At 44.2% G+C, this 142,732-nt stretch overlaps 1 protein-coding gene across 1 annotated transcript; it reads right to left on the bottom strand.

Annotated features, from left to right (window-relative positions):
* Positions 1-39,345: 39,345 nt before the first annotated feature.
* LOC149313428 (tumor necrosis factor receptor superfamily member 21-like) lies at positions 39,346-91,380 on the bottom strand. Its single transcript, XM_089519093.1, has 6 exons — positions 90,954-91,380; positions 68,991-69,645; positions 66,126-66,632; positions 61,194-61,459; positions 43,266-43,485; positions 39,346-41,450 (listed from the first exon to the last, which is right to left on the bottom strand). Exons 1-6 carry the CDS (start codon positions 91,032-91,034, stop codon positions 41,221-41,223), a joined length of 1,959 nt encoding a protein of 652 aa, XP_089375219.1. The 5' UTR covers positions 91,035-91,380; the 3' UTR covers positions 39,346-41,220.
* Positions 91,381-142,732: the final 51,352 nt, after the last annotated feature.

The following is a 142,732-nucleotide window of genomic DNA, read 5'->3' as shown; positions in this document are numbered from 1 at the left end:
TGACTTATCTTTGCTGGTCCTGGCATCTCAGAGTGAGGCAGGAGGAGGAGGAGGAGGAGAGGGGCAGCCAAAAAACCAAATTCAAACCAATTTAACCAATTCAACCAATTTAACCAATTTAACCAATTCAACCAATTCAACCAATTTAACCAATTTAACCAATTCAACCAATTTAACCAATTCAACCAATTTAACCAATTCAACCAAATTAACAAAGTTAACCATTTTAACACAGTTAACCATTTTAACAACATTTTTTTTTAAATTTGGTGTTTTTTTTAAGGGTCCTGAGCACCTTTGCCCTTCTTGGATGACGGTTCTCCCTCTCTTGTGAAGAACTGGTCCAAGGATGTCTGCTTTTGCCGGGCCTTAAGCAGGTTCCTAAAATGGCTAAGGCAGACATTATCAAAATGGGCAATGGCATGGCTGGTGAGCACCTTCTCAGGATGATGCTTCTCAACATAAGAAGACACATTGTGGAATTGCCGCAAAATGTCTTTAATTTCTGCCGTTGGCAAAAATGCCCCCGCAGCCTCCTCCTCCTGGCCCCTGTCAAAATGGAGCACGTCCTCATCCACGGCGGAGTGTTGCATGGCCGCCAAGGCCTTCAGGTCCTCTGTTGTCAGGTCCTCGCTGTGCTCCTCGATGAGTTCCTCCACGTCCTCGTTGTCCACGTCAAGTCCCAGGGACCTTGCGATGGAGACAATCTCAGTCACCTCTTCTTCTTCACCTGGCTCAGCACCCTCGGTCTGTGACCCTTCCAAGGAAGAAGCATCAGGCCACAGCTTCCTCCACGCAGCAATCAGGTTGCGCCTGGTGATCTCCTGCCAGGCCAAGTCCACCATCTTCAAGCACACGACGATATCAAAATGCTGCTTCCAGAACTCTCGCAGGGTCAGCTGTGTGCTCTCCGTTACATCAAAACACCGCTTGAACAGGTGCTTGGTGTAGATCTTCTTGAAGTTGGCAATCACCTGCTGGTCCATGGGTTGCAAGAGGGAGGTCGTGTTGGGCGGCACAAACTGGACCTTGATGAAGGAGAACTCATCAAGGATGTCCTTTTCCAGGCCATGCGGGTGCGCAGGAGCATTGTCCAAGAGGAGGAGGCACTTCAAGGGCAAATCCTCTTCCTCCAGGTACCGCTTCACAGTCGGGGCGAAGACACTGTTGATCCATTCCACGAAAAGGAGGCGTGTGACCCATGCGCGGCCATTGGAACGCCACATCACTAGCAACCTGTCCTTTTGAATGTTGTGTGCCTTGAAGGCCCTTGGATTTTCAGAGTGGTACACCAACAGGGGCTTGATCTTACAGTCCCCGCTGGCATTCGCACACAACGCAAGTGTGAAGCGGTCCTTCATAGGCTTGTGGCCTGGCAATCTCCTCTCCTCCTGGGTGATGTAGGTGCGGCGAGGCATCTTCTTCCAGAAGAGGCCCGTCTCGTCGCAATTGAACACTTGCTGCGGGACGTAGCCTTCCTCCTCCACCATGGCCTTGAACTCGATGACAAATGCTTCAGCGGCCTGGTGGTCTGCGCTGGACGCCTCGCCGTGACGGACGACAGAGTGGATCCCGGTCCTCCTTTTGAACCTTTCAAACCAGCCACGTGATGCTTTGAATTCCGGGGTGGCTGGCTCCTCCTGGGAAGAAGTTCCTTCGCCTGCCTCCTTGCTGGCCAGGTCTTCAAAAATGGTGGTGGCCTTCTCACAGATGACCGAGGTGGTCACAGTGTCCCCGACTCGCTCCTTTTCTTTAATCCAGAGGAGCAGCAGGCGCTCCATCTCCTCGTGCTTTGGTGTTCTCTGCTTGGCAATCGTAGTCACGCCTTTCGCAGGAGCCACAACGGCTCTGATGGCCTCCTTCTGCTTGAGGACAGTGCCAATTGTCGAAGGGTTTCGTCCATACTCCTTGGCAATGTCCACCAAGCGCACGCCCCTCTCATGCTTGGCGATGATTTCCTTCTTGTCCTCCAAGGACAAGGGAGCCCTCTTCTTTTTGTCACCGCCGCTTTTATCTGTGGCTTTCTTGGGAGCCATAGCTCAATCCTAAAAAGGACAAAAGGCACAGGCACTGAGCAAAAGCCACAATTGGAAACCACCCCCACCCCCATGGTCACACTCTCTGGCCCAAACTTGCAAAACTCACACCCCACACTCTCAAATCATCACAGCCATGACCAAAGCACCCAAGAACCCAAACTCAAAGGCCAGAAACCCCAAATCTAAAAATGCAACCCCATGGTCACACTCTCTGGCCCACATCAAATCAAGGCCAAACATGCAAAACTCACATCCCACACTTTGAAATCATCACAGCCATGACCAAACCACCCCAGAACCCAAACTCAAAGGCCAGGAACCCCAAATCTAAAAATGCAACCCCATGGTCACACTCTCTGGCCCACATCAAATCAAGGCCAAACATGCAAAACTCACATCCCACACTTTGAAATCATCACAGCCATGACCAAACCACCCCAGAACCCAAACTCAAAGGCCAGGAACCCCAAATCTGAAAATGCAACCCCAAAGTCACACTCTCTGGCCCACATCAAATCATGGCCAAACTTGCAAAAATCGATGCCCACACTTTGAAATCATCACAGCCATGACCAAAGCACCCAAGAACACTAACCCAAGGGCCAGGAACCCCAAATCTGAAAATGCAACCCCAAAGTCACACTCTCTGGCCCACATCAAATCATGGCCAAACTTGCAAAAATCGATGCCCACACTTTGAAATCATCACAGCCATGACCAAACCACCCCAGAACAGTAACCCAAGGGCCAGGAACCCCAAATCTGAAAATGCAACCCCAAAGTCACACTCTCTGGCCCACATCAAATCATGGCCAAACTTGCAAAAATCGATGCCCACACTTTGAAATCATCACAGCCATGACCAAAGCACCCAAGAACACTAACCCAAGGGCCAGGAACCCCAAATCTGAAAATGCAACCCCTAGGTCACACTCTCTGGCCCACATCAAATCATGGCCAAACTTGCAAAAATCGATGCCCACACTTTGAAATCATCACAGCCATGACCAAAGCACCCAAGAACACTAACCCAAGGGCCAGGAACCCCAAATCTGAAAATGCAACCCCAAAGTCACACTCTCTGGCCCACATCAAATCATGGCCAAACTTGCAAAAATCGATGCCCACACTTTGAAATCATCACAGCCATGACCAAAGCACCCAAGAACACTAACCCAAGGGCCAGGAACCCCAAATCTGAAAATGCAACCCCAAAGTCACACTCTCTGGCCCACATCAAATCATGGCCAAACTTGCAAAACTCACACACCACACTTTGAAAACATCACAGCCATGAGCAAACCAAACCACCACCCCACAGAAAAAGCATGGTCACACTGTCTCACCCCACAAGAAGAAGGTAAAAATCCATCCACCTACCTGTAGAGAAATTCCTGATGGCAGGTCTTGATCCGAAGTGTACAGTACAGACCAACAGCAGAAATCCAGAACAAGTCCAAAGGCAGAAAGCCAGAAAAAGTCCAAACCTCTACTGGAATAAAGAGTTAGAGTGCAGAAACAACTCTTCCTCTCCAGTCCACAAGGCCAGACAAAGGAGCAGATCAATGGAAGCCGGCTTTTGTTTCTGAAGCCAGGCCACCCCCCCAATTTCGTTAGCCAATCCAGATGATCAGCTTGATTTCTCAAGCCAATCACTGCTGCTAACGAAATTCAAAATTCGCGCCAAAGCTAACCCCTAACCCAGCCCCCTTAGCTTTCCGTTAGCCCTGGAAAGCCTATAGCTGCACTTTGCAACATTTGAATTTCGCGCCGAAATGAATTTCGTAACCCGAAAAATATTTCGTAACCCGAAACAGTTTTTTCCAATCCAAGTTTTTCGTAACCCGGAAATTTCGTAACCCGATCATTTCGTATCCCGAGGCACCAGTGTACTAAGGAAGATCAAAGAAGAAAGTGCAAAGGCAGGCTTAATGTTGAACATAAAGAAAACAAAAATAATGACCACCGAGGACCTTCACAAGTTCAACCTAGATAACGAAGAAACAGAAACAGTAAAAGAATTCCCATGCCTGGCATCAAACATTGATAGAAATGGGGACTACAGTCAGGAAATCAGAAGAAGATTTAGAAAGAACTAGAAAAGGTTCTAAAATGCAAAGATATACAACTCAGCACAAACATTAGAATCATACAAGCCATCACATTCCCTATTACCATGTATGGATGTGAGAGCTGAACAGTTAAGAAAGATGATAGGAGGAAAATCAATTCATTTGAAATGTGGTGCTGGAAAAAAGTGCTGAGGATCCCATGGACAGCCAAAAGGACAAATGGGTCCTAGAACAGATCAAGCTGGAAACCTCCCTGGAAGCCAAGACGACCAAGCTGAGGCTGTTGTACTTCGGACACATACATCATAAGAAGGAAAGACTCATTGGAAAAAACAATAATACTGGGAAAGGTGGAGGGAAGTAGGACGAGAGGAAGGCCACATGCTAGATGGATGGCCTCTATTAAGGAGGTCCCAGAGCAGTGGAGGACAGACGGTCTTGGAGATGTCTCATCCATAGGGCCGCAATGAGTCAAGATCGATTTGAGGGCAGTTAACAACAACCGGGGGTTGCTCCATCTCTCGCCATAGGCTTTGTGTTCTTACTGTCCCCAGCTACTCGTTGGCACTTCCTAAAGCAAGCTCTCATTTCCCACCAGTTCTGCATCACTCACTGATTCCTCTGTTGGATCCCCATCTGATAATTATCTACCGGGTCAAAGTCACCTTGTTGCAGCAAGAGAAGGAGGAGGGGACTCATAGAATCATAGAGTTGGAAGAGACCACAAGGACCATCCAGTCCAACCCCTGCCATGCAGGTAATCTAGATCAAAGCATCCCCGACATAAAATCATAGAGTTGGAAGAGACCACAAGGGCCACCCAGTCCAACCCCCTGCCATGCAGGAAATCTAAATCAAAGCATCCTCGGCAGATGGCCATCCAGCCTCTGCTTAAAGACCTCTAAGGAGACTCCACTACACTCCGAGGGAGTTTGTTCCACTGTCGAACAGCCCTTACTGTCAGGAAGTTCTTCCTAATGTTGAGGTGGAATCTCTTTTCCTGTAGCTTGCATCCATTGCTCCGGGTCCTAGTCTCTGGAGCAGCAGAAAACAAGCAAGCTCCCTCCTCAGTATGACATTCCTTCAAGTACTTAAACAGAGCTAGCATGTCACCTCTTAACCTTCTCTTCTCCAGGCTAAACATCCCCAGCTCCCTAAGCCATTCCTCATAGGGCATGGTTTCCAGACCCTTCATCATTTTGGTCATTCTCCTTTGGACATGCTCCAGTTTCTCAACATCCTTTTTTAATTTTAGTCCCCTGAACTAGACACAGTATTCCAGGTGGGGTGGGAATAACCTTATCTTTGAACACTAAGCAGAGAGAAAGCCTGGTGGGCTGGATAGGGACCTCCTGGAGTCATATGAGGTTGGTGATTCCCCATGCCCTTGCTAGATATAGAGGTTGGCAGCCACTCCAATCAGCTTATAAAAAGATAAAGGGTCCTTAAGACACCACCCTCTGAATCACAAAAAGCATTCTCCACCTGCACCACCTGTGTGCGCACTGGGGATAGCGGTTTGATCTTAATTTTTAAAGTGATTTTATTTTCACTTCACTAGAAGTTCCTTAAATAAATCAAAAAGAGGAAGGTTGGGCTTTGCTTTCCAGTGTTCTCAGCCAATCTGACCAAATAAATGCAAAAGGCATAGGACAGTGCCTATTACATTCTCCTGGCAGCAATTTTGTGATAGTCCCCATGAATGTTTCTCAAATTTTAAAAAATGTTCTTAGGATGAAAAACTTTGGGGACTCCTCTTGTGACAGACACAAAGCATTCTGGAATATTTCTATGCCTCTCTTATTATTGTGCTGGTATTCAATGCCTATAAAATGACCATTTGAGAACAGCACAACTTGTCTATCTAGACAGCATTTCAGGCACGGTGTTTACAATAACCTTTAAGAAACAAAAGCCTTTCCAATTAATGGGAAAGTTTGTGAAACTGGAACAATACAGCAACTTAGTAAAAATAGCAAGAATTACTAAGGACTAGCGTGCCAGCTTTGTACTGATAAGGTTGTAGGCATTTAAAGAGGCTCTGGTGTCTTTTTTATGCAATATGAAAAGAGAGCAGGAGCAATGGGCACTCTAGTTTCATTGGCACTGCAACTCTAATAATTCATTGTGCATTTCACAGATGGATCACTTTTTTCGATCATACTTCACAACACTGAAGTAGTTGCATATGACAATAAGTACCATATGATTCAAAAAGAATGGTGTTCTTATTTGATTTTGCACCATTCTTTTTGAATCACCCTGTACAGTACATACATTTATATAAAACACTTTTCTCTTGAGAAAACTAATTGTACACATATATTGAAATGTCAAAACATTTAAAGTTGAAATTTTACATCTAATTTAAACTTGCAACCTACAACAAATCTTACCTCAAACCAACATTCAAATTCATACTCAAAAGCAACTCCAAACTCAATTTTCCAGTTTTTAGCTGGGAAAGTGGAGACAACAGTTGCCCTTGTTCAAATGAAAACCCGTATTTCCTATTGCTATGCATTTAAAAAAGTAAACTATAACAAACACTATAAAATAACATCACCTTGGGACAATTTAATCTTGAACACATAGGATGGCAAGGCACTGAACACTTAGATAACTTCAACAGGAAAGAAGAAACCCTTAAAGTTAATAAAGATTGGCTACCAGTCCTGAAAAACAACAAAATCAAGACCCAGCAAAATGCTAATGAAAACCAGCCAGGGTCAGGGGTTAGGACCAAGAGAGTTTTTTTAAAACAATACAATGGACCACTAATTAGACACAATCCCTTTTTGCATATCCTCCCACCCCAAGGCCTTGCCATTCAACAACAGAACATACACAGATTAACTTGTAAACCACTCATCCCAGCCTAGGGTCACACAATACACACACACTTCCATGCCAGCATTCTCTGAAGATGCTAGCCACAGATGCTGGTGAAATGTCAGGAATAAACTCTTCTATTCTAGAACAATGGCCACATAGCCTGAAAAACTCACAAAAAAACTATGAGTGCCAGCTGTGAAAGCCTTCAACTTTAGGTTGTGTGATGACCTCCTAGGAATGGGAAGGGCATCCATGAAAGAACTAGACAAGATTCTAAAGAGTAAAGATATGCAACTGAGAACTAACATTAGAATTGTCCAATCCACTGCATTCTCCACCACCATGTACAAATGTGAGAGTTGGACAATTTTGAAAATGGATAAAAAGAAAATCAACTCATCTGAGATGTGGTGCTGGAGAAGAGTGCTGAGAATAACATGGATAGCCAAAAAGACAAACCAACAGATCAAACCTGAACGCTTTCTAGAGGCCAAGATGATCAAGCTAAGGCTGACATACTTTGGCCATATCATGAGAAGGCATTACTCGTTGGAAAAGACAATAATGCTAGGAAAGGTAGAAGGCAGCAAAAAGAGAGGAAGACTGCATGTGAGGTGGCTAGACTCAATTAGGGAGGTCATGGGCCTGAATCTATAAGACCTAAGTGGAGCAGTGGAGGACAGGGAGACTTGGAGATGTCTCATTCACACGCTCATCATGTGTTGAGAATGACTTAAGGGCAGCTAACAACAACAACAACAACAACAATCTTTTGATAGTGATTCTGCTCATATGATATCAGTACCAATGTAGGCTTAGGCTATACAGTTCTTTGATAAAGTATTGGATCTAACAGTGACCAAAGCAGAATCTAGGGGCTTAGGTTGATTGGACATTAGCTGAAATGATATTGGACAGAAACTCTGACAAAAAGGCCCAAAACACACCGGCCAAAAAGGGCAGCTTCCAGCTGCTTTGAGGGCATGGCGTGCAGATGCTGCATCCCTCCAGATAGGCTGGAAGCTACTCCACGGCTGCCTAAGGTGGCCTGAAGCTGACTAGAAAAGGGGCAGTGAAAAGCTGATCCTTACCAGTGGCCCATTTAGGACAATGGCAGTGGTTGGCTTTGGTACTTCAGCATCCGGTTGCCACAGTCCTGGGACAATTGGGGGCTGACTGGAGCTGCAGCAGCCAGAGGCTGCTCCCAACTGCCGGTCTGTTTCACCCCATAGTTACCAAGTCCACTCAAACCCTTCAGAAGGAAAGGTTGCCATTTTCCAGAACAGTGCATGTAGTTCAGCCATCAGTTTTCCCCCCTTATCTTGAAGAAGAAAAGGTGAACAATGCTTTCACACAGTAACATTAGGGTGTTCTCCTAAACCTGAGATGGACAACTGTCAGCCGTTCAGGAGTCGCAATGTCCAAGGCTTTGGAGGTTTGCATCCACTGCAAACAAAATAAAACAAAATGTAAACAAATGTGTTTGGTTTTTTTTTGGGGGGGGGGGGGTTGCCCCAGAAATCCCATGCACGCTAGAAGGATTTCATGGCCATTCCCTCTAGGGTGCATGGGACACTTTGCCAAGATTTTGCCCCTCTCTGCACTGTTTTAGGACCAAGAGAGGTATTTTTTAACAATACAAATTGATCCAGAATTACTTCCTATTAGAAAAAAGGCCTTACACCTACTGCAAAGTGTTTACAGGTATTTGGAGACAAATGAAATCTATTTTAAAAAATTGAGGGGGGGAAACGGATCCTGGGCCTCCGAATGACATTACAGAGATTGTTTTTTTGTGTGTGTTTGCAACAGTTTGCTTATGGTCTCAGATTTTGGCCTTGAAATTTCATGAATGGGAAACTGATGATCTGGCAATCTGAGATGGATGGCATCTGCCCACAACCACAGGTAGGTAACTGGAACTCCACTGAAACTCTCTTGTCCTCACACTTACAAAAACAGCTCCCTCCTCTGAAATAACTTGCATAACTGGAGTACAATTCAGAAGCATGGATGAATGGTGGACAGGAAGGTCTTTGGTCAGTGATGGTTTGGTGGTTGGCAAAGTATTTCAGTCCTAGAAAGTTTAATGGCAGGATGCTTCTTGCTCATTTCAGCTTGTTAACCTCTTAAAAGGCCCTTTCCTGTTATTGTCAGAAAAGTTGCTGAAAAGACATCAAGGCAGCCAGGCTTGGCAAGCACTGCAGGAAGTTGCTGCAGAGGTCAGGCAGGTGTAGCTGCTTGTCATTTACATAACTCAGCAGCCCAGGCCTTGTTTCCTTGGCAAAATATCAGTGCTTCTACACCTAGCAACCATATTTCCAGAGAACAAAATACCGTGCACTGTCTGACACGTAAGAGGTCTGACTTAAAAACAAAAAACACAGGGAGCTTATTTCTTCGGTTGGGAGAGAGTTTCACATTTTAAACCCTCTCTTTGATGAAGTAATTAAACAGATAAGAAAGAAAAAGTGTCAATAACCAATCCCCTGCTATTTAAAAGTTTACTTTAAAAAAACTATAGCAGTCACAGACATCATTGCTGAGAATGTTAACATAAAAGAAAATAAAAGCAGGGGGAGCCATTACTATCTCAGTACTAAAGGCAGTGGACTGGAGCCCAATCATCATAGTTTAGGGGCAGCTCGCAAAGAGGAGACTACAGGGTTGAAGAAATGCTGCTGGGTACAGGAACTGTCCTACCAAACCAGGATCATAGTATATAGACTAGATCTATCTAAAATTTACTTATGACTATTACCACTTTGTTGCAGCGGAGAGCTGCCCTGACTGGTCAAAAGCTTCAAGATTTGGCAGGAGTTGTACCTGTACTAATCGGGATTTTTAAAAATATCCATATGACCTACCTTCTGTCCCAGCCTATTTCTTGTGAATTTCCAGGACTGGTCATGAGTTTTTAAATCCAGTGAAGGGTTGGTTTTCCCCTCGGTCCCAACCTAGAAGTTTCCAGTACAGGCAGTATTGTCTCCATTCCTCTGGTACTTCTGGGCAGTCCCACTGATGATGGACTGAATGGGGGTGTGACCTTTTCCGCAGAGATTTCCCCTCACCTTCCTTCCCTCATTGCACCACATACACCAGACTGAACATTTCTTCCCTATCCTTTCTTTTACAGTTATAATGCTAAAGTGACTGTTGGCCTAGCCAGTTGGGGTTTCTGGGAGTTGAAGTCCAAGACACCTGGAGGACCAAGGTTTGGGAATCACAGCTACAGCATTCCTACAAGACACCCATGCAACTTCGGTTTAAAAAGAGCATTCACTACCTCCAAGACTATCTTTTTCCCTGTTGAACAGCACTTCCTAATGTTTAGCAAGAATATTCCCCCCCCCCCTTTTTTTTTTTTGTAGTTTGATTCAACTGGGTAAGTCATGTTCTAATCTCTGAAGCAGCAGAAAACAAGCAGGCTCCATCTTGAATGAATGAATGAATGAATGAGATTTATTTATATACCGCCATTCCTTCGATCACGGCGGTTTACAAGATAATAATAAAATACAATACAGCATAAAACTTCTTCTACATGACAGCCCTTCAAATATTTAAAAATGACTATCAGGTCAGATCCTGATTGGATTTTTTCTTCACGTCGCAAAACTGAATGCTTCTCCATACAAAAAAAGAAAGAAAAAAAGATAAACAAAACAACATTCCCTGGCATAAAATAAAAGACTAAAAGAAAATACAATTGAAGCAATATAAAAAACAAACATTACAATTAACCATTAAATAATCTCTCATATTGAATAATAATAATAATAATAATAATAATAATAATAATAATGTTTATTTATATACCGCTTTTCCAAATTAAATCAAAGCAGTGTACAACAAGAAGCACAATACAAAGTTAAAATAAAACATAACAGGCCTCTCTCCCCCTCAAGATGGTGGTCGGAAATACAGTGGATCCTTGTTATACGCTGGGGTTTGGTTCCAAGATCTCCCGTGTATAACAAAATCCATGTATGCTCAAGTCTCATTACATATAATGACATAGCAAAATGGTGTCCCTTATAAAAAAATGGAAAATCAAGGTAAATTTATACTTTTTTGGAACATTTTCAAACGGTGTATGCTTAAATCCGTGTATAAAAAATCCGTGTATAAGAAGGGCCGACTGTAAATGGAATAATTTTAAATGCTTATAAACATATGCATGGTACAATATGCAACACATAATAATAATAATAACAATAATAACAATAATAACAATAATAATAATAGGATGTATTTATATGCCGCCCAATCACTGGGAATCCGGGCGGCTTACAATACATTGGATAATAGACGGTTCCCTGCCCTTAGGCTTACAATCTAAAAAGACAGGACACAAAAGGAGAAGGGAATGTTGAGGGAGGGAGGGGATCAGGTCCAGTATTCTTCTCTCCCTCTGAGGCCTGGACCAAGGCAGATGGACTGGAAGGAAGGTTCTTTTTCTTAATCAAGGCCGGGCCCGATGGCGTTGGCCTGTCCTTTCACTCCCTCTAAGGCCAGAAGATGACAGTTGGAAGGAGAGAGGGGAGGGCAATATAATATAAATACAATACAATATAAACATTTGTAAGGTACAACATTCCCCAATAAAAGGCCCTTCTGCCACACCCAGTTAAAGACCAAAAGCTTGTTTAATTAAAAAAGGTATTTGCCTGCTGGTGAAGAGGGATCACAGAGGGGGCCAATCTAATCTCCTGAGGGAGGGAATTCCACAGTGTAGGAGCAGTCACTGGGATGGCTGTCTCCCATGTCTTCACCATTTGGATACCAAAACGGTGGTGTGAAACCGCCCCCATTGAGGACGTTGGGACTTTAGATGCACATATTGGGAGCTATGGTCTTTCAAACAGTCTAGATCTAAGCTATATAGAGCTTCATAGGTCATGGCCAGTACTTTGAATTGTGCCCAGAGATTAACTGGTAGACAGTAAAGCTGTTTCAGCAGGGAAGTAAGGGGCTCTACAGACCAGCACTTTGTGCTGGCCTGTAGGCACGCACGGTGAGGGTGGAGCATCCGCATGCTCTGAGCCCTCTCCACACCACCCGGTAACTCTCTTGGCACACGCCCATACACATGGCACATGCCATGATGACATCCCTCATGCGCAGCGCCTGAACGGTGCTATGCACAAGGTGCTATGCATCATGGCGTGCAAGCACACCTATGGCACCCCTTCAGGGACACAAAAAGAACCCACCCAGAAGCAGGTTCCTTTAGGTCCCTCCGGAGGACATGGCGTGTGGTTGCAGCGGCTTCTTTATGGGGCAAAACCAGGAGTCGTTTAGCCGCCCATCTGCACAGCCCCTAAGTACCCTAGCCTCAGCCTTGTCAATTTGGACCTACTGAATTTTCAAATCACTTTCCAAAAGCAGCCCTGGTAGAGTGTGTAACAGTAGTCCAAACAGGATTTAATCAAGACATGTGTTACCAAAGCCAGATGAACATTTACAGGAATGGATGCAGCTGGCACACTAGTAAAACTGTACAAATACATTCCTAACAAATATTGAAACTTCGGTGTCCAAGCTCGGGGTTGAATCTCATGCATCGTACCTGAGATTTCAGAAGGGGTGTAACACCAACCAGCACAGAGTGGATCTCTAGTCCCTGATCTTCCATTCACCTAACCAGGAACACCTCTCTCTGGCAAGGACTGACTTTCAGTTTGTTCTCACTCATTCAGTCCATTACTGAGAGCAGAGAGTGATTTAATGCCCTGAAACAGCTTCCTAGGAATTAGAAGAAAAGCTGAGATAGAGTTGGGTGTCATCAGCATACTGGTGACGTTACCCCCCCCCCCCCCCGCCAAACTCTGAATAACTTCTTCCAGTGTATAAATTTTCCTCCCCATACACTCAGGTCTTCCGGCAGACATTTACTCCAGTCAGGCAGGAATAGGTTGGCAACTGTCAGCTAGAGAACTTTTTCTTCAGCCACCCCTAGACTGTGGCATGACTTGCCAGAAGACATTGACAGCTGAATACACTGTCTGAATTTAAAGCAGCATTAAAGACCAGTCTCTTCCAGCAGGATTATCCTGATGATTTTTAAATTATGCATTTTAAATACTGAATTTTAGAAGCTGATTGTTTTAATATGTGTACCTTTTATTTGTCCTTTTAAACTGATACGTGTTTTAACAAGTGTTCTAATTGATATTGTTGTCCCCCACCTCAATGGAGAGAGGCTGGTAAGAAACAGCAGCAGCAACAACAACAACAACAACAATTAAATAGCATGGGTGACAAAACCAAGATCACAGGCCAACAGTCAGGGGTCCAAACAAGAATCCCCCAACACCGCCTTCTGAGTTTGTCTCTCCAAAAAGAATGTAAAAGTGTCCCCAAATCCCACTTCACAGAGGCAACCTAGAAGGGCACTATAGTTGATGGTAATTGATGGTACTGAGAGCCACTGAGAGGTTCAACAGAACTAACAGGGACACACACTCCCATTCAGTTCCATGCATACATCATCTACTAAAGTAACCAACATTGTCTCTGTCCCATAGCCATTCGCAAAACCAGACTGAAATGGAAAGTTAGAGTGTCGATTAAAATAATACTGTTCAACATATTTTTTGCTATTACTGTTTACATTTGCCAGGGAGACGCCAAGTATTGATTAGATTTTATATCATATTTGTTTACTAATATCCAGGAAAGATGTCTCTTTTTCTATTTGCCCTTTTTAATAGTTAACTATTTTTAACTGCACATTAAATGTTGGGACATTTTTGTCCTTTGTATTCTGTGCCTTTTGTTTTAAATGCTAAACGTTTTATGCTTTTTGATAAGCTTATTTTGTCATGGCCTTTGGCTAGTACAATAAACGTTAACTTGAACTTGAACTTGGTATACATAATACAAAAGGAACTACATACAAATCACACAAAATATACACAATACTGCATTTTATTAAATTTATTCTGTTATTATAATGTAACTAATTTTCTAGGCCTACTAATGTCTTAATAGCACAATCTTAAGCAAGTCTATCCAGAAGTATATTAGATATTATTCCTAAAACTATGGGTACAGGATTGCAGTCAAAGTTTGCTTTATAAACATTTGCTAGTATAAGGTTTCTGATTAAGTCAGTGGTAGTATATCTGTGTCTGGGCTGTCCTTTCAGTCTAGATGAATGGGTTAAAGAAAAAGGAAATTAAGTAGTTTCAGCCAAATTCCTTTGTGTTTTAACAATGAGAGGAAGCTCTGCCTTGTTCAAGGAATTTCCCACGCCTCTAACACAGACATCAGAAAACAGCTCTGTTAAACTCATATGAGACATGTTTACAGAAAATCTAAACAATAATATTCTTGGTAACATTATCTGGATATATTAGACAGATTTGAAGGAGTTTTATTTCATTTCATTTTATTTTTTTTCTTAATGAAAAGTAACTAAGGCAGAACTTCCTTGAAACAGTTTCTTGGTGGTAGTAGTGGGAAGTATACAGTGAGCCCTTGGTATCCACTGAGGTTTCATTCCAGGACCCCTTGTGGATACCAAAATCCATGGAAGTTGAAGCCCCATTATATACAACGGCATAGTAACTGGTGTCCGTTATATAAAATTGCAAAATCAAAGTTTGCCTTTTGGCATTTTGTATATGTATGTGTGTGTGTGTGTAATATTTTCAAGCCATGGATGGTTTAAAGGATGCAGAATTTATCAATATGGAGGATCAATGATAGTTTACTAAACAACAGTATAAGTTATTGTAGTGCTTTTGAGGTCTAACCAATGTTGCAAGAGAGATGAAGCTACTCCAAGGCCTTATTTCTTTCTCATAATATCTATTTTTGAGCAACACGTCATGTGATGTCACCTTTCCATGTTTTCTTTCTCTTCCACTCATAGTCATCTGAGGTGGGCAGGGCTTGGAAAGTTACTTTGTAAATGAAATGTTTTATTTAACTCATTATGGATTCTCCCTACCTAATTTATTACCATTAATGTTGCAGTAAATTTTCTGACTCCTGTTGTTCGCTGCATTATTTGTGAATATCTTGTTTTTATTACTTTAAAAAAACATACTTGATAAAAGAATGGCATAAAATGTGGAAGAGGGATTCAACTCAAAATATTTCTTTAAAAGTTGGGGGAAGGCCTTTAACAGAATGCTGATGGTGTATTACTTTTGAAATTTAACTTAGCATTACTCTTTTTGTTAAAATATCAACAAGTTAACCTGCTACTTCCAAGCTCTGGAGGTGATGGTGAAAAAACATAATTTTGATGGCACTTTTTATTCTATTAAATGAGGTGTTTCTGGGATGAAAGAGAGGGAGAAGTTTATCGCACCATACCATTAAACTGGATTATTCCCAGCATAAACACTTCAGGTGTCCTTGTGAGAATAAGTAATTGTTGATGCCATGTATTGCACCCTTACAGTATTTGTGCTCTAACAGCGTGATTTCCACATTTTTATATGCACTAATGACGTGCATTTGGGCTGGAAGCCAGTCAAAAACGGAAGTTCTCTACCAGCCAGCACCACAGGAAGAACACTATCATCCCCACGTCACTGTAGGCAAATCTGTGCTTAAGTCTGTCCAGCAGTTCACCTACCTGGGAAGCATCATCTCCTCAGACACCAAGATTGATAAAGAGATCGATCACAGATTAGCAAAGGCATATAGTGCATTTGGAAGGCTTCATAAAAGAGTCTGGAGTAACAAACACTTGAGGCGAAGCACAAAAATCAGTGTGTATAGAGCCATTGTACTGTCTATTCTCCTTTATGGGTCTGAAACATGGGTCACCTATCGCCAACACCTACGACTCCTTGAACGCTTTCATCAGCGCTGTTTACGCACAATTCTAAATATACACTGGACTGACTATGGGACGAATGTTGCTGTCCTTGAGCAAGCAGGGATCACTAGCATTGAGGCCATGCTATTGAGGACGCAGCTGCACTGGGCAGGACACGTTTCTAGGATGAAGGACCATCGCCTCCCAAAAATAGTATTCTATGGTGAACTCACCACAGGTCAGCGTAAGAGGGGCACCCCAAAGAAGAGATATAAGGACTCCCTGAAACAACATCTCAGGCTCGGCCAAATTGATCACCAACAAGGGCCCACCCTGGTCTCGCATCGGGAGGCATGGAGACTCACTATCCACGATGCTGCAGCCTTTTTCGAAAGCTCATGCCGAACGAGTCTCAAAGAGAAATGACAACGTAGAAAGAACCATAACCTGGAAACATCACCCAAGGTGACTTTCTGCTGTGCTTTCTGCAACTGGACTTGTTTATCTCAGATTGGCCTTTTTAGTCATCAACGCGCCTGTAGAAAGTGTGGAATGAGACCTTCCTGAATCTTCATTCTCAAAGAAAAGCCAGAGAGGGAGAGAGAGAGAGAGAGAGAGATGTGCACTGAACATTGCTTCAAGATTAGTTTGCTTCCTTTAAAAAAAAAAAGTAGTGTAATAATGCAATTAGGCACAACATCATTTATGGTGCACTCATAACTGTCGAGATCTCGCATCATGAGAGGTGACACGGTGAAAGAAATGGCCATCTCTCATCATTTTTGGTATCTTTCTCCTGTGGACAACAAAGAGGCTTCCATGTTTTTGCCACTGCATAGGAAATTTCCCCCTGCAAGTGTGCTGCCGTGCTATAAATATGCTATAGCATTATTATGATTTGGCACTGCTGCCATTTTGTGACAGAACTGGAGCTTGCAACTTCAAATTGATGCCCCTATTTTTCTCCAAATCAGTGCCCAGGTGAAAGCTTTTTTGAAAAAACAACAGCTGCAGAGTCAAGCTACACAGCTTCATTTTCTCTCTTTTCACTGCCATCTGCATTCCCACAGATTTCTTCCTACTGAAGCTCATCATGATGAGTTAAATGACACTATTGGTCTGATTTCTGCATGGATTTGCAGCCAGCTACTGCTAAAATGATAATGGGTCAGACCATATCTATGGAGATTTTAGGAGATTACACATCAGCAGAAAAGACGGGAGCATAGCAGTATGCTCCCAGCAATATCACATGATAATGTGAAGATTATCACACAGTTTTGCACAACATCACCATTATCTCACAGTTATCCCATGAATAAAGAGGAATTCTAGCACCGCGTTTTATTCATGGAAGATCCCCGTGAATAAAAAGCAGTGCTAGAATTCCTCCTTTTTCACAGTATACAACCATTATCCCACGATTATCCCATGAATAAAGAGGAATTCTAGTGCCACTTTTTATTCACAAAAAATCCCTGTGAATAAAAAGCAATGCTAGAATTCCTCTTTATTCATGGGATATAATTGCAGGATAATGGTGTCATGTGATAATCTTCATGTTATCATGCCATATTGATGGAAGCATACTGCTGTGCTCCCATCTTTTTTGCCGGTGTGATAATCTAGTGCATCAGTGTGCTGTAACATTTCAGGATGACCGCAGCAACCCTTTTTGAGATCATGCAGGGCATGACTATCATGAGAAATGCAATATTTGTTGAGGATCACTATTACTCTCTAGTCACTTTGCATAGTTCCAGAAAGACTGCAATAAATTCTACAGTTGCTGAAATGGTCTTAGAAGTCTGCTTTGCAATCAAGCATGTCCTCCTTTTATCCACTGTTCAGTTTCGTGATTATATATGTCCCCCTGTCATCTGCTTTGCTCCTTTGTTTTGTTTTTTACATAGCTTTACACAAATGGTGTGTTACCTTCCATGGATTTAGTAACAGCTGTTATTGCGGTGTAATGTGATGACATGGGAGAGTTATTGGGGGAAGGCAGGAAGAGCACCTCAGGGTGGCAACAAATGTGTTGTGTGCTGAGTGTTTGGGGCTGTTGGAGATTGCAATGTGTGGTCCATTTTTGCTTATGTGTTGCTACTTAACAGTGTATTAGGTTTGGAAGGCCTTTTTGGTTAAAGATAATAATAATAATAATAATAATAATAATAACAATAATAGATAATCAATAGATGAAGCTCAATAGATAATGAAGGGGGTTAAAGAAAGTCATAGAAGAGATAGGAAATAGAAATATGTTTGCAGATAGGAAGTGGTTGGTAGTTGGAAATGAATGTGAGGGAAGGTGGGTGAGAGGGTGTATGAAAGTATAGAAAGGAATATGAAGTTGTATGAAGGGATGAGTAAGTGAGGAGGGGATGAGTGAGGAAAGGTAGGGAAGAGAAAGGAATTGAAGGAAGAGAGGAGGAGAGTGAAGTTGTGAAAGAAGGAACAAGGAATAAGGAGGGAAGGGTATAGGAGAATAAAGTAGGAAGGGGAGAGAGGAAATAGAAGGGAAAGAAAGAGGAAAGAAGGAAGAATAAGGAAGGGAAAGAAAAGAGGGAATAGAGAAAGGGGAGGAGGAGGATTAGAGATAGTAAGAAAAAATGGATACAAACAAACCTTTGTAAATTGTATGTGTTTTTATAATTTTAGGGTCATTTAGAATAAATGAAGGTATGCAATTTTTAATATGCTGTATTTATTTCTTAATTGTTAAGTGTTTGGTATTAGGGATGTTTTTGTATTTCATATGTATGCATTTTTTGTTATAGATGTTATGGTTAATTGATATGTTCTTTTATATGTTTAATATTTTTTTCAATTAAAAAAACCCATTGCATTATCAGGAACCAAGGAATTCAGCTTGTGCTTGATGGGATTTCAGTCCACCTGAAATTTCACTTTTGAAATTTGATGTATTTCTGTGTTTGACCCTGAGCCTGGAAACCTAGGCTTCAGCAGTAACCAACACAGTTAAAACTAGTGTGCCAGCTGCACCCTTTCCTGGACACATCTGATCTAGCTTTGGACTTTAGGTCCAAAATGCTGTAGCCAGACTGTTGATGGAACTGGTTACAGGGAACTTTTAAGTCCCCCATTACAATAGTTTCGTTCACTAGTCCAGGTAATATGGACGACTGTATTCTACTATGCAGATCTGCCCAAGCTCTAAGAGCTCCTTGGGAGCCTCTCTTCTCCATCCAACCACCCTCACAGAGACATATCTTATCAACATGAGATAGGACCTTCTCAGTGGCTGTGGCCAGCATTGGCACTCACTCCCATGGGTCGATAAGGGGATCACTCCTCTACTCTCATTCCACTGATAAAGGCCTTCTTGTCTTGACAGGCTTTTGGGTTTGAGTTCGATCTTTAATGGAGGATGCCACACATTTCTCTCACTTGTTATGTTTTAAATGCTTTAAAATTATTTCCAAGCTCTGTGCTGCCTGAATAGGACAAAAACAGACTTTTCTCAGCCCTGTTTTTAAACTCTTTCCAAACAGTGCTTTTAACAGCACATGGGAGTTGTAATCCAGCCCAGTAACGTATTTCAAGCTGTGCTTTGGGTAGTTCTGTATTAAACACCGTTCTAATCACTGCTTTTAACAACAAATGGGAGCTGTTGCCCAATGAGAGCTATTGCCCAAACAAAGAAATTTTTTTTAAGCAAAAAGATCCCCCCCCCAAAAAAAAAAAATTCTGTTCAGACCTGGAAATCCTCATTGGCAACATATTCATTTCATTTCATTTGTTTACAGTCGAGTTGTGGAATACTCCCTTGTCTCCAAATTAATCATCATAGTAAGGAAAGCATAATGCAGCATCAACCATTTAGCGCAGGGTAAGGGAAGTGGGGAAAACCACAATCCACCAATCCTTCATTACCACATCTGTGATTCCTGAGGTAGCAAATACTAAGAGAATTCAGTATTCCCTATGTTGACTTCTCCCTCGTACTGAGCCCTGGTGCCAGGCACAGCTGATAAATAGTGGGAAGGAGAAAAAGGAGTGAAGAGTCTATAGCTGCCACTCCAAAGCAGGCTGCAGACAGTAAAAGGAACACACATTTCAAGGCAGTTCTCTCCACTTGAGATTCCTCTCCTCACCCTGAGAATTGAAATAAAAAACCCAGGCTCTGCAGCCTGGGACCTCTCTCTAGTAAAAGAGGCCTGATTTTTCCCAGAGAGTGACTTCTGCTATTTTAAAGGAAGAAACAATGCTTGAAAATCACAGTTCTTCATAATCAATGCAACAGAAGTTCGTGTGTCATTGCAAAATATCTTGTGAAATTTAGTCTTTAGCAAAGTGGCTCAGTTTAAAAGGCCATAGTTAAACCATTAATTAAACAACAACAACAACAACACCAACAACAAAGGAAACGCATACTGCGGTTTTAAAACAAATTTGGAACATCAGCTATAGTTTGGCATGGTTTGACCCATGGGATCTAACTTAAGAGGGATCTTATTTGTAAAATATATTATTATAGTATATGCTAGATATACAGTAGTCAGTTGGCAGTCATCTGTACAACTGGAAACAACAACATGCCCAATCCTTTTTAATAGCCATCAGGTAAAATCAGATGTAAAGCAGAAATGCTAACACTCCAGTTGTGTTACATGCCTACCACCTACTGGTTGAAGCTGTTGATTACTTGTAGTAAATAATGTTGATGCCTATTATTTTGCAAGGTTTATACAGATTTGTTATGATCCAAACTAGGCCATACCATATGGGCTATAAGTACCATTTTTATCGTGCCCATCATAAATGGATAAGTGGCACCATGTTTTTTTTTTCAATAATTAACTAGGACAATTGGTCAAGCTTTACCAGATTGAACCCACTGATCAACAGAGCCACCTGTCCAGTGTAGCAGTCACCTTGAGGCCCCGAGTACCAGATCCAGGGAGGGATCTTGAGGATAAAAGGGCAAGGTGAGTGACAGGAGAACAAGGATTGGAATTGTGGGGCGAACCTGGATAGGGGTTCCATCGCATATATGAATCACCAGGAATTGGGTTTTTAAAACATGTGGGTTTTATCCCTGAATTGGGGGCATAGTAGAATTGGGGGTAAGGGTGGAGGGGGGGCTGGTGGGTGACTGGTCACCTGGGTTAGGTGGCCACTTAGGGAAAACAAAGGCTATTTTATTAAGCAAATATGCAAATATGTGCATGTATTGCAAGAATCAACCCCCCCTCTGCCCACCCTCAGCTGCTGTAGTTGTGTGACCAAATAATAATAATAATAATAATAATAATAATAAACAATTTATTTGTATCCCGCTTTTCCTAGAGATCAAAGTGGCTAACAACAATCAAATTATGACCGAAGCCATAGTACAGTATAAATAGTTAAAAAATACAATTACAAACACACTAAAAAACAAAACAAAAAAACCCCTGAGTACTCCTACCGGCTCCTCCTCCTCCCTTTCAGAAGGGGAGCGGCAAAAACAGAGTCTTGGCGCTCTCTGGGCGCAGTCCCTGGTGTTGTGGGGGGTGGCTCTGGCGTCCCCTACTGCACAAGTGTGCCACTGCGCAACTGCACAGTGGCAGTGCTGTAGATGGTCCGGCAGGGAGTCCTCCAAACTGCAGAGTTGCGCAGGACACAACAGCCAAGGCAGCAGAGGTACAGCCCAGCAAACAGCACAGCCCAGGGGCCCTTCTTGGGGGGCATGGACGAGGAGGGAGCCGGCAAGCTGGTTAATATGCGCCGCTCTCACTGGACACACACACCCTCGCCCTTCCCCCAGGTGTTCCTGGGATAGAAGCTGATATAGTAAACATGTGCTCACAGTGGTAACACCCCATTCCACCGACATTGATACGTAATAGGGCTATTTGGCTTTCTAAACTGATTTCAGTTTGGATTAAAACAGGTGTGTGGGGTAGTAAAGAGGTCAAACAGGAGCAGTGATACTATACAGTGGAACTAGGTTACAGGCCTGATGCAGATTCAGCCCACTATATAGGCACTCTAAAAGGTTAGCCTAAAAATGTAGTCAGTTCATTCTGGGATTTCAGTTGCTGATGCATTTTGCACCCAGACCATAAAGAAGGTGATGTGACAAAAACTCAAGGATGCAACTAAAGCTGTAGTAGGTGTAGCTTGGGCACGTTTGCCAACTCTATCTCCCAGAAGGTCTCTTTGTCCAGCCACTCCAAGACAGCAAGGATTGTTTGGGATCTACAGCAGGGGTCCACTGGCCTATTTTGCTCACCTGTTTCTGTGAGCTCAGATAGGCCGAAAGACAGCAATATAGGAAATCTTCTAACCCAGGGATTTAAATCTTGCTCTTCTAGATCTGAAACTAGTATTTTAATTATGCTCTAAATCCCAAAACAACAAATTCTGTTGCTGTTTATCTGCTAAATAGTCCCAGAAACTACCGTATATTCTGGCGTATAAGACGACTGGGGGTATAAGACGACCCCCAACTTTACAACTTAAAATAGAGTGTTTGGGATACACTCACCGTATAAGACTACCCCTCTCTTCCACGCTAAGTCAGAAAGGAGCTGAAGGCACACAACAACAACAGCAGCAGCAGTGACAGAGGAGAAAGAGGGGGGAGGAGAAAAAAGGAGAAGGAGAAAGAAGAAAAGGAGGGCAAGAGGAGGGAGACTCCACTACACTCTGAGGAAGGAGTGTGTTCCACATTTGAAATAACAGCACACACAACATTATTTCACCCGCCTCAACGACTCCTCCCGCCCTTCCTCTTGGTGCATCTACACTTTAGAATTAATGCAGTTTGACACCACGTTAAGAGCTGCTGCTCCATCCTATTGGAATCCTAGGATTTGTAGTTTTATAAGGTCTTTTGCCTTCTCTGCCCAAAGAATGCGGGGGGGGGGGGGCGCTGATCCAAACTACAAATCCCAGGGATTCTGTATGGATGGAGCCGTGGCACTTCAAGTGGCTCCTATTGGAATCAAAGCCCAGGAAGCTTTGTGCCAAATAGAAACGTGTTAGGCTGCAACTGCACTGCAGAAATAATCCAGTTTGACACCCTTTTAACTGCCCTGGCTCAGTGCTATGGAATCCTGGGAATTCTAGTTTTCTGAGACATTTAACCTTCTCTCTCAGCAAACTTTGGTGTGACAACAAACTACAATTCCCATGATTTCATAGCACTGGGCCATGGCAGTTAAAACAGTACGAAACTGGATTGTCTCTGGAGTGAAGATGCAGCCTGAGTTGGATCCAAGACACACTGCAGAAATAATCCAGTTTGAGACTGCTTTAACTGCCCTGGCTCAGTGCTAGGGAACCCTGGGAAGTGTAGTTTTGTGAGACATTGAGCCTACTCTATCAGAAAGAGCTCTGGTGCCACAACAAACTACAATTCCCAGGATTCCCTAGCAATGAGCCAGAAGAGTTAAAGTGGTCACAAAGTGGATTATTTCTGCAGTGTGTTTTGGACCTTCGTTATTAAAAATGCTCCAGGTCCAATCCATACTGCAGAAATAATCCAGTTTGAGACCGCTTTAGCTGCCCTGGCTCAGTGCTAGGGAACCCTGGGAATTGTAGTTTTGTGAGAAAGAGCTCTGGTGCCACAATGAACTACAATTCCCATGCATCTGAGGAAGTATGCTTAAGTCTAGGAAAGCTGCCAACTTTTCTTTCAGTGAGTCTCAAAGGTGCTACAAGATCTATCTATCATCATCACCATTATTGTTATCATTATTAAATCCAAATGCACCTGCAGAAGTGGACTTAAATTGGCAACACTGATATACTGTAGACTCGTTCTCTGGGGCTGGGATCTGGAAGTGTGGAGGCAATTATTATTATTATTATTATTATTATTCCCTTGAAATTCCCTTGAAAAACCAGTGAATCCTGGGAATTGTAGTTTGTGAGGGTGGGGGGGGGGGCGACCACTGTCTTCAATCTGATTGGCTGTTAGTGTGACTCCATCCAAACAGGATTGGTTGCTCTGTAGCCAGCCTCGCTCTCAGAGTCAGGGTCCCCGGGAAAAGGAGGACAGGAGAGGGAGGGGAGGGAGGGAGCAAGGAAGGAAGGAAGAGAAGAAAAGGAAGAAAAAGGGAAGGAAGGAAGGAAGGAAGGAGGGAGGGAGAGAAGGAAGGAGGGGAAAAGAAAAGGAAGGAAGGAAGGAAGGAAGGAAGGCAAAGGAGGGAAGAAACGGAGGACGACGCTCCTTTGCCTTTGGGAGAAGGCTTTCCTGCCGAGGGCTCTTATGACTCTCTTTAGGACCCAGGGACTTTCCGGCGTACAAGACGGCCCCCAACTTTGGGGAAGATTTTCCTGGGCTAAAAAGTCATCTTGTACGCCGGAAAATACGGTAAGTACCATTGTGTATTAGCTATTATAATCTGAATGCTAAATACTCTATGTTAGCCATCAGTACTGAAAGACTATGCATGCCAACTATCAGATGCTATCAAAACACTACCAAACATCAGATATCAAATATATACTGTATTTATTATGTATCTGTTTAAAGTATTTGGACACTGACTCTTAACCATAGTTTTCAGGACAGTTCAGAACAAAAAACTGAAGTTCACTGAAAGCCTTGATGATCAGCACAAATTTCAGCTAGTATCTGAATATATGGGGCAAGAGGGAGTTCCACAGGGGAAGCACAATATTTGAAAAGCCAACATAACGTCAGCAACTGTCCAATAATGAAATTGAACTATCATGGGATGTGTAATATGAACTGGTGCATTACCAGGGATGATCTGCATTTGTCAGCCTTCAGGGAATGCTGACAATTTGCATGTAAATATGCCTCTAGATACCCATCTGCATCCATATCATCAGTGTTGCCTGGATATATCTTTTGATGTGATTTACATCCCTGCATAGTAATTGCATGTAACAGGATACCAATGAAGACCATCAAATATTCAGTGCACACTTGGTAAATATGTTAATATTTATACCAATATTTGGAATATATCTGACATGAACGTAGGTTTTGAAGAAAAACTTTGAAAGTTCTATCCCAGCTCCAGAAGAATTGCTACTAGGATTTGTTTATATATGGTATTTTATCCCTTCCTTCTCCAAGGAGCTTAAAATCAGCTTTCTAACATGATAACCTGCCATACTGTTCATTTTAGCCATCAGGATGCAGAGGCCTAATGTAGGTCTTTGGCTCTTACTCCTTGTGCTCTGTGCTCATTTTCACAATGTTTAAGTTGGTTCAGCAAATGTCACATTTCTGATTTACAGGCCACACTTCTGTATGTACTGTAATTGACAAACATTATATTGTCAACAAAGACATTAGCCATCCGTATTCTAAATCCTGATCACTGTGTCAATATGCACTCATTAATTTTGGATCTCCTGGTTAGGTTCTATCCAACAGAAGCAAACAAACTCCTTTTTGTGGGGCAACAGCTATGGAAAAATCTTGCTGTTGGGTGAAAGAAACCATATGACTTGGCATCTGTGGACTTCTTCAAACAAGAATTTTCACTTTCCAGGCACTGCCTTGTTTACTGTGAACACAGCAGTCATTTCCTAATCGGACAGTCATACTTTTCCTCTCAAGGCTGCTTTTTAATACCAGTCTGCTAGTTGTTATAAGGCTCCACATGTACAGTGGAAAGATTTCAGTTGTTCCAACAAATATTTGCATTACTGGTAGACTCCATAACTAAAAAACTGGAAAAAATAACTGAGTAGCCTAGGAAAGAGAAGCCCAACCTTCTTTCCAAACATGGTCCATCTGGACCAAAAGGGGGCACTCATGACTGCACTAGTCATTATAGGTCTCCACACATGCTAGCCCTGAACCTGAATATCCTCAAGGACCTGGCAGCATTGGAGACATTTGCCCATTGTGAATGTCTACAGAGAACTTTGCAACTGTGTTTGGCTGAATACAGTTAAAGAGCTCTTGGGGAGGAACATTGTAAATATAATCAAAACTTACAAAGTCCTATGCAGACTTTCACACTTCCTGAAATAAAACACAGGAATAATAAATGTAAAACCTAACTTGATACTAAATATTCCCTTGGCGTCCTACATAGTTGGTCACTTGGAAGAAAAGAAACTGTAATGGATATTTCTGTGAATAGCTTGTCTAAAGAAGTACAGAAAAGGAGAGAGAATTACAGCAAAGCATAATTATTGTACACAATTATCCAGCTTGCATTTTCTATTCTGATTATTCTTATTCTTATTCTTATTATTATTATTATTAACTTTTATTTATAAAGCGCTGTAAATTTACGCAGCGCTGTACATACAATCTTTTTAATTGGACGGTTCCCTGCCCTCAGGCTTACAATCTAAAAAGACACGACACAAAAAGAGAAGGGAGTGGTGGTGGGGAAGGGACCTCTCTAGTAGCATAATACATATAAAGTACATGGCAATACAGGAAATGATTCAATAAAACAGGCAACAAAAGAACATCAAATAGCAAGTGACAGTTATGCAATGCCTGGGAACGCTTCCCTGAACAGGATGGTCTTCAACTCCATTTTGAAGCTGGTTAAAGAAGTGATGGCTCTTGCTTGTGGGGGAAGAAGGTTCCAGGAGTGAGGGGCAGTGAGTGAAAAGGGGCGAATCTGAAATGGGGCAAAGGAAATCCTGGGCTGGGACAGCAGACCTTGACTACCAGAGCGGAGGGCCCTAGTGGGAAGGTGAGGGGAAATAAGGTCTGATAAGTAAGGAGGGGCCAGTCCATGGAGGGCTTTAAGCGTCAACAGTAGGAGCTTATACTGAATGCGGAAAGGGAGGGGGAGCCAGTGAAGGGATGCCAACACAGGAGAGATATGGTCAGAGCGGTGAGTGGAAGTGATAATGCATGCAGCTGAATGCTGGTCAGAAATTAAAGGACGGAGGTGAGAAAGAGGAAGCCCAGCCAGGAGGACGTTACAGTAATCAAGTCGTGAGACCACTAGGGCATGGACCAGGATCTTGGCAGGATTTGGGAGGTTAATAAATCAGGATAGAGGTATAATTTTAATTTTGCTAGTTGTGTATGTCACAACTATTACCATTACATTCAGTGATATACAGGAATTACAATTTATTAATAAATTAGTACAAAAACAATACTAAGGATTCTGAATTGTGTGGTTTAAGAGGAGCTCAATGGTGGTGGTAGGGGTTTTGCCACTGAGGGTAGGTCAGGTCCACATTAAGGGCACGAACTGTGTGTCCTCTGTTGTTGCCCTCTAGTTGGGGAAGGGAACCAAGAGAGATGCTGGGAGTTGTTGTGAGGCACTTGACAAAACCTTTGACTCACAAGAGCCACTTTTGCTCTCTGGTGCTGCTGCCATACTGTAGAATTAAAGCAGTCTGGCACTGCTTTAACTTCCATGACTCAGTGCTATGGAAGTCTGGGATTTGTAGTTTGCTGTGGCACCCAGGCTCTGTGGGTTTGTGGGTTAGTCTGGGTTTGCATGTATCCCAATGTACTCTGTTATTTTTGCAGTGGCTTACAGCTAAACGCAATAAAAAATATCTCACATCATGAATTATCAAAGCGAGCGTCTATGTCTATCCTAAGATCTGTTTGAAATTTGAGAAGTTACACTGGGTGACAAACTAGGACAAGACGCTTAGGTAAAGAAAAACTTTTGGGCCCATCTTGATGCTCTGTAGTAGCCTCAACAGAGGGTCTTCCCTGTCCCTGGATCCCAGCGCCATTTGCACTCAAGCCCTCCTTTGACCCCTTTCATATCTTCATATCCCTCCGCAAATGAAGGCCAGTTCATCTGGTTGTAGAGACTTGAATAACGTTCCCTTCCACTCTTTTCCCTCTATCTTGGGCTTCTCAGGCACCCTCATAACAATTTGTGCTCTGTTTTCACTAGTCTGGGCACCATCCTCCATTGGGGAGAAGTGTAGTGGTTTATGCATAGGACTAGGACTCTGAAGACCAGGGATCAATTCTCTGCTTGGCCATGGAGATCCATTTGGTGACCTTGGGGGAGTCACATACTCTCAGCCCCAGAAAACCTGTGATAGGGTCTCCTTAGGGTTGCCATAAGTCAGAATCTATTTGAAGGCAAAGAACAACAACAAGATTGAAGACAGTAGGAAAAGAGGAAAATGGCATTCCAGATGGATAAACTCAATCAAGGAAGCCACAGTCCTGAATCCACAAGACTTGAGCAGGGTGGTTGAGGATACAGTGATTTGGAGGTCTCTCATTCATAGGGTCATCAAAAGTCAAATTCAGCTTAATGGCACTTAACATCATCTTCTGTTTAACCAGGTGGTGGACCTTAGACATTCTTTTGCAGTCTTCCTGCCCAATGACAAAATGTAGTTATCTAGAGAAACTGTTTAAAATCCAGTGCAAGATTAACAGTCAAATCTGGGAATTGAACAGGTCAGATCAAACTCAGCTGCCATCCATAGAAAAGAACTGGGATTACAAACCTCTTAGTTCTTATGTGTTGATCTCCTTATTCAGCCACTGAAAAGGTCCTCTTTTTTGCTGTTCTAATCTGCGCAAGAGATTCTGGTTCTGAAAGGTTGTTCTGCTTACAGCTCCTGGATGGTTCTTGTTGAAACATTGCTAGATCATTGAGGCAAGTATGAGGTTTTGCCCAGCATATTTTAAGTTAAAATCACTAAAGCAAGAACCTCACTTAGCTCAAACCAGAGGTCACTCTTTCCGAGAAAGTAGAACCTGGGGTTTCAGGCAAAGAATCTCATCAGCCTAATGTCTTTCCTAAAGCATTGGCTGCAAGGCCAACAACCTCCTTGGAAATCTTTAAACAGAGGCTGGATGGCCACCCAGTCGGATATGCTTTGATTGAGAGTTCCTGCATGGCAGAAGGGGGTTGGACTGGAGGACCCTCGTGGTCTCTTCCAACTCTACGATTCTATGAACCTCCCCGATGTATCCTTCTCTCAGATCTCTGCCAAAGATTTTTCTTCCTTTGCCAGCTAGAATTAGTCGTCTCCAACCTCTCTTCCAGAAGGTTCTAACTAGAGTAAACCCAGAAAAAAAATTTGTTAGGCTAATTCTATTTTTGGAGAGTCTTTTATCGGTTGGCAGTTCCCCTATCGATGTCTTTTTCTCTAATGTGTCTGTGCACAAGTGTGTGAGGGCAAGATATTTGCCCACCTCTCTTCCTCTCTCACCATAAACCTTTCTTTCCCCCCTTCTCCCAATTGTTTAGCCACAGCTCCTACTATCTCCTGTATAAATCCACCTTTCTGCATCTCACCCAGTAACTGCTTGTCTTAGAACTCTCCAAGTCCTTGCAAGTTTGCTTTTTTTGGGTTAATACTTCCCCATTTGAAGGAAATTTATTTTTTAGATGCGTGTGTGTACTGAATTTCTGATACTAACACTACTTTGGAAGGCCACCAATCAAAATGATCAGTTAAAGTTTCTCCATTTAGAAAATGGGGGGATTGTAACAAAATATTGCAGATAATGCATGTCTAGCTGAGAGAAATTGATTCCCCATACTGCAATAGACACTTTTGCCCTTTGATATTCCTGGCAGTGTTTAATATGAAGTGTCTGAGAACACTCTGACCTGCTAAGTAGTTCCAGAGAAGCAAGTGTAAGGGCACAGCTTTAGGCACCACTGAGAGGGTGGTGGTGGTGGTGGTCTAAAAATATGTGTCAGAGAACTACTGCTGCTGCGTTATATTGGCACAGATGTGTAACAGGTGCCCATGGGACATAAGTAATAAAACCTCCTCAAATGTCATGCTTTGGGCTTACCCACTATGGGCTGTGGGTGCAGAGTTGCTAGAAGTACAGAATTCCCCAAAGAAAACTAGGAATCTGTAAAAGAGACTTAGGGGCTGTACAGACCGGCTATTAAGGCTGACCTGGGGTCGGAGTCAGGGTGTGGCATGACTCTGCCCCCAGGGTGGCATGATGCTATGTGCTGCACCACAGAACTGGCAGTGTCACGGCACTCCTCTGGCACTGTGTCTACGTGACACAGTGCCAAAGGAATGTGGAAAAGCCATGGTGCAGAAAGGAGCCACTATTAGTGCATTGCTGGAAAGATTCGGGCTGCGGCATGCGGTTGCCATGGCCCTGATTTGGCTCTAAAAGAGGCGGTCTGTATGGCCCCTTATTTTGGTAAACTGGGCTACTGTTTGCAGCAGATACTGTGTGGATCATTCTCTGAGTGAACATGTTGGAAGGCAGCATGTGTCTGGGAAACAGGTGTGCATAGAATCATAGGGTTGGAAGAGACCAAAAGGGCCACCCAGTCTAACCCACTGTCATGCAGTTACACTACCAGGAATATCAAAGGGCAAAAGTGTCTATTGCAGTATGGGCTTTAACTGTATGGGAAATCTCAGTCAAAGCATCTCCGACAAATGGCCATCCAGCCTCTGTTTAAAGACCTCTAAGGAAGGAGACTCCACTACAGTCCGAGGAAGGAGTGTGTTCCACTGTCGAACAGCCCTTACTGTCAGGAAGTTCCTCCAAATGTTGAGGTGGAATCTCTTTTTGTGGAATTTGCATCCATTGCTCTGGGTCCTAGTCTCTGGAGAAGCAGAAAACAAGCTTGCTCCCTCCTCAGTGTGACAGCCCTTCAAGTATTTAAACAGGGCTATCATATCACCTCTTAACCTTCTTTTCTCCAGGCTAAACATCCCCAGCTCCCTAAGTCGTTCCTCGTAGGGCATGGTTTCCAGACCCTTCACCATTTTGGTCACCCTCCTTTGGACACGCTCCAGTTTCTCAACATCCCTTTTAAATTGTGGTGCCCAGAACTGGACACAATATTCCTGGTGGGGCCTGACCAGAGCAGAATAGAGCGGAACTATTACTATACCTCTATTGATGCAGCCTAAAAGCACACTGGCCTTGTTAGCTGCCGCATTGCACTGACGACTCATGTTCAATTTGTGGTCTGCTTGGACTCCTAGATCCCTTTCACATGTAGTCTTGTTCAGCCAGGTGTCCCCCATCCTATATCTGTGCATTTCATTTTTCCACCCTAAGTGCAGCACGTTACATTTCTCTGTGTTGAAATTTATTTTGTTAGCTTTGGCCCAGCTTTCTAATCTATTAAGGTCATTCTGAAGTTTGATCCTGTCCTCTGGAATATTAGCTACTCCTCCTAATTTGGTGTCATCTGCAAATTTGATAAGTATGCCCCCAATTCTGTCATCCAAGTCATTGATAAAGATGTTGAATAACACTGGGCCCAGGACAGAGCCCTGTGGGTCCCCACTGGTCACTTCTCTCCAGGATGAAAAGGTGCCATTGTTGAGCATGTGGGTTCAAGCTCTTGTTTAACACATAAAATATGTTGAGTAGCTATGAACACATCTTTACATCTCTACCTCAGTTGGAATGATGAAGGGAGGTAACTATCTATGATGGTCCCAAGTATCCTAGGGGGCAGGCTAGGCAGCACATATGCTAAAAGCTAAATATAGGTATCTGACTATGGGCAAATTGAGCACCATTGCAAAAAAGATGTTTCTTCCAGACTACACAGTTCAGAAGCTGGGACCCATACTATACTTAGAATACTTAATTGGAACCTCATTTACGCAATTTCACTGGGTTTCTTATTCATTGCCTGTAAGAACCTATGTTAATAGCACTTGTACTTGAAGTGTTAACTTTATCCAAGATTGTTTATATTCACATGACTGTTAGGATCCATAAAATTGTATCAAACTCTCATCCATTTCAAAATGAATAAGCCTTACTCCCCCTTCCTTTCCTTTGTAAATGTGTATGTGATGAGGAACCCTCTTCAGGGCCAGTGGGGTACATGATATCAAGACAGGCCTTCTTTGCCTCATATTTAGTCCTATGTGTGGAAAATGTGTAGAGTGGATCAAGTGAACATGCCTTGGGTGGAAAAACACCAGTGATACTTTGTGAGGGGTGCAGCACACCATTGCAGCCACAATGGGAAGGAAACCAATTTGTCACACTATTCCCAGACCAGTTACCATTCTACCAGTTTTTATTCTCTGCTGTTTTGCCCCCCCCCCCCCAGCACTATACAATTCAGGGATAGTGGAACAGACACCAACAAGCACCATATGCTGCTGTTGGGACACACCAGCCCCCTTCCATTTTTAGGGCAGTTTTGTGTGTTGTTGTTGCTTTTTGCTTGAAGTCCAGTTTATGCCCTAAAACCAGCAGTAGTCTCACCTTTTGGCAGTTGGACTCACTAGCTGTCCACAGTGAAATCTAGAAAATCTCAGCAGAGAATGTATTGTCTAAGTTGTCCGGTTTGCTACCTTCAGATGTTGTTTCAAGCATGGCACTGAAAAATATCATGTTCAGTAGGCAGAATATCCAGTTTCTATATATGGATGTTTCTTTTTCTCCCAAGGCCTTGGTTTTGGTATGATTTTAAGGATTAAATATTCTTACCAAATGTAGTAGTCCCACATTTCAAGCAACTACAATGTGTGGCTGAGGTTGTGAAATGTCCCAACTTTTGCATCGAGAAAGATTCTAATGTTTTGCCTTACATTGTGGTAGCATGGTTAAAATTCAGAATTTGACTTGCTCGGGAGCTAAAATTATAGTGCTGAAATGAGAGCAAAAGTTGTTATTCCAGGTCATGTCAAATGTTCGGTTTTGGAATGCAAACAATTTGCAAATGGCTCCTAATCTGAGATTTTAACCCAAATAAAAGGAAGTACTGCAAGAGACAGTTTGGGGACAATGAAAAAAAACCATGAAGATAATAGATTCATTGATGGCTAACCTATGTGGGATACAGATGTATGCTAGGATAGTGGTGTAAATGTTTAATTCATTGTAACCAGTGAAATGTGATTTGTAGTTTTCGTTGTACAAAATACTATAAAAACTTGGTTCATTTTAGAATCGAGGTCCCAGTAATTTGAAAGAATTTCCTGCTGGGAACAACAGCTGCAGCTAAAAATAAACAATTTTTCCTTTCCAATCGACTCCTTGGTCTCCCTGCTGATTTCTGGTTAAAATTCTGGTTTTAAGATGTTCAATAATCTATAACAGCATATGGCATAGACCTTTTCCATGAGACTGAGAAAGGACAGGAAGGAGCATTTTGTCTCAAAGACAGATTGTTTCAAATGGCTCACATGGGGTGGACTGCTGTAGCTATTCTTCTGTACTTATCCTCTTATCTCTGGCCCTCTCCCACCAAGCTAATCAAAAAGACATCCACACACACTTGTTTTCAGTCCTCCTTTTCCACTCTCCTTCCGTTCTTACTGCAGAGTAAGAGTGGCATCAAATGCTACTGCAGTATGCACAACTGCTGCATAAATGTGCTTGTAAAGTGGCAGAATTTGTGAACAGAGCATGTGAACAGAGGGACAAAGTTATTCTGGGCTGAATTATCTTAAGGGCATTCTGTCCTATCAGACGGTAAGAACTTTCCTACACACCCGGCCCAAATATATAACGAACCAGGTGGTAAAACAGTTACAGCATTAATGTCCCAAAGTGAACTGTGACAGATGGTTGGAGCATCTACAATTTTTAGTTTAAATATATCTTAATTGCCATGAAGAGAGGCACTCATTGATCTAGTTTTCAAAGTGATGATGCAACTGCTGTGTAGCAAGTAGAAGTCAGATTCCTGAATGTTTTATTGGTGAAGGAATAAAAAATGTGGCACTCACACTGCCTACTTCTGTGACTATAAAACAAGATATTAATTCCTGGTTAATGGGGTGGAAGTGGCAGGATCATTAGGTGGGAGTGGCATGTCCTCCTCCTGTTTGTTATACAGTAGAAAGGGGAAGCCAAGTGTACACAGACATGCATTCTAGACTTTGAGAAAGGTGAGTTCAGTAGACATAAGGAAATACTGAGAGTGCTCCTGTGGTCAGGAATACTAAAACAGCAGGGAGTTCATGGCGGATGGGAATTTCATAAAAGTGAGATATTGAAAGCACAATTTCAAACAGTTCTAATGAGAAGAAACGATGAGAGGTATGAGACCAGGATGGATGTCTAAAGAACTTTCAACTGAGCTAAAATTTAAAAGGAACATGTAAAGAAATGGAAAAGGTGGAAATCACCAAAGAGGAATTCAAACATGTAAACAGCATATGCAGGGCGAAAGTCAGAAAGGCTAAAAAGCAGAATCTCAGGCTGTACAGTAACTGTTGCTAGTAGCAATGGTTTCCAGCTCTTAAAACTTTTAGAAACAAGCTTTTGGTTTTGAAACAACATCCCTCCATGTGTTAAGAGAGCCCATATATGGGACCACAACAGTCTGGAGTGAAATTAATTTTTTGCTTTACCCAGTCATACGGTAAAGGAGACTGTCAGTAGATATGAACTAAATAATAATCTGTGCCATTGCTATTTGTTTGCTAAGATTTCCAGTCGAACTGGGTAGACCTTCATAGCGCTTGGAAATAACGAATTAAATTTGCTACATGCTTCCAAAGATACAGTGCACCTGCGTTATACGCAGGCACGTTTTAAGGGGATTCCAGCATACGCTGGAAGCCGCGACAGAAGTGAGGGAGGCGTGCACTGGAAGGAAACAATGGTGTGCGCTCCTGCACACTACCGCCACACCTCTGCAGGCACGAGCCCCATTCATTTGAATGGGGCTTGAGCATCTGCATTTCTTCCTTTACACGGAGGGGATCCGGAACGGATCTCCCACATAAGGGAAGGGTGGACTGTATGTAGTTTCTCAGAATGGGATCACTTGTTAAAATGGTTAGTTATGGGCCCAAACAGACAGGCCAAAATAAAGCTGCTTCTGATCACTTTGGAGGTATGTTATTTAAATGGCACACAGATCATAAGAGGCCAGAAGCTGTGCCAAAGCTGTGCTCCAGTCCTTAGGACTAGAGCGTGGCTTTGGCACAGTTTCCGGCCTCTTACGATCTGTGGGCCATTTAAATGGCATAGCACCAAAGTGACCCGAAGCAGCTTTATTTTGGCCTGTCTGTTCAGGCCCTAGGTTAATTTGCTTTCCCTTCCACCCAGCATGGTTAGCATTCATGCTTACACTGCTAACAAAACTGACAAATAATGGTTTCTAGTAGGATGATCACACCATTTGGTGCTAACTTGATTCTTTGGTGGGGGTGGCTTTGTCTGTTTGCTTCCTGGGAGGAAAAGGGCAAAAAGCTGGACAGAGATTCTGGAAGATTGGGCCAGAGTATAGGTGCTAAAAATGGGAAATGGCCATGATAACTATGTGTGTTGCAGCATATGTACTGCAACATTGGTCTGGAGCCTCTGCTTCCTGATTTCAAGTGAGCAGAAAGAGGCAATCATTCGACCACACAGGAAAAGTCCAACATATGCTCAGAGGCACTCAAAATTCTTCTGCTTCACCAGCTAATCTTTGCAGCCCCTTGATATAGCACTTTACTGTTCTCCCACTGGAATGAACACATTGTTCCCTATTAAACTTTATCAATCCAGATAACTAATCCATGGTGTTAGAAGGGTGTAAGGTATTGGTGGTGCAAGTGAATGAGAATGGAAAGAAGATAAATGCATATCAGTGACAAAACCTAGAACGATAAAGGAGTTACCAGTGACAAAGTGTAACTGCAAAGAGATCTTGCAGCACCTTTGAGACTAACTAAAAGAAATTGGTAGCATGAGATTTCGTAGACTTTCTCAGATGCATTTGGTGGCGTGGAAAGTCCAGGGATAGACCTATATAGAAGTCTGTGTATGGAATTGCCCATAGGGATGGAAATCTTGGTGGTTATGATGAGGTGACAAGTCCACTTTTAAGAACGGTCAGATTTCCATATTCTGAACTTTAGGACAGTCTTTTTTCAACCAGGCAATTCCTAGGTATGTTGCACTACAATCCTACCATCTTCAGCCACATCTCCAAACTAGAGGACACGGTCTGTTGTCCAGTGTGGAAAGTGCCAGATTGGGGAAGACAGTTTAAAAAGTACAAAAAGAAGACTGATAGAATCAATAACAAAATGTGTGATTGGGGGAGCATAAACATGTCATTGGCTGTAAATCCCATGGTTTTAAGCAGAGGTAGACAACTGCAGCAGGGTATATGTGTGTGTCACTTTTTAGGTTGTTCAAGTGCTTCTAGGGCATAACATTTTGGAGTTTTGTGTGTTTTCTGAAGCTAAACATTGAAAAACATTGTTGTGTGCCTTCAAGTCAATTCCAACTTATGGCAACCCTAAGGTGTACCTATCACTGCATTTTCTGGGCAATATTTGTTCAGAGGAGGTTTGCCTTTGCCTTCCTCTGACTGAGACTGAATTAATTTACAGGCATTAGAATACCTAAAAATTACAATAATTTAATTTAATGCCAGTAAGTGGCAGCCTGATGTTTCAGGAGCAGCAAGGCTGAAGAATTATTCATGGCTCCCTTTCAGAATGAAGGAAAACTCCAAATGCCCAGAGGCAAAATAGGTAGGCGGATGTGGTAAATGCTTTATAGGGGTGTGCCTTCAGCTCTTGGGTTTCCTGTTACACCTTGCAAATACTAGGTAAGGAGAGCAAAAGCTCCACTTGCGCTCCCCTCCCCCCCATTCAAGCCAATTCAAATATTCCTCAGAGAGCAGCCTGCTTCATTGAGCAAAGAACAGTAAATCTCACATCCTTCTCCCTCCCCCTCTGCTGCAATGCTTGCAGAGAATGCTGCTGACAAATGCTGCAGACTCCACTTCAACAGTAGCAACAAGCGGAGAGAAAGCTGCATGCAAGAGGGATAAGGACAGGCAAGAGAGAAAGGCAGCAAGTTGGAGGATTACCTTGGCTCCAGTGCTTTTCCATCTGTATCTAAACTTGAAAAAGCAGATTTTCTATCACAACCATATTTTTCCCCTAATAGTAGGTGGAGAAACTACTGCAATAATACTCCATAGAGATTGATAACAGTGCTAATGTCATATACTCAAACTGGCCTCAGGAGATTACTGAAACAGTTTAGGGATGGCTGTAAGCAACATTTATTCACTTTAAATTTTGAGAAAACCAAAATTAGGGGTCTTGTCATTAGTTGTTATTGGTACAAGTGATATGTTTTAAGAATTTGGCAGTGGGGTTTCACCAGTCAGGCTGTTGGACAGAACGTATTAATTAGGCTAAATTGAAACTGAAAAAGCTATGTTTGGCATTAGCAGATTTGCCAGATCTAGGGGAGGGTGCATTGTTCCAACTGTGGAAATTTTTAAAATAAAACTTACCAAATTATATGGAGGTGCAATATGGGGGAAATGTTAAGTTACAATCACATAGGCTCTCCTCCTTTGACAGTCTTTGTCAGACTTAGAACTATCACACACATTCATAATGATTTTAGTGCGCAAAGTAATAAATTAGTGTTTGAAAAATTTATTTTTTTACCCCTTCTGAATTTTTCATATTAACATCCAATAGGCTGAAATCCAACTGATGGAGGAGTTTTACTAAATTTAATTTAGTTAGTAAGCTTGGGTTTTCAGAAAATTTATTCAGCAAGCTTACATTTTCAAAACAGTATGTAATGACTCTTGGTTTCTGTACTGCTAAGCTCTCTCATAAAGGCTGAGCAATTTGACTATGCAAACACATCTAAGATTATTACATAACCATGAGAGTATATATTTTGATATGACCCATGGATAGGTCGAGGGTACAACCTAGTGTCATGTAATAAAACATGTAAATGATGAAACAAATAAAAAAGATTCCAAAGAACTGACAAAATTATTACAGGCATAATTGTTTGTGCTCACCCTAAAGGCTGGATGGGTGACAGAGTAAAGGGACTCAGTGCTTCTTTTAGGTGTTTCGAGGAGAGACTAAGCTCTCACTTTTCACCAGGGGATGGTTCCTTTTTTTTTGATAAGGGTTAAAGTACAGTAGTTACATTGACCCATGAGTTAATTTTTTGGCTAAAATTTCTAGACTTTCATATGAGTATATACAGTGGTCCCTTCTTTTACATGGGGGATCCGTGCACACTGTACAGTAACAATACAAATGTAAAGTATATGTTATTATAATTATATCATATTATTCTAAATTATATATTATGCTGTATGCTGAATTATAAGCACAAATACTATACAATAATACTGTAAGAGATGCACTGCCCACAATCTATGACGCATCACAACAACTGGACACAGTGAAGCACTGCTCACAATCCAAAAGATCAAAGGTTGAATGCAGACTGAATAATCAAAAATGATGCAATCAGAGAGAGGGAGAGACTTTGCAAGCAGCACTCACGTAGTTCCAAGCAAACCCCCATAATCAGTTAGGCACCTTTTTCCCTCTCTCAGCTCACTTTGTAAGAAGCAGGTGTGCATGTGTGCAAGAGTTCCAAAGTGAGCCTATGTACAAGCTAGAAGTATTCACAAAAGAGTGGAGCCCTCATCAAATGAATGGAACTTGTCTACAATTTACAACTGTTGAAACAGTGGCATGGCAAAAAATAAGTCAACAAAAAGTAGGGGATGTCTTCAAAGCAAAGTATGACTGAATCGTATTGATGTGAGTTTAAGAAAAACACATCACTACAACCATAATCCAAGTTTATGCTCCAACTACAGAGCCAGAAGAAGAAACTTGGTAGAGTCCTGAAGGAAACTGATCACACGTCGAAAGGATCAACAAATGAAGCAGGAGAGCGACTGACTGAATTTTGCAGGGCCGACATTTTCTACATCTCAAACACATTTTTCAAGCATTTTAAAAAGCAACTGTATACACGGACATCACTTAATAGCCAATAAAGAACTCAAATAGACTACGTAATTGGAAGCTGAAAACTGAGAAGCTCCATTCTCTTCACAAACATGCCCAGGAGCATATTGGGGCACAGACCATGAACCAAAAATTAGAGTAAAGAAAATGAAGAACACTAAACCACCTATTGTGCCAAAGTACAACCTGATGAATATCCCTTTAAAATGTAACAAAACAATGGCTCACAGATGGGACACAACATACATTCCAATCCCCAAGAAAGGGGACACCAGGGATTGCAGTAATCACAGGACTATCGCATTAAATTCCCATACAAGTAAAGTGATGCTCAAAATAGTACAAAGAATTTTAGCATATGTGGAGTGACAGCAGTCAAGAAATCAAATTAGGACTTGGAAGGACAGCTATGAAGGAACTAGACAAGATCTTGAAGTGTAAAGATATATCACTGAATATTAAAGTTAGGAAAGTCCGTGCCATTGCATTTCCCATGACTACTTATCTGAAAACTGGACAGTGTGATAAGAAGAAAATCAACTAATTTGAAATGTTGTGCTGGAGAAGATTTCTACAAATACACTGGATTGTAAAAAAGACAAAGATCTGGGTTCTAGAGCAAATCAAACCACAATTCTCCCTAGAAGCCAAGATGACTGAACTGAGATTGTACTAAGACTTTGGTATGTCATGAGAAGATATGACTCACCAGAAAAGACAATAATGCTTGGAAAGATGGAAGGCAGTGGAAAAAAGAGGAAGACCACATTCCATATGGAGAGACTCAACCAAGGAAGCCACAGCCCTGAATGTGCAAGACCTGAGCAGAGCTGTTGAGAATAGCATGATCTGGAGATCTCCCATTCATAGGATCACCTTTAGACAAAATTGACTTGACAACAGTTAAGAACAACAAACTGTGATTATTAAAAAAAGGCCTTCAAAAGGACTTGCTTGAATATATTAGCCATTGCTGAATTAGATGGTCAATATAAAGGGGCTTACATTGATGTGATTTTTGTTTTGGTAATGATACATTTGTTGAAGACCTAATGCAAGTGATATTTTGGTGTCATACATTTAGTTAAGCAGGAAAAACATTTGCAGCTCATTTTAGGAAAACATCCAGGAGGAAGAGATCAGGACAATCTTATGACACTATCATCAGATAACGATAAATTTGTCATATTTTGAATGGCAAGGCTTACTACCCAAGGAATTAAGTTTACTAGTAAGTTAAAACCTAAAATGTCGCTTACAGACAAAATTACCCGTTAGCATACATACTTCATGCTGGGTTTTAGAATTGGCAATATCTGAAATCAAAGTTGTTAACTGCAGAATGCCTTCAAGGCATGGCACGGCACGGCACGGCGTGTGTCTGAAAGGATCCAAAACATCCAGCATGACATTTTAAGCACAAAACCTGTTGCACTGATTCAGTTTAAAGCTATTTGTACTCTGATTTCCAGCTTTCATATCTCTGCATTGTTTTAAGGTGTCATTTTTATGGGCGAGACCAGATCATGCAATGTATATTCTCTGGTTACTATCACTTTGTGCACATTAAATATTGAGCTAAAGCCATCTCTTTACCATTGGGAGAATTTGAAACCACAATTGCCTACTGATTCAATCTTGCAGCCTGAACTGTTATTTAAGAAATGATAAGAGGTTATGACAGAAATATTAACACATAGCAAACACCTATTATTTATTAATAAATTAGTACACCAGAAGGCAAGTTCTTCCAAAATCCTACCATCACTACCCTGCAATCAAGGAAGCAAATGCCACCTTGTGATATCATCTCCAAAATAAGCATTACTGTATACCAGTTGTTTCTGGAGCATAGTAGTTGCAAATATAATAGAGGCAAGTTTCTTGCAATGCAGCATTTTAATAAAAAGTGAAGTGTGTTTGGAGTGGGAAATGCTAAGACCAAGTGAGGCCTCTGAAACATATCTATTGGCCACATCTGTATAAAAAATGCACCCACCCACCCAACCACACACACACACACACAACAATGTTAAAGCACAGATCAGTAAATCTTATAGAAGGATAAATGTGGCACCACCAGGGTTCTTCACTTTCCAGAGTCCAGCTCCAGGTGCTACTCCAAACTGACCAAAATTACCCAACTTGTTGAGATCCTAAAATGGCAAGGCAATATACTCTCATTGTGTTGAGTGTACAGAATTACATTCAGCTGCAGGCCAAAATGTCTTATTGTCTTGAAGGCTGGAGAAGTTACAGTCAAAATGCCTCTGCTTTAGAGCAGCACAAGTCACTAACCATTATCTTCTTTGTCCAGAAGAAAATCATACAATAAATAGTTATGGTAGTAAATTGTCAATACATGTGAATCACTCAGCAGTAGTTTTTTTAAAAGTTCTCTTAAGATAAAAAAAACCCTGATCATATCAACAATGAACAGGACAGAAAATAAGATTTAAAAACACATTAAATGAGGAGTGGGGGTGGGGATTTCATGTAGGGTGGTTTTTTTTTCTTTTAAAAAAAAGCCACCCAAAATTGCTCTGACAAGTTTATGAATAAGCACAAATCTGGACAATTAAGAGAAGATTTGTGTTTTTAAATTATTCCAATAACAAATTCGAATGAGAAATTAAAAGGTTGTAATGAAGAGGGGAAAACAAGATCTTTTAATTCAGATAATAAACATGAAAGGGAGCAAAGGTCTGCAAACTCCCCTTCCCACCCAAGTAAAACCTAGAAGAAAATACTGGCCATGGGTTCTATAAAATATCCTGCCTGCCTGTTGCCTTTACTGAATGCCAAGCAAGTACAAGCTGCAGCCAGAGTGTGGGTGAAGAGAGCATTTGTTGACCATGGTCTAAAGCAGATCAGGTAGGTGGCTATAGACTGAATCCAGGAGTGTCTGGCTCGCTTCTTGGCTTTTGACCCCAGCAATTTCAAAAAGCCGATCCAGCTTATCTTCTGCCTGTTGAATCTGTTCAATAGCATGCAGCTCCTCTGGGTTCAGAATGTGAAGCATGTCATCAAAGATGGGCTGCAGATCACATGGGTCCAGGCGCACCTGGCGCAGCACCGTATCTTTCTTTTCTGTGAAAAGAGGGTATTTCTCTGTTAATCAGAAATTCTCCAAAGTCTGTTACTTTTTCTTAAATTTCTCAGAAGTTCAAACTGAAACCGCAACATAAAGTCAAATTACACTCACCAGCATAATCTGTATTCATGATGCCATGTCCACTCAAATAAACCATAAGCTCCCCATGTGAATCCTACCCATTATATTATGAATTTCCTCCCATCCTGGAACTATCACTGACATGAAATGCCAAGTGGAGAAACTCAAAGTAATGAGGGACATTTACATGGTAACTATGATCCAATGATAGACTTGCTAATCCTCTAAAAGGACTTCAACTATCACTGTAATATCAGATAAGCTCATCTGGGGCACATTATGTAAGTAGGAGTTTTGGTATGTTCGGTAACCCTGCTCATAGAAGCTGCTCTATGAGGACACTTACATGATGCTCCTCAGCACACACTGGTAAAGGACGTCTATGTGCAATTACTCCACAGATGAGTCCACTAGGTGTAATAGCTGAACAAATAATGAATGTTGGGAAAGGAAGAGTCCAATAAGATAATCTGAGTAGAAACTAAATCTTGAAGGGGACATCTAACAGCTTCATTATAGGCCTTCTGGAAGACCTTCCTATATGGACATGCTTCACTTATCTTCAGGGGAGATTTCTCATCAATTCCACCATTCTCACAGGTATGTTTGGTGGGGATACAACAGGAGGACTTCTTTATGGCTACTCCCAGACTGCTGAACTCCACTCTCCTTCTGCCAGCAGGCCAAGATCTCTTTATGCAGACAGGCTTCTGGCCACTGACTGGGGTCTTTCAGTGTTGGTTGCTGTACTTTTCCCCCTCACTGTTCTATTTTAAATTTTTTAAATGCTTTTTTATTCAATACTGTTCTAATATGTTAATTTATTTAATATGAGAGTTTATTTAATTGGTAACTGTTCTTCAGTATTATGATTTTAGCTGTACTATGTTTTAATGTACACTTTAAATTGTCTTGGATTCTCCATAGGAGAAAGGCAGAATAGAAACAAATCTACCTCTCATTCATTAAAGGCCCATTCATAAAACACTTTGTGACCAGCTACTTCTACATCTAGTTGTATTTCTCCCTAACTCAGAACTGAAGGTTTCTGTGGCTAGTTCTCTTTCATTACTGTACTATGTAAGCTACGAATAATGTTAGCTCAGTCAGAAAACAGTAGGCAGCCATGTGTTCAAAACATGCTATAACTTGGGGTAAAGTCTTTCTCACAGCAAGAACACATGTGCATAGATGCCAAAATGGCATCTTTATTCCTTCATTGCTTCCACCAAAATGGCTTAATAAAGAATGACTTGGTGTGGTGTAGCAGCTGGCATGTTAACCTTGGGAAACCCACATTTACATCTCCCTTTAGCAACAAAACCTATTTGGCTGACTTGGTTCAGTTACTATCTTTCTGTAACCTACCTTCTAGGTTCACCATAAGCAGTGGGTTGGGGCTGGGGAGATAATCATATATGCTGCCCTGAGCGTCATCAAATATGGTCAGACTGTACTAATTTAAAAATGTTTGGTCTGTATCACCCCTTTTGTAAAAAACAGCAGTATAAGCCTTCATCCCAGATACTGCAGCTCTCTCAACTTATGTGCAACATGAATAGAAATGCTTAAGAAATGCATGCTGCATTTTCAATGCCAAAATGGAACTGTATATTCCTATTGCATTCCTGCAGATCCTTTTTCACTGACCCTTTAATAGCATTAATTAATGGGACAATGAAAAAATAGTTTTTCACTGATGTGTATTTCATACTGTTGAAACCTGATACCTTTGGTAATAAAAGAGCCTGTTCGACTAAGAGCAGAAGAACCACTGGAAGTTGAATCACAGCGCAGAAGAGGTTCGGACTCATCCACAAAGAAACACTTGCTTTTCTCCAAGGGTGATGGCTCCACAGGGACAATGATTGAATCTGGTTTTGGGTCTGGACTGGGCATGGGACTCAGGGGACCAGAATTTACAGGAAGGGTCAACTTGTCAGCTTCAAGCTGAAAGACAAAGACACAAAAATGTACTAGGGTACTAGAGTTTTAGTAAACTTTTTAGCATTAAGCTACAACATACTGTAAACTCTTGAGAATACAACAGAAAATATGTGATCACAACATAAAGAGCTCAGTGTAGCAAAGATTAACACAATCAGATTAGAAATATGAAAATGGAAAACTTGAGAGGAAATAAGCATCCTAGGGTATGGAACTATCATACAAACTAAAAGCTGCAAACTTGACTATTTTTTCTGAACACTGGCATTCATTTATAGTCTTCATTAAAAAAAGTAAAATAAAATTCTTTTTCTCCACCAGTTAATTATGCACATCTTTGGAGTGACAATTTCTAGGTAATGAAAGAGTGAACCTCACAAATACCTGATTCTACAAATTAAGTGAAAATATACTGCATCTCTAGAACTTGGAATAAATCTTAAACAACAGAAAAACAACAACAAAAATATTTATAAACCTGACTTTATACCTACTTGTTACGTGATTCTGTTATATTTGAAATTTATTATTATAAATAATAATAAAAGGATACAAAAAATATTGGAGCACAGGCAGTCAATAGGTGGTTATGCCCTGGAGTACCTGTAAGAATGTCTAGGCCAATCCACTTCAATGGAATTTGTAACCTCCTCTCCCTCCTTCCTGATAGTATTAAAATTTACTATGAAGTCTTGTCAATGGACAAATAGTTCAAAAATGTAGACTTCAGTGGTGAAAACTTAGAAAACCTGTATTCAGTAACTAGAGGTATGCTCCAGGGACATTCATTGTCGAAACCCACTAGCGTCAACAATGCATACTTAAAAGCAGAAATATTTCATATAATTGGCAAGCACAATTTCTATTCCCCTCTTTACACAAAATATGCCCTCTTTCACTTGTTGCCAACAGACTCCTTGTCTCAGCCACTGGCACCAACCTTCCCAAGGAAATGACCCTGAAGCTGTTCAAGATAGATTTACTCCTTCTCTCTTTTGTACTCTAATGCCAAAGGCATGCAACAACAATATGTTTCCAACCCCACTGCTTGTCCCCAATAAAAATCAGAATACATACCAGCATATAACAAGCAAAGCAATATATGGCAAATAAATATATATGGCAGGCAAGCATATATTTAATGTGACTCCTGGCAGTCAGTCAAAGAAACTCTTCCCTACAACTGACAGTGGAGTCAACAAAAGGAGGAAGACACTGCTAAATGTCTCAACATATAAAATTAGATGAATAATAATTTTTAAAATAACATTTTATTTTTAAGTTCTGAACTAAATTACTACTTTTAAAACACTCCTTTTTAAAAAAACATAATATTAAATTTATCTCTTGATTCTTGTATTGTTATGTATTATTTATAGGTATTATGCTATTATTTCTTAGAATGTACACCATGGGCAGGTTTACCTTTATGTATTTTATTGTTTGTATGTACAGTGCTGTGTAAATCTACAATGCCATATAAATAAAACATAATAATAATAATAATAATAATAATAATAATAATAATAATAAGAGCAATATACAAAATAACACAACCCTCCCCCCCCCAGTGTAAAGTAAATCTCTGAGACTGAGTTAATGAAACATGGACATTCACTTATGTTTTTGCTAGTCTGTCAATTAATGAAAAGTAATGACCAGTTCTTGCTTCAGTTTCTAAGCTTTCATTTTCTGTTTCTCAACAGAATAAAGTTACATGGAATATACACAAGGATTCTGGCTGAGTGAGACTGTCCTCATGTGGGCAGACTAGGCCAAAGGAGGCAGCAAACTTAGTTAAGGTAAAGACAATATAGGACTGAAGGATGTTCTGCTTTGCCCAAAGGCCAGGGCAGGGAGAAAGGGGGGTACACAGACCTCATAGATAGGTTAACTATGGGGGTGGAGAAAAGATGAGGAAAGGATTGGTGTAGAGCTGTTCAGAAAGGCACACAGAAAATAAAACTAAAGCTGACTCAGGGCAAACTGGAAGATGAAGGCGCTTGGTGATTACCAGCAATTGAAAACACTAATAGGAAAATCCCAGCAAAGTCAATGAAAGCAATTACATCACCACGGTTTCCTTGCTGCAAGACAGTACAGCCTTATCCTGGCTCTCTGAAACAAAACTTTGGTTACTATGGCATCTATACTTGTAGACGTCTCTTGAGTCTTTAGACAGTAGACCAGGGGTAGGCAACCTTTTTGAGCCGGGGGCCGGGTTGCTGTCCCTCAGACAACTGGGGGGGCTGAAGCCAAAAAATAAATAATTAAATATTTTTTTTAAAAAAAATTTAATTAAATAAATAAAATATCAAAAACAATTCCTACATACACTGCACACATCATATTTTGAAGTAAAAACAAAACCAGTCGTTATGCAACCTCTCTCTTTTTTTTCTTTTCTCTTTTCTGCAGCCTTGCAGTTCTGCAAAAGCAAACCCCCTCCCGCCTCTTCTGCACACAAGACTTTATTAGGAAGGAAAGGGTTTGAAAAATTAACTACTATTTCTTTCCTCTTTTTTTTTGCCTTGGGCATGTCACACTCTCTCAGCCTCAGAGGATGGCAATGGCATCCCCACCCCCTCTGAAGAAAACTGCCCAGAAAAACCCCACAGAAGCCATAACAACTTGGAAGGCACACACAGCAACAAACCCAAACTTTGCCGGGGGGGGGGGGGGCAAGTCACACTCTCTCAGCCTCAAGGGAAGGCAATGGCAAACCACCACCACCTCTGAAAAAACTTTGCAAAGGATCGTTTCATAATAAGTCAGGAAAACGACTTGAAGGCACACAACAACAACCACACCTCCCAGCCCTTGTATCTTGAAGGCATGAGGGCACAGATGGCAGAAATTGAGTTCCCTTTCTGGCCAAACACCCCCCCCCCCATACACACACACACAATTCCAAAACACACACTAAACACATTTGGGCATTTCACATGGCTTTACTTAACATGGCAATCTCTTGCATATTTAATCAGAGGCTTATTGCAGAACCAAACTCTTTGGGTTTCATACTGAACATGGTTTAACATGACTATGCATATATTGAACATGTCCAGGTGGTTTCCCAAGAAGTGGATTTGCTGTTTCAGGTTTCTTGCACCAACTATACTTCTCATAAGTGTGTACTTGGTCAAGGGACTGTGGTTTTTCTTCACTGCGCATGGGTTTGTAAAAATTACAGCAATTTACACTGGCCATGCCTCAGAGGCTTGCTGATATCAATATCACCATTAAAGAACAAAAAACACACAGAAAAGGCACTTTGGAAAGTCACACTCTCTCGGCTTCTGAAACAGTGCCTGTATGCCTCTGAAGCTGACTCATATCATCATCATCATCATCACCACCACCACCACCACCACACTATCATTGTCAAAACAAGGGAGACTTGTTAGCATTAAAAGCACCCAAAACACACTTTGGAAGGTGACACTCTCTCGGCTTCTGAAACAGTACCTGCATGCCTCTCAAATTGACTCATATCATCATCATCATCATCATCCCCACCACCACACTATCATTGTCAAAACAAAGGAGACTTGTTAGCATTAAAAGCATCAAAAATAAAAAATAAAAAAACCTTGTAGCCAGAGGCCTCTGGCCACTCATCACCTCCTCCTCCTCTTCCTCCTCCTGTTCCCCCCTCCTCCATGCCCCGTGCCGGCCTGTGGGCAGGGCAGAGGAGGCGGGGGAGGCCAGGGAGGGTGGCGTTCGCCGGCGACCCCAGAGCCTCTCCCTGCCCTGTGGGAAGGCTGAGGCCTCCCCACAGGGCGGGGAGGGGGAGGAGGCCGGCAGCGATCATTGCCGGTGGCCCCCAGGGGGCGGCAATCGGCGGCAAGGCCGGGCTGGGACCAGTCCCATGGTCTCCGTGGGCCGGATCCGGCCTGCGGGCCGTACGTTGCCGACCCCTGCAGTAGACAGTCTTGGGAGTTTAAAAACGCTTTCAACAGGATGGTTCTTATTATCTTTCATAGTTTTGCTTTTACTCAAGGTTTCAAGCCAAGTTGCAAAATATCTTAAAAGGTTTTATTGACAGGCATTTAGGACACATAACCACTTTACGAGCAGAGTACAGGTTTCCAATTTAGAAATCCAAAAGCCTCCCAAAGCTGAAATGTTTTGCTGCCAGCTGCCCTCTTCCATCTTTGATGCCATAGCTATGGTACTCCTGCTCATTCATTTCTCAGATCATCAGTCTTTCTCCAGCTTCATGATGCATACACAACATAAGTAATGAACAAACAAGATGCAAGGCAGGAGAGAGACAAACAAACAAGAGTGCCACGGCAGCTGCATCAAAGGCAGAAGTGGATGGCTGGCGGCAAAAAAATGCAAAGCTATGAAATGGCAGGAAGAAGGATAGTGCTTGGCATGAATCCACACCTCCTGCCATTTCAATCTATTCCATATTCAACCAGATTGCTAATCAAAATATTATGGGGGACCTTATCAAATAATTTGCTGAAATCCAGATAAATAGCATCCATAGCATTCCCCCCACTTGGTTTTTAAATTTGGTTTTAAAAGAAACATTTAAAAAAATATAGTACTGCCTCCTACTAATCACTGCATTATCAGAAAGACTCCTGTATAATTCATCCTAATATTTTTCCTGGTACTGAGGACAGACTGACTGGCCCATAGTTTCCTGGATTTTCTTTTTCTTTTTTCCTTTTTAAAAAGAAAAGAACAATGTTGTCTCCAGTCCTCTGGCACCTCAGCTGTTTGCACAGATTTCTCAAAAATGATGACAAGCGGTTCTCTGAGTATGTCAGCAACCTCCTTCCATATTCTATGATGCAATTCATCTGGCCCTGCAGTTTGAAGGTTAACTAGGGCCTGAAACAGATGAGTCAAAAGGAGGCTACTGGGGAACAAGGCAGGAGGAAAGCTATTGTCTGAAGTGAGTAGATAGCCATTTGGATGATGGAGGAACTTACTGGAATATAGTATGACACTAGCTGGGAACCTGAAAGGAGATGTGACAAACTGTCCAACAGAACTCTATGAGGTTAGGTGTTATGTGTGTTTTGTGCCAGGAAACCACTGTCTCTATTCAACCCACTGTTGTTGGACTAGAGTTTATGGATACATACATTCCAATTCTGTTGTTTCGCCTTCCAATCTTCCTTTGTAGTTTTTTCCTTCAGGGATACTTGTTTGGAGGACCTCAGATGTTTCCTCTTTTCTGAGTTGCTCCCTTCATCAACTTTGTACATAGATATGCATGTCAGATGTGTGTATGTACATGTTAGAAAATGAGTGCACAGCTCTTTGCAGCAGATAGATCTCTTAGGATCTTCCTTACCACTGTGAAACATTCCATGTCTGTATTAGGTTTTTAAAAAACTTAGATCCTAGTTTAACTAATGAGATGCTCATTTTTTCAAATTATACAACTATGAAAAAGAATTTAACAGAGTCCCAGAAAACAAATGCCTTGTGGGCTTTTTTAATACTTAATTCCATAATTGATGTTGCTAGCCAGCTTGTCAGTTTTATTTAAAAAATGAGAAGCAGCAAAAAAAAAAAAAAAAAAAAAAAAAGGGGGGGGGGAAGAGCTGTAATAATATGAAAATGGTAATATACGAGCCTTTCAAAGATGAATCCCTTACAGAAGCTGTAAAATCCAAAAAAATTGTTCACAGATGATTAAGTAATTCTTCCAATGCAATTTCAACAAAGGTATTACCTACCACACAAAACCCTTGTTGTTAAAGAATGTGCTCATAGAAAGAAACAGACACATGGGACTAAAAAGAAAACAGGGCTGTGAATTATTTGCCGTGACTAAGGCCTGTTACAGACAGCCAAAATAAAGCTGCTTCGAGTCACAGTGGAGGTATGGTGTTTCAATGATGCATGCGTCCTAAGAGTCCAGAAGTCGCACCAAAGCCACGCTCCAGCACTAAGGACTGGAGCATGGCTTTGGTGTGGCTTCTGGACTCTTAGGACTCATGCATCATTGAAACATCATGCCTCCACTGTGACTCGAAGCAGCTTTATTTTGGCTGTCTGTAACAGGCCTAAGATTGGAAAGCCTGGCTAGGTCCACTAAGGGAGTCCTTGTGTTGGTAAGCTGCCAAGTGCTCTTACGTCAACAGCTATTCTGCTGCAGCTAAGGCTGTATGCTGACTCACTCTATGCTTTGCTTAAGGGAAAAGGGAGAGGAGAGGTAGAACAAAGGCACAAATTACTCTCCCCCTCACCATACACTGGGTGCCTAGCTGGTTAATTCAATTCACAATTTGTACAAAGCAGCATTCATGTAAGACTGAAAACTCAAGTGAACTCAAATGTGCACATACAGCCCCCCCAATCCAAAAAGAACAAAAATGCAATCGCTGATTGATTGCTGACATTTGGTAGCCATATGTTTTTCTCCTGCACCATTCTCTATTTGTACAAATAATGGAAATTAGTCTGATACAACACAGCAAGTAAAAGGATGGGCTTAAAACTGTGAGAAACGAATCACTTAAAATTCCCTTTGCAGGTGAAGAATCAGAGAAGTCTGTGCTTGAATCTCTGGTTTCATTGCAGCTTTGTCCACTGACTATCTGTGGCTCTTCGGAGTTTCAGGCAGAGGTCTTTCCCAGCCAGGTCCTTAGAACTGAAGATGTCAGGAACAAAATCTATATTACTGTAAATCACTGCTTTCCAAGTCTCCCAGAAGGTTTTTGGCAGTTTCAGACTAACATCTTTCTTTGGAGCATACAGACAGAGACAAAGTAATTACTTTGGGAGGAGATGGGTGATATACTACCTTCCCAGAACTGGAAGAACATATGAGTCCTAACTAAGTGAAATAAGGGGCAAGGCTCCTCCCTTTGCCTTGCGGTTATTACAGAAGCAACACTGCCGAACCTCTCTCTTCTACACAACCGTTAAAAGAGATATTTTACCTGACAACCAAAGGGTCAGGGCAAGAGTCCCACAGACCATAAAACATAAAGGGCTTCAAATTTCAATATACATCTCCCTGACATGAAGGTGACCAGTGTTAAATATGGACTAAAAACCTCAATGGTAGGTGGAGCACTTAGCCATGTACTGAAAGGAAACTTCCTTAATGGACTACTTAACCAACTAAAGCTCCAATTCTGAATATCCGAAGAGCTGATCAAATTCATACCACTAAAGAAATCACCTGTTCAATGTAGAGTAAAGGAACACACTTGCATTTCCAACCCAATGTTCTACATAAGGCAGCTCGCTGTTGCTTAATAGTATTGGTGATCAAGTCATTTTCAACATCTGCCTGAATCATAGAATTGGAAGAGACCTCAAGGGCCATCCAGTCCAAACCCCTGCCATTTAGGAAAACACAATCAAAGCACCCCCGGAAAGTGGTAATCCAGCCTCTGTTTAAAAAACCTCCAAAGGAGGACAGTTCAACACACACTGAGGCACATATTCCACTGTCAAACTCTTCTTACTGACAGGAAGTTTTTTCTAATATTGAGATGGAATCATTTTTCCTGTAGTTTGAACCCATTGCTCCAGGTCCTATTTTCTGGAGTGGCAGAAAACAAACTTCCTCCATCTTCAATATGACATCCTTTCAAATGTTTAAACAGGGCTATCATATCACCCCATAACTTTCTCTTCTCCAGGCTAAACATACCCAGCTCCCTAAGTCTTTCCTCACAGGGCACAGTTTCCAAACCCTTGACCATTTTGGTGGCCCTCCTCTGGACACGCTCAAGCTTCTCAACATCATTTTTCAATTGTGGTAACCAGAATTGGACACAGTATTCCAGATGAGGCCTGATCAAAGCAAAACTGAATGGCACTATTACTTCCCTCAGTCTAGGCACTATACTTCTACTGATACAGCCTAGGATCATATTGACTTTTTAGCTGATGTATCACACTGTTGACTCATGTTCAATTTGTGGTCTACTAGGACTCCTAGATCCCTTTTACACGTTGTCTTGTTAAACCAGGTGGAGCCCTGGTGGCGCAGTGGGTAAATGCCTGTACTGCAGCCATTCACTCGAAACCACAAGGTTGCGAGTTCAAGACCAGCAAAAGGGCCCAAGCTCGACTCAGGCTTGCATCCTTCCGAGGTCGCTAAAATGAGTACCCAGACTGTTGGGGGCAAATTAGCTTACTTGCTAATTAGCTTACTTGCTGTTCACCGCTATGATCTTTGGAATAGCGGTATATAAATAAAACAAATTATTATTAAATTATTATCTTATATCTATGCATTTCATTTTTTCTTTCTTACCTTTCACCCTTTTGAAATTCATTTTGTTAGGTTTTGGCCCAGCTTTCTAATCTATTAAGGTCATTTTGAATTTTGTTCCTGTCCTCTGGGATATTAGCTACTTCTCCTAATTTGGTGTCATCTGCAAATTTGATAAGCATGCCTTCTATTCCTTCATCCAAGCCATTGATAAAGATGTTGAATAGCACTGGGCCCAGGACAGAACCCTGTGGGACCCCACTGGTCACTTCTCTCCAGGATGAAAAGGAGCCATTGTTGAGCACCCTTTGATCTGTTGGTCAACAAATCCATCTAAGAGTAGCATTCTTTAGCCCACAGTTTACTAGCTTGTTTGCAAGAATATGGGGGGGGGGGGGATCTTATCAAAGGCTTTACTGGAACTGAGATATGCTACATCCACAGCATTCCATTCATCTACTAAGATGGTAATTTTATCTAAAAAAGAGATCAGACTAGTCTGGCATGACGTGTTTTTGAGAAACCCAAGTTGCCTTTTAGTGATTAAATGCTTAATGACCATCTGTTTAACAATCTGCTCTAGCATCTTTCTTGGTATTGATGTCTAGCTGGGTGGTAACTGTTTCATGATTTTTTTCCACTTTTTCAACATGGGGACAAGCTAAACAAAGCCTAAAATCTCCACTGATTTATAGGCATTGTACATTTCTTCTATTATGCTTGTAAGGCCTTCCATGTTGTAGCACAGACACTGTTAATATTAAGGTATCTTCAGGACAGGCCACCTGTGCCTGCCAGAGGTTCAACCTTCATACTGTTAACAAGAATAGTTTTGGGATAGTATGCATGGCTAGCCCTTGGACAGCAAGTACCTTCCTGATTAAGCTTTCTGAGTATATAGACCAATATGAAGGTATGAGTATTATTTTGACCATCTTTCTATCAGACATCAGTGTATTCTGTATCAATTTAGAGGGAGAAGAGAGAACACATGTCTTCCCACATTTCCATTAAGGTGCCTACAGAGAAGGGAAGTCTTATGAAGAACCCTCTGACCAGAATGTTTTACAATAATGCAAACAGACGAAGTGCTGGTTGACCAATTCTGTGCACCAAAATCCAAAATACCTAAGGGATTACGGTGCCATTTTGATTTAGCACCATGATCTGCTCAGTTCATCTACAGACTGATTAGAAATGCCTGCCAGATGTTCATCTTGATTTATAAGAGGCCCACTTCCACCTGATAAAGTAGATCCTTTGCCTGCATGTCAGCAGTCTTTGGTCCCTTATGCTTTTGTAGGCATGTTGCTGCTTTTTATCAAGTTGGGAACAAACTAGCTCTTACTCAAACATTAATCAGGGATGGTGACCTTCAAATGCTTTTGAATATAATCTCCATGAGCTTTAGCCATATGGTCAGTCATCAGGGATGATGGACACTGCATTCAAAAACAAACAAATGGTATTGTTTGCCTAAGCCTGGGCTAGACTAATGACTCTCAGTTCAAGCCAACCTGCGCTCTTGAGTTTCTCTGATTATGATTGCATATCCTGAACCATCCTGTGATTCAGGTGGGCTTCTCAATGCATATCTTTGCTGTTATGATAAAGTCTCATGGATTCGAAATGACACTCCTTCCTCCAGTTTCATCTGCATTCAATCACCATTATGCATCTGATTTGAGCAGGGAATAAAAAGTGTGTCTGCAATGCAACCTGTCCTTTAGGGAAAGAAGAATTTTCACGCTGGGGGTATAACCTTGACCATGGAACCAAATCTTGGCAAAAGACCATCACATCAAGGAGTACTTTGGGATGATTAGCTGGCCCAGAATGCAAGGTCTGGGTTGAAAAAATGCAAATTTAACTGCTGTACAAGCAAATTTAAGACCAAAATGTATAACTTGCATCTCTTCTCATAGTTTCTGGAAACACGCTTTTGAGAGAGGTCTGGTAAAGATATCAGCTATCATAATTTTAGTGTTGCAATCCAATATTTTTGGATTAACATGCCTGCTCTGCCTCTGAATGGATTAAGTATTTAGGAGTGAGGTATCATTCCTAACAGAGACAGTATTAGTCAAGAGCCGCTGCCTCCCAATAAACGCCTGCAGTTTTGTGGATCAAGATCACAAATATGCTGGAAATTCAAAATTTCAAGACCAGGCCAGTTGAAGTTTTGCTGAATTGTGGCCCTTGTGGTCTCTTCCAACTCTACGATTCTATGAATAATTATTTTAAAGACTGCAAAGAAAGCAAATGGAGACATGAAGTGAAGGAAGTTGGATACAATAAAGCAAGCCAAACCAGGAATGTAATTTGAGTTTGAGTGTTTGACTAAGACACTGGGAAACCAAAATTCAAATCCCCACTCGGCCACAGAAACCCAATGAGTGACCTTAGGCAAGTCACACTCTCTCAGACTCAGAGGAAGGCAACTTCAAACCCCTTCTGAACAAATCTTGCCAAGAAAACCCTGCAATAGGTTCACCTTCCAAGCAATCGATGCCCACCAAATTCCTCAATTGTACAAGATGAGAGGGGTGTAATGTATTAAATCATAAATCTCACTAGAAACTCCTATTCTGTACCAAGACTTTTTAAAAACATTTATATTGGGGGTCCATTTTCTCATTCAGTGTCAAGGTCCAATGTATGGGCAGCCTGGATTCCAAGGCAGGTTGCTGGGGCTGGGACCACGAATGGTGAACTTAAGAGAGTCTAATGGATCAAGGGCAGATCAGGAAACAGACACAGGAAGGCCCCAGGAGTCCAATGGGCCAGAGGCAGAGTCATAGATGACCAGGTCTAAACACAGCAAGGCAGAAGTCCCAGAGTCCAATGAGCCAGAGGCAGGAAGCAGAGACAGACCAAGGTCTAAACACAACAAGGCTAGCAAGACAAAGCAAAATGCAACCAGAGCAGCTACAGGCAGCACAGAAGACTCTGTTGTTGTGGCAAGGATTAAGTGGCCAATGCAGCCTGCATGGGTAGAGCAAGCTGTGCCTGTTGGCTCAGCCCTGATCCTTCCAGGACTGTGGTAGGTCAGGCCTGGTCCTCCACAGATTTTGGCAGCATGACTCCAGCAGCCATAAGTCCCATCCTGAAATGGCTTACACAGGTAGACCCTTAGATCCAGAGAGTTTGTGAACTGAACTTCTATACATATATTTCTGACATTTGAACTCTGATTAAAATCATTTAAAAAACAAAACAAAGTGAATACAGCCTTGCAAACACATTCTACATTTCACTGTGAGCTGTGCAAGAACCTCTTAATAGATTCTGTGGAGTACAGACAGTTGTGTCATTACTTCATCTTAGATCATCAAGTAAAGTAAGTCTTTGGCGGGTTACACACCGCCATTAAAGTACGCGCGGAGCGTGTAGTAGGGTTAGGGAGGTGAGGTGCTTCCGCACCTCCCTAACCCTAATACGTGCTCTGCGCGTAAAAAATGACGGCGGCAAATGATGGAGTCAAGAGAGGAGAGTGAACACAGTAAGCAGTGGCAAGTAAGAAGCATAGAAGACAGTGCAAGGTGAGAGGAGGGAGAGCAGCAGTCAGAGTGAGCAGTGTGAGTGGCAGAGTGCAAGAAACAAAGGAGGGGTGCACTGCAAGGGGGTGATGAAACACAGGGAGAAAGGGGAGTGAGAGGTATGAGGTCCGAAAGTCACATGATAAGTTCCTTGATCAAACAGAGATTTGGGTGTCCCTGTTTCAAGTCCATTACTTTAAACATTAGTGTGCTCTGGTTCTCTCAGATCAGCTGTAACCATAAAAAGGGTACAAAGTGGCAGCATGCGCTTTTGTAGACCTCAGTCTACTTCCTCACATGCATCTGATGATGTAGACTGAAGTCTACAAGAGCTCATGCTGCCAATTTCTTTCTTTCAGTTAGTCTCAAGGGTGCTACAAAATCTCTCTACCTACTGATTCTACAGACTAGCACTGCTATTTCTTTGAATTCTACCAAAAAGTTACAAAGGTCAAGATATAGCCAAAGAAAGAAAAGTGCAAGAATTAAATGTGCTGAAACTGCTTTTAGAGAATGCAAATTAGAATAATTTAAGGAACAATTTACCCAGATTAGAGGAAGTGTAATATGACAACCCTTCACCAAACCCATATCACCCCAAGTCAGAGGCCATGCAAATGGTTCTCAAGCAAGACTGGGTATCTCAGGGGCAGAAGGCTTTAGTTTTTTTTTTTTAATGTTTTAGCCCCCATGCAGAAAAACTGAAAACTTTTGTAAAAAGGGGATGCAGGGACAACTACATAAGTATTACAGAATACACCTCAACATTATTATGGTGTTGGAGAGAAGCTGATGTATTCAGTTTAGAAGTAATCCTTTTAAATAAAGGAAAAATAGATGGGATCAATTCAATTCTGCCTTACTAAGGCTCTTTACAGACCGCCGAAATACGGCGATCTGCCGGCGCTGCTCTTTGCTGCGCGAGGGAGCCGCTGCGTGCAAACTGCGCGACTCCCTCGCACAGCGGTGCAGCTATGACACCGCAAAGCGCCGCTGGCACACTCACGGCGTCATAGCCTCCGCGACACGTGCGGAAGCACAGCGTCCGCTACGTAAAAATGGCGGCGGCCGTCTGGAATGGCCGCCGTCATTTTTTACACGCAGAGCACGTATTAGGGTTAGGGAGGTGCGGAAGCACCACACCTCCCTAACCCTACTACACGCTCCGTGCGTACTTTAATGGCGGTGTGTAACCCGCCAAAGACTTACTTTACTTGATGATCTAAGATGAAGTAATGACACAACTGTCTGTACTCCACAGAATCTATTAAGATTCAGTGTGGAGAACTGAAAGGACTTAAACATAGCTTATGCTAGGGATTAGTGACCTAATTCTGCTATTTTCTAGTACAATACTGACAGTCCTCTGGTAGTAATGGATGACTGCAGGCTTTTTTTTAAAGGCAGATTTCCAGTTGACACAGATGCCTGAGAAAAAGCATGCACACATGAGGCTTAAAGACCATGCCTCTGCATTCTGCTGTGTGGGGAATTTGTGTTAGAATGATGGTCTCCTGCATATGCCGGCAATTTTCTTGGTCTTTGCATTTTCCTGTTCGGTATTCTGGCCACCCTTCATGTCAGTTTCTTTAGGAAACAATGAACCAATTGCTCAAATATGTGATGCAATGATATGGTCTCCAGAATTTTATAATGTAACACGCACAAAGGAAAAAATCTTTTACTTCCCATTCATTTCTGGGGGGAACAGCACCACAAAGCACCACACACCTCTATTTATTTTTTAAACAATATTGTTAACAAGAATATGATCACATGTCAAGTTTACTAAGGATGCTGGATCTTCCAACAACATGAGAAGGACATCATGTCCTGGACAAAGTAATAAGCAGAAATGAACAAAAGGTCCTGATAAATGTTTCAATTTATGATGACCATCTTTAAAATCACCTCCATGCTTAAAGGAGTATTCTGAAGGTGCCCCCCTTTCTGTGCTTCATTTTAAAATGGTTTAACAGTTGTAGCAGTCCAACCATTTTAATTTCCTACAATACTACTGACAAAGTGAACCTATAGGAAATCAAAATGGCAGCTACTTAACACCAAACATTAGAGGGGGGGAAATTAAAGTGCGGAGAAGCTAGGAAGGCAATGGCAGTGGGTCTAGCTCATGTTCCAGCAGCTGCCAGTCAGATCACTAACTTCAGAACAACTGTTAATAGAGATATAGCCATAATGATTTATTAATAAATAGAATATTGTATGAATAAAATAACATGATTTGGTGTCCCGTTAAGATAAAACCAAAAGTTGTACAGTACTACAACATTAACATGAAATAAGTAGTGCCGATCCATGCAGTTCTTACTTCACATCTCTTTAAAAATTAAAAATCCTTGCAAATCCCTTATTCTGTCTCACAGCACAATACAGATGGTTTTCCAGAAATGACAGTCAGTCACAAACACACACCCAACACAGCTTTACTAGCTTTATTAGAGTTGGTGTACCAACTTTCTAGAAATTTTTGAGCCAAAAAACCAAAATGCCACTTTAAGGAAAATGGAAAAAAAAATGCAATATTCATTTATTTGTAAATGTCTAAACTTTTTGTTACAAATGAAACAATGTAACAATGAACTAAGGAATTCTAAAAAGTCTATCATTTTGCCAGTGTGTGAGAGAGAAAGGATTAAAAAGGAGCCATCATCACAACAGTAAAACAAAGGTTATTCTTTATTCTGAGCTCAATCTTTTTCACCACGTCAGACCGAGAAAACTATTCATTTGCTTCATGAAACTGTCTGATCAGATCCTCCCTCCGCAGCTATCTCTATGTTTCTCCCTCTGATCATTCATTTATATCACCTTCGTAGATGTCAACAAACTGGAGGGTTGCCTGGATCCTCATCCCTTTGCACAACAGATTCTTTCTTGATTTACTACTTTTCACATGCTACAGAATACAGAGGGAACTGTGGCACTTGAGAAGAAGAGTCAGGAGCTTTGTCACACAAAGGCCTTAACATCACGTTACAGAAGGAATAGAATTGAATTCCTAGATGGCAATTCTGGTGGCTACAGACACCACCCTGGTTTTGGAATCTTAAAACTAGGCTGTTGCCTGTTGCCACCAAAATTGCAATCTTGGAATTCAATTGTACCCCTCTTGCAGCTCTTCAAAGGAATACCTGTTACAGACTGCTCTCTTGAGCTTTTAGGAATGCTGTCGAACCCTTATTTTAGCAGGCTTACTGGTTAATCTACTTGAATAAAAATAAGGCTTGGGCATTTTAAACTTCTGTTGATTGTTCTTTTTCACAGCTGTGTGAAGAAAGTGTGTGAAATCTCTGTGAAATCTTATGTTAACTGGATTTTTGTAAGCTTCATTAAGGAGTCGAGGTCTGGAACTAAAAGGCATGTTAAAATGTTAGATAAAATAACCAAGCCAAAAAGAGTTCGCTAAGCAGTGAGATTCTTTATTTTATTTTTTCTGAAAAAAATGCAAACAGCCAGTCAGACAGTCAGCTGAATTAAACAGTTTGGTTTCCTTCAGTTATGGCATTCATGCAGTAAGAGTTATCAGAAGCCCAACTGCACAAGAAAAAAGTCACACAAATCTGCTGACTGAGCATCTACTGCAAGCAAAACACTGGAGAACATTATGTAACAGTTAATTTCCAAAAGTGTCAGCAAACCAGGCAATGATATAGACTTGGACTGGACCAGGTTAGACAAATGGTGGCTCACAGAATGAGGTAGAATACCCACTGTTCTTTAAAGATGCCAAGCCATGGGGACTGAAATGAATGTTAAGCATGATTCTGTAGCACCTCCAGGACTATTCACTGAGGCTGGTCTATGACTGTAATAAAGATCCATTCAATTCATGCCTTCATTCACTGAGGCACTATGGCGACAGATTCAGTTGAAATTATCAGAATTCCACTGGACTAGTCCAGACCACCACCACCCCCCCCACCCCCGACTACGTAAGGCATATACTGCATATGCTCGAGCCCCAATGAAAATGATGGGGCTCGTGCACATGGCACAGCTCTTCCATTGTGCAGTTTTCAGCTTAAGCTGAAAGCCGTGTATGATGCAGCCGCACTATACCAGACAGTTATACTACTCTATCAGATTATTATATTCTTGGGGGGTGGAGAGGAGGGGAAGTTCTGCTATAATATCAACACCAGAACTACTGTATCTCTGACAGGACCAAAAAATGCATGAATTGTGCTCTTACTGAATTTCTGTACCAAATACAAGGTCTGCAGCCAGGATAAATTACACAAATACATGAACATTCTCTTCCTGCATAATTTATTGTGTTCCTGGCCATCACAGGAAAGGACAAAGTATGGAAGCCCAGCCATGTGACCAAAATAAATTTTTACATAACACATAGTTCTGACCATGACTGCACTGTATTTTTAAACTGTTCCTGTTCATAATCAGGAACAGGAGTTTTTACTCCTTTGCCCTTGCTGTGTGGTCCTGATCTGGAATCCCCACACTTTTTCTGAAAAACAAGCAAACAAAGCCAGTACTCAGGCTAGAACTATGCAACAGTAGCAGCCGGCTGTTTGGGTTTCAGTTACTACAGAACCACGGTATACTGACAGCCATGGTCATGACACACTTCTAGGTATACTAATGTAGCTTGAAGCTTGTTAACAAATCTTTCGTGTAAAAATTTCTATGACATGGTATATTGAGTCAGCAATTGCGTGTCACACGTTTAAAAAAAGTCTACGAAGTGTCCTTAGCCTGCTACTTCTTAAAATTAGAATAAGTATAACATATAAGACTGCAAGACAATGCTATTCATTATTTAAAGCAAGGAACCAGAAACCGTGCTTCATGTGCAGATGGTTACGATAAAGTTACAGCAGCGAATCGTGCACTCACCAGAATGAGAGAAAGCAAATTTCAGGCCACATAAAACAGTAGAGCTATTCCAATAGAAGTAAACATTCAGGATAACAATATTAGCAGCTTAATGTGAAACACTAACATGTCTTCCCAGAGCATAACCACAAAAGCAAAGATGAACAGAAGGGAAAACTCTGCAGAGCATCACCAGAAAAAATGAAGTCACTGCCATTCAGACAAAACAATTTCCACAGCGGGGTCTCTCTAGGCAGAAGCAGTTTTCAATAAACAAAAACTATAAATGATTGAGAGTGCATTTTGAAAATAAAACACAAGCTTACTTCCTGTAACAGCAGCAAACAGAGGCAAAGCTAATTTAGTCAAATAAGCAGAAAAGCACTTCTGCTGAGTCTTTTGTTAGTCTGGAATAACAAACAAATAGCAACTCAGTTCTATCACAAATGTGTGCTATACTAAGTGTCTTCATAATACTGAGACAACTAGAAATGATTTTGAAGCCCTTTTTCCAGCTTAACCTCTGTTCACACTGGCCAATTATTCAGAGTACTGTAACCTTAATCTTCATTATGCATTCAGGTTTCACAGATGACTAATGGTATCATTTTAGCTTTTCCAATTTGGTACGTTATGAAAAAAGAATACAAAAGATGGGAAACCAGAGAGAAGAGATTCCTCTGTACGGATGTAGCCAGCACTGGAAAAAGCCTAAAAAGATAGTTTCTGTTTCCTTACTTTTTCCCATTTTCCTGTGTTTTTATTTATAGAACACTCTATAACAAATACCAGGATGTCTGGAAGGAGACCTGACTTTCATGGTAGACAAAGGACAAGATAGCAATAGTATCTGCATACACATACCATCTTACTTCACAAATGGTAGGTGTGACCTCACTTAGTCCTAGTTTCATGATCTTGCTGCAAACACAAAAAGGTGAGTGAAACAATACCAATATTTGTTGGGAAATGACTGCTCATGGTACAATAAGACAGACTATACTGTCATGGCTTCAAGTAAATGCGCCAAAGGGCTACTCTGTAACCAGAATGAGAGCAACAGAGACATTAAACATTATTCACTTATCAATTAATGTAGAATAAATTACCTGTGTTGTATCTTCCATCAGTCCTCTGATCTTCTCCACCACATCAGTGCGCCTGTGCTGGCGGAGGGCGCTGATCAGCTGGGCAAGGCTTGCTTCAGGGCCTCTGATGGTCCAGTGCTGTAGTGCAGCATAGGCCCTTTCGTGATCTGCAGAATATCCATTGGTGAAAGCAGCCACTTCCCGCTCACTTGCGTTGCACAGAAATTGGTAGATATCCTTCCACTGGCTTCCAATCTGAGCTGCCACCAGCTTCAGAATGTCAATACCTATTTGACAGAAGAACTATAGATGAAATACAAAAATAACAAATTGTGCCCCTGTGCCTTCCCAAAGGTCAAATGCTTGCAAAATATGCTTAGACCACGCAACAGTCACTTTAATTTTCCACAGGGTGTTTCAATGGCACCATTTGATATTTCTTTGAGTCAAAAATTTCACAAATGGCAAACATGAATTCCCCAACTTTTCTAACTCTTTACTAAGGATGCCCAAATCAATCCTCCAAATGTGTATACCATGTTTCACATGGATAATGTTACCTATACCTTTTTCATACTAGAAACACATTGTTGCCTCATGCAGTATGGTTGAAGTCTCTTATCTGGGCTAAGGAACCCTGGTTGATTTTCTCTAGCTTACAGACCTCAGCTAAACAGGAGGTCATCTTTTGGCAGAGTAGTCTAAATCATGCTTTCAAATCTCAAAATTGTCATAGCACAGTGGACCCTTTGTACCAGCGAGCTGGTGATCCACATATTTGACCACCTACAGATCACCACACCCCATATTATTCAACGGTGGTATATGCATGCATCCATGAACATGTTGCCACAAATAAATAATATGGGGACTGTCCATCTGCGGGGGGTGTTTTGCCATCCACGGTGGGGCCAGGAAAGAAACCCCCCATGGATGGGAATAATAACTGCACTATTATTTATGAAAGTTATGATTCTCTTCCTTGAAGACAAAAAATATATATTCTACCTGGAAGACAAGATTTTCGCATTTCAGTTTTAAGAAACAACTATATCAATTCTAACAATTCTTTTGCAGTGCTAATATACAAAGGCTTTTGTTCTGATGAAGTGGGATAATATAAAAAATGGTGCCTAATATCCAAACAGCCATCATCCATAGACACAGAGAGAGAGGACAGAGGTGGCCAGACTGGCATCAGTGCAGTAACACTTCCACCCAATGCTGCTAGTAACTTCCTTGTGCACCATGTAGGCAAATCAATAGCCATAGCTGTTCATGGCAGGGGAAAATGTCAGTGTAGTGCCATTCTGGATTCTTTAGTATGCACAAACTTTGTTTTATTCACAGTATGACTTAAAATATTGTATAAAATTACCGTCAGGCTATGTGTATAAGGCATATATGAAACATAAATTAGTTTTGTGCCATCCAGCCTCTGTTTAAAGACCTCCAAGGAGGGAGACTCCACTACACGCCGAGGAAGGAGTGTGTTCCATTATCGAACACCCCTTACTGTCAAGAAGTTCCTCCTAATGTTGAGGTGGAATCTCTTTTCCTGTAGCTTGCATCCATTGCTCCAGGTCCTAGTCTCCCTCCTCAATGTGACATCACTTCAAGTATTTAAACAGGGCTATTATATCACCTCTTAACCCTCTCTTCTCCAGGCTAAACATCCCCAACTCCCTAAGTCGTTCCTCATAGGGAATGGTTTCCAGACTCTTCACCATTTTAGTCACCCTCCTTTGGACATGCCCCAGTTTCTCAACATCTTTTTTGAATTGTGGTGCCCAGAACTGGACCCAGTATTCCAGGTGGGGCCTGACCAAAGCAGAATAGAGTGGCACTATTATTTCCCTTGATCTAGACACTATACTTTTACTGATGTAGCCTAAAATTGCATTGGTCTTTTTAGCTGCCACATAGCACTGTTGACTCATACTCAACGCGTGGTCTGTTTGGACTCCTAGATCCAAGTAAGGTAGTTGCTTGTCTGATATCCTGAGGGATAGGGTTAGCCTGAGGGCTAGTACAGAAATAAGGTCAGAAGGATAAAAGTAAATGAGGATGGTGTGAGGGTCTTAAGTGAGAGTAACTGGAGTTCTCTAGAAAGACAGAGAGAGAGAGAGAAATAACAAGTGTAACTAAGTGCAACAAAGTGAAACAACAACAAGTGAACATACCAACTGAACAAGCGAGACATTATTAAACTGTTTTTCAAATAAAGTTTTATTGTTAATCACTCACAAGCTTGTCCGGCTCTAAAATAAGTAACCACACTACTAGATAACATTTGAAAGTGAATTCTAAAAAAAGGGAAATAAATGGTTTTGTTGGTTCTCGTCACTTAATTTGGTGGCAGCAGTGGGATGACAAAACCAATGGGGCTGCCACAATAGGAAAATAGCTGGGTGAGTGGGACTCACCTTGACAAGTGTTTGTACCCAAGTGTGTACATGGTGGCTCGCCTAACCAGTACTGCCAACAAGCCTCTAAGATATTCCCCAGAATGTTTTACCAAAATCCAAAATCCCCAGAATTCCTCAATATTTACTGGCAATTCCCAGAAATTGGCAACACTGCTTCTAACCAACAGAAATGAACTAATCAACACATCTTATACAGCGGAAATGAGAAGCCAAACATAGACAGGCATGTAAGCTGATTTCAGTTGATTTAGGGAAATACTGGGTGAGATCCCATGGTCAGAAATGCTTAAAGGGAAGGGGATTCATGATGCCTCGTAGTTTCTTAAAAGTGAGATATTCAAGGCACAGTTGTAAACAATTCCAAGGAGGAAGAAAAGTGGGAGATGTCTTAAGAAGCCATGGTGAATGAAGAACTTACAAAGGAGATGAGATTTAAAAAACCTGGATAAAAAATGGAGGGAGGAGGAAAACAACAAAAACTAATACACATAAACAGCTAGTATGGATGTGTGTGTGTCAGAAACACTAACTTGCAAAATTAGTTCACGCTTGCTAGAGAGGTTAAAAATAATAACCCTTTGGCTGTGTTTGGAGGAAGAGGAAAAATTAAAAAATGGAATGGTCACTGGTACATTGCTAATGGATGAATTGTTTGCCTCAGTCTTCTAAAGGGAAAACAGTGCTCTAACTGGTAATACAGAACAAATGATGAAGGGGATTATAGCACATAACAGGTTAGTAAAGGAATACCTAGCCACTCTAAATAAAATATTGTCTCCAAGTCCAGATGAATCGCATCCAAGAGTATTAAAGCAACTTGTAGATATAATCTCAGAATCATCTTTGATAATTCTTGGTGGACCAAAGAGGTCACAGCAGAATGGAGGAGGTCTAACATCCCCATCTTCAAAACGAGTTTTAAAAAAGGATCCAAGCAACTATTGATCATTCAGCTTGACATCTATACCAGGAAAGATTCTAGAACAGATCATTAAACAGACTGTTTGTGCACACTCAGAAAGGAATGCTGTGAATACCAAGGACCAGCATAGGTTTCTCAAAAACAAGTAATGCCAAACCAGTCTTATCTTTTTTATATATTGTTACAAGCTTTGTAGATCAGGGGAGTGCTGTGGGTGTAGTATATCTTATAACACCTTTGACAAGGTCCCTCGCAGTATTCTTGTATGCATGTTGGTGAACTGTGGGCTAGACAGTGCTACTGTTAAGGTGAATTCATAACTGGCTGACCCATCAAACCCAGAGAATGCTCACCAATGATTACTCTTAACCCTAGAAAGAAGTGATTAGTAAGATGCCTTGAGGTTTTGTCCTAGGCCTAGTGTTTGTAAATCATTTAAATGATGAAACAGAAGGCTAACTTATCAAATTTGCAGATGACACCAAATGACTGGGGATATGACAAATACCTAAAAGAAAATGATCAGAATTCAAAATGACTTTGACACATTGAAAGCTGGCCAAAATGAATTTCAACAGGGATAAATGTAAGCTACTATATCAAGCCAGAAAACATGAAATACACAAATATAAGGATGATGACACTTGGCCTAACCAAATAGACCTGTTTTCTCACTGGAAGCTGCTGTCACATTCAAAAATATTTTTTTCCATTTTGAAAATAAAACTATGGTGCAGAACATATGTAACTGATATATATATATATATATATATATAGTTACACATATCTTGAGAGTTCCTTCCATCATACTAACAAGTTGATCTGCATAATCAAGGGACTAACATCATGTTATCTTAGAACAGGAATCTTTCAAAATAAACTGATGGCCAGCTATCACAGCTGAACCAATGGTTTTCAATCTGGTCTGCCCACATGCCCAGGCAGTGCAAGGTTGAATTTCAGGGGGTGCAACAAAGACTGGCTTATGTCCCTGGATGACAAGTCATGAGTCATCACTCATTTTTTGTTCAATAAATTAGAATCTAATTGCTGAGTTTAGATTTTCATTTTATTCACAGCTTTAAAAGCTTATTTTTTAAAGTTCAATTTGTTCACCCACAGTATTTGTGGTTCGATCAGTGTTTCAAAAATTAGAAATTGAACTTCTTCATTTTCAAATGTGATATTACAAGAGAATAAATCCCATGACTATTTAGAATAGTAGAAAGAATCCCATGACACCTTAGATGCAAACACTCATGCTAGAATAAAGTTGTCTTTAAAGTGCCACAGGACTCCTTTTTAAGTTATACAGTGGGCCCTCAATATCCACTGAGGTTTGGTTCCAGGATCCACCATGGATAGCAAAATCCATGGATGCTGAAGGGTCATTATATATAATGGTGTAGTAAAATGGTGTCCCTTATACAAAATAGCAAAATCAAGGTTTACTTTCTGGACTTTTTTCTGTGAATATTTTTGAACTGCAGTTGGTTGAATGCAGAATCTATGGATGTGGAGGGTCAGCTGTAAATGGGAACCAAATTCAGTTCTGAAGAGCATTCTTTGGAAAACATTTATGAGAATTTATCAGTTACTCACCATGTCCATTGTAATAGTAGATCCATTTCTCCTTGTTTGGGGTTGGGGTAGTAGATTTTTTCAATACAGACTTTTCCACAATTGCACTGGGATCTTGTCTTGGTCCTTTCTTTAGAGTTCGTGAACTCTTCCGAACACTGCATACAACTATCACCACCAGAACAAGCAGCAGTAGGAGAACTATCATCCACGGCAAATGTTCGTTGATATCAAAATGCCTATGGCTGGCCTGTCTCGGGGATCCTCTTTTAGGGGGCTTATATGGAATGTTGGATTTTACACTGCCACTCATTTCCAGTGCAGGCTGTCCTTTAAGGATGGAAGGAGTATGCTTGTGGTAATGGATTTGCTGGTGATTTAAAGGCTTAGGATACAGCAGGGCTGTCACATTGGTAGCTCCAGTTTCATTCTCTGAGGTTTCATTATAAATGTTTGTTGGCGCCATCACATCAGTGTGCATACTAGGGGGTGGAGTGGCAGCAAAGTTGGAAGCTGAAGAGTTCACACCTAATAAAACAAATATAATATTATACAGAAAGCAGAGAAACTGTGAGTTCTTAATATAATTCTGGCCAATATGGCCTTAAATCTGACTGGCTTTTAGAGCACTTGATTTTAAAAAGAGGCCATTCAAGTTGTGTTACAGAGCTATTGGGAATGCATATCAGCACAAAGAAGCATAACATTTACTGCTCTTAAAGGTGCATTTAGAGATATAACTACTTCTGCATTGGACAGAATTCAGGAGAAGGAACTGCAGTAGAAGCAGGGTGTTTACAGTGTCCATTGGAAGTTGAAATGTCACAATTCCATCCTCATTCATCATACATATTCCTTTATATATCTGCCTGTCTGATGAACCATTAATTATATATTTTTAAAATAAACTTACTCATATGAAACACATATTAAGGAGCAAACAAGCTCCAGAATTACTGGTGTTTAAATATGTCTAAAAGATAGTAAATATTAGTGGAAGCTTGACTCATCTCTCAAGAAAAAGATAAATAATAGTGACTAGTGTTTAGACGCCTGTCTGTTGATGTATCAAGCCCCTCAGTAAATGTCATCCAAGTATCATCACATTAACAAAGACACGTGTATTTCCCTCTCCCATTTACAGCTTTCATAAAACCAAAATCTATATGTACTCTTTACTTTTATACTCACCTACAAATACAGTACTTTTAAATGTTTGTTTCTTTCATATTTAAAAGTTTTTAATTGATATGATTGCTTTTATGTTTTATTTGTGAAAATATGTTGATCACCTTGAAATAATTTATGCCTAAGGTGTTATAAAATAACCCAACACCATTCATATTGATTAAGCATCTATGGAAAACAGTTTCTAAAGATAATCTTATCTGGTTGGAAATTTTTGACCTCTTGGAGACAGAAGACCCTGCCCTACAATCAGTGCGTGTGCACACATATGCACTCCCTTCTATGGAGGGATGGCTCTTCTACTCCATGGCTCTTCTACTCCACCACTGGAGGACTACAGAGTAAACATCACCCAGAAGGTAATGAAAACTGTGGCCCAAAACACACTACAGAAATAATCCAATTTGAGACAGCTTTAACTGCCCTGGCTCAGTGCTAGGGAATTTTGGGAACTGTAGTTTTGTGAGACATTTAGCCATCTCTGTCACAGAACTCTAGTGACACAATAAACTATAATTCCCAGGATTCCCTAACACTGACCCAGGTCGGTTGAAGAGATCTCAAACTGGATTACTTCTGCAGTGTGTTTTGGACCTGCACTATGGCAGAACACCTTGGTAAGACACTGGGCATCATTATTCAAGCAACTTTCTAAGCCATACTGATGATCTAAATGGTGAGGATATGGAATACAAATCTGTCAGTTAACCAATAAAATTACAACATGGTAGAATTCAAAGATATAGCCATGTTAGTCTGTAGAATCAGTATGTAGAGAATCTTGTAGCACCTTTGAGACTAACTGAAAGAAAGAAAGTTAGCAGTATGAGCTTTCGTAGACTTAAGTCTACTTCCTCAGATGCATTCCTCATCAAATGACTATGAAAGCTCCTGTTGACAACTTCTTTCTTTCAGTTATTCTCAAAGGTGCTACAAGATCTCTCTACAATAAAATTCCAAGTTTAAGTGGTCCTTGAAAAAAACAGTGTTCAGTGACTAAATGGACACTATGAATATATACTTATTCAGCAGCCCTTAGTATTTTAAAGCAAAAGGTCAGATATTATTAGTATTGGAAAGTATCCATATGGTGGGGAGAATAGTAGAACCATCACACAACTTAATGAGAGTCTGTATTCATCAGTCTACTACAAATAAGCAGAAACATTATCTCTGTTAAAGTAAAGCAGCTCTCCTCAACCTGGTGTCCTCTGGATCCCATGGGAGTTCTAGACTAAAACATCTGGAGAACAAATGAATTAGGGAAAGTCAGCCTGAAGTGCTGGGAGCACAGATGTTATTTGATTCTGACAGTAAACTCTTATGCAGATCTATATAAAGGTTCCACTGAATAAAATGAAATTTACATTCAGGTAAGAGTCCATAGGACTGCAAATATGACATCTTTACAGATTTGCACATGTGGATATCCATGGTAGCCTCATCTTAGGTAACTGCATGCTATGATATGCTAAACATACAAAGAAATAGCACAGACTGAAACAAACCCTGGCCACATAATTATATTACTGACAGGATGGATAGAGGGGGTCTACTGCAAATTAAAGTGGAATCTAACAAGCTTCTCTTCAGAAAGCAATCCAAATTACAGCCACTGCTTTCCAAATCACAGACTTGATACCAATGGCACCATTGCATGTGCCCCAGCACAGCTATCTGCCAATGCTCTATACCCACCTTTGGGAAGAAAAGTAGTAGAATAAATTTTCTGGTGCTGTTCACCAACTTCTGGACTTGACAGAAGTCCAGCTGCATTCTGGAAAGCTGACGGAAGTCCACAGATGTTATCTCTCTCTTTTGTTCCTGGCTTTATCACCACCATATTCTTTTGTGAGCAGTTTGTGAATGCTTTGCATCTCAACACACTTGAAGGCACAGCAGAGAAAGTGCCACGAGGGCATGGTTTGCACTTGATGTCTTCAGTTTCAGTTCCTTTCTTTTTTAAGCCCCATCCAACTTGGCACACTGAGTATGGGTTGCAGGTGGTACCATTTATAAACTGACCAGAGGGACAAATGCATTCACGGTCAGTCAAAGCAGTGCAACGTGTTCTTTCAATCAGCGGCAGCATACAAGCCTTTCTACACACATGACATCTCTCTATACCATTTTCATGCTTTGTGAAGGTCCCACTGGGACAAGGACTGCACTCTCTTAAGGTTGCCATTGTGCAGTGCTTAGATACATAGGTTCCTGCAGGACACTTGTCACAAGTCAGCTGTGTGTTAGTGGCATAGTCATGGTGGCTGTATGTGCCCGAAGAGAGGTTTATGGAATTCTGTTCAGATGTCAACTCCGACTGAGCATCAACGGTACCAAGGAACATAAATCCCTAGAAAATATATACAAATTTAAGTCAAATATAATCCATAAAGATTATCATGTCAGGTCATATTAGTTTTATTGTACTTGTTAGCCCATCAGTTAAAGAAAACAGTATTGAGAATACAGTTCAGGTCTCCCATCTTATAGACACCTCCTGCCTATTAACCAATCTATAAGGCCCAAGCAAGACTCCAAACACTTCCATTAGGCCTAAAAGACAGGGCGGGAACCTGTCTTTTAGGCCTAAAAGGCCTGACATTCTGAAAGGGCCTTGGTTGATGGAGGGTCTGGGTTTCAAACAAATCACTCTCTCCCACCCCCAGCCTTATTTCACTGCAATACTCACTCTTCTATCTTCTTTTCCATTCTTGATTGTTGTTTGTTCTGCTCTGACTTGTGCTTAAAAAGTCATTTCCCTCCTCCCTTTCATTGTCTCTCTTTCTGTCAATCCCCTCCTCCATCCTCCAGATAAGCCTGGCTAACAACAGAGCAAAGAGATACATTTCTTCCTCCACCTTTCTGTTTTACTGGCCTTCATGATGTGCTGCATCTGACAAAGGGAGAGATAGCCCTCTAACAAATTCTGAATTTCATAATGTGGCTCGCTAAAGTATATTTTAAAGGTAAAGGTAAAAGGATTCCCTGTTGGCAAGGTTATCAAGTCGTGTCCAACTGTAGGGGACAGTGCTCATCTCCATTACTAAGCTGAAGAGCCAGCATTGTCAGAGACTACTGTGTGGGTTGTGTGGCCAGCATGAATGCATAGTATGCTGTTTACCTTCCCACCGAAGTGGTACCTATTTATCTACTTGCATATGCATGCTTTCAAACTGCTAGGCTGGCAGAAGCTGGGACTAGTGACAGGAGCTCACCCCATCATGTGGCACCTGGGCCTCGAACTGCCAACCTGCTCATCTTGCAATCAACAGAGTCAGTGTCTTACCCATTTGAGCCACCAATTTTAACTCAAGTATTAATTGGAGAAACTAGTGAGTTAGAAAAAAATTGTGGGTTTATAACATGAGTTAAATGATTAGTTATTTCACAGTTCTGACTTATGTATTGTCATATGTATTCTGGGTGAAAACAAAACTGAAGGGCAGGATCTGCCACTATGTTCAGTTACAAAATCCATACTGCTTATACTGCTTCCTTTCTATTCCCTACTAAAAGGAAAATGGCCCCTCCTTCAAATATTCTCCTCATCTCACCAGCAGAACATCTTATTACACATAGTGTAACCGTGCCCTAAAAACCCTAAAGGCACCAGATCCCATGTGATCTTGGAGTTTAAACAGGGCCAGTTCTGGTTAGTACTTGGAAAGGAGATAGTCAACAAATGCCAGGCACTGCAGGCTATATTTTGCAAGAACGAACTAAGTATTCCCTGTCTAAGAAAACCCTGTGAAATGGGGTTGCCATAAGTGAACAGATGACCTGAAGCCACAGACAGACAGACAGACAGACAGACAGACAGACACACACACACACACACACACACAGAGTAGCCTCACTACTAGTGCTGCTAGGTTCAGAGCTGGGAAGGACCATCTTAAAACAGTCAGCCATCCATACCATTTTGTAGGAGACCAACAGCAATTTTCATGGTTTCTTTTTTTAATTAACACCCGGTTTCCTATTTCACTGTGGTGTCTCAATAGCAATGGATTAAACAATCAGAATAGGTATCCATTCAACTGTAATGAATAGACACAAATAAACTTCTCTCCTTTAATTGTCCACTTTATATGTCTGTCATAGGAATTTTGAAAAATTGTCTTCTGCAAAATTGTCATGTATACATAAGCTTTCTTTTAATTAAAATTGAGATGAATGGGACAAAAAACAAAGGTAACCAAACATGTGGCCTGAATGTGGATTGAACACATATTCTAGGACTGTATTCTAAACCAGAGGTTCTCAGACCTTCTGCTCTTTGGACCTGCAACTGAGGTCCATTAGTCCCAAAGTGGAGGGCAGGATGGAACCAGTCATAAAACACACCAGAAAAAGACAGATTTTGTCACTATCAGCTGTCAATTAATGGCATTATTTTAAACTCATATCAAATCAGTATTTGGAAATTAGACAAATTAGTCAAATTAGTCTTTGGAAACCATTTAATTCATTGGCACAGTGTTTTCCATGCAACAGAGAGTCCTACACTTCATCTTTCCTCAACTATAGGCATTGATTCTGGAGATATCATGACTTAACTTTCCCATCTCAGGCAGCATCTGATGATCTAGAAGCTATAAATGAAGGACTTTACTATTTTAAATAAGTGGATATAACCAACTTCACAGGAATCAGAAAAATCCTTAAGTCTGGTAAACCTTTCAAGCAAAGTTACACGTCAGTTGAAACTGGGCAAAATTATAGCTTCTGGGGCAAATATGCATGCCCATGGTGCACCCTGACCTCAAGAGGGTGGAAACAGCTCTGTAACTCTGTCCTTCGGACTAATAACCTAGTTTCAAACTGTATCAACTGCAAACCCTTTTAGTGTTTAGGGAAGCCAGCAAAGTACCAACTGAAGAAAATACTGAAGGCACACAGATACATTAAGACTGATGACTAAGACTAAGCTAATAAATGCATTTTAAACACCAAACAACACTAAAAGTCACACTGTTAGGACCCCTTTAGTGTGCACATGGCGTTCCATGTGTCTTAACTTTCACAGTCTTATATCATTGCTCTTTTATTAAAACCACTTGCCTCACAAAGTGTTCCTATATCCATTGCTTCTGCCTTTCTCTACCCACCCTGAAATTTTAACCAGCACCCATTTTCCTCACCTCTCTCTGCTGCTGAAAAATAGATTAATAGCAGCACTGAGGCTCGCCTGAAAATAGGCTAAGTCCTTGGCCCACATTTTGAGAAACACTGACCTAAAAAGGCCCTGAACAACACGACTAAATTAAGTAAGTCCTTTCATCTACCTCCCAAGGGCCCAAAACTATTGCTAAGCAACAGTTGGAAACAAAATGTTGCTCTAAGCCAACAGAAGAGTTTTCTACTGAACTAATGCACTAGAACAACTTATTAACTCCATGGGGTAAAATGGGCTGGAAACTGCATTGTAAGTCAAAATGTTATAATTCTAGGGTAAAGCACATAACAGAGCTTTCCTTTTATCTAGCACAAACTTTCCCCCATAAAACACAGTACAAATACAGAAATAATAAGTGCTTAATGTATGAGGAAAATATATCTGTCAATCTGTTGGGAGTCACTCTGATTTGCAACTGTTATAAGATATCTCCTATCCTTCTATGTCCAAAACTGATACAGGCCATCCACAAAATGATCTCTTATGTAGTGCCTAGTTTCAGATTATTAGTCAGTTGTTGTCTGAACACAACTTGATGAACCTATGCTTTCCCAGTGATTTCTGGCTATAATGCTGGAATGTGATCCATCCATCTTGCTCTTAACACAGGGTGCAGTTTCACCCCTATATTCTGGTTTATATTTGAATTAAGCAGAGATGTGGGATGGAAATTTTCCCACTTACATTAATCCATGGCTGTCTGAATTGTTGTAATTCAATCAATCATGGCAGATGGGCTAAGAATAGGATGTTAACTTCTAGTTACTCTTAAGACAAGCAATAAGGCAAACTATCCTGAAGCTATTTTGACAAGATTTGTTCAGAAGGGAGATATTGCCATTGCCTTCACCTTATTCTGAAAGAGTGTGCCCTGCTGTAGGTCACCCAGCAAGTATCTGTGGCTAAACAGGGATTTGATTCCTCGTCTCCCAGAATCCTAATCTATACATTAGACAAACAGAACTCTTTGGAACTCCTAATTAGCTATATTTTTTTGCTCTCATCAGTGTTTTAGTTGAAAATATCACAATGCTCAGCCAACAAATATTAATCCAAATATACACACACATTAGTCTGACATCTCTTATTCTGTGTCGTTCTGATTTTGTACTATAAGCATGGCATAGGATCCTATCAAGCTTCAAGGAAAATGCAAGTGTTGCACTACAAACATCACAACTATTAGTGTTGTTTTTAATTGGTGTATTGTTACTATGGTAATTTCATATTTTTAAAGTGTTTTTTACCAACTGTACATTTTCCATCAGGGCTAGCCTGAAGAAGAAGAGCCCTCCCTCCGGTCCATCTGCCTTGGTCCAGGCTTCAGAGGGAGAGAAGAATGCTGGATCTGATCCCCTCCCCCCCCCCCCCCACCATTCCCTTCTCCTTTTGTGTCGTGTCTGTTTAGATTGTAAGCCTAAGGGCAGGGAACCGTCTATTATCCCCTCTGTTGTAAGCCACCCGGATTCCCAGTGATTGGGCGGCATATAAATAAATCCTATTATTATTATTATTATTATTATTACATTGACTTTGAAGTTGTGGTAGGCTGACAAGCAATAAAGAAATGCATTGGATATATATGTGTGTGTGTGTGTGTGTGTGTGTGTGTGTGTGTGTGTGTGCGCTCACCACTAATATTTTATATTTTATATTTTAATATTTTAATGTTGCTACTAGTAAAGCTCTTTATGAAAAGAATTTTATGGCCTTCATCTTTCAGAAGTTCATATATTTCTAGAAATATGAATCAGCCTCATACCAACACATGTGGAAAACATATGTGGAAAATTAATATAATTTTCTCAATTAGAAGGTTAGAATGAGGGTTTTTAAAAATGACAAGCAGAAAGATGGGGAAGGTGGGGGAGGCTGCATCTCCAGAAAGGCTGTGGGAAGTGTGTATTATGGTCCACATTCAGCCAGATAACCATTTTTGTGGCCCCATTAAGCATTCCCCCCTCCCTTTTTTTAAATTGCAGACATAAACCCCATATACATTATGCTATGCTTTGGACCCTTCTCCAACATGTTTTAGGGCCAGGATGCATCTCTATTTAACCAGGGAGGGAACCAAATACTGACTTCCAGTTCACGTCTTAGGCAAATAAAGGACTCCCCTGGGCTGAAGAATATGGAGTCAGGGAGGGGAAATAACAAAATTACACACATGTATGATGCACACAGTGAGGGAGGGTTATGGAAGGTGTTTTTGAGTAGCATTTTATCACTTTAGAAGGGGGTGTAGTAAGAGGAGATGCAACCCTCTCAAGGTCTTGCAAGCGGATAAATGAAGTTTCCCAATCCCTGGCAGTTGTGACATTGTTGTGCCTTCAAGTCATTTTTGATTTCTGGCGCCCCTAAGGCAAACCTATCATGGTTTTTTCCTGGCAAGATTTGTTCGGAGAATATCTGACATTGTCTTCCCCTGAGGCTGAGAACATGTGACTTGCCTGAGGTCACCCAGTGGATTTCATGGCTGAGATAGTGATCAAACCCTGGTCTCCAGAGTTGTAATCCAACACTCAAACCACTGACTAGTTTAATTATTATAGCTTCCAAACCATCAATGTAACTGTTGCCTAGGAGGCTAAGAAATCAAATTCCCCCTTCTTCACACAGAAAATACAAATCACCAATTCCACGAAATGAAATACTTCTTATGATTCCAGGCTGCAGTCTGGCATTACAGAAGAGTTCTGAAGCCTGAAAAAGTTAACAGATACTGCATGGGGCACTCCTATAGCAGTATGAAAAAGTCTCATTCAGTGGCTGCTTCAGTTCTTTGAACTCAATCTGCCACAAAGCTGCATCTGGCATTCACACACTACTGCACAAGCAATAGGAATGGACATGCAATGTTTGTAAGCTTCCCTACAAAGCAGGCAGAGACAAAGGGAAGGGGCAAACAAAGGGCTCTGCCAACAATACAATACAGGGACTGTTTGTATCAAGAGTAAATAAATCCTGTCACTAGGAGACAATAACCCTCCCCCTCTGGCAGTCATGGCCCGCTGGGCAAGAGCAAGTGCATCTTCTCAGACTGCGTGCAATGCACAGAAGCTGAATGGGGTGTTTTCAAGCACCAGGCATGACAGACGGACAGGTTGCTTACCTGTAACAGTATTTCTTCGAGTGGTCATCTGCGAATACATACAAATGGGTTTCACTGCGCCTGCGCAGTGCTGCTCGGAACCTACTGGAATCACTGGGCAGAGTTTTACTCTGCAACATATTGAAACTTTTTGGCGGTAACTCCGCCCACCCGTTATAAGGCCCCTGCCTTCCCGCTCTTTTCCCCAGTTCCGCAATTTTTCCGCCAAGCAGGCGAAGGAAGAGAGCCAATGAGAGCAGGACACTGAGGGGACGGACGGGTGGGATTTGTATGTATTCGCAGATGACCACTCGAAGAAATACTGTTACAGGTAAGCAACCTGTCCTTCTTCTTCGTGGTCTCTGCGAATCATACAAATGGGTTTAGACTGACAAGCTTAGGTATGTGGCGGAGGGAGTGTCCTGAGACCAAAGCTATGGTAAACCAAAGGTATATTTATTACAAATAAACATCCTGAACCATAAAGAGTCAGTCTTTTTGTTCATGCATAGATAAAATAGCAACAACTTTGCTAAACCTGAGAAGGGAGCAGAGGTCATGCAAGACCGATCCCATAGGAGTTGTGCAAATCAACATTCAACAGTATAAACAGTGTAAACTGTATAACACAAATACATCAGTAGTGCAATCAATGCAACCCTGAAACCAACACAGCCCTCCCGAAAGCTGCGTCTCGGATGGCCCTGGTGTCCAACCTGTAATGCTTAATAAAAGTGAGAGGTTGGGACCAGACAGCAGCCTTACAGACATCCTCCAAAGGAATCCCAGACAGGAATGCTGAGGATGCCGCCACAGCTCTTGTGGAATGTGACCGAACCCTGCCAGGGAGAGGTTTGCCCAGCAGTTCATAGCAGAGGTGGATGGTACTGGCCACCCATTTGGAGAACCTCTGCGTAGACACGGGCAACCCCTTCTTCGGTTCCGAGTAGCATTGAAAGAGTCTCTCGGACCGGCTGGAGGCAGCAGTTCTGTCCAGGTAAAACGCCAGCGCCCTCCTGACATCAAGGGAGTGTAGGCGTCGCTCCTCGTCCGACGTCGGATCGGATGCTAGAGTGGGCAACACAATGTCCTGGCACATGTGGAAAGCAGACACCACCTTTGGCAAGAAGGTGATGTCCATACGGAGGACCACCTTGTCCTTGTGGAACCTCAGGAATGGTTCGTCCCTCCGTAAGGCACAGAGTTCGCCCGCACGGCGGGCAGAGGTGATGGCCACAAGGAAAGCGGTTTTCCAAGTCAACAGTCTCAAGTCCGCTGAGGCCATGGGTTCAAAGGGCTTGGATTGGAGAGCGGACAGTACCGACTCCAAGCTCCAAGCCGGTGTTGGTACCGACACAGGAGGATATAGGTTGGCACAACCCTTCAGAAAGCCCTTCACCAAGGGATCCTTAAAGAAAGACACCCTCCCCCCGAACTGATATTTTGCACAAATGGCAGAAAGGTAGCCTTTGATGGATGTGAGGGACAGCCCTCCGTTCAAAAGCGCCATCAAAAACTCTAGCACCACTGGAGTGGAAACCTGTGCAGGAGACAAGCCCTTCTGGTCAAGGAAGAGGCAAAATCTCCTCCATTTCAGGGCATAAGAACGCTGGGTGGAAGGTTTTCTGGCAGCCAGGATCACCGTCCTAACCGATTCCGGCAAGGCGGTCAGGGCCGGATCTTCCAGGCCACCAGCGGCAGGCTCTCGATGTCCGGGTGGAGAATTCGTCCGTCCTGGATCGAGAGCAGGTCCGGACGCGGGTCGAGACGGAGGAAGCATCTCCCGGAGAGGTGGAGAAGGGATGCGAACCATGGTTGTCTCGGCCACCACGGGGTGATCAGGATCGCCTGCGAGCGGTCCATTGTCATTTTGGACACCACCCTGACGATGAGAGGGAACGGAGGGAAGGCGTAGAGGAGCTCCCCCGTCCAGAGGAAAGCGAATGCGTCTCCAAGGGATCCGTCGAATCGCTTCCTGGAGCAGAACTGGGGACAGTGGCTGTTCCAGCTGGTCGCGAAGAGGTCGATCCGGGGGGTTCCCCACCGATCGAAGAGGTCGCTGACCGTCTCGGGATGGAGCCTCCACTCGTGGCACACCGATGGAGATCTGCTGAGGCGGTCTGCCAGCTCGTTGTCCTCTCCGGGAAGGTGAATCGCCTGGAGGAGGACACGTCTTTGGATGCACCAGTTCCAGATGCGGAGCGTGAGGTCGAGCAGGGTCCTGGACTTGGTACCACCTTGCTTGTTGATGTAGTACATTACGGTGGTGTTGTCCGTCCTCAGGAGGACCACTCTTCCTGAGACAGCAAACTCGAATGCCCTCAAAGCCTTCTCCACTGCGAGCATCTCCAAAGCGTTGATGTGGAGGAGCTTGTCTTGTGCGGACCACCTGTCCTTGACGACAAGGTCGAGCAGGTGGGCGCCCCATCCCTCCAGGGATGCATCGGTTGTCAGCGTCAGCTGTGACTGAGGCTGATGGAAAGGCATCCCGGTGCAGACGTTGGAGCCGTCTAGCCACCATCTGAGGGAAGCGGCTATAGGTCTGGGTACCGTGAGCCACTTTGAAGGTGGGTCCGTCAACGGAGAGAAGACGGAGAGGAACCAGGATTGGAGAGGACGAAGACGCAGTCTTGCCCAGGGGGTGACGAATGTCGTCGATGCCATGTGGCCCAGGGCGACTTGGACGTCTCTGGCTCTTATCCTTCTGTGTGAGATGCACGGCCTGAGGGATGTAGCCAGGGCCTGAAACCGGTCCGGAGGAAGGAAGGCTAGGCAGTTGTCGGAGTCGAGGATGGCCCCGATGAACTTGACCTGTCTGGTCGGCGTGAAGTGGGACTTTTCCCTGTTGACAACCAGCCCAAGGGAGTCGAAGAGGTGCAAGGCGAATGAGACTGCCTCGTGCAGCTCTTCCTGGGATTCGGCTGCAAACAGCCAGTCGTCCAGGTAGGGAAAAACCATGAAGCCCTTCTGATGAAGGTATGCCACCACCGGCGCCATGCACTTCGTGAAGACTCGTGGGGCCGTGGCCAAGCCGAACGGGAGCACGTTGTAGTGGTACGAGTCGGAGCCGACAGCGAAGGCGAGGAATCTCCGGTGGGATTCTCGGATCCCGATGTGGAAATAGGCGTCCTTCAGGTCGACAGTCGCGAACCACAGGCCCTGGTGGAGGAGAGGCAGAATGGAGGCCATGGTTACCATTCGGAAGCGACGGTAGTTCAAAAACAAGTTCACTTGTCTCAAGTCCAGGATGGGCCTAACGCCCCCATCAGCTTTAGGTACGGTGAAGTACCTGGAGAAAAAGGCCCGAGGATGTTGGTCGGGCGGTAAAGGGGAGATTGCCCCCTTACAAAGCAAGGTGCGCACTTCGTCGAGAAGGGTGTCCGAGGGGGGAGTGGACATGAAGGCTCCAGTTGGAGGGAGCTCTTGGAACTCGAGGGCATAACCCCTACGGACGATGTTAAGAACCCACGAGTCCGATGTTATAGAGGCCCAGGCGTTAAAATAGGGCCTCAAGATGTCCATAAAGAAGAGGGGTGAAGGGGAGACGAAGCGCGCTGCGTCCTTTCAGGCTCTCTTCTTCCCCTGGTCGGTATCCTGCCGGCGGGACTTGCGGTACCGAGGCGGGAAGGTGCGACGGCCAGAGGAGGAGGAAGACTGCGAAGGGAAGCGCTGTCTCTGAGAGCCTTGGTGCTGGGGCTGTCGGTCCCGGGAGAAGATCCCTTGTGACTGACCTTGCGGCTGCCACGGGCGCTGTCGCTTCCGGAACGGAGAAGCTGGTGCTGAAGACATGCCGTGCTTCTTCGCCGCCGCCTTCATCCTGAACTTGCGGTTCAGGCGGTCGTCGGTCTCGGCGTGGAAGAGGCCGGTCCCGTCGAGCGGCATGTCCTCAATGGCCGCTCTAACCGTCGGGTTGAGGTCGGAGGCCCTGAGCCACGCGTGGCGCCGAAGAGCCATGGCAGCTGACATGGACCTCCCGGAGCAGTCCGCCATGTTCCTGGAAGTGGTGATTAGCCAGCTTCCGATGGAGTGCGCCTCGTCTCTGATCTCCACCAGCTGCCTCTGGATGTCATCTGGGACGTCCGGAACCATGGGAGAGATCCGTTCCATGAGGGTTTGAATGTAGGCCCCCATGCAGGCGGTGTAGTTGGCGGCCTTGACCCCAAGAGCCGAAGCCGAATAAGCCTTTTTTGCCAGTCCATCGATCTTCTTTGCCTCTTTGTCGACAGGGGAAGTAGCCTGCTTCGGAACGAAGCTGTGCTGGGCCCCCTCCACAATGGCCGAGTTTGGTCTGGGGTGTTCTGCCAACCAGGAGCAACTCGCCGGGGCGACCCTATAGAGGGATTGGACCTTGCGGGAGGGTGCCGATAGGGCGGCCGGAGCATCCCAGGACCTTTTCACGATGGTCTGGAGAGAAGGAAGGAGAGGAAGGCATGGCGGAGTGGGGACCCGTCCATGCACCCTACGCTCGACCGGGTCCTCTGCGTCGTCCTCCGCAGCTGCGAGCTCGATGTCGAGGGCCCGTGACATCCTGACCACGTGCTCTGTGAAGGCCCTGACGTCGTCCGACGGCGAAGACGGCCCTGGGTTGTGCATCCTCTGAGGGGAGGCCGAACCCGAGAGGACATCCTCGTCCGAGGGTGCCTCCGAAGGTGGCAGCGGTTCGTCCTCAGAATCCAGGTCGGAGGAGAGGGGGTCCGTCACCCTGACCTGGGATCTCGGGCGGACGAAGTCCACTGATGATCGGGAGCGTCTGCGGGTTGAGGACGGCGACCTCTCACGAGTACGGAGTGGAGACGGCGACCTCTCGCGTCTACGGGGCGGCGATGATGACCTCTCGTAGACCGACACGGTGGGAACCGATCTGGCCGGGTCGGCTCGGTCTACGGGGTGGGGGTTCAGTCTGGTGAACTCCCTCAGGGCTCTGTCCTCCGGCACCGACATGTAGTAGCGGCGCGACTGCACGTCGTAGAAGAGGTCCGGGATCCCCTGTATGTGGGCCGAGTGACCTTCATCATCGGTCGCCGGATGGGAAGGAGACCGATGATCAGGAGAGCGAGGGGCGTCATCCGTCCCGTGGATGAAGTCCAAGGCCGGGGGAGGCAGGGATGTAACTGGGGTCCCCTGGTGTACCGGCGTCGGCTCCTGGTATGGAGCTGGCAAGGCGGAGGCGCGGGCCTGTCTGGAGTGGGAGCGCTCCTTGTCCTTTGCCCTCAGCGGGTCGGTGGTGGGCCGGTCCTTGGAGGGCTTGGCCTTCTTAGGGGCCGGATCACGGTCAGCCTTGTCATGGTGCCTCTTCTTCCCAGGCTTGGGAGTCTCCTCCGATGGGAAGAAAGGGTTGTCCGGGAGGTCCAGGAGGACAGCAGTCGGTGTCGATGACGAAGGCCTCGGGGACCTTGTTCCTTGCACCGGTTCGGTATGGTCGCTAGGCATCGCATGCCGTGATCCCTTGGATGCCTTGGAGGACAAAGGCGAGGCGAGATGGACCTCCGGTTTGGGAGCCTCCTTGGAACGGGGGCACTCCGATCCCTCCTTTGGCTTGGAGGCCCGTTCGGTACCCTCAGTCCCCGATGGCTTATGGGGGCGCTTGGAGGGTTTGTCGGTGGCACTGGGCGGTTTGGAGCCACGGGCCACATCGGAGGTGGTGGAAGGAGTCCCGGCCGGGACGCACACCACGCTGGGGACGGCGGCTCTCCCCGATCCCACGCTGGAGACACTTGCCCGAGAAGATGAAGCGGGGGGTGGCAGAGGCGGGACAGAAGAAGACCGCGGACCCCTTTCTTGCAATTTCCCCAGGGCAATCGCCGAAGTAAGCCGGGACTCACGGTTTTTCCGGGCCTGGGAAGAGAGGGATCTGCAGAGTGCGCAGGCCTTGGGATCGTGGCTTGGACCAAGGCAAAGCAAGCAGGTGGAGTGCGGGTCCTGAACGGGCATCTTGCCCTTGCAAATGTCGCACTTCTTGAAAGCCGCAGGCATTTCAAAGTCGCCAAGTCGATGGGAGATCCGAAAACGAAGTCAACAGTCCGAAGGTCCGAAGTTACCAGGGGCAGGAGACAAAGAATGGTCAAAACGAAAGTGATTCCAAGCAAGCAAAGCAAGCGAAGGTTCCTCTGAAGCAGCTAGCGCGGCGGAAAAAAGGAACTGGGGAAAAGAGCGGGAAGGCAGGGGCCTTATAACGGGTGGGCGGAGTTACCGCCAAAAAGTTTCAATATGTTGCAGAGTAAAACTCTGCCCAGTGATTCCAGTAGGTTCCGAGCAGCACTGCGCAGGCGCAGTGAAACCCATTTGTATGATTCGCAGAGACCACGAAGAAGAATATTTTGTTCTCACCTGAGCCAGCAGGCTTTGGAGAAAGAAGCAGGAACAAATGAATCACAGCTTCTTTCACTAGTTCTTCCCTCCTTAGTACTGAGTTGTCAGTTTGTTTGGGGACTCTATTGTTGAACCCCAAACAATCTCATGATTTCCCTTGCTTCACTTGCTTTGAAATTCCTCACTTGCCTTCCAGTTTCATTGCCCAGACGGTGGAAGAGGCAACAAGGGGATCAACTATTTCGGATCTGGTCATAACCAACTTGATTAATGGGGTGCAAGTGGTGGGATCCTTAGGTGGGAGTGACCATGTTCTCCTGGAATTTATTATACAGTGGCAAGGAAAAGACAAGCATAGTCAGACACACATTCCAGACTGTATGAAAGCTGATTTCAGTAAACTTAGGGAAATACTGGCGATGATCCAGTGGTGTCACTAGGAGTGGTGTCACCCTGCCCATTGACCTCCTCCCATACCATACCATACAGAATCCTTAGTAATTTTTTTCATACTAATAGTTACTCCTAAACTGAGAAGCCCATATATCACTAAATCTAATGGAAATAGTTGTGACATAAACAACAATCATACCTTTAAATTACAATATCATATGCACAGTTGAAACGTATTTACATGTATTATTATTAATATTATTATATTATATCCTGCCTTTCTTCCAATATAGGGACTCAAGGTGGTGAACCCCAAGTTTAAAACAATACAATGTATATTCGGCCCTCCACGTTTGCGACTTTGACTTTTGTGGATTTGATTATTCACAGATTTTATTAATATGTTCTCTAGGAATATCTAGGCCCGCCAGTGCAATTCTATAGTCAACTTTAACCAAAGGTCGCACTGAAGGACCTAGAGTTTCCTAGTGAGAACGCTCCACTAGGTAGCTCCTCCGGTGCAATTCTATGGTCAATGTCTGGCAGATTTGACCACAGAGTGGCACTGAAGGACCTAGAGATTCCCACAGAGATGTTCTCTCAGATAAAAATGTAATGTTTTTGCTTACTAATTTGCTTGCTAATTAGCTTACTTGCTGTTCACCGCTATGATCTTTGGAATAGCGGTATATAAATAAAACAAATTGTTATTATTATTATTATTATCTGTGGTTTTTCCACATTCACGAGGGTCTTGTGTCCCTAACCCCAGTGGATGTGGAGGAACAAGTGTACAAAGTTGCATGTGGTTAAAGTGAAAAACTGATAATATATGATTTTTAAAGAAAAAATTAAAATATTTATTTGAAAAAATAAATTTTAAATTTAATTTTTTAAAAAGAAATTAAAACTTGGGTTTTTTCCTTTCTCCTCCCACTGAACCTCACCCCACTCACACCATCTCTCCTGCAGAGCTCCCTAATACTAAAGGGATGCAGGCGAATGCCTCAGCCTGTTTCTGCCAAAAGGAAGATGCTTGGGGAGAAGTGGTGTTCCCCCCACCCCCCGTGTATCACCTGGAGTGGCCCACACCCCCTAGTGACTTCCCTGGTGTGATCGCATGGTCTGGAATACTAAAACAGAAGGGAATTCATGAAGAATGGGAGTTTCTTGAAAGTGAACTTTTGAAGGTGGAATTTCAAACAAAATAAAGAGGAAAGAGGAAAGGTATTTAAAGAAACCAGGATGGATGTCTAAAGAACTTTAAACTGAGTTAAGATTTAAAAGGGATATGCACAAGAAATGGAAAAGGGGTAGAAATCACCAAAGAAGAATTCAAATAAATAACCATATGTATGGAGAAAATCAGAAAAGCTAAAGTGCAGAACAACTGGGTAGAGAAGTGATGAGGTGTGCATGTGGGGGAAGAAGGTTCCAGGAGTAAGGGGCAGCAAGTGAGAAGGGACGAATCCGGGAGGGGGCAGTGGTAATCCTACACTGGGACAGGAGACCTTGACTACCAGAGTGGAGGGTGCGAGTAAGAATGTAAGGAGAAAGAAGGTCAGATAAGTAAGGGGGGGCCAATCCATGGAGGGCTTTGAAAGTCAATAACAAAAGCTTGTACCGGATGCGGAAGGGGAAGGGGAGCCAATGAAGGGAGGAGAAAAGAGGAGAAACATGGTCAAAGTGGCAAGCGGATGTGACAATACGGGCAGCTGAATGCTGGACAGAGATTATGGAGGTGTGAAAGAGGAAGCCCTGTCAGAAGAAGGTTACAATAATCTAGTTGTGAAACCACTAGGGCATGGGCCAGAGTTTTGGCAGTAGAGGCTGAGAGGAATGGACGGATCTTGGTAATGTTGAGGAGAAAGAATCTACAGGCCTTGGTGGTGGCCTGGATCTGGGGAATAAATGACAGAGAAGAGTCAAAAATGAAGCCAAGACTGTAGACAATGTAGCTGTCAGGTGGAATTTGTAGTTGGTTGACTGACCAAACCCAAAGGGTGTTCACCAGTGGCACCTGGCTTGACAACAGTACATGTGAAACAGATCTGAGAGCCTTAGTAGACTATAAGCTAAACGTGAGTCAACAGTTTGATGCTGCAGCTGAAAAACCAATATGATTCTAGGCTGCATCAATAGAAATACAGTGTCTAGATAAGTGAAGTAACAGTGCCACAGAATTCTGCTTTGGTCAGACATCACCTGGAATACTATGTCCAGTTCTGAGCACAATTCAAGGAGGATATTATAAAGTTAGAGCGTGTTCAGAGGAGGGAGACTAAAATAGTGAAAAGTCTGGAAACCATGCCCCATGAGGTGCAGCTTAGAGAACTGGGTATGCTTAGTCTAGGGAAGAAAAGGTTAAGAGGTTATATGATATCCATGTTGAACTATTTAAAGGGATGCCATACTGAAGATAGAAGTGTTGTTGGTTTTTTTTTTTGCTACTCCAGAGCCTAGGTCATGGGGAGCAATGGATGCAAGGAAGAGAGATTCCACCTCAACATTAGGAGGAACTTCCTGACAGTAAGAGCCGTTCAACAGTGGAAAAGAAAGCAGAAAGGAGCAGGACTGGATGGCTCTTGTGGTCTCTTCCAACTCCATGATTCTATGTTTAATGCTCAATGTTCTCTAAGCACCTTTAAGCCAATTAAAGTTTTTTGTAAAAAAAGGTATCCTCACAACTAATTAAAGGTGCATATTCTATTATCCAGATGCATCTATAGGATATTTCAAAACTAGAAATAAAAACCGACAAGTCAGGCACTCCTACCTTTCACTGTGCACAAATTCTTCCCTGTGATTTTGGCTTGAGGAAAACCAGTTGGTCATTTCATCCAAAATAGCAAAACACGATGACAATGTCACATTTGACATTAAGTCTGTGCATGATTCAGTATAAAACTGCTAGTACAAATAAATAAATAAGGTTTATTTATAATGCTCTTTTCACCAAAAGGCGGAATATACCACATATACTCAACTATAAGTTGACCGCATGTATAAGTCAAGGGGAAGTTTAGGTGTGAAAATTATGGATTTTGATATGACCTGTGGATAAAACTTCGGGGTATGTAACAGGATCTAAAGGATGGAGCAAGGAAAACAGTGCCAACGAATTTACAAGATTCTAGGAGGCATAACTGTTTGTGCTCACACTAAAAATTGGATGGATGAGAGAATAGAGGAAGGTCAGTGCTTCCAGGACAGATTTTACTTTTGCCTTTCACCAGGGGATAGTTCATTCTTTTATAAGAATTAAAGTGCAATACTTACATTGACCCGTAGATAAGTCGACTCAGGTTTTGGGGAGTCAATTTTTCTAGATTTATACATGAGTATATATAATAATCATGAACACAACAATAAAACAAACACTATAATATACTAAAATATTACACTAATATACTAATTTACTATTGTGCCAAAGGACATGTGATTTGCTTTAGCAAAGTATGCACATGCCAATTTAATTTTTCCAACTATTTTTTGTTGTTATGTGCCTTCAAGTCATTTCCAACTTATAGCAACCCTAAAGTGGACATATCATAGGGTTTTCTTGGCAAGATTTGTTCAGAAGAGCCTTCCTGTGAGGCTGAGAGCATGTGATGTGCCCAAAGTCATCCAGTGGGTTTCATGGCTGAGTGGGGAATTGAACCATGGTCTCCAAAGTCATCATCCAACACTCAAACAACTACACCACAGCTTTAAAATAATTCTTTGGAATGTAAGACTCTTCCAGGTTAGCTTTAAAAGACTTGATAAACTACAACTACTATGTCTTCAGGGCTGAGTATTTTAAGTCACATACATTTATTGCGACTGGAAATAAAGTGGTCTTCTGAACTTTCTGCCACACACCAGCACCTGATAGAATTAGGGATATCTTACAACTGAAGATATTCAAAGTACTACACAACTAATTACAACTTTCTTTGGAAAAAACAAAAAATACCTACTTTTGGCTAGTAGTGCTGAAGGATATTTTGTTCCAGAAATAACCTCAAATCACAGATGAACACTTTTAGCTGTACAAAGGGAACTAAGGGAATTTCAGAGATGCAAATGACTTCATGATGTCCTTGAAAAATGCTGAGCATATAATGCCATAAGGACAGGGCAGTCCACAACCAGCCAGCTAGGGAAGTACAGCCATCTCTGGGTCTTTCTAGAGATTCAACAACAAAATGTCTTCACTGTCAATGACAATGAAAAGGAGAAAGACAAGCATGCTGTTTTATGCTTTGTCATGCAGCCCTGTTAAAGATATGAATGCTGATGATCATAGTCATGGTCCAGGGTCAGACAATGGCCTTCTCGCAGTGCTCAGTGTTGTTACTGTTATGTGCCTTCAAGTTGTTCCTCACTTATGATGACCCTAAAGCAGAGTTTCACAGGGTCTGACTGGCAAGATTTGCTTCAGTATTAACCCTATCTAATACTTGTATAGAATGGGCACTTCGGGCGAAGATAGGAGAGGCTCCTGCCAGAAATTATGGAGTCACTGCCAATGCAGTAGGTGATACTGAGCTGTGTGGACTAATAAAGTGAGTACGATTCTACGTTCTTAATGTTGCACCAGAGTTGATTCTGACAAAAAATGTTAGAAGGAAGCAAAGCAAAAGGCAGCCTGCAAGTCTACTCACAATGTCTTTAATCAGGGTAAATCAGTGCTTCTCAAATAGTGGGGCGGGCCCCCCAGGGGGGGCGCGAGGCTCCGTAAAGGGGGGCATTTTATAGACAAATGATACTATTTACAGTCGCGCGGGGGGCACGAAATGTTTTCTTCTTCCTAGGGGGGGCATGACAGAAAATAATTGAGAAGCACTGGGGTAAATGAACAATTAAGTTTGAGGAAGTGGTGTTAGAGTGTTCCTCTGGGACTTGGGAGATTCAGGTTCTAGTCCCCACTAAGCAGTGAAACTTACTGGGCTAGTCATTCTCTTTTGGCCTCCCTCCGCTTGTTGGAAGAAAGGCAAGATAGCAGGGTAACTAATAGACAGTAAAATAAAGAGATCTGACAGCATTATGCAAGTTCTCTCTGCCATAGGCACTGCGTCTGGCACTCTGTTAACTGTGCTTGTTCCAGACCAGGCTTGCCTTTGAAGGAAGGTAACAAAAGAAAGATGGTAGTTACAAGTGACAAGAGCTTCAAAATTCCCACAGCAAAGCTTACCTACTCAAGCACTCCAATGCCATCTTAGTTAGTCTTATAATCACCACTTACAGAAAATCTGTACTGTATTAATGTGACATTCAAAGTGGGAAACTAAAGATAACAGAAGGCCTTGTCTAGGGAATTCATGTTAGAGGTGAGAGTTGAAACAAATTTCATTCCCTCCTAGTTGATACCTTGACATTTCAAAACTAAAGGGGGAAAGAACAGGGTGGGTGATGAATTACCTTGAGCAACTTAAACACTAACACACTCATGGCACTGGCTTTTCCTAAGGCCCTACTTAACATCTCAGAATCATAGAGACCACTAAGAGCCTTCCAAGCAGGAATATACTAAAGCTCTCCAAAAGATATCTATCCAATCTCTGTTTAAAGACCTCCAAAAATGGAAAGACCACCACCACCCTGAGGCCACTGTCAAATAGGTATTACAGTAAAACAGTTCTTCAAAATATTTTTGTAATTTGAATCCATTTGTTCATGTTCTAATCTCTGGAGTAGCAGAAAGCATGCTTGCTCCATCTTGGACATGACATCCTTTCAGGTATTTAAAGATGGCTGTCATGCCACCTCTCAGTCTTCTCTTCTCCAAGGTAAGGATACCCAGCTTTCTAAGTCATTCCTCATAAGGCTTGGTTATCAAAACTTTCAGTATCTTGGTTGGTATTCTGTGGACACATTCCATCTGATCATTATCTTTCTTGAGCTGTGATGCCCAGAAAAGGACAGAGTATTCCAGCTTAAGTCTGACCAAAGCAGAATAGAGTGGCAATACTATTCCCCTCGATATGGACACTATGCTCCTGTTGATTCAGTCCACAATTCCAATTGGCTTTTTTGGCACGCATTCATGTGGTCAAGTAAGACCCTCACATCCTGTATAACAAATAAATGGGTCTGTGAGCATATCAACTCTCACTTAGAGGCCAACATGACTCAAATGCAGCTATCATACTTTGGTCACATCATAAGACAACACAAATCACTGGCAAAGATGGTAAGAATTGGCAAATTGAAAGCTGCAGGAAAAGAAAATTACATTACAGATTGAATTGAAGGTAGGTGCCTGACCTTGCATGACCTGAATGGGGCTGTTGATGATGGGTCCCTTGGACTCCAACTCTTAAGAGTCACTGGAATTCAAACCAACATCAATCAATCGTGTCTCATCCCCATCTTCATAAGAAAAAAACATAGGAAGAGACTCTTTAACCAAGTCTCAGTTGTTTGCTATTTTTCTCTGTGAGTTTTCACTTAGGCATGTCCTTTCCTTTTGCCTTGGTCTCACATGGATGAAATGCATAGGAACTGGGAGGCCCTGAGGTGAACAACAGCAGCAACAGCAGCTTCATTTATACACCGCTTCATACCACCTAAGCAGTCTCTAAGTGGTTTACAACTGTAAGCTAATTGTCCCCAACAAGCTGGGGACTCATTTTAGCGATTTCGCAAGGATGCAAGCCTGAGTAGAGCTTGAGCCCTTTTGCTGGTCTTGAACTCACAACCTTATGGTTTGTGAGTGAGTGGCTGCAGTACAAGCATTTTTAACCACTGCACCACAAACAGGAGCCCTCCTCAGGCTAGGCTTCTCCCTCCCTGCAGATGCCTATTCCTGGCCCAAGGATGCCAGTCACCCCCCCCCCCCCCCATATCACACATAGACATAGCACCCATGTACAAGACCTAAGCCGGGAGAGAGAGAACACAGCCTGAACGCATCCTTGCCACTGAGAGAGAATAAGGCACAATACACTCCAATTGATCTTATAAAACAGAAACAGAAAGGATTATGCAGCCCTATTTGAAGGGAGTGGGCTGAGGCTTACGTATTGGAAAAGGAGAGATCCACAGCCTGCACTTACAACCTGAACAAAACCTGTAGCAACAAGGCAGAGTGAGTCGGGGAGATGAAGAAAGGAGAACAGCAAGAAGAAAGCATCCCTGAACATGTGCAGAATGACTTCCCCACATCACAAACCTGGAGGGCAGCAGCACCAGGGCACCCCACGGCCTTGGCCTCTTTCATCCTTCTCTAAATGATGCCCACCCAAAGGCAGAGAAGGCAGGTTGCTCTTACCCTGGAAGACACAACCTGACCAGCAGCAGCCAGGGGGGACCAACGCAAAGGAGGACAAGGCACTACAAAATGGAGGACACCACCAAGTAAATGCTGAAACCACTCCTAGAAATGCAAACCTGTGTTCCTTAGTCATGCTCCAAATGGAGGACATTTTGGAATCCCTCCTGGAGGAGGATGGCATGGAGGGCACGTCCTGGAAAAGGAGGATGCCTGGTCTGCCTATGCGGAGGCAACTAGAAATGGAGGACACGTCCTGGAAAAGGAGGACGCCTGGTTTCCCTATGCGGAGGCAACTGGAAATGGAGGACACGTCCTGGAAAAGGAGGACGCCTGGTTTCCCTATGCGGAGGCAACTGGAAATGGAGGACACGTCCTGGAAAAGGAGGACGCCTGGTTTCCCTATGCGGAGGCAACTGGAAATGGAGGACACGTCCTGGAAAAGGAGGACGCCTGGTCTGCCTATGCGGAGGCAACTGGAAATGGAGGACACGTCATGGAAAAGGAGGATGCCGGGTCTCCCTATGCGGAGGAAACTGGAAATGGAGGACGCCTGGTCTCCCTATGCGGAGGCAACTGGAAATGGAGGACACATCATGGAAAAGGAGGATGCCTGGTCTCCCTATGAGGAGGCAACTGCAAATGGAGGACACTGGAAAAGGAGGACGCCTGGTCTCCCTATGCGGAGGCAACTGGAAATGGAGGACGCCTGGTCTCCCTATGCGGAGGCAACTGGAAATGGAGGACACGTCCTGGAAAGGAGGACGCCTGGTCTCCCTATGCGGAGGCAACTGGAAATGGAGGACGCCTGGTCTCCCTATGCGGAGGAAACTGCAAATGGAGGACACGTCCTGGAAAAGGAGGACGCCTGGTCTGCCTATGCGGAGGCAACTGGAAATGGAGGACACGTCCTGGAAAAGGAGGACGCCTGGTCTGCCTATGCGGAGGCAACTGGAAATGGAGGACACGTCCTGGAAATGGAGGACGCCTGGTCTCCCTATGCGGAGGCAACTGGAAATGGAGGACACGTCCTGGAAAAAGAGGACACCTGGTCTCCCTATGCGGAGGAAACTGGAAATGGAGGACGCCTGGTCTCCCTATGCGGAGGCAACTGGAAATGGAGGACACGTCCTGGAAAAGGAGGACGCCTGGTCTGCCTATGCGGAGGAAACTGGAAATGGAGGACGCCTGGTCTCCCTATGCGGAGGCAACTGGAAATGGAGGACACGTCCTGGAAAAGGAGGACGCCTGTTCATTCTGCGTTCCTTGGTGATGCTCTGTCTAAACGGAGGACATTTTGGGAAGCCGGTGCTGGCACAGGAAGAAGGGGAGGACCCTTCCCCCGTTGACCCTGGCACTGCGGAGACCTCCTTCCCTTCCCTTCCCAATCCTCCAACCCTGCCCTCGCCGAGACCCCCATCTCACCAGGAGGAGGCTGGGGAGGAGGCGGAGGGCGGCTGCGGCAGAGGCGGAGGCGTCGTCGTGTCCCCCGGGCGAGGCTCCCATGGCCGGAGCTGTCGGAGCCTGGGCGGGGTCTGTCCGCCCGGCTGGCTGGCTCTCTCCCAGGAGGAGGAGGCCGAAGAGGAGGAGGAGGAGGAGGCCGGGAGGGCGCGCCTTGCCCACCGCCACAAGGGCCGGCCATCTAGCAGGAGCCCCGCTGCCCCATGGCCGGGACCGGGAAAGGAGGAAGGGGCTTAGCAGGAGGGCTCCGCCTTGGGGCCAGGGGCCTCCGGCCGCGGGGGCATCCGGGGCCAGCCGTCCAGCTCCGGGCGGCGGGGCAGGAGGGAGGGCGCCCGGCTCCCCATAGCGAGACACCGGCGGCGGAAGGAGGTTCGGCTCCCTCCTCCTCCTCCTCCTCCTCGGTCTTCGGCCGGCTTCGGAATGAGAGAGAGAGAGCCCGAGGATCAGGAGGAGGAGCGGCTGCGCCGGCGGCTGGGCGGGGCTTCCTTTTGTTACGTTACGTCTCTTCAGGGCGCCCCGCCCACAGCGGGCCTTTAAGAGGTTTGGGACTTCATCTCCCAGAAGCCTAGGCCCTGTCGACCAATAGTATGGGACTCTGGGAGATGGAGTCCACAAGCCCTCAAAGTGGTCTGGGGACCGCTGAGTCTATGGTCCCCAAGGGTGCCCTTTAATGGATTGTGGACTCCAACTCCCAGAAGCCTCAGCCATGATGGCCAATAGTCTGGCTCTCTGGGAGCGGGAGTCCAGAATCCCTTAAAGGGCCCAGTTAGGGAACCACTGCCTCAAGAGGACCAGGGGCGGGGCTTGTGAAAGCGCCAAGTGCCAACTGCCGCTGGCCCTCCAAGCCCTGGGCCCAATAGGACCAACTCTCCTCTCTCCCTACGCAAGACTCAGGCCGCCTCAAGGCAGCCTCCCGCCTCCTTTGCGGCGTTGGCTGTGGCGGATTTGATTCATAGGCATCTGGAGGCTGAGCCCCGGGCCTTACAGATCCTTAGGGAAAACGCCTCTCTTTAGGTGGAATTCAAAGATACAGCCCTGTCAGTCTGTGGAATCAGTCTCTAGGAGACCTTGCAGCCCCTTTGAGACTCACTGGAAGGAAGAAGTTTGCAGGAGGAGCTTTCCTAGCCTTCAGTCTACTTCCTCAGATGCATAATAACAACAACAACAACAACAATAGTAGTAATAATATAGTCAAAGATATAGCCGTGTCAGTCTGTAGAGAGACCTTACAGCCCCTTTGAGACTCACTGGAAGGAAGAAGTTGGCAGGAGGAGCTTTCCTAGCCTTCAGTCTACTTCCTCAGATGCATAATAATAACAACAACAACAACAATAGTAGTAATAATATAGTCAAAGATATAGCCGTGTCAGTCTGTAGAGAGACCTTGCAGCCCCTTTGAGACTCACTGGAAGGAAGAAGTTTGCAGGAGGAGCTTTCCTAGCCTTCAGTCTACTTCCTCAGATGCATAATAACAACAACAACAACAACAACAACAATAGTAGTAATAATATAGTCAAAGATATAGCCGTGTCAGTCTGTAGAGAGACCTTGCAGCCCCTTTGAGACTCACTGGAAGGAAGAAGTTTGCAGGAGGAGCTTTCCTAGCCTTCAGTCTACTTCCTCAGATGCATAATAACAACAACAACAACAATAGTAGTAATAATATAGTCAAAGATATAGCCGTGTCAGTCTGTAGAGAGACCTTGCAGCCCCTTTGAGACTCACTGGAAGGAAGAAGGGGCAGCAGGAGCTTTTGTAGACTTAGGTCCACTTCCTCAGATGCATCACATCATCCTCATCATCCTAAGATATAGCCAAATTAGTCTGTGGAATCAGTCTGTAGAGAGACCTTGCAGCACCTTTGAGACTCACTGGGAGGAAGAAGGGGGCAACATTCCTCAGATGCATATTATTATTATTATTATTATTATTATTATTATTATTATTATTCAAAGTCTGTAGGATCAGCATGTATAGAGCTCTTGTCGCACCTTTGAGACTAACCAAAAGAAAGGTTGGCAGTAGGAGCTTTCCTAGGCGTCAGTCTACTTCCTCAGATGCAAGTACCTCTCTGAGGTAGTCTTTGTAGATCCCTCTGCCTGAGTCTATGGCAGAATCCCTGCCACAGAACCATGGGGCCAGGAGCTACAAATACCTTAAAGAAGTGCTTCCTCTAGGAATCTCTCATGGTCCGAAGCACACTGCAGAATAAATAATCCAGTTTGAGACTGCTTTAGCTGCCCTGCCTCAGTGCTAGGGAATTCTGGGAAGTGTGGCTTTGTGAGGCGTTCAGCCTTCTCTGTCAGAGAGAGCTCTGGTGCCACAATAGATTGCAATTCCCAGGATTCCCATGCTAGCAAGAGACTGCCTGCAACAACACCAGCAGAAATACGTGGCAGTGGAAGCAGAAGTGTATATGTCCACATCCTTGAGGGACAGCTTTAAAAAATGAACCCACAATAGTTACTTATGCGTGGCTGCAATTTATTCATATAAATAGCCTTCCTGGGCACTGTTTCTATTAGCAGCAACATCTCAGTGGCATTGCATGCGGCCACCGAATTCAGATAGAAGCTAAGTGGTGCGGGAAAGGTGAAGACACTTAAGCATCTAAGCGGATGTGCAAAAATCAACAGCAGTTTGCATAGTACACTTCTGCGTAGACTAGTCCTGCGACAGTTGAGGGGTGAATATGCTGTCGATGTACTTTCTTTATGACATGGCATTTGTAATATGCTGGTCCTCTAACAAGTATTAATGGGAATTTACAACATTTCATCTTAACTGGAGCACAGTGAAGCAAGTTATGCTGACAGAAATTGGCCTCTATGACCTTCAGGATTTGAACTCAGAGGTCTCTCCGCATTATCCAATGCCATACACAAATTCTTCTAAGGTGGAATGTGCTATGCCTCTTTATCACTTTTACCTATAGCAAGGAGTGCAATTACCCTCACCATCTGTAAACACAGAAGGTTTGCTTTGCTTTGTAGCTTTATCTGCCATATCTTCTAAATATAAATAATGACGGTGTTGATATTTACAGCAGCAGCATTTGTTAGTGGCTTAGAGTACTTAAGGTGTTTTGCAAACAGTAATTCAGTAACCTTTACAGGGCTATTACAATACCTCCATAAAGGAAGCCAGCTTTATCATCCACATCTGTCTTGCAACTGGAACCTGATGGAGGGGATGGGTATAGCAAAGGGTATATGAATCCGAGCCCATTATTATTATTATTATTATTATTATTATTATTATTATTTATTTATATAGCGCTGTAGATTTACACAGTGCTGTACATACAATCAGTAAAATAGATTAAAAAAAATAAACCTACCCATGGCATACATTCTACAAAATAATGGCATAATACATATAAAATAATACATAATAATACAGATCAAGAGAAGTAACAGTGCCACTGTATTCTGCTCTGGTCAGGCCCCACCTGGAATATTGTGTCCAGTTCTGGGCGCCACAATTCAAAAAGGACATTGAGAAACTGGAGCATGTCCAAAGGAGGGCGACTAAAATGGTGAAAGGTCTGGAAACCTTGCCCTCTGAGGAACGATTCAGGGAGCTGGGGATGTTTAGCCTGGAGAAGAGAAGGTTAAGAGGTGATATGATAGCCCTGTTTAAACATTTGAAAGGATGTCATATTGAGGAGGGAGCAAGCTTGTTTTCTGCTGCTCCAGAGAACAGAACCCAGAGCAATGGATGCAAGCTGAAGGAAAAGAGATTCCACCTCAACATTAGGAAGAACTTCCTGACAGTAAGGGCTGTTCGACAGTGGAATAAACTCCCTCAGAGTGTAGTGGCGTCTCCATCCTTGGAGGTCTTTAAACAGAGGCTGGATGGCCATCTTCTGGGGATGCTTTGATTTGGATTTCCTGCATGGCAGGGGCTTGGACTGGATGGCCCTTGCAGTCTCTTACAGCTCTATGATTCTATGAAAGGGTTCAGTGAAATAAGGCAGGCAACAAATTAAAAATATCAAATAACAATCCCGCAATAGCCCATCACACCATAGAACCTTTGCAGAAGGAAAATGAATGCTTATGTGTTTCAGATGTTATAAAATGCTTTGGAGAAAATGAGAAAATCAGTAATCAAGAATTTCACCAAATAATATATCAGTGGTTACAGCGATTCAAGAAAAGGTATCAGCAGCAGATTGATAGTTAGATAAATCACAACAGTTATGGAGTTCAGCAGGGCTTACCTCTATGTAAGACAGGGGTAGGCAACCCTTTTGAGCTGGGGGCCGGGTTGCTGTCCCTCAGACAACTGGGGGGCTGAAGCCAAAAAATAAATAATTAAATAATTTTTTAAAAAATTAAATATATAAATAAACCAGGACAAATGTAGGACAACATTTTCAAATGGAAAACACTTTTTTAAAAAAAAATGGAGGACACGCAAAAAAATTTGCTGATTTTTAAAAAAATGTTAATATAAATGCATGTTTCTGAGGCTTCTATAGACAATTGCCCCCCAAAGGCCCCGGCGGCAATCGGCGGCAGGACCAGGCTGGGGCCGGTCCCAAGGCCTTGCCGGGCCACATCTGGCCCGCGGGCCGCAGGTTGCCTACCCCTGATGTAAGAGGTTCAAAGATGGCAGCTGCCAGCTGGACACATCCCCTTTGTTTTGAAATATAATGTTTCACTGAAGGATATGGCCGAGAAAAACAATAGATAAAATGCCTCATGTACACCTGTGGGATGCGGAGTGGAATGGGGCACAAGTAGAGTGTGAGGAGTCCAATAATTCAGAAATGAGTTATCATAATAATAATAATAATATGTTTTATTTTTATACTGCTTTTCCGAGGTTCACAGAATCATTTAAAAACTTACACATCATAAAAACAACCTCACAAAAACCAATAAAAACTGAACAACATGCAATAAAAACAAGCAAGATGGTGGTCAGGAGGAGGGCTTTACTTCTTTGCAGGCAGAGGCCTGTAGTTGCTGGCCTGCTTCTCTCCCCCTCAAGATGGTGGTCGTGAAAAAGGTCTGGATCAGTATCAACCCTTATAATTTGGCATAAACTGAGGGAATAATTCAAATTGATAAAGTTTCAAACTTATTGAAGAGAGAGACAGATCCAAAATACACTGCAGAAATTATCTAGTTTGGGACCGCGTTAACTGCCCTGGCTCAGTGCTATGGAATTCTGGAAAGTGTAGTTTTTTAAGATCTTTAGCTTTCTCTGTTAGAGATAGCTCTGGTGCCATAATAAACTACAATTCTTAGGATTCCCTAGCACTGAGCCAGGGTAGTTAAAGCGGTCTCAAACTGGATTATTTCCGCAGTGTGTTTTGGACCATAGTCTTCAATGGAAGGTGTTGTTTTTATTGCAATACTTTGTGCTAGGAGCAGGAATTCAGATTGTTTTGATTATACCCTCTGAAAGTACCCAGCTTTGCTGGTGTTAGAAAGCCCCCTGTCCTTGCCCAAACCTTGTGCCCTTTCCCTTCCCTCCTCCAAACACCAACTCAAATAGACTTTCTCTCCCACCTACTCAATGTTCTTTCTTTCCTATAAAGTGAAATGTTTTCTCCTGCCGCTTTTCCCTTTCACTGTTTTTTCTCCACCTTGTTCACTTTCCTTCAGTAACGGGATCTTCTGCCACAGACTTTTCTGCTGGTTGCGGGTGTCTTTGTGTCTATGCATGCATGGTACTCCAGCCTACTAAATACGTTCATTAACAACCCTTAATTAAAAGCAATTACCATTTATTAAAAGCAAAATAACCTGTGGTGCATGCCCATAAAGCTCCTTAGTCTGTGTGCCAAGATTCAGGTCTCCAGGATTTATGGTCTTTGACCTATGACAGACCCAGACACCCAGGGATTCATTCGCTTGTATGGCAACAATAACAGTAGTGATAACAAGAATTTTTCCTGGAGCTGGGACAGAAGCCAGATCTGACTAATGTTGCTGGCTATTTGAGCTTTCGAGGCCATAGAAAGGGCTCAAGAACTGTTAATTTTTAGAGTGTAAGCCTGAGGGCAGGGAACCGTCTAATTAAAAATGATAATAATTGTAAGCCGCTCTGAGAGCCTTGGTGGCTGAAGGGCGGGGTATAAATACCATAAATATTTTGGACAGGAACAAGATGTTTCAAGCAGAAAAGGCTGTATCCTCCTAGATCAGTGGTTCCCAACCTGTGGGTCGGGACCCCTTTGGGGGTCGAATGACCCTTTGACAGGGGTCGCCAAAGACCATCAGAAAACACATATTTCCAATGTTAGCAATGAAAATAATTGTATGGTTGGGGGTCACCACAACATGAGGAACTGTATTAAAGGGTCACGGCATTGAGAAGGTTGGGGACCACTGTCCTAGATCTTTGGAAAGGGGAAAATCAAAGTAATTGTCACTGAGAACTGTGACCTGAAATATGCAATTCAAAAACAATATGTCTACTGACCCAAATAAGTAACAAAGAGCCAGACGGTTAACTCCAATCTGTATAGCCCCTCCTTATAACTGGCATGAATTGTATGCATGAAAATTATTGAGATGTACTGTAATCTCTGGTTCATCACTCTTGTAAAATAACAGTTATCTCAAGAAGACTAGATATTTCTGATCTTTCAGGAGATGTCTTGCTCTTGGAATTATAGCACCAGAAAAAGAGAGAAAACAGGGAGTGTAGGAGTTTGAATTAGCTTTACAGTAGTTACAAAAGGCATATGACCTTTTTATTTGTTAAGCCATGCATTTCTGTTTTCCTTGCCGAAGGGCTCCTTAGACTTTTATGTCAAACAAACCAAAGTCTATTGTGCATTGTTCAATCAGTGTCTATTGTTACACTTGAAGATTGCTTCAGTAGACAAGATGTTCTTGGGTTCTGAAGAGAGGTTACTCTTGGTCAATCTGGAGCTGCTACAAATGAGATTATTCAGAATGGTAAGAAAAGAGGTGTTTGTTTTAACTCTGGAACTGTGCATGTTACTTGCTTAACAAGATGTTTGCAAAAGGAAATGTAAGTAAGGTGTCTTCTCTAACTTTCTATTAAACCTATGTTGAGGTACATTAAAGTATATAGTAAACTTTTTTCTCTCTCTTTCCCCCCTTTTTTTCTTTTTGGTGACGATAAGTAGATTTTCATCTCCCTTGCTGAAGACCTGTGATTCATTCAAGATATCTTGTCTTTTCCTGTGGCTTCCAAGAGAATGTATCATGTAACCCTATGTAACTCATGGGGTTGGCCTAAGTCAATGAGTGATTTAAAGGCACACGCACACACACTAAGGACAGAGAAATAACCACACACAGTTACCCTAAATGTGTGGGGCTTGTAGAGCATCCAGTAACAGCAGCAGTCTATCGTTAGTTTGGGGAATACTCGGCTTGGATTTGTGAGAGGGGCTAACATATGCAGGATCTCAGCACCAGCTACGCTGGTAATAACTGATGAAGACTCTAGGCATGGGGAGCTACACAAACTTTTCTTAAAGAAAATGTAGAGCAGCACACACACGGAGATAACCCATTCAAATACTCAGCACACAGAGCTAAGTGAATAGAGAAACATGGAAGGGATAGCAGAGACTGAAGGTTGGGAATAAAAGGGGTGGTTGCATTTACTTATCCTTTAAAAATGGTCTGCAGAAAACAGGAAAGCAGGAAGAATCAAGCCACGAAGCTTGAGAGCACAGGTCTTGGGAAGCAAATGGAAATGCACAAAGATACTCAAACTAAGGGTGACAGTCACTGTACAACGGGTGAGGTGAAGCACTTGATGGCAGCAAAAGGTTACGTTTTGGGGTTTTATACCCTTGAAGCCAACCCCAATCCATAGAGGTTTCGTGTGAAACCAAAAGTTTGATTGTCCCTCAATGGAACCTAAATAAGTTTTCCAATGTGGCAAAGTTTCCTTTGACATCTAGGAGATGAGAGAGGTTTGATTTTGACTGATGATGCCTCATGAACTTTGCAACATTGAGACAAGATCTGGAGTGCCCAGGAAAGAGATGGCAGGAAGACATAAGAGATGAAAAGGTGATTCCTGTCTTGTTTGATCTGGCAGAGCATCTTTTGGCTTTTGGTTTCCATTAGAAATGCAGAGTAAGAGAAGAGTGCTCTTTCTTGCAAGCTCCTCCATCCAGCTTTCCAATCTCTGTTTACAAATCTCCAACAGGAAGCATAAGGCAAATGGTTTCTCCTCAAAACTGCAGCCGACCCTTCTTATCCACAGATTTTTTATACACAGATTCAAGCATAAACGGTTTGAAAATGTTAAAAAAAAAGTATAAATTTCAAATATCAAACCTTGATTTTCCATTTTTTATAAGGGATACCATTTTGCTATTCATTATATTTAATGGGACTTGAGCATCCACGGATTTTGTTATCCACAGAGGATCTTGGAACCAAATCCCAGCATATAACAAGGGTCCACTGTATATATTCCTGTGAGCAAACCCTGCCATAATGCAAGAAATATGGAGATGACTATGGGCCCCCAATCTGGCCTTTCTGTGGTGCAAAAAGCAGCTTTTTGCATTGCGGAAAGAGTGCCCTAACCCTGGCGGCAGTGGCTTTTCGTCCCTTCAGCACAGCACATGTAAACACTGCACCGAAGATGCAGTGTGATGCCACTCGCAGCCTGGTCAGGTGGGCAGCATGGGGACAGAGTTGGAACGGCCGGCATATGGTCACCATGCCCCCATTCTGCCCCCACACCGGCTCTTTATGCTGGTCTGTAGAGGGCCTAAGTGTTGAATGAATAATAGTGAACCATTAGCTTTATAAAATACCTGCTTCTGCTGGTGCTCAATACAGTCATCTATTCCATCTTTGTAGAAGAAGAAATAAAGTTTATCTTTCTGGTTCTGTACTGCTATTTTTGTTCAGAGACATTAGCTGTGATAGTCTGGAAAATAAGTGTAAAGGGATCTTGTAGGGCCTTTAAGACTAACTGAAAGAAAGAAGCTGGTGGCATGAACTTTTGTAGACTTGAGTCTGCTTCCTCAGATACTATTTCTGTTGTGTTTTATTTGTCATGTGTGGGTGCAGATCAACACAGTTTGCCTGCTTTTTTTGTTTCTCTTTGGTGACATGACCACAGGTACTGCCACAATGAGCTCTTTCACTTCCAAACGTATCACTATGCCAGTTTTCCTTCCAAATGGCTTGGAACATCTGAGTCATTATGAAAAGGGAAGCACCAGCATTGGTGACCAAATCATCTCCACTGCTGCCACCAGAACAGGGTACATCCTATCAATCCTCAGGCAGCACTAATGAGAGTCTTGTACCCCTGTGCCTCATTTGCTTCCATCCAGCATTCATACTGAAATGAATATGTATTCCTACCCTAGCATCCACCAGACAAAATCTCTCAAGGATGGTATTGATTGTTCCAATTTGTTGTGATGGAACAACTGTGTGGCCCTCTTCCTGAAATTTGCTAGTTAGGTGTGACATGCTAATAACATCTGGAGAGCCACATGTCTGTTTCTTTCCCCGCACCATACCCTTCACTGTGGTTCATGTCTGAAGGGTGTCTGGAGCAGACATATATTCCTAAAAGTTGCACAGGAAGTTTGAGGGCATTTTACAGTTGATCTTCCCAGAATACTCTGTTATTTTCCACCCTATCCAACAAAAGCCTGTACTGTTTATATTTGGGTGGGCAAAGTGTACACCTCCAGAGTCTGTTGGACTATAATTTCCATCAGCCCTAGCCAGTATGGCCAATGGTGAGGAATGTTGAGATTTGCAATCTGGAGAGCTGCCCTTTGTCCACCTAAAACAAAGACTTGAGGGTTTTATTCTGTGTGATCCCATTTACAACCTGACCTTGAGGAGCTGTTATATTGTGAGGTGAAAACCTCCAGCCGTCCTCATTAGAACATTTACGATTAATTATGGAGACTTCAGTCAGAATCCAGTCAACAGCGGCCCTTTCACATAATACACTATTAGCCAATCCAAACTAGTTCTGCTTCTTCTCCCAGAGTCTTTGTTTCAAGCCCATAGCATATCAAATCTGTGGCAAACACTTATCTTTTATCTGCATAAGTAAACACAGCTGGTTGTGGATGTTTTGTAATTGGCTTCACGCTGCCAACATGTAAGTTCCTACCAGCTGGGTATTGCATGCATTTATCTGGAAGTAAATGCCATGGTTTCCAATATTGCACCATGCTCAGTGAGGTCTGTTGTGAGCATATCAAGGCCAGCTTGTAGAAGGGCTCAGTGTTGTTGTTTTTCCCTATGAGCCTCATACTGCAACCATTGACCTTTCCTGTATTTTAACTGGTTATAGGCCATGCCTGGGTATATCACTGCCATAACTACTACTGTTATAAAATATGCAATTTTTCTTAATATGGCTATGTGGAGAACCCACTCAATTAAGGAATTAAAAGGAACACTTTTCTGTTTAGGGATAGTTGAGAATTGTGTAGGCTTTGTATTTTAATGCAAAGTTAGCCAATACTTTCCAGAAGAACTGAAGATCTGTGTACAACTTCCTGATAGAAATCTGTGTATTTCCATTCAAAAATGAAAAAAGAATCCAAACATCCACACATTTGGGTATTCATGTCCAAGCGGGGAATGATATCCTTCTCTTCAGACTCATAGTCTAATACTCAAAACACTACACCATGCTGACCCTGTATTAATGAAATATGTTAAATATTGTCAATAAATGTAAAAAAACTGAGAAATTGGGGGCTCAAAAGACTGCCTTGTCAGATCAGGGGCACAGCAACCGCACACTGCGGCCCCAATCTGGCCTTTCCGTGGCGCAAAAAGAAGCCACAAAAAGTGGCTCCTTTGTGTGCTGCGAAAAGGGCACCCTGGCCACTCGGTTGCAGCTTTTCAATGATCCTTTGGCATAGTGCATTTAAACCCTGTGGCAATGGAGTGCTGTGATGCCCCCTGCCATGTGGTTGGGCACGCAACATGCCAGCGTGGGGGCAGCTGGCACGCATACACCACGCCTCCACACCAGCATATAACGCCAGTCTGTACAGGCTCTTAGCTGGAAATACTACCAAAGAATTAGAATAATCTTACTCTGTTTTGTGCTGCACCACTAGAAGGCAATACTGCTCCAGAAATCATAAAAAAAAATGTAGACAATTAGTCTGCAGGAAAGACATCATAAAAATTATCCATGGAAGCAACTGAATGGTGTACCCTGCTTTCATATTCTCTCATAATTTCCCTGGCCCCATGAATGGCAGATAGCCAACAAGACTGAGTTACTGGATGAGAATACTTTTTTATTTTCAAATTACTCCACTGCTAATTTTGTGTTACTTTATCAGAGCCATAAGAAGCCCTACTTTTCACCCATTTAAAAGCTGTATCTTATCAGAAGCAAGAGTTTCCTTTAGACAGAATCCACTCCTGTGTTCCCTTCTCTTGACCATTTCTTGTCCATCAGCTGTTCATGTTTAGATGTCAGAAAATGATCTGCAACATATACTTGACCCCATTTCATACTGCCCCATTTTCCAGAGATGAAAACTGGAACATTCCAGTGGATGAGGATGTGATGGGAAATTGTGAGTCAGGAGTGTAGTACTATCAAGGTTTCAAATGTGGTATAAACATTATGGGACTTCAGCCATATATTACAGTCCTCCCTCCATTTTCGCAGACTTCGAGTCCGTGGTCTCAGTCCTTTGCAAGCGGGGAGGGTTAAAATGGTGCATGTGCCCATGGTGCACAGCCATTCAAGCCAATTAGGCTTGAATACATGTGAATTTCCATTTTCATGGGGGGGGATTTTCACTGAGGGGGGTGGGGTCAGGAACGGATCCCTCACAAAAATGGAGAGACTGTATATTCAACCATATATTAATAGTGCACCTGAAACATGAGCTTTCTCACTGGATAACAGTTTAGAAATGTAATTTATGCAAAAGCAAGATTTGCTCTTATGCAACTCAGTTTTACCCAGACGTACAAACAATCTATTTAAGAGCTTCCCTTCTGGTCAATGTTGTACTATTCAAGCACTCTTTATTATGCCTTTGCTGTGTTGAGTATCTTGTGTGCATCAAGTGGGAACATAGTCAATTAAATTAATTTGAATTCCAGGTTGTGTAACACAATAAGAAGCAAAAATGTTGGGGGGGGGGGGGGGGGATACTTCTTCAAGGCATTGTATATTTAGAATTCATTGACAGCATGCTTTCTAGCATCCTGGCACCCGGGTGGTGGTGGTACTTGGAAGCCCTTTTGTTTTGCTTCTAGCACCCCTAGTGTGTGTGTGTCAAATTTATTTTGCTTCTAGCACCCCTAGGGGGGGTGTCAAATTTTTTGTGGTTTTTTCCCCATTTCTCCCCTCAAAAAGGTTGTTGTTGGAGGCCATTTCCAATATGGAGGACTCTCGGGGATTTTTTAAAAATGTGATTTTTAAAAGAATTTTTTGTTTCCAAATGCCCTCAGTGGGCATGGGGTGGGTTTTCTATGGCATTCCTCTCCCTCCCAACCAACGTAGGCCCAGGAAGTGAAAACCAGTCAGTTCAGCTCACCATGTTGTTAAAAAAGGACTCTCTTGGGCATAATATGGCCCAGGAAGACCCCAAAACATGGTGAAAATCCATTAGTCCCAAATGAGATCAAAAACAGTCAGTCCAGTTTTGTCTCCTATGCCCTCTAGAACACATTTGAGAGCAGTGGGAGACAAAAATGGTGGTTTTGTTGTTGCTCTTCTAGCTAGAGCAACTGTGGTGGAGTGTCTCCTGGGGGGCTAATGTGGCCTCCTGGCTTTCCACAGTTGCCCACCCTAATTTAAATACATGTTCAAGTTCTAAATCAGCATCTGAATTAGACTATTGAGAGAAACACTTCCAAGAGGAAGAAGAATGCAACATAAGTTGTATGTCTGCACTCCCCTTAAGGACTCAGCTTTGCAACTTTTGCTGTACGCCTTAATTCAACCTTGGACCTAGATGCTCAGGTTTTGGTGGTGAGCAAGAGTGCATTTCATACCATTCAGGCTAGTACACCAATTTAACCTGTTCCCAGAGATATCTAATTTGGCCAGTGGCACATTTCACTTATATCCCATTTCTATCATGATATGGAACTGCCTTTGAAAAATACTCAGAAATTTTAGCTGGTCCAGAATACTGTGGTCAGACTGTGAAGCAGAGCCAGTTAGAGGAAGCACCTAAACCCCATTTTACTTTCCTATGTACTGTTGTTGTTTCCCAGGAGGATCAAAGTGATGGTTATTTATTTAGTTAATTTATATCTAGCTTTTCTCTTGTATGAGAGCAATCCTGAAGAAGCGGGTTGGCATTCTATGACTCGCTCTGATGCGGGCAGGACGTTAAATTTTAAAGAAGCCACCACTAGGTGGAGGCAACCCCCTTTGGTAGCTTCAGTTGATAGTAAAGCTGAGGAAATAAGCATTAAAGAATATAGCAACTATAGAAAACACCACAATCAGTAAAGGCAAGTGCCTTGGGATTAAATGAATAACAGTCTTGGGGAGAAATAATCTCTTCAATGAATTTGCCAAGAGATCAGCACCATATAGAGGGAGGGGAGGATGTCTTCGCCCCCATCGCTGAAAACAAACATCTCACAAGGTAAGCCAATGTTTATTTTTCCAGCGATGGGGTGAAGACATGCTGAAGAAGCGGGATATAACATAGCTAATTTCTCTAGGGTGGGATCTCAACAGAAAGGCTGACTATTTTGGTACTACGGCCTGTAGTACCCTCCTCCCAAAACCAGCTTCGGAGCCTGAAATGTGTTGAGACGATAATGTCTAACAAATGTGGATGTGGAAAGACCAGGTATTGCTCTGCAAATTTCTGCCAGAGACGCGTTAGTGGAAAAGGCAGCTGAAGTAGATGCAATGCGTATGGAATGTGCATAAATTGGACCTGAGTTGGAAGAACCTGATAGGTAGTAGCAAGTCGAAATACAAGCTCTAATCCATCTAGAGAGCGTTGTTGATGATATCTTTTTTTCCCATGGAATTTTTGTGAAAGGAAACGAATAAACTGTAGGTGGTGTGGAAGTGTTGAGTTCGTTTAATGTATGTCTGTATGGCTCTCCGGACATCTAAGGTGTGCCACTTTTTTTCTAGGTCTTTTTTAGGATGAGGACAGAATGATGATAGTATATCTTGTGTCCTGTGGAAAATGGAGTTTAACCTGGTCATGAAGGTAGGATCTAACCATAGTAACACTGAGTCTTGTCTGAATATGCATAGTTCTTCATGGACGGACAATGGACTAAGCTATGAAACTCTTTAGGCAGAGGTGATAACTATCAAAAACAAAACCTTCCATGTGAGGTGTTTAATGTCTATCGTCTTGAGAGGCTCGGAGGGCTCTTTAGTAAGAGCTGACAGTAACGTGTGTAGGTCCCAATTGGGATATTGATGGACGGTAGGAGGCTTAATAAGCGTGGTGGCCCTTAGGAATCTTTTGACATAATAATTGTTAGATAGCTTGTTGGCTAACCTTTGAGGCAAGGCCAAAGTGATTGCTGAGACCTGTCTTTTTAATGTATTTGGTTTGAGCCCCTTGTCCAATTCCTCCTGGAGTATGATAGTAGGGAGCTCACGGTAATCTTGTGGAGCAGGAGGTTGTTAATTTTACACCAGTTAGAGAACGATCTATATGAGTATTCATAAATTTGTCTGGTGGATGGTTGTCTTGAGTTTATGATTGTTTGTACAACCTTAGGAGAAAGACCATCCTTTAACAGATCCTGGCGTTCAACTTTCACGCGTGTAGGTTGAGCCATTGTTGGTCTGGATGGCACACCTGACCCTGAGTTATCAGATCTGAGTGTATTGGTAGCTTGATTGAGCCCTGAGAAATGGATAGGATCTTGGAGAACCATGGCCTTCTTGGCCAGTAGGGGGCTACCAGAATGAGAAGCTCTCTTTCTTTTAATGCTTTTTTGAGGCATTTGTTGATCAGGAATGTTGGGGGAAAGGCATAGAGGATCCCCTTCGGCCAGGGGGAGTGAAGAGCATCTATTCTTTCTGCTCCCTGAGTGATGAATCTTGAATAAAATTGCGGAACCTGGTGGCTTATTGGAGATGTGAATAGATCTATCTGGGGAATTCCGAATTGGCGTGTTATCAACTGGAATGTCTGAGGATGTAGATGCCATTCTGTTTGGTCCACATCTTGTCTGCTGAACCAGTCAGCTCTTGTGTTTAGAGACCCCCTGATGTGTTCTGATCTTATTGACAGGAGATGTTTTTGTGGCCAACTGAACAGAAGTTCGGATTCTTTCATCAGGGACCTGGATTTGGTCTCTCCCTGTCTGTTTATGTGGGCCTTTGTGGTTATGTTGTCTGTTCTGATGAGAATTGCCTTGTTTTTTTGTGAGGTGCTGAAAGGCAGTAGAGCCAGACGTACTGGTCTGAGCTCTAGAAAGTTTATGCTGTGACTTTGTTCCAGGCGGATCCATTTTCCTTGGGTGAATGACTGTTTGAGAGTGGCTCCCCACCCTCGAAGGCTGGCATCTGTTGTCATCTGAAGTTCTTGGGGTGGCCACAACATCCGGCCCTTGTGAAGACTGGCAGACACCCACCAGCAGAGTGAGAGTCTGGCTTCATGTGTCAAGTGGAAATGAATGTTGAGTTTTAGGGCAATCTGTTTTTGGTAAGGCAGTAGAAACCATTGAAGTTTTCTCGAGTGAAACTGGGCCCACAGCAGGCAGTTTATGGTAGATATCATCAGGCCCTGCAGTCTTGCCAGGTGGGTAAGGCTTGACGATCGAGACCGGTAAGTGAGGGAGGCTGATTGTTGAAGTGTGTGGATCCTTTCTGGTGATAGGCACACCGTCCCCTGATAGGTGGGATAACCGCTCCGAGGTGGGCAAGTTGTTGAGATGGGAAGAGGTGGCTCTTCCCACGATTGACCTGAAAACCATGTCTTGATAATGTATCTAGGATGTGTTGAATGTGAGACTGGCTTCGACCATGGAGATTGGATCAATAAATAGTCTAAATAGGGGTGAACATGGATCCCTTGGAGTCTACACTGTGCCACTAGTGCAATCATGATTTTTGTGAAGAGGCAGGGGGCTGATGACAGGCTGAATGGCAGAACTGTGTACTGGAAGTGTTGGTGATGGTAACAAAATTTCAGGAACCGATGGTGTGATGGGTGTATCGGTATGTGGAGACAGGCTTCCGTGAAATAGATGGATACAAGAAACTTGTAAGGTCTGATGGCTTCTAGAATGGATTTGAGGGTCTCCATTTGAAAATGCTGTTTTCTGATGAACTTGTTGACCCATTTTAGATCCACGATCCATCCTTTTTGGGGACTATGAACAGGATCGAATAACAACCTCTGTAAATCTCTGAAGAGGGAATGTGTTCGATTGGTCCAATTTCCAAGAGGTGCTGTATGGCTTGAAGCATCAACTGATGTTTCTTGGGTCGCTGAGACTTTGGAGATGTAATATAATATCGTGAGGAAGTTGATAAAAGTCTATAAAATAGCCCTGTTTGATGGTGGTTAGGACCCATTTGTCTGATGTCATAGAATCATAGAATCATAGAATCGTAGAGTTGGAAGAGACCACTAGGGCCATCGAGTCCAACCCCCTGCCATGCAGGAAATCCAAATCAAAGCATCCCTGACAGATGGCCATCCAGCCTCTGTTTAAACACCTCCAAGGAAGGAGACTCTATCACCTTCCGAGGAAGTGCATTCCACTGTCGAACAGCCCTTACTGTCAGGAAGTTCCTCCTAATGTTCAGGTGGAATCTCTTTTCCTGTAGCTTGCATCCATTGTTCCGGGTCCCGTTCTCTGGAGCAGCAGAAAACAAGCTTGCTCCCTCCTCAATATGACATCCTTTCAAATATTTAAACAGGGCCATCATATCACCTCTTAACCTTCTTTTCTCCAGGCTAAACATCCCCAGCTCCCTAAGTCGTTCCTCATAGGGCATGGTCTCCAGACCCTTCACCATTTTTGTCGCCCTCCTTTGGACACGCTCCAGTTTCTCAATGTCCTTTTTGAATTGTGGCGCCCAGAACTGGACACAATAGTCCAGGTGGGGCCTGACCAGAGCAGAATATTGTGGCACTATGTCTTCCCTTGATCTAGACACTATACTTTTATTGACGCAGCCTAGAATTGCATTGGCCTTTTTAGCTGCCGCATCACACTGCTGACTCATGTTCAACTTATGGTCTACTTGGACTCCTAGATCTCTTTCACATGTACTTTCATTCAGCAATGTGTCTCCCATCCTATATCTGTGCATTTCATTTTTCTGCCCTAAGTGCAGTACCTTACATTTCTCCGTGTTGAATTTCATTTTGTTAGCTTTGGCCCAGCTTTCTAGTCTATTCAGATCATTTTGAATCTTGATCCTGTCCTCTGGAGTATTAGCTATTCCTCCTAATTTGGTGTCATCTGCAAATTTGATAAGTGTGCTCCCAATTCTGTCATCCAGGTCATTGATAAAGATGTTGAATAACGCTGGGCCCAGGACAGAGCCCTGTGGGACCCCACTGGTCACTTCCCTCCAGGAGGAAAAAGAGCCATCGTTGAGCACCCTTTGGGTTCGGCCGGTCAACCAATTACAGATCCATTTAACAGTTACTTTGTCTAGCCCACATTTGACAAGCTTGTTTGCAAGAATGTCGTGGGAAACCTTGTCAAAGGCCTTACTGAAATCAAGATCTACTACATCCACAGCATTCCCTTCATCTACCAAACGGCTAATTTTATCAAAGAAGGAGATAAGGTTTGTCTGGCATGACTTCTTTCTCTGAAACCCGTGTTGACTTTTGTGATTATGGCATTGCTTTCTAGATGTTCACAGACTCTGTTTAATGATCTGCTCTAGAATCTTTCCTGGGATTGATGTCAGACTGACTGGACGATAATTGTAGGGATCCTCTTTCTTCCCCTTTTTGAAGATGGGGACAACGTTTGCCCTCCTCCAATCTGCTGGGATTTCTCATGTTCTCCAGGAGTCCTCAAAGACTATTATTGCCAATGGCTGCGATATTACATTTGCCAGCTCTTTTAATACTCTTGGATGTAGTTCATCTGGTCCTGGAGACTTATATTCATTTAGATTAACAAGGTATTCCTCTACTATCTCTTTACTTATTCTGTGCTGAAATCCCCCTGTTCTGTCCTCTGCTCCATTATCTTCAGGTTGAGCACCCTTTGCCTTTTATGAGAAGACTGAGGCAAAGAAGGTCTTGAGTAACTCTGCCTTTTCTCTGTCTTCTCTTACCATTTTGCCATCTTCTCCACGCAGTGGCCCTATCGTTTCCTTCTTCTTCCTCTTGCTGCGGACAGATCCAAAAAAGCCCTTTTTATTGTTCTTAACCTCTCTAGCAAGCCTGAGTTCATTCTGCGCTTTAGCTTTTCTGACTTTACCCCAAAACATGCCTGCTGTTTCTTTGAATTCCTTTTTTGTGATTTCCCCCTTTTTCCATTTCTTATACATCTTCCGTTTCAAACTCATCTCCGTTGAAAGTTCCTTAGTCATCCATCCTGGTTTCTTGAGACACCTCCCGTTTTTCTTTCTCACTGGAACTGTTTGAAATTGTGCCTTCAGTATCTCCCTTTTGAGAAAGTCCCATCCGTCCTGAACGCCTTTATCTTTTAGTATTTCTGACCATGGGATCGCCCTCAATACTTCTCTAAGTTTACTGAAATCCGCTCTCCTAAAGTCTAGAATGTGTGTCTGACTCTGCCTGGCTTCTCCTTTCCACTGTATAACAAACTCCAGGAGAACATGGTCACTTCCACCTGAGGATCCCACCACTTGCACCCCATTAACCAAGTCATCCTTGTTGGTTAGGATCAGATCCAAAATAGCTGACCCCCTTGTTGCCTCTTCCACCTTTTGGACCATGAAATAGTCTTCCAGGCAAGTGAGGAAATTGCTAGAGAGACCTTGAGGATTTGGCTGAGTTTGACTTCCAGCAAATATCAGGGTAGTTGAAGGCGCCCATCACTACTACATCTCTCCTTTCTGAGTGTGTGGTCATCTGTTCTAGAAAGGCATCATCCAATTCCTCCGTCTGACTTGGGGGTCTGTAGTAGACTCCCACCGTAACATCCTTGTTGTTTCCCTCCCCTTTGATTCTTATCCAGATGCTCTCCTCCTGGCTTCCATGATTGATGTCCTGGATCTCTTCTCTGGTGTAAATATCTCTGACATATAGTGCTATTCCTCCTCCTTTCTTGTTTGGCCTATTTCTCTTAAAAAGGTTATACCCCTCTATTTCCACATTACAGTCATGAGACTCATCCCACCAGGTTTCAGTGATGCCTATCATATCATATTTGCTTTGCTGTACTAGGAGTTCAAGTTCATCTTGCTTATTTCCCATGCTCTGTGCATTAGTGTAGAGACATCGCAGATCACGGGTCCCATTTTCTTGCTGCTTGTGCAAGTTATTTTGCCTCCCACTGTTGGGTCCTTGCACTTTTTTTCTTGTTACCTCTATGTCTGTTTGACTATTTTCTCCAGCCCTTTCGCCTTCCTTAATATTGTCTCCCTTCCCCTCGGAACTCAGTTTAAAGCCCTCCTGATCAAGTTCTTGAGACTGTTGGCAAAGACATTTCTTCCAACTGGCGTGAGATGCAACCCGTCCGTTGCAAGAAGTCCCTCCTCATGGAACCGCAGCCCATGATCGAAGAATCCAAATCGTTCTCGGCGGCACCATCTGCGAAGCCAGTTGTTCACATCCGCTATTTTCCTCTCCCTTCCTGGACCCTTCAACTTGCAGAAGAGACGAGATGACCACCTGTACATCCATTCCTTTCAGCTTCCTACCAAGCGCCTCGTAATCCCTTTTGATGTTCTGAATGCTGTGTCTTGCAGTATCATTAGTTCCCACGTGGACCAAGAGGAAGGGGTATTGGTCAGTAGGCTTGTCCAGTCTTGTCATTCTCTCTGTCACATCACGGATCTTTGCCCCTGGGAGACAACACACCTCTCGAGACTCTTGTCAGGCCTACAAATCACTGCTTCTGTACCCCTCAGCAAGGAGTCCCCCACTACGACCACACGCCTCCTCCGAGGCTTAGCAGCAGCTGTTCCCTTGGGTGGGACGCTCAGGCTTGCCTGCTCTGTCCCTGAAGTCTGTCCATGCTGCTCTTCTTCATCCTCCTTGATAAGAGAAAGAGCTTCGAATCGATTCTCTAGCTGCAAGCTCCCTGAAGAATCCCTTCTTGGCCTACTTCTCTTAGTGACATTCCTACAGCTGTCTGCACAGGACAAAGGTTCCGTATCTGCTCTGGAACCTGCTTGACTCCATTCTGGAACCCGGCCGTTGGAGACCAGTGGCTGCTTTCTGTGAGGCTCCTTGGCCTGGACTCAGGACTCAGACCTCCTCCATTGACCATGCCTGGCTTCAAGGACCGCATGAAAGTGAGTGAGGGCTGAAGGGCAGAGGCCAAGCGGTGGGAGGACAGTCAGGGCGCCCCTTCTTCTTCTCCCCTGGCTCTCCTTCATCGTCTCTCTCCTTTGCTTCCAGGCCTTCAGGAAACATATCAAGCCTCCTACATGGACCAAGCCTGACCCCAAGGGCTGCTTGGAAGTGAGTGAGGGCCGAAGGGCAGAGGCCAAGCGGTGGGAGAACAGCCAGGGCGCCCCTTCTTCTTCTCCCCTGGCTCTCCTTCATCGTCTCTCTCCTTTGCTTCCAGGCTTTCAGGAAACATATCAAGCCTCCTACATGGACCAAGCCTGACCCCAAGGGCTGCTTGGAAGTGAGTGAGGGCCGAAGGGCAGAGGCCAAGCGGTGGGAGGACAGCCAGGGCGCCCCTTCTTCTTCTCCCCTGGCTCTCCTTCATCATCTCTTTCCTTTGCTTCCAGGCCGCTGCGAAACCTTTCCGTTGGATGTTCCAATGTGTAAAGCGCCAAAAGGATGAGGACGATTGTCCAGGGTAAGGCCCCGTTTCCTTCCTTGCTCATTTGCTTCCTGTCCTCTGTCTTTCTGTCTTTCTTTCTTTCCTTCCTTTTGGGGCATACTAAAACAAATGAGTGTACTGTATTTGCCCAGAGAGAAACCATGCCTTCCATAGACAACCGTTACAATATACTTGCCCATAGCAAGTACTTTTCAATGATTCTCTGTGGCCAAGTATGGTTTCCCTATCAGGGAAAATATCTCCCAATGACTCCCTATGGGCCAGTATGGTTTCTTTATGGCTACGTGTTCCCCAGTGATTCCCAATGGGCGAATATTGCCCAATGATTCCTTATGGCCAAGTATGGTTTCTCTATTGGCAAGGAAATAATAATATCCTTATCGTCAATAATACTCATCTCCTTCTCCTGTCCCTCTCTCAGTCTCCCAGAAGTCAAGACCAGCTATGCTGAGGAGGGGATCCCTGAGATGCTTGAGGCAGAGAGCCTTCCCTCTTTGTTGGTAATGTAATAGAGTCCTCCCCCCCTTTTTCCTCTTTATTGGGGGAATGTCCAAACTCATTCTTTGTTTCCCTTGAAAACAGGAAAACCATGAAGAGAAGGAAGCCACAGGGAAAGGAAAAGATGGGGAGAAGGTGAATGACTCTTTGGACTCATGGGGGAGAGGCTTTTAGGGTCAGGGCAGCCCAAGGCCATCCCTTGTGGCCCATGGCCTCTATTTCACTTCTCTGTATTTATAGGATTTGGGCAGCCATGATGCCTGTCCTGCGGAGTCAGAACCTAATCCTGGGCCCACTTCAGACGGGTAAGTCCTTATGTCCCCACAAGCGGCCTTTCCAGAGCATCACCCTGGCCCCAGTTATTTCATGGTCTTTTTCCTTCCTTCCTTCCTTCCTTCCTTCCTTCCTTCCTTCCTTTTTTCTTTCCTTCCTTCTTCTCTTTTCCTTCCTTCTTTTTTACCTCACTCCTTCCTTTCATTCCTCCCTTCCTTCCTTTTCCACCTCTTCCCTCTCTCCCTTTCTTTTCCCTCCCTCCCCCTCCTTCTCTTTATTTTTCTTCCCTTCCTTTATTTTTCCTTTCCATCCCTTTCTTTTCCTTCAATCCTTCTCTCCCTCCCTCCTTTCTTCCATCTTCCCTGCTTCCCTCTCTTTCTCTCTCTTTCCCCTTCTTTCCCCTTCTCTCCTTCTTCCTTCCTTCCCTCTTTCTGTCTATCCCTTCCTTCGTTTCCTCTTTCTTGCTACTGTGATTGAGGGATCATCATCATCATCATCATCATCATCATCATCATCATCATCATCTTCATCTTCTTCTTCATCTTTTCCTGTTCCTGTTTCAGTTTGTCACAACCACAAGTGACCGGTGCAGAGGAGACCATCCCTGAGACTCTTGCAGCAAAGAGCCTTTCCTCTTCAACGGTAATTAAAGAGACATTCCCCCCTTTTCTATCCAAATTCTGTCCAAATCTATGTTTCTGTTATCTTCATAAGATGATGATGAAGGTAGATGAAGTTAAGGAAGCACCGTTAGCCGCAGGGAAATAAAAAGATGGGGAGGAGGGGAATCATAGAATCCTAGAGTGGGGAGAGACCCCAAGAAGGGCCCTGATCCAATCCAACCCCTTCTTCTGCCATACAGGAACTCTCCATCAAAGCATCTCCAATGACAGATCCAGCCTCTGTTTAAAGGCCTCCAAAGAAGGAGACTCCACCAAAATCTCCGAGGAAGGAGTGTGTTCCTCTGTCAAACAGCCCTTACTCTCAGGAAATTCCTCCTAATGTTTAAGTGGAATCTCTTTTCCTGCAGCTTCCATCCATTGCTCCATTGTGTCCTTTTCTTGCTCCCTCCTCAAAATGACACCCCTTCAAATATTTAAACTGGGCTATCATCATATCACCTCTTAACCTTCTCTTCTCCGGGCTAAACATCCCCAGCTCCCTAAGTCATTCCTCGTAGGGCTTGATGGTTTCCAGACCCTTCACCATATTGGTTCCCCTCCTTTGGACACGTGGCTCCAGTTTCTCAATGTCCTTTTTGAACTGTTTTGCCCAGAACTGGACACAGGATCATTCCATTTGGGGCCTGACCAAAGCAGAATACAGTGGCACTATGATTTCCCTTGATCTAGACCAGGGGTAGGCAACCTATGGCCCGGGGGCCTGATCCGTCCCGGCGAGGCCTTGGGACCGGCCCCAGCCCAGTCCTGCTGCTGATTGCCGCCAGGGCCTTTGGCCTATCAGGAGGAGGCGGGCAAGCGGCGGGCAAGGGGGGGGCAATTGTCTATAGAAGCCTCAGAAACATGCATTTATCTTAACATTTTTTAAAAAATCAGCAAGTTTTTTCGCTTGCCCTCCATTTTTAAAAAGTTTCCTCCATTTGAAAATTTTGTCCGACATTTGTCCCGGTTTATTTATTTATATAATTTAAAAAACCTTATTTAATTATTTATTTTTTGGCTTCGCCCCCCCTCCCCCCCCCCCCCCCAGTTGTCTGAGGGACAGCAACCCGGCCCCCGGGTCAAAAAGGTTGCCTACCCCTGGTCTAGACACTATACTTCTATTGATGCAGCCTAGTGCTGCATTGGCCATTTTAGCTGCCGCATCACACTGTAGACTCATGTTCAACTTGTGATCTACTTGGCCTCCTAGATCCCTTTAACACATTCATCCAGGCGAACCCCATAATCTTATATTTGTGTGTTTTATTTTTCCAGCCTAAAGAACTCTGAAGAACTCTTTCAACTCATGGGAAACAAAAGGGCCACCCCAAGAACCTCCCCTTGAACCCCATGTTCTCCCTCTCACTTCTCTCCCCCCTCTGTTTGTTTATAGGATAAAGAGGCCAGTCCCTGTCCCACGGAGGCTGATCCTGGGCCCAGGTCAGACAGGTAAGTTTGTCTCTCCAAACGGCCAAATGATGGGCGCATGACAATGTCCTCGCAAGCAGCCTTTCTGTAGCTTCATCCTGTTTTGTTTCATGGCCTGTTCCTGCTCCGTTTCAGGGTCCCAGAGCCTCAGGGGAGACCCTCTGATGAAAAGGCCAGTGATCAGGAGTTTGATGAGATTGAATTTAACTGTTCCCCGGTAAGGAAGGAAGGAGACTGTTTAAGAAACATTTGCTTATTTCACTGTCTGCACCCCCCCCCCCTTAGTTATCCTTGTGTTTGAAATCTTTCAACTTCCGACCCAATGCCTCTTAACCCCTTCTGATATTCTGAAGGCTGTGCCTTGCAGTATCATTGGTTCCACATGAACCAAAAGAAAGCGGTGATGGTCAGTACCCTTGACCAGCCTTGTCAGGCTCTCCGTCACGTCACGGATCTTTGCCCCAGGGAGACAGCACCCCTCCCAAGACTCTTCTCAGGGCCACAGACCCCTGGTTCATTGCCTCTCAGCAAGGAGTCCCCACTATGACCTCCACAGGCTGCCTCCTCCTCTGAGGCTTATCAGCGGCTGTTCCCTTTGGTGCTACTCCCAGGGTCCCCTGCTCTGTCCATGAAGCTCTTTCTCATCATCCTTCATAATAGAGAGAGAAACTGGTCTCTTCCAAACCCTCTAATTTCGGGTCCATTCTGAACCTCTCTGTTAACTGTCTGTAAGGAAACCAGGGACAGAGGAGCCCCTCTTCAGCTAATTCCTCTCTGATTTTGGTTTTGTATATTCCTGCATTGGGGTTTTTGTCAACACTTCTTTATTACAAGTCACCCATGTTTTGGAAGTTAGGCTCCTCTCCTTAAAAAGGCCACATGGCTGGACACCCGCTTTGGGGTTTTCGGAAACAGTTTGCTTTGACACTTCCTGCAAGTCCCCTGCAGTGGCTTCCTAATATAATGGTCTGGGAATTCTTTATGCAGCTTGTCTTTCTGAGACCAAAGGTAAGCGTGGAAACCGAAATGAGTATTAAAACCTTCAACAGACAATAGGTTCCCCCCCCCCTTTTTTTAAAAAGTTATCCAACCCAAAATCCACATTAAAGAGCAGGACACGTTCCCAAGGCTTGTCACATACGGCAACAAACGGGAGTCACCTCCTTTTCCCTGCTGTCTTTTCCTCTTCCGACAGACAAAGGAACACTTACATCTGCTGTGCAAGACGTTCCCCAAATTATCCAAAGAAGAGAGGTGGGACTTTGCAGATGGCATTGCATTCAACCACTTGGACATGATGCTGGAGCATTTCCTGGAATCAAAAGAAACGTAGGCAGCTTTCTCCTCCCAGGATGTGTCCCGTTTCCCTCCCGGGGGCTGGGGTCCAGCAGGGATGCCATTGGCTCTCCTTCCCTTTCTCTAGGGCCTGTGATCAGCTGATGAATGCTGTCTTGCGTTCACCCAAGGGCAACCTAGACATCTGCCTCAATCACTTCATCGTCAAACTGAATGAGTATCAGATGCAGAACAGCGAGGAACTACCTTGGGCCAAGGTAAGGGGCTGACCCTCGCATGGCTCATCCGCAAGGCAGGAAACCCAAGGTAGTTCCCCACCTGTGGGTGACCCTCCCTCCTTCCGGGTTGTTTACCAGAAAACCTGCTTTGCTCCTCAGGTGAAGGCGCTCAGTGGAATCAAGGTCATTGTAGCAGACATCAGCAACATCCAGGGCCTGAAGCACTGGCTGCAGCACCACTTTGTGACCCTGGCCAACGTATTGGTCAGCCAGTTCCACCCCAAGGAGCAGGATACCAGCAGCAAGCTCAAAATGTACCTGGTCCCAGGGTGAGTTGGCTGCAAGGCAGGGCTGGGGCAGGAGTGGCCAGTGGGATGGATGCAGTGATACAAACCAGCCCTGAACCAACCCTCTCTTCTGTCCCCTCTCTTTCGTGCAGGGAAGCCATTGATATCTTGGCGATATTGCTCCTGAGACTGGACCTGGTGCACAGCATGAAGCTCACACTCTGCCCCGTATGAATGCTGTGAGTCTGGGTTCCCTCTCTCTCTCTCTCTGGGGGATGGCTTTCCCTTCTAAAGGGAAGACTCACAAATAAAAGGCATCTCTCCTTCCCCCCACAGGACCGAACGACCTTCGCTTCCACCTGCACCATGGCTCCGCCCGAAAGGACCTCCATCTCCAGCCTCTGGCCGAGGTCTGAGAAGTCCCAGAAGACTCCCCTGAGGACTCCCTGCTGCCTCTGGGCGAAGGCAAGGATGCCATCATGCGGCCTTCCCACGCTGCCGCCACTCGGACGCTGGTTACGGACATTTCCCCATTGGGGTGGGACAATCCCGGTTCCCCCCAGGGTTAAAATGTCCCATCAAGGCCAAGCCGCCTGTCCCAGGTTCCAGTGGCAGTAACCGCTAGCACCCAAAGCCCCGTCTGGATGGAGCTCGGGGGCTTCAACTCCCAGAGTCTGGCCAGGTGGTTTGAGCACTGGCTGGGTTTAAATAGCTACTCTGCTAAAGAAAGAAGCCAGAGGGAGGGAGGAAGGAAGAGAGGACTACATCTCCCAGCAGCCCCTGCCCACCATCCCCTTCCTGCCACTGCTGGTAAGTCAGCCAGGCTCCCTGAAGCAGCTCCTTTCTCCCCTTCCCCCTCTTCCTTCCCCTCCTTCCTCCCCTTTGTTTCCTTTCCCTCTTTCCTCCCCCTCCTTTCCATTCCCTCTTTCCTCCCCTTCATCTCCTTATTCCTCTTTCCTCCCTTTTCCTCTCCTTCCTCCTCTTTCCTCTCTTTTGTCCTCTCCTCTTTCTATTTCCCCTCCCTCCCTTTTCCTTTCATTCCCTTTTCCTTTCCTTCACCCCTTTCTTCCTGCTTCCCTCCCTCCCTCCTTCTCTCTTTCTTTCCCTTGCCCCTTTCTTTCAACTCCCTCCCTTTCCTCTTTCTTTTCCTTTTCCTCTTTCTTGCTGTCCTTCCTTCCTTCTTTCCTTACTTTCTTCTTTCTTTCTTTCCTTCACTCTTTCTTTCCTTCCTTCCTTCTGTTACATGGATTTGTAATTGGTTGACCGGCCGAACCCAAAGGGTGCTCAGCCGTGGCTCCTTTTCATCCTGGAGAGAAGTGACCAGTGGGGTGTTTAGTGAGGCTCTCTCCTGGGCCCAGGGCTATTCAACACAATAAACAAACAAACAAACAAACAAATAAATAATATTTATTTATATCCCTCCTCTTCCGCTTTGAGGATCAAGGCGGGTAACAAGCAGAGTTAATACAGTATACAACAATAAAAACAACAAGCCCCAGAAGACCCCGGCCCAAGCCTCCCTCCCAACTATAAAATCAGACAGTAAAACAGGGTTAAAAAGTACCTAACGATACATCAAAATTAAAGACAAGCCACAACTAAGAAAAATAATAAGAGGAGGGGGATTCAGTTGGTCCTGGACCTTATCCATCGGGGAAGGCCTGCCGGAAGAGGAAGGTTTTTGTTGCCTTTTAAAAAGCCTCTCTTCCGGAGGTCATTCCAAGCTTTTGGAGCGGAGGCAGAGAAGGCCCTCCGGGAATTTCACCGCCAGCCTGGTCTTTCTAGATTGCAAGGGGTTTTTCCCAGAGGATCGGAGCGTGTGGGAAGGATTGTATGGGAAGAGGCAGCGTTCCTTCAAGGAGACTGGACCCAGGCCATGTAGGGCTTTGTAGGTGGTAACCAACTCCTTGTACTGAGCCCGGAAGCTAATAGGCAGCCAATGTCGTGACTTTAAAATAGGTGTAATGTGGTCGCACTTGGATTTTCCGGCGACCAGTCTGGCTGCCATGTTTTGTATCCGTTGGAGCTTCCGGACGTGGCACAAAGGTTGCCCCGTGTAGAGCGCATTCCAGAAGTCAAGGCGAGAGGTTACTAGAGCATCTACGACCGTTTCTAGGTCCCGCTGCTCCAGGGAGGGGCGCAACTGGCGCATCAGCCGAAGCCGATAGCAGGCACTCCTGGCTGTCGCATCAATCTGAGAAGACAGTTGAAGCGACGAATCCAGGAGACCCTCCAAGCTGCGGACGCAGTATTTCAGGGGAAGTGTAACCCCATCTAGAACTGGCGAACATATCTCCGTACCCGGATTGGGGTTACCTATCAGGAGTACCTCTGTTTTATTTGGATTCAGCTGAAGTCTATTTTCCCTCATCCAATCCATTTCTGACCTCAGGCAGTCGTTCAGGGGGAGATGCCCTCCTTGGTCACTGAAACAGTCCGAGACATAGAGAGATAGATCTGGGTGTCATCAGCGTACCCCATGTCTCCGGATGACCTCTCCCAGTGGCTTCGTGTCAATGTTAAACAGCATGGGGGACAGAATGGCGCCCTGAGGGACGCCAGATGTCAGCTCTCTCTTAGAGGAGCAGCTGTCCCATCTTTATCAATGACTTGGATGACAGAATTAGGGACATACTTATCAAATTTGGAGGAATAGCTAATACTCCAGAGGACAGGATCAAAATTCAAAATGACCTGAACAGACTAGAAAGCTGGTCCAAAGCTAACAAAATGAAATTCAACAGGGAGAAATGTAAGGTACTGCATTAAAGGCAGAAAAATGAAATGCACAGATATAGGATTATGGGTGAATGAGAGACTTATCCGTGTGAAAGGGATCTAGGAGTCCAAGTAGACCATAAGTTGAACATGAGTCAACAGTGTGATGCAGCAGCTAATAAAGGCCAATGCAATTTTAGGCTGCATCAGTAAGTATAGTGTCTAGATCAAGAGAAGTAAAAGTGCCCCTCTATTCTGCTCTGGTCAGGCCCCACCTGGAATAATCCTGTGTCCAGTTCTGGGGGAAAGAATTCAAAAAAGGCATTGAGAAACTGGAGCCATGTGTCCAAAGGAGAGCGACTAAAATGGTGAAGGGTCTGGAAACCATGGAGCCCTATGAGGAGAGACTTAGGTAAATGGGGATGTTTAGCCTGGAGAAGAGAAGGTTAAGAGGTGATATGAGAGCCCTGTTTAAATACTTGAAGGGATGCCATATTGAGGAGGAAACAAGCTTGTTTTCTGCTGCTCCAGAGAATAGGACCCAATGGAGCAATAGATGCAAGCTCCAGGAAAAGAGATTCCAGCTCAGCATTCGGAGGAACTTCCTGAGAGTAAGGGCTGTTTTACAGTGGAACACACTCCTTCCTCGGAGATTATAGTGGAGTCTCCTTCCTTGGAGGCTGTCTTTAAGCAGAGGCTGGATGGCCATCTGTCAATGGGGATGCTTTGATGGAGAGTTCCTGCATGGCAGAAGAAGGGGGGTTGGACTGGATCAGGGCCCTTGCGGTCTCTTTCAACTCTATGATTCTATTATTTCCTCCTTCTCGCATTCCTTTTTTTCTTTCATTCCTTTATTACCTCTTTCCTCCCTTCCTCTTTCTTACTTTCATTCTCCTTCCCTCTTTCCTCCTTCCCTATCTCCCTTCTTTCCTTCTTTTTCCTTCCTCTGTCTCTCTCCATCCCTCTCTTCCTTCCCTCCTTCCTCCCTCCCTCCCTCTTTCTTTCCTTCCTTATCCTTCTTCTTTCTCTCTCTCCATCCACTTCCTTCCCTCATTCCTGCCTTTCTTTTTACTTCCTCCACTCCTTCCTTCCTTCCTTCTTCCCTCCCTCCCTCCCTCCCTCCCTCCCTCCCTCCCTTTCTATTCCCTTCCTTCCTTCCCTCCTTCCTTCTTCTCTTCCTTGCTTGCTTACCTTGCTTCCTTCTTTCTTTTCATCCATCCTTCCTTCCCTCTTTCTTTATTTCCTTCCTTTCTACTGCCTTCCTTCCCTCCCTCCTTCCTTCTTTCCTTCCTTTCTACCCTCCCTCCCTCCCTCCCTCCTTCCTTCCTTCCTTCTTTCTTTCCATCATTCCTTCCCTCTTCCCTTCCTTCCTTCCTTCCTTCCTTCCTTCCTTCCTCCCTTCCCTCTTTCTATCCTCCCTCCCTTCCTTTCTGCTGCCTTCCTTCCTTCCTTCCCTCCTTACTTCCTCCCTTGCTTCCTTCCCTATTTCCTTCCTTCTTATTTCTTTCCTTGCTTTTCTTTTTCCTCCTTCCCTCCCTCCCTTCCCTCTTTCCTTCCTTCCCTCTTTCCTTCCCTTTTCCCTTCCTCCCTTCTTCTCCTTCCTCTTTTCCCTTTCCCTTCTTCCCCTTTCCCCTCCCCTCCCCTTCCTCCTCCCCTCTCCCTCCATCCTGGTCCCTTTCCCATGAAAGAGGAAGACCCCAGACCCAGGACTCTGGGAGCCAGAAGCAAAGGGACGGGGGTCTCTGCTGCCCCTGAGTCTGGCATGGCACACACGCCTCCTCTCTGCCCAGGCAGCTCCAGCCTCAGGAGGAAATGTCCTCTGCCTGCCTGCCTGCCTGCCTTCCTTCCTTCCTTCCTTCCACCTGGCCATCTCCAGAGAATGGCAGGAACTAGCTTCCAGTGGGACAAGGCCAGCAAAACCAGCCCAGGCTCCCATCAATGGAGGAGGAGGAGGAGGAGGCAGCAGAGCCCAAATGGCCTACTGCTCTTATAGTTTTTAAAAGTATTATCTTATTTGATGTATTGCATTAGTTTAGTGTTCTTTTATTGTTGTGATTGTTATTATTGCATCTGTTTGGTATAGTAGCCTTTTTAATTAGTGTAACTTTGAATGTTTAGACTGGGTCACTCCCTGCTGCTAGCCCTTTGTTACAGCAGCTATTACTGAACCTTTGTTTTAATGGATTTTGTAATAATAAACCCTTATGTTGAGTAGTAACTTCTGTGTCCATACACTTGGCTGTGTTTTCTCTTCAAACCCTCTAAAACCTCCCACTTCCTCAGCTGCTTTTAATAATGCCCCCGTTTCTCTTTCTTCTTCCTCCTTCGTCCTCAGCCTCCTTCCCTTGCAAACCCTCTATTTCTCCCAATGAATCCTTTCCATTCCCTCGTTCTTGGTTGCTTTTTAAAGGGTTAATTGGGATTATGATTAGAGGGTTTGCAATGGAAGGAAGCTGAGGAAGGGAAGAGGATGGAAGGAGGAAGAAGGACGACGCGGAAAAGAAAGGAGGAGGAAAGTAATGACATAAAGCAAGACACACTTGGTGCAGCCTGGAACTCACAGCTTCGCAAAGCTTGCTGGGAATTGTAGGCAGAGAAGTCGCTCCAACCCAAGAGGAATTTTTAAAGTGATACACTGGCTTTTCTTTTATCTTTTATCTTGTATTGAGTCTAATTGTAAATATTGTAAAACAAGGTGGATTTATAGCCCCAAATTGGACTTTTTAAGACGACTTGATAAAAGAAGCGACGTCACGGCCACCCGGGAACTCTGGGAAATGTAGTTTTGAAAGGCTGATTCAAGACGATATTTTGTGAAGGGGCAGGTGTCTGACTTTGGAGCATGCAAAAAAAGAGAGCAAAGCTTGATGGGATTTGTAGTTCAGAAGTCTTTTTTGACAATGTTTCTAAGGAAAACTTGAGAAGTATTGCTATTTTGAGAGAAGTTGATGGGTTTTCTGGCAATCTATTAGTAGTCTATGCTAATTCTCTTGTTTTGTGTTTAATTCAAATTGCAACAAACATTGGGAGAAGAAACATCAGAACCTAGAAAGTGATCCAGATCCTCAAGTGACTGATTGAACTGCAAGTTGATTGAAGAGCATTAACTCAGGGGAGAGGAGAAGGGGGTAAAACTAGTATGACTAGTATTACTAGATAGAGACACGCAGATCTACACATTGATCAATAGACAAAAATAGGCCTTCTTTTTATGTCCTCTTTACTGACGACGTGAAATAATTTGACATTTCTACTCTTTTCTATTTAAATATTTTTTCTTTCTGTCTTCTCCCAATGAATTTAAAACTTAGAGATATAAACTGATTAATTTTATGGAAGGTAAATAGAGTAAGACTAAAAAGTACTAGAAATTGTACGTATAGAATAACAGTTGACTCAGTGATATAGACTCAGTTTTGTATTGTAAAATTCTGAACCTATGCTTTGAAGAATGGAGGTTGTTGGAGAAGAGATCCCTGAGGAAGACAGCTAATAGAAGACATGGCTTCCGGAAGAGGGAACAGGGCAGGGCCTAGGCCACAACAGCTGAGAAGGCTGGTTCTAACTGAATGGGTTTGGAAGAGGCGAAGAAACTGAGAACAGAGCTAAATGAAACACGGAGGGAACTGAGACTTTCAGACAGAGAGACTCCAGGAGAGAAGGACAGATTTGAAGGAGATAAACAATTCTATGGAAAGACTGTCAACAGAAATTGTTCGTACAAAACAGAGATTAAATAAACTAGAAGACCAGACGGAAAAAGCAGAAGAAGAATTGAAAGAGTTAAGAGGGAGAAAGGAAGAGGACCTCGACGGAAAGGCTATCTGGGAACTGAAATTTCGGGAGAAATGCATTAAGATTAGAGGTCTCCCTGAGGAGAAAGAGGAAGACTTGATGTGTAAATTAGCACCGATAATACTGGGATAGTTTCTAGATAAAGACAGCATGACGAGATTGATAGATCTGTCCGAGCGAACTCTCAAGTTGCGGCACAAAGAGATCTGCCGAGAGATGTTGTTGTTTATTTCATACGTCGAAGCGTAAGACATACACTACTTCAAAGTCAAAACGAATCTCCGTTAACAGATCAAGGGAAAGCATGACATTTTTTAAAGAGATACCTATGAGATTACTTTGAAAACAACAAGACTCTCAGTTCTTAACAACACCATTGAGACAAGATGGAAGACCATATAGATGGGAAGTACCAGAAGGAATAAGAGAATTAGGAGAACAAATGTAGAAGAAGCAAAGCAATTTATGGAAGAGTATCTGCAAAGAACCAAAGGTGGGGAAAACCCCAACAAGATATGGACAGAGATCAGGAGGATTATAAAACCAAGAGGGAAAACACAACAAGCACCACAGTTTCAAATGGAGACAAGCTTGTTTTCTGATGCTCCAGAGAACAGGACACAACGCAGCAATGGATGCCGGCTCCAGGAAAAGAGCTATTCTTCCTCATCATCGGGAGGAACTTCCTGACAGTAAGAGCTCTCTGACATTGGAAGACGGAGCGTTTGGAGATTTTGGGGGAGGCTCCCTCTTTGCAGGCTGTTTCTGGACAGAGGCTGGATGGCCATCTGTCAAAACGGGGTGCTTCGATGGAGCGTTCCTACACGACGGAAGAGGGTGGGGCTAGCCTCGGCTTCTCAATGTTTGGCCCTTGTGTGGGACTCCCGTGTTTGAAGGCATGTCGTACGGAGGAGAGAGCAAGCTTGAGTCGCCTTGTGCTGAAGGAGAGGATCAGGGCCTGGGACACCAGCCCCAGCCGGAGTCCAGACCTCCGAAGGGGTCCGAAGGGAGAATGGGGATCAGGCAACCAGGGTGGGCTTTGACGGCAGAAGCCCCTCTCCTCTCCCAGATACCTGCGAAGGCATGGCAGCCCGGGAGAAACCGGGGGCCCAGGCGACAGAGAGCGGCCCCAGAAGCAGGTGAGTCCCATCGCCTTGCCTTTCCGTTCCCCCTTCCCTTCCCCACCACCTTCTCATTTTCCGCCTGTCTCTTCACTCTGGTGGGGAACGTCTGTGTCACGTTGCGCATGCTATGGCACATGGCGCATGGATGGGCATCTGCCATGCGTTGTGTATTCGGTCGCCTATCGGTTACCTCTGTTCCACTTGGCTCTTTCACCGTTAGTTTTTTGTGAGCTTTTCAGGGGCTCTGTGGCCATGTTCTAGAAGAGTTTATTCCTGACGTTTCGCCAGCATCTCTGGCTGGCATCTTTAGAGAATGTTGGCATAGAAGACAGACAGACAGATAGATGGACGGATAGACGGATGGATAGATAGATAGACAGACAGACAGACTGAAGAATTCCATCTCTATATTGTTCTGCTGTTGATGGCAGGCCTCAGGGTGGGAGGACATGCAAAGGAGGATTAGTGTCTGCTAATTGGTGATCCTTATCTGCTGCGATTACGCCCCCAATTCCCCAGAGGGGTTGCATAGCATCATCCGGACACAGCTCCATCGCTCTAGATTTGTGCTAGATCGGCCTCATGCTGTCCTTCCCTCCTCTTTTCCAGCCTGGGTCTCCTTTGAGGAGGTGGCCGTGGTTTTCACCAAGGGGGACTGGGACCTCCGGGATCGGGGCCAGCGGACTCTCTAAAAGGAGGTCATGCTGGAGACTTATGGGAACGTGGCCTCTCTGGGTAAGGATGCCTTGCGCCTTCAGGGGCAGACTCCTCTTTGGTGGACATTGTCCACTCTGATGTCCAGTCACTGCACTGTGAGGCAGCATCCCGGCTCATCCCCCTCCTGCTGGTTCCCTAGGGTTTGGGAGGGAAAGCCCCCTTGGGAAGAGGTCCTCCTCCCTGGGGTCATCTGCACTCGCATCCCAGAGAGAGCCAGGCCAAGCCATGGGGCTGATGGCCAAGATGGCTCCCACTCCTATTCCATGTATATAGATCTGGCAATGGGCAACAAGTGGGCAACAGGCCACCCCACAAACAGAGGCATCCCCCCAAGACCCAGCTTCTGCCTCCTGGGCGAGCTGAAGGACAGGGCCAGCCCTGAAACGCCTTTTCCATTCCTTCTCAGGAGATATAGCAAGGGACACTTCTCTAATCTTAGGATTTTCTTGGTGGAGAGGGAGAAATCGGAGCAGACGGGCAAAGCCTGGGTCTGGGGGAGCTCCCTTGGAAGGCCTAAGGACTTTGACAGAGTCCTAACTGTTTTCTTTGGCAGAATATCGCAAACCAGATCTCATCTCCCGTCTGGAAGGAGGAGAAGACCCCTTTGACCAGGGCTCCATAGAAGGAGAAGGACCTGCAGGTACCTGCCTAGATGTTGGTCAAGGGATGTCCTTTCTGGGGAGGAAGGGGCAGTGGGCCTGGGGAAGGTCTCCGTTTCTGCTGAATTGTATTATCATAGAATCATAGAATCGTAGAGTTGGAAGAGACCCAAGGGCCCTGATCCAGTCCAACCCCATTCTGCCATGCAGGAAATCCAGATCAAAGCATCCCTGACAGATGGCCATCCAGTCTCCGTTTGAAGACCTCCAAGGAGGGAGACTCCACTACACTCCGAGGAAGGAGTGCGTTCCACTGTCAAACAGCCCTTACTCTCAGGAACTTCCTCCTAATGTTGAGCTGGAATCTCTTTTCCTGTAGCTTCCATCCATTGTTCCGGGTCCCATTCTCTGGAGCAGCAGAAAACAAGCTTGCTCCCTCCTGAATATGACATCCCTTCAAATATCTAAACAGGACTATCATATCACCTCTTAACCGTCTCTTCTCCGGGCTAAACATCCCCAGCAGTTCCCTGAGTCGTTCCTCGTAGGGCTTCATGGTTTCCAGACCCTTCACCATTTTGGTTCCCCTCCTTTGGACACATGGCTCCAGTTTCTCAATGTCCTTTTTGAATTGTGGCGCCCAGAACTGGACACAATAGTCCAGGTGGGGCCTGACCAGAGCAGAATATTGTGGCACTATGTCTTCCCTTGATCTAGACACTATACTTTTATTGACGCAGCCTAGAATTGCATTGGCCTTTTTAGCTGCCGCATCACACTGCTGACTCATGTTCAACTTATGGTCTACTTAGACTCCTAGATCTCTTTCACATGTACTTTCATTCAGCAATGTGTCTCCCATCCTATATCTGTGCATTTCATTTTTCTGCCCTAAGTGCAGTACCTTACATTTCTCCGTGTTGAATTTCATTTTGTTAGCTTTGGCCCAGCTTTCTAGTCTATTCAGATCATTTTGAATCTTGATCCTGTCCTCTGGAGTATTAGCTATTCCTCCTAATTTGGTGTCATCTGCAAATTTGATAAGTGTGCTCCCAATTCTGTCATCCAGGTCATTGATAAAGATGTTGAATAACGCTGGGCCCAGGACAGAGCCCTGTGGGACCCCACTGGTCACTTCCCTCCAGGAGGAAAAAGAGCCATCGTTGAGCACCCTTTGGGTTCGGCCGGTCAACCAATTACAGATCCATTTAACAGTTACTTTGTCTAGCCCACATTTGACAAGCTTGTTTGCAAGAATGTCGTGGGAAACCTTGTCAAAGGCCTTACTGAAATCAAGATCTACTACATCCACAGCATTCCCTTCATCTACCAAACGGCTAATTTTATCAAAGAAGGAGATAAGGTTTGTCTGGCATGACTTCTTTCTCTGAAACCCGTGTTGACTTTTGTGATTATGGCATTGCTTTCTAGATGTTCACAGACTCTGTTTAATGATCTGCTCTAGAATCTTTCCTGGGATTGATGTCAGACTGACTGGACGATAATTGTAGGGATCCTCTTTCTTCCCCTTTTTGAAGATGGGGACAACGTTTGCCCTCCTCCAATCTGCTGGGATTTCTCATGTTCTCCAGGAGTCCTCAAAGACTATTATTGCCAATGGCTGCGATATTACATTTGCCAGCTCTTTTAATACTCTTGGATGTAGTTCATCTGGTCCTGGAGACTTATATTCATTTAGATTAACAAGGTATTCCTCTACTATCTCTTTACTTATTCTGTGCTGAAATCCCCCTGTTCTGTCCTCTGCTCCATTATCTTCAGGTTGAGCACCCTTTGCCTTTTATGAGAAGACTGAGGCAAAGAAGGTCTTGAGTAACTCTGCCTTTTCTCTGTCTTCTCTTACCATTTTGCCATCTTCTCCACGCAGTGGCCCTATCGTTTCCTTCTTCTTCCTCTTGCTGCGGACAGATCCAAAAAAGCCCTTTTTATTGTTCTTAACCTCTCTAGCAAGCCTGAGTTCATTCTGCGCTTTAGCTTTTCTGACTTTACCCCAAAACATGCCTGCTGTTTCTTTGAATTCCTTTTTTGTGATTTCCCCCTTTTTCCATTTCTTATACATCTTCCGTTTCAAACTCATCTCCGTTGAAAGTTCCTTAGTCATCCATCCTGGTTTCTTGAGACACCTCCCGTTTTTCTTTCTCACTGGAACTGTTTGAAATTGTGCCTTCAGTATCTCCCTTTTGAGAAAGTCCCATCCGTCCTGAACGCCTTTATCTTTTAGTATTTCTGACCATGGGATCGCCCTCAATACTTCTCTAAGTTTACTGAAATCCGCTCTCCTAAAGTCTAGAATGTGTGTCTGACTCTGCCTGGCTTCTCCTTTCCACTGTATAACAAACTCCAGGAGAACATGGTCACTTCCACCTGAGGATCCCACCACTTGCACCCCATTAACCAAGTCATCCTTGTTGGTTAGGATCAGATCCAAAATAGCTGACCCCCTTGTTGCCTCTTCCACCTTTTGGACCATGAAATAGTCTTCCAGGCAAGTGAGGAAATTGCTAGAGAGACCTTGAGGATTTGGCTGAGTTTGACTTCCAGCAAATATCAGGGTAGTTGAAGGCGCCCATCACTACTACATCTCTCCTTTCTGAGTGTGTGGTCATCTGTTCTAGAAAGGCATCATCCAATTCCTCCGTCTGACTTGGGGGTCTGTAGTAGACTCCCACCGTAACATCCTTGTTGTTTCCCTCCCCTTTGATTCTTATCCAGATGCTCTCCTCCTGGCTTCCATGATTGATGTCCTGGATCTCTTCTCTGGTGTAAATATCTCTGACATATAGTGCTATTCCTCCTCCTTTCTTGTTTGGCCTATTTCTCTTAAAAAGGTTATACCCCTCTATTTCCACATTACAGTCATGAGACTCATCCCACCAGGTTTCAGTGATGCCTATCATATCATATTTGCTTTGCTGTACTAGGAGTTCAAGTTCATCTTGCTTATTTCCCATGCTCTGTGCATTAGTGTAGAGACATCGCAGATCACGGGTCCCATTTTCTTGCTGCTTGTGCAAGTTATTTTGCCTCCCACTGTTGGGTCCTTGCACTTTTTTTCTTGTTACCTCTATGTCTGTTTGACTATTTTCTCCAGCCCTTTCGCCTTCCTTAATATTGTCTCCCTTCCCCTCGGAACTCAGTTTAAAGCCCTCCTGATCAAGTTCTTGAGACTGTTGGCAAAGACATTTCTTCCAACTGGCGTGAGATGCAACCCGTCCGTTGCAAGAAGTCCCTCCTCATGGAACCGCAGCCCATGATCGAAGAATCCAAATCCTTCTCGGCGGCACCATCTGCGAAGCCAGTTGTTCACATCCGCTATTTTCCTCTCCCTTCCTGGACCATGCCCTTCAACTGGCAGAAGAGACGAGATGACCACCTGTACATCCATTCCTTTCAGCTTCCTACCAAGCGCCTCGTAATCCCTTTTGATGTTCTGAATGCTGTGTCTTGCAGTATCTTTAGTTCCCACGTGGACCAAGAGGAAGGGGTATTGGTCAGTAGGCTTGTCCAGTCTTGTCATTCTCTCTGTCACATCACGGATCTTTGCCCCTGGGAGACAACACACCTCTCGAGACTCTTGTCAGGCCTACAAATCACTGCTTCTGTACCCCTCAGCAAGGAGTCCCCCACTACGACCACACGCCTCCTCCGAGGCTTAGCAGCAGCTGTTCCCTTGGGTGGGACGCTCAGGCTTGCCTGCTCTGTCCCTGAAGTCTGTCCATGCTGCTCTTCTTCATCCTCCTTGATAAGAGAAAGAGCTTCGAATCGATTCTCTAGCTGCAAGCTCCCTGAAGAATCCCTTCTTGGCCTACTTCTCTTAGTGACATTCCTACAGCTGTCTGCACAGGACAAAGGTTCCGTATCTGCTCTGGAACCTGCTTGACTCCATTCTGGAACCCGGCCGTTGGAGACCAGTGGCTGCTTTCTGTGAGGCTCCTTGGCCTGGACTCAGGACTCAGGCCTCCTCCATTGACCATGCCTGGCTTCAAGGACCGCATGAAAGTGAGTGAGGGCTGAAGGGCAGAGGCCGAGCGGTGGGAGGACAGTCGGGGCGCCCCTTCTTCTTCTCCCCTGGCTCTCCTTCATCGTCTCTCTCCTTTGCTTCCAGGCCTTCAGGAAACATATCAAGCCTCCTACATGGACCAAGCCTGACCCCAAGGGCTGCTTGGAAGTGAGTGAGGGCCGAAGGGCAGAGGCCAAGCGGTGGGAGGACAGCCAGGGCGCCCCTTCTTCTTCTCCCCTGGCTCTCCTTCATCATCTCTTTCCTTTGCTTCCAGGCCGCTGCGAAACCTTTCCGTTGGATGTTCCAATGCGTAAAGCGCCAAAAGGATGAGGACGATTGTCCAGGGTAAGGCCCCGTTTCCTTCCTTGCTCATTTGCTTCCTGTCCTCTGTCTTTCTGTCTTTCTTTCTTTCCTTCCTTTTGGGGCATACTAAAACAAATGAGTGTACTGTATTTGCCCAGAGAGAAACCATGCCTTCCATAGACAACCGTTACAATATACTTGCCCATAGCAAGTACTTTTCAATGATTCTCTGTGGCCAAGTATGGTTTCCCTATCAGGGAAAATATCTCCCAATGACTCCCTATGGGCCAGTATGGTTTCTTTATGGCTACGTGTTCCCCAGTGATTCCCAATGGGCGAATATTGCCCAATGATTCCTTATGGCCAAGTATGGTTTCTCTATTGGCAAGGAAATAATAATATCCTTATCGTCAATAATACTCATCTCCTTCTCCTGTCCCTCTCTCAGTCTCCCAGAAGTCAAGACCAGCTATGCTGAGGAGGGGATCCCTGAGATGCTTGAGGCAGAGAGCCTTCCCTCTTTGTTGGTAATGTAATAGAGTCCTCCCCCCCCCTTTTTTTTCCTCTTTATTGGGGGAATGTCCAAACTCATTCTTTGTTTCCCTTGAAAACAGGAAAACCATGAAGAGAAGGAAGCCACAGGGAAAGGAAAAGATGGGGAGAAGGTGAATGACTCTTTGGACTCATGGGGGAGAGGCTTTTAGGGTCAGGGCAGCCCAAGGCCATCCCTTGTGGCCCATGGCCTCTCTTTCACTTCTCTGTATTTATAGGATTTGGGCAGCCATGATGCCTGTCCTGCGGAGTCAGAACCTAATCCTGGGCCCACTTCAGATGGGTAAGTCCTTATGTCCCCACAAGCGGCCTTTCCAGAGCATCACCCTGGCCCCAGTTATTTCATGGTCTTTTTCCTTCCTTCCTTCCTTCCTTCCTTCCTTCCTTCCTTCCTTTTTTCTTTCCTTCCTTCTTCTCTTTTCCTTCCTTCTTTTTTACCTCACTCCTTCCTTTCATTCCTCCCTTCCTTCCTTTTCCACCTCTTCCCTCTCTCCCTTTCTTTTCCCTCCCTCCCCCTCCTTCTCTTTATTTTTCTTCCCTTTCTTCCCTTCCTTTATTTTTCCTTTCCATCCCTTTCTTTTCCTTCAATCCTTCTCTCCCTCCCTCCTTTCTTCCATCTTCGCTGCTTCCCTCTCTTTCTCTCTCTTTCCCCTTCTTTCCCCTTCTCTCCTTCTTCCTTCCTTCCCTCTTTCTGTCTATCCCTTCCTTCGTTTCCTCTTTCTTGCTACTGTGATTGAGGGATCATCATCATCATCATCATCATCATCATCATCATCATCATCATCTTCTTCATCTTTTCCTGTTCCTGTTTCAGTTTGTCACAACCGCAAGTGACCGGTGCAGAGGAGACCATCCCTGAGACTCTTGCAGCAAAGAGCCTTTCCTCTTCAACGGTAATTAAAGAGACATTCCCCCCTTTTCTATCCAAATTCTGTCCAAATCTATGTTTCTGTTATCTTCATAAGATGATGATGAAGGTAGATGAAGTTAAGGAAGCACCGTTAGCCGCAGGGAAATAAAAAGATGGGGAGGAGGGGAATCATAGAATCCTAGAGTGGGGAGAGACCCCAAGAAGGGCCCTGATCCAATCCAACCCCTTCTTCTGCCATACAGGAACTCTCCATCAAAGCATCTCCAATGACAGATCCAGCCTCTGTTTAAAGGCCTCCAAAGAAGGAGACTCCACCAAAATCTCCGAGGAAGGAGTGTGTTCCTCTGTCGAACAGCCCTTACTCTCAGGAAATTCCTCCTAATGTTTAAGTGGAATCTCTTTTCCTGCAGCTTCCATCCATTGCTCCATTGTGTCCTTTTCTTGCTCCCTCCTCAAAATGACACCCCTTCAAATATTTAAACTGGGCTATCATCATATCACCTCTTAACCTTCTCTTCTCCGGGCTAAACATCCCCAGCTCCCTAAGTCATTCCTCGTAGGGCTTGATGGTTTCCAGACCTTTCACCATATTGGTTCCCCTCCTTTGGACACGTGGCTCCAGTTTCTCAATGTCCTTTTTGAACTGTTTTGCCCAGAACTGGACACAGGATCATTCCATTTGGGGCCTGACCAAAGCAGAATACAGTGGCACTATGATTTCCCTTGATCTAGACCAGGGGTAGGCAACCTATGGCCCGGGGGCCTGATCCGTCCCGGCGAGGCCTTGGGACCGGCCCCAGCCCAGTCCTGCTGCTGATTGCCGCCAGGGCCTTTGGCCTATCAGGAGGAGGCGGGCAAGCGGCGGGCAAGGGGGGGGCAATTGTCTATAGAAGCCTCAGAAACATGCATTTATCTTAACATTTTTAAAAAAATCAGCAAGTTTTTTCGCTTGCCCTCCATTTTTAAAAAGTTTCCTCCATTTGAAAATTTTGTCCGACATTTGTCCCGGTTTATTTATTTATATAATTTAAAAAACCTTATTTAATTATTTATTTTTTGGCTTCGCCCCCCCTCCCCCCCCCAGTTGTCTGAGGGACAGCAACCTGGCCCCCGGGTCAAAAAGGTTGCCTACCCCTGGTCTAGACACTATACTTCTATTGATGCAGCCTAGTGCTGCATTGGCCATTTTAGCTGCCGCATCACACTGTAGACTCATGTTCAACTTGTGATCTACTTGGCCTCCTAGATCCCTTTAACACATTCATCCAGGCGAACCCCATAATCTTATATTTGTGTGTTTTATTTTTCCAGCCTAAAGAACTCTGAAGAACTCTTTCAACTCATGGGAAACAAAAGGGCCACCCCAAGAACCTCCCCTTGAACCCCATGTTCTCCCTCTCACTTCTCTCCCCCCTCTGTTTGTTTATAGGATAAAGAGGCCAGTCCCTGTCCCACGGAGGCTGATCCTGGGCCCAGGTCAGACAGGTAAGTTTGTCTCTCCAAACGGCCAAATGATGGGCGCATGACAATGTCCTCGCAAGCAGCCTTTCTGTAGCTTCATCCTGTTTTGTTTCATGGCCTGTTCCTGCTCCGTTTCAGGGTCCCAGAGCCTCAGGGGAGACCCTCTGATGAAAAGGCCAGTGATCAGGAATTTGATGAGATTGAATTTAACTGTTCCCCGGTAAGGAAGGAAGGAGACTGTTTAAGAAACATTTGCTTATTTCACTGTCTGCACCCCCCCCCCCCCCTTAGTTATCCTTGTGTTTGCAATCTTTCAACTTCCTACCCAATGCCTCTTAACCCCTTCTGATATTCTGAAGGCTGTGCCTTGCAGTATCATTGGTTCCACATGAACCAAAAGAAAGTGGTGATGGTCAGTAGCCTTGACCAGTCTTGTCAGGCTCTCCGTCACGTCACGGATCTTTGCCCCAGGGAGACAGCACCCCTCCCAAGACTCTTCTCAGGGCCACAGACCCCTGGTTCATTGCCTCTCAGCAAGGAGTCCCCACTATGACCTCCACAGGCTGCCTCCTCCTCTGAGGCTTATCAGCGGCTGTTCCCTTTGGTGCTACTCCCAGGGTCCCCTGCTCTGTCCCTGAAGCTCTTTCTCATCATCCTTCATAATAGAGAGAGAAACTGGTCTCTTCCAAACCCTCTAATTTCGGGTCCATTCTGAACCTCTCTGTTAACTGTCTGTAAGGAAACCAGGGACAGAGGAGCCCCTCTTCAGCTAATTCCTCTCTGATTTTGGTTTTGTATATTCCTGCATTGGGTTTTTTGTCAACACTTCTTTATTACAAGTCACCCATGTTTTGGAAGTTAGGCTCCTCTCCTTAAAAAGGCCACATGGCTGGACACCCGCTTTGGGGTTTTCGGAAACAGTTTGCTTTGACACTTCCTGCAAGTCCCCTGCAGTGGCTTCCTAATATAATGGTCTGGGAATTCTTTATGCAGCTTGTCTTTCTGAGACCAAAGGTAAGCGTGGAAACCGAAATGAGTATTAAAACCTTCAACAGACAATAGGTCCCCCCCCCCCTTTTTTTAAAAAGTTATCCAACCCAAAATCCACATTAAAGAGCAGGACACGTTCCCAAGGCTTGTCACATACGGCAACAAACGGGAGTCACCTCCTTTTCCCTGCTGTCTTTTCCTCTTCCGACAGACAAAGGAACACTTACATCTGCTGTGCAAGACGTTCCCCAAATTATCCAAAGTAGAGAGGTGGGACTTTGCAGATGGCATTGCATTCAACCACTTGGACATGATGCTGGAGCATTTCCTGGAATCAAAAGAAACGTAGGCAGCTTTCTCCTCCCAGGATGTGTCCCGTTTCCCTCCCGGGGGCTGGGGTCCAGCAGGGATGCCATTGGCTCTCCTTCCCTTTCTCTAGGGCCTGTGATCAGCTGATGAATGCTGTCTTGCGTTCACCCAAGGGCAACCTAGACATCTGCCTCAATCACTTCATCGTCAAACTGAATGAGTATCAGATGCAGAACAGCGAGGAACTACCTTGGGCCAAGGTAAGGGGCTGACCCTCGCATGGCTCATCCGCAAGGCAGGAAACCCAAGGTAGTTCCCCACCTGTGGGTGACACTCCCTCCTTCCGGGTTGTTTACCAGAAAACCTGCTTTGCTCCTCAGGTGAAGGCGCTCAGTGGAATCAAGGTCATTTTACCAGACATCATCAACATCCCGGGCCTGATGCACTGGCTGCAGCACCACTTTGTGAACCCTGGCCAACGTATTGGTCAGCCAGTTCCACCCCAAGGAGCAGGATACCAGCAGCAAGCTCAAAATGTACCTGGTCCCAGGGTGAGTTGGCTGCAAGGCAGGGCTGGGGCAGGAGTGGCCAGTGGGATGGATGCAGTGATACAAACCAGCCCTGAACCAACCCTCTCTTCTGTCCCCTCTCTTTCCTGCAGGGAAGCCATTGATATCTTGGCGATATTGCTCCTGAGACTGGACCTGGTGCACAGCATGAAGCTCACACTCTGCCCCGTATGAATGCTGTGAGTCTGGGTTCCCTCCATCTCTCTCTCTCTCTCTCTCTGGGGGATGGCTTTCCCTTCTAAAGGGAAGACTCACAAATAAAAGGCATCTCTCCTTCCCCCCACAGGACCGAACGACCTTCGCTTCCACCTGCACCGTGGCTCCGCCCGAAAGGACCTCCATCTCCAGCCTCTGGCCGAGGTCTGAGAAGTCCCAGAAGACTCCCCTGAGGACTCCCTGCTGCCTCTGGGCGAAGGCAAGGATGCCATCATGCGGCCTTCCCACGCTGCCGCCACTCGGACGCTGGTTACGGACATTTCCCCATTGGGGTGGGACAATCCCGGTTCCCCCCAGGGTTAAAATGTCCCATCAAGGCCAAGCCGCCTGTCCCAGGTTCCAGTGGCAGTAACCGCTAGCACCCAAAGCCCCGTCTGGATGGAGCTCGGGGGCTTCAACTCCCAGAGTCTGGCCAGGTGGTTTGAGCACTGGCTGGGTTTAAATAGCTACTCTGCTAAAGAAAGAAGCCAGAGGGAGGGAGGAAGGAAGAGAGGACTACATCTCCCAGCAGCCCCTGCCCACCATCCCCTTCCTGCCACTGCTGGTAAGTCAGCCAGGCTCCCTGAAGCAGCTCCTTTCTCCCCTTCCCCCTCTTCCTTCCCCTCCTTCCTCCCCTTTGTTTCCTTTCCCTCTTTCCTCCCCCTCCTTTCCATTCCCTCTTTCCTCCCCTTCATCTCTTTATTCCTCTTTCCTCCCTTTTCCTCTCCTTCCTCCTCTTTCCTCTCTTTTGTCCTCTCCTCTTTCTATTTCCCCTCCCTCCCTTTTCCTTTCATTCCCTTTTCCTTTCCTTCACCCCTTTCTTCCTGCTTCCCTCCCTCCCTCCTTCTCTCTTTCTTTCCCTTGCCCCTTTCTTTCAACTCCCTCCCTTTCCTCTTTCTTTTCCTTTTCCTCTTTCTTGCTGTCCTTCCTTCCTTCTTTCCTTACTTTCTTCTTTCTTTCTTTCCTTCACTCTTTCTTTCCTTCCTTCCTTCTGTTACATGGATTTGTAATTGGTTGACCGGCCGAACCCAAAGGGTGCTCAGCCGTGGCTCCTTTTCATCCTGGAGAGAAGTGACCAGTGGGGTGTTTAGTGAGGCTCTCTCCTGGGCCCAGGGCTATTCAACACAATAAATAAACAAACAAACAAACAAATAAATAATATTTATTTATATCCCTCCTCTTCCGCTTTGAGGATCAAGGCGGGTAACAAGCAGAGTTAATACAGTATACAACAATAAAAACAACAAGCCCCAGAAGACCCCGGCCCAAGCCTCCCTCCCAACTATAAAATCAGACAGTAAAACAGGGTTAAAAAGTACCTAACGATACATCAAAATTAAAGACAAGCCACAACTAAGAAAAATAATAAGAGGAGGGGGATTCAGTTGGTCCTGGACCTTATCCATCGGGGAAGGCCTGCCGGAAGAGGAAGGTTTTTGTTGCCTTTTAAAAAGCCTCTCTTCCGGAGGTCATTCCAAGCTTTTGGAGCGGAGGCAGAGAAGGCCCTCCGGGAATTTCACCGCCAGCCTGGTCTTTCTAGATTGCAAGGGGTTTTTCCCAGAGGATCGGAGCGTGTGGGAAGGATTGTATGGGAAGAGGCAGCGTTCCTTCAAGGAGACTGGACCCAGGCCATGTAGGGCTTTGTAGGTGGTAACCAACTCCTTGTACTGAGCCCGGAAGCTAATAGGCAGCCAATGTCGTGACTTTAAAATAGGTGTAATGTGGTCGCACTTGGATTTTCCGGCGACCAGTCTGGCTGCCATGTTTTGTATCCGTTGGAGCTTCCGGACGTGGCACAAAGGTTGCCCCGTGTAGAGCGCATTCCAGAAGTCAAGGCGAGAGGTTACTCGAGCATCTACGACCGTTTCTAGGTCCCGCTGCTCCAGGGAGGGGCGCAACTGGCGCATCAGCCGAAGCCGATAGCAGGCACTCCTGGCTGTCGCATCAATCTGAGAAGACAGTTGAAGTGACGAATCCAGGAGACCCTCCAAGCTGCGGACGCAGTATTTCAGGGGAAGTGTAACCCCATCTAGAACTGGCGAACATATCTCCGTACCCGGATTGGGGTTACCTATCAGGAGTACCTCTGTTTTATTTGGATTCAGCTGAAGTCTATTTTCCCTCATCCAATCCATTTCTGACCTCAGGCAGTCGTTCAGGGGGAGATGCCCTCCTTGGTCACTGAAACAGTCCGAGACATAGAGAGATAGATCTGGGTGTCATCAGCGTACCCCATGTCTCCGGATGACCTCTCCCAGTGGCTTCGTGTCAATGTTAAACAGCATGGGGGACAGAATGGCGCCCTGAGGGACGCCAGATGTCAGCTCTCTCTTAGAGGAGCAGCTGTCCCATCTTTATCAATGACTTGGATGACAGAATTAGGGACATACTTATCAAATTTGGAGGAATAGCTAATACTCCAGAGGACAGGATCAAAATTCAAAATGACCTGAACAGACTAGAAAGCTGGTCCAAAGCTAACAAAATGAAATTCAACAGGGAGAAATGTAAGGTACTGCATTAAAGGCAGAAAAATGAAATGCACAGATATAGGATTATGGGTGAATGAGAGACTTATCCGTGTGAAAGGGATCTAGGAGTCCAAGTAGACCATAAGTTGAACATGAGTCAACAGTGTGATGCAGCAGCTAATAAAGGCCAATGCAATTTTAGGCTGCATCAGTAAGTATAGTGTCTAGATCAAGAGAAGTAAAAGTGCCCCTCTATTCTGCTCTGGTCAGGCCCCACCTGGAATAATCCTGTGTCCAGTTCTGGGGGAAAGAATTCAAAAAAGGCATTGAGAAACTGGAGCCATGTGTCCAAAGGAGAGCGACTAAAATGGTGAAGGGTCTGGAAACCATGGAGCCCTATGAGGAGAGACTTAGGTAAATGGGGATGTTTAGCCTGGAGAAGAGAAGGTTAAGAGGTGATATGAGAGCCCTGTTTAAATACTTGAAGGGATGCCATATTGAGGAGGAAACAAGCTTGTTTTCTGCTGCTCCAGAGAATAGGACCCAATGGAGCAATAGATGCAAGCTCCAGGAAAAGAGATTCCAGCTCAGCATTCGGAGGAACTTCCTGAGAGTAAGGGCTGTTTTACAGTGGAACACACTCCTTCCTCGGAGATTATAGTGGAGTCTCCTTCCTTGGAGGCTGTCTTTAAGCAGAGGCTGGATGGCCATCTGTCAATGGGGATGCTTTGATGGAGAGTTCCTGCATGGCAGAAGAAGGGGGTTGGACTGGATCAGGGCCCTTGCGGTCTCTTTCAACTCTATGATTCTATTATTTCCTCCTTCTCGCATTCCTTTTTTTCTTTCATTCCTTTATTACCTCTTTCCTCCCTTCCTCTTTCTTACTTTCATTCTCCTTCCCTCTTTCCTCCTTCCCTATCTCCCTTCTTTCCTTCTTTTTCCTTCCTCTGTCTCTCTCCATCCCTCTCTTCCTTCCCTCCTTCCTCCCTCCCTCCCTCTTTCTTTCCTTCCTTATCCTTCTTCTTTCTCTCTCTCCATCCACTTCCTTCCCTCATTCCTGCCTTTCTTTTTACTTCCTCCACTCCTTCCTTCCTTCTTCCCTCCCTCCCTCCCTCCCTCCCTCCCTCCCTCCCTCCCTCCCTCCCTCCCTTTCTATTCCCTTCCTTCCTTCCCTCCTTCCTTCTTCTCTTCCTTGCTTGCTTACCTTGCTTCCTTCTTTCTTTTCATCCATCCTTCCTTCCCTCTTTCTTTATTTCCTTCCTTTCTACTGCCTTCCTTCCCTCCCTCCTTCCTTCTTTCCTTCCTTTCTACCCTCCCTCCCTCCCTCCCTCCCTCCCTCCCTCCCTCCCTCCCTCCCTCCTTCCTTCCTTCCTTCTTTCTTTCCATCATTCCTTCCCTCTTCCCTTCCTTCCTTCCTTCCTTCCTTCCTTCCTTCCTTCCTCCCTTCCCTCTTTCTATCCTCCCTCCCTTCCTTTCTGCTGCCTTCCTTCCTTCCTTCCCTCCTTACTTCCTCCCTTGCTTCCTTCCCTATTTCCTTCCTTCTTATTTCTTTCCTTGCTTTTCTTTTTCCTCCTTCCCTCCCTCCCTTCCCTCTTTCCTTCCTTCCCTCTTTCCTTCCCTTTTCCCTTCCTCCCTTCTTCTCCTTCCTCTTTTCCCTTTCCCTTCTTCCCCTTTCCCCTCCCCTCCCCTTCCTCCTCCCCTCTCCCTCCATCCTGGTCCCTTTCCCATGAAAGAGGAAGACCCCAGACCCAGGACTCTGGGAGCCAGAAGCAAAGGGACGGGGGTCTCTGCTGCCCCTGAGTCTGGCATGGCACACATGCCTCCTCTCTGCCCAGGCAGCTCCAGCCTCAGGAGGAAATGTCCTTTTCCTGCCTTCCTTCCTTCCTTCCTTCCTTCCTTCCTTCCTTCCTTCCTTCCTTCCTTCCACCTGGCCATCTCCAGAGAATGGCAGGAACTAGCTTCCAGTGGGACAAGGCCAGCAAAACCAGCCCAGGCTCCCATCAATGGAGGAGGAGGAGGAGGAGGCAGCAGAGCCCAAATGGCCTACTGCTCTTATAGTTTTTAAAAGTATTATCTTATTTGATGTATTGCATTAGTTTAGTGTTCTTTTATTGTTGTGATTGTTATTATTGCATCTGTTTGGTATAGTAGCCTTTTTAATTAGTGTAACTTTGAATGTTTAGACTGGGTCACTCCCTGCTGCTGGCTCTTTGTTACAGCAGCTATTACTGAACCTTTGTTTTAATGGATTTTGTAATAATAAACCCTTATGTTGAGTAGTAACTTCTGTGTCCATACACTTGGCTGTGTTTTCTCTTCAAACCCTCTAAAACCTCCCACTTCCTCAGCTGCTTTTAATAATGCCCCCGTTTCTCTTTCTTCTTCCTCCTTCGTCCTCAGCCTCCTTCCCTTGCAAACCCTCTATTTCTCCCAATGAATCCTTTCCCTTCCCTCGTTCTTGGTTGCTTTTTAAAGGGTTAATTGGGATTATGATTAGAGGGTTTGCAATGGAAGGAAGCTGAGGAAGGGAAGAGGATGGAAGGAGGAAGAAGGACGACGCGGAAAAGAAAGGAGGAGGAAAGTAATGACATAAAGCAAGACACACTTGGTGCAGCCTGGAACTCACAGCTTCGCAAAGCTTGCTGGGAATTGTAGGCAGAGAAGTCGCTCCAACCCAAGAGGAATTTTTAAAGTGATACACTGGCTTTTCTTTTATCTTTTATCTTGTATTGAGTCTAATTGTAAATATTGTAAAACAAGGTGGATTTATAGCCCCAAATTGGACTTTTTAAGACGACTTGATAAAAGAAGCGACGTCACGGCCACCCGGGAACTCTGGGAAATGTAGTTTTGAAAGGCTGATTCAAGACGATATTTTGTGAAGGGGCAGGTGTCTGACTTTGGAGCATGCAAAAAAAGAGAGCAAAGCTTGATGGGATTTGTAGTTCAGAAGTCTTTTTTGACAATGTTTCTAAGGAAAACTTGAGAAGTATTGCTATTTTGAGAGAAGTTGATGGGTTTTCTGGCAATCTATTAGTAGTCTATGCTAATTCTCTTGTTTTGTGTTTAATTCAAATTGCAACAAACATTGGGAGAAGAAACATCAGAACCTAGAAAGTGATCCAGATCCTCAAGTGACTGATTGAACTGCAAGTTGATTGAAGAGCATTAACTCAGGGGAGAGGAGAAGGGGGTAAAACTAGTATGACTAGTATTACTAGATAGAGACACGCAGATCTACACATTGATCAATAGACAAAAATAGGCCTTCTTTTTATGTCCTCTTTACTGACGACGTGAAATAATTTGACATTTCTACTCTTTTCTATTTAAATATTTTTTCTTTCTTTCTTCTCCCAATGAATTTAAAACTTAGAGATATAAACTGATTAATTTTATGGAAGGTAAATAGAGTAAGACTAAAAAGTACTAGAAATTGTACGTATAGAATAACAGTTGACTCAGTGATATAGACTCAGTTTTGTATTGTAAAATTCTGAACCTATGCTTTGAAGAATGGAGGTTGTTGGAGAAGAGATCCCTGAGGAAGACAGCTAATAGAAGACATGGCTTCCGGAAGAGGGAACAGGGCAGGGCCTAGGCCACAACAGCTGAGAAGGCTGGTTCTAACTGAATGGGTTTGGAAGAGGCGAAGAAACTGAGAACAGAGCTAAATGAAACACGGAGGGAACTGAGACTTTCAGACAGAGAGACTCCAGGAGAGAAGGACAGATTTGAAGGAGATAAACAATTCTATGGAAAGACTGTCAACAGAAATTGTTCGTACAAAACAGAGATTAAATAAACTAGAAGACCAGACGGAAAAAGCAGAAGAAGAATTGAAAGAGTTAAGAGGGAGAAAGGAAGAGGACCTCGACGGAAAGGCTATCTGGGAACTGAAATTTCGGGAGAAATGCATTAAGATTAGAGGTCTCCCTGAGGAGAAAGAGGAAGACTTGATGTGTAAATTAGCACCGATAATACTGGGATAGTTTCTAGATAAAGACAGCATGACGAGATTGATAGATCTGTCCGAGCGAACTCTCAAGTTGCGGCACAAAGAGATCTGCCGAGAGATGTTGTTGTTTATTTCATACGTCGAAGCGTAAGACATACACTACTTCAAAGTCAAAACGAATCTCCATTAACAGATCAAGGGAAAGCATGACATTTTTTAAAGAGATACCTATGAGATTACTTTGAAAACAACAAGACTCTCAGTTCTTAACAACACAATTGAGACAAGATGGAAGACCATATAGATGGGAAGTACCAGAAGGAATAAGAGAATTAGGAGAACAAATGTAGAAGAAGCAAAGCAATTTATGGAAGAGTATCTGCAAAGAACCAAAGGTGGGGAAAACCCCAACAAGATATGGACAGAGATCAGGAGGATTATAAAACCAAGAGGGAAAACACAACAAGCACCACAGTTTCAAATGGAGACAAGCTTGTTTTCTGATGCTCCAGAGAACAGGACACAACGCAGCAATGGATGCCGGCTCCAGGAAAAGAGCTATTCTTCCTCATCATCGGGAGGAACTTCCTGACAGTAAGAGCTCTCTGACATTGGAAGACGGAGCGTTTGGAGATTTTGGGGGAGGCTCCCTCTTTGCAGGCTGTTTCTGGACAGAGGCTGGATGGCCATCTGTCAAAACGGGGTGCTTCGATGGAGCGTTCCTACACGACAGAAGAGGGTGGGGCTAGCCTCGGCTTCTCAATGTTTGGCCCTTGTGTGGGACTCCCGTGTTTGAAGGCATGTCGTACGGAGGAGAGAGCAAGCTTGAGTCGCCTTGTGCTGAAGGAGAGGATCAGGGCCTGGGACACCAGCCCCAGCCGGAGTCCAGACCTCCGAAGGGGTCCGAAGGGAGAATGGGGATCAGGCAACCAGGGTGGGCTTTGACGGCAGAAGCCCCTCTCCTCTCCCAGATACCTGCGAAGGCATGGCAGCCCGGGAGAAACCGGGGGCCCAGGCGACAGAGAGCGGCCCCAGAAGCAGGTGAGTCCCATCGCCTTGCCTTTCCGTTCCCCCTTCCCTTCCCCACCACCTTCTCATTTTCCGCCTGTCTCTTCACTCTGGTGGGGAACGTCTGTGTCACGTTGCGCATGCTATGGCACATGGCGCATGGATGGGCATCTGCCATGCGTTGTGTATTCGGTCGCCTATCGGCTACCTCTGTTCCACTTGGCTCTTTCACCGTTAGTTTTTTGTGAGCTTTTCAGGGGCTCTGTGGCCATGTTCTAGAAGAGTTTATTCCTGACGTTTCGCCAGCATCTCTGGCTGGCATCTTTAGAGAATGTTGGCATAGAAGACAGACAGACAGATAGATGGACGGATAGACGGATGGATAGATAGATAGACAGACAGACAGACTGAAGAATTCCATCTCTATATTGTTCTGCTGTTGATGGCAGGCCTCAGGGTGGGAGGACATGCAAAGGAGGATTAGTGTCTGCTAATTGGTGATCCTTATCTGCTGCGATTACGCCCCCAATTCCCCAGA

The sequence above is a fragment of the Sceloporus occidentalis genome, unplaced genomic scaffold (genome assembly GCF_023333645.1).
Source record: "Sceloporus occidentalis isolate IW3139 unplaced genomic scaffold, rSceOcc1.0.p SCAF_4, whole genome shotgun sequence".
In the NCBI taxonomy this organism is placed as follows: domain Eukaryota; kingdom Metazoa; phylum Chordata; class Lepidosauria; order Squamata; family Phrynosomatidae; genus Sceloporus; species Sceloporus occidentalis.
The sequence above is the reverse complement of the archived record's forward strand: the minus strand, read 5'-3'. Positions and strand labels throughout refer to the sequence as shown.

Coding starts and splice junctions, on each gene's coding strand:
- LOC149313428 (XM_089519093.1), bottom strand. CDS start 91,034: ATGGGAGCCTCGCCCGGGGGACACGACGACGCCTCCGCCTCTGCCGCA. Junction 69,646..90,953: donor TCCTCCCCAGCCTCCTCCTG/GTGAGATGGGGG, acceptor TATATTTTCTAG/GGATTTATGTTCCTTGGTAC. Junction 66,633..68,990: donor TACTACTTTTCTTCCCAAAG/GTGGGTATAGAG, acceptor TTGTTTTATTAG/GTGTGAACTCTTCAGCTTCC.